Here is a 135,916-nt window from a genome sequence, read left to right as displayed (position 1 = left end):
ATGCAATTAATGTTGCATTTATAATGACCATTTGTACCAGTGAAAACTATGTGTATCTTGGTCTGGGTGTTGTTGGGGATTTTTTTTAGATCACCTAATATCATAAAAATCGATTGTCTAAAGATAACTTTCAACTTAGATCATCAAGTTAAAATCTCGATATGACAGATTGTCGAGATAGTCTAGTTGTTCAGGGCGAAAACGTGGACGTTGCCGAACAAAATAAATGCTATAAAAAGGCGCCGTGTTTCTTAAAACAACATCTCCAAAATCCATTAAAATCCGCTTTGGGTAATTTTTATCAGAAGTGTTAATATTTTAAGCAGCTGTAAGAGACAAAAAGGTTTATCGTGACAGATTACTTTTAAGTGGGTGTTTGATTAATTAGTTACCTAATTTGTGGTTGTGTCTGAGACAGTATGATGATGCCTGATCATGGAGGCCTCGGTGGCGCAGTGGTTAAGCCATTGGACTACAGGCTAGTAGGTACATGGTTCGCAGCCCGGTACCGGCTCCAACCCAGAGCGAGTTCTTAAGGACTCGGTGGGTAGGTGTAAGTCAAATATACCCTCTTCTCTCTCTCTAACCACTAACCAACTAACAACTAACCCACTGTCCAGGACAGACAGCCCAGATAGGTGAGGTGTGTGCCCATGGCAGCGTGCTTGAACCTTAATTGGATTTTAAGCACGAAAATGAGTTGAAATAAAATGAATGTTCCTGGAATCAATCTTGATACGATTGGCTGCCTACCCGCCTGTCCGTAGTCGTAGCGACTAACAAAAGAAAACTTGTCACTGTACCGTTGATGGACTTTCACACCTATGTCCAAACGATGCATTATTAAGCGTTTATTTATTTATTTATTATTTTTTGGAGCATCCCCCTCCCCCCCCCCCCCCCCCCCCCCCCCCACCATTTTCACAATATACAAACATGCATTACAGTGATACATTATACAAAAGGAAGGACATACGCCAATTCACACCATCACCCACAAACACTTGACCATTTTTCACAATGAACAAAAGGTTACTATATTTTCAGTTTTTAATGTTATTATTCTTCCTTGGTTGTAAAAAATGTCAACATACCATATTATTTTCTGTTTGTACCTAGTCCAGGTTTATAATGAAAACCCATCAGGTTTGGGTCTTAATAAATTTTTCATATTTATTCTTACAGCAATATGCAGTTTTTTCTAAATTATAATAGGAATTTATTTTGACTTTTAAGTATTTCATAACTAGGTGTTCTCTTATCAAAATGTGATATATATATATATATATATATATATATATATATATATATATATATATATATATATATTATTACCAATATAATGATTATATTTATAACAGTATTTTCATCAGCGTACCCCAAGTGAAAATTTGTTGGGGACATGATAATATCAGTACCCTCATTCATTTGTACAGCAATTTAATTAAGTTTTGTACATGTGAACATTCAACAAATAAATGCGAATATGTTTCTATATAACTATTACAAAAGCTGCACTTTAGACTGCTTATCAATTTAATATTAAAGAGAAAGTTATTTGTTGGAAGAATTCTGTGAATTAATCGATATTGAAACCATATTAATTTAGTATCTTTTGACATATTAATAACAGTAGTGTTAATAGTCTTCCACCAAGCATATTCTTTTTCAATATTTAGTTCCTTACCCTATCTTGAAATATATCTTGGAGCACATAAAGATGAACTTAAGTATATATTATATATAGTTTTGATCCTTTTTTGTTATACAATATAGTAGAGATATACTTTGGTCAGAATGAAAACTGAAGTAAGTGGGGTTTTTTAATTGAGTCATCTATTTAGTATTGCATCTTTTAACCCTTCTAAAATTGTAAAAGGAGGATGAAAACCATAAAAATCACAGAATGTATCATACTTAAATACATTTCCGTCCTGATCGAACATATCATGTATGTTAGCAATGCCTAATAAATTCCAACTTTTATAATAAATGCTTTTGTTATATCATAATGGTTCAGAGGGTATGTCATCTTCGCATAATTCTACTTTATATGTGTAGTATACCAAGATATTAAACACTTCTTTCCAAAATATATTAGACATCTGTTTGCCACAGAGTCTATGATAATCATCCACAACATTGGTGATGAAAATATGTTTGTTAGGAAGTTTATATTGGCGAAGATGAATCCATGATGACTCTAATGCCTAATTCACATTTGGCCTGCGATGGGTCTACGGAGCCCCTTTCCGTGCGGCCTCTACGATTTTGTTTAGCGAGAAATTATACAAATTTGAAAAAATCGTAAGCCCGTAGCCCGTAAGTGGCATTGCACAATCCCCGCACGGGCACCGCGCGGAGGTCGCGCGCTGATCGTGCAGAAAACGCAAGATTTTAGGTGGACATTGGGGGGGGGGGGGGGGGGGAACGGCGCGGCGGCTGCACGGTCACCGCACCATCTCCGCGCAGCCTCTGCACGGAAGCCGCACGGGCTCCGTCCGATTTCCGTGCGGAGGCTGCGGAGACTGCACGGCAACTGCACTGAAATTGCACGATTTCCGTACAATCTCCGCGCAGCCTCTGTACGGCTTTGCCCCGGCCTGCCCCCGAGGGCCCGTACGAGAAATCGCACGATGCTCGTACACAATGTGAACACATACGCCGTAGCCTGTAGCCACCTACGATGATGCCTCAAAAATCGTACGGAAAATCGTAGACCCATTTATCGCACGGCGCCCGGGGCAAATGTGAACCAGGCATTAGCAGCTGATTATCTTCCTTATCAACGTTCATTTAAGAGCATTAATAAAACAAAATCCCAAGTTAATCATCTTTAACCCTCCATTTTCAATTTCTTGTATTAAAGTTTTTCTTGCTATGCGATCAACAGATTTTTCCAAATATAAGAATAGAACATTTGATTATTTCTTTTTTTTAAATGTATTTCACAATTAGGGTTGGGAATAGTAAGAATCATATGAACCAATTTGGAAAGAGCTACAGTTTTGATAACAAGCTGTCAACAATTTTGAAATTTCATCAACCTCCTCTGTATAATTTTCTTCTAAATTAACGCAGAATTTTGTTCCTAAAAAAGTAAAATAATTATCCTGACAAATTTGATTTTTTTCCTGTGCGTTTGCTCCAATCCATATAACTGTAACTTTTTCAATATTTGGTCTTAGCCCGGTGTATTTAGAAAACTGTTCTATCAGGTTTAGAGTATTCCTTAAAGGGACATACCCTAGTTTTTAAACACTAAGGCATATGTTTTACTATTATAGCCGTTTTTTATAACAGAAATCAGACATTATTTAGATCTTATTGATTAGATTATCCATTTCCGTACATTCGAAGTGTTTTTGGTCATCCTGGTATTTTTAATATCACAAAACGCATTTCTCGTAGTTTTAAAAACGCACGTGCGTCTGAGAAGTAACAGTTATGGAGTCGAGTTTTAGTCTATGTTTAGAGGGTATTTCACCATTTCAAAGTCACAGACTCATGTTTCACTCAATTGTAACTTTAACCAAATGTGTTACAGGTTTGTCGATAATTAAACTTAGTGTTAATTTCCACAAGTTGAAAATAGGGTCTGTCCCTTTAATGAAGCCTCTGAACCATCAAGCGTAATAGCTGTATCGTCTGCATATTTCAATATTTTATACATGTATTCAAATTCGTTTAGTGAAATTCCCTTAATTTCCTTATCATTTCTAATTAGATTTCCTAATATTTCAGCACATAAAATAAAGAGATATGGTGCTGTCGGATCACCCTGTTTACACCCCCGCCCTACAGAAAGGAAATCTGAGAAATAACCATTCCGTGTTATGGTTAATTTAGTCTTTATTCAATATATTAACCCATTTTATGATATCATCTCAAAAATTATAAAAGGAGAGTGTTTTATTAATGAAACTCCAAGAAACAGAATCAAAGGGTTTTTTCAAAATCAAATAATAAAAGGAGTGCCGGAATATTATTTTCGCTAGTGTAGTGCATCAAATCATATAATAATCTAGTGTTTTCTGCAATACATCTGCCTGATAGAAAACCCTTTTGGCTTTCATGAAGTACTATAGCTAAAGATTTGTAAAAATGTATTTGCTATACAACCAGATATGATTTTGTGTGTCGTGTTGAATAGGGAAATTGGTCTCCAGTTTTAAAAAAAATCACGAGGTCTATTTCCTTTAGGCAAAATAGTAATAATACCTTGTTTTTGAGTTATTGAAAGTTCACCTATTGCAAACGAGTAATTAATACTTTTAATAAACATTTTCCTAGGTTTTTCCAAAACAACTTTTAAAATTCTGAAGTGAATCCATCGGGTCCTGGAGATGTATTATTTTTCATATTTTTTTAATAATAACATTATTTCGTTTGGTGTTATTTGTCCTATTGATTGTTTCGTTATTTACTTCAGGGATATTTGTATTTTTAAAAACATCTTCTAAGTCAGTTTCTATTAAGTTCTCACCTTGTGATTTATATAAGTTTGAATAGTAGCCTCTAGCTTCCTGTAGTATTTGCTTTAGATCATTAATAATAGTACCAGTTTCTGTGACGAGTTTGGTTATAGTTTTATTTTCTTCTAGCCATTCTGTAAATTGTTTTGTTTGTGGATTTGTATCTACTAGTTTGTTAAAAAGTTAATACGGTTTCTAATTATTTTATTTTCTCTTTCTTTTCTTTTTTAATTTTTGAACTAAACTGGATTGTCATTCCTCTAATTTCTAACAAAAGCATTACAAAATATGTGACCACTGATCATCAGACTTATAGATTCGGGATCTGCATTTAGGAGATAGTGTCTGTCGTCTGGAAGAGCAGCGTATTGCTCAATTACACTAGAGATCAGACACTTTACATTTTTACGTACTGTTCATTGTATAACAATGAGTTATTAAATTTCCAGAATCCTTTTCCTTTTGAAAAATCTGTAAGTTTTATAGAGATTTCTATAGCATTGTGATCAGTTTTATATCCACGATTTATATTTATTTTTTAATATAAGATGATAGTTCCTCAGATATTAAAAAACAAAAGCAAGTCTAGCCTTTTTAGTGGAGATTTCATTGGCCATGTGTATCGCTTACTGCTTGGGTTATTTACTCTCCGTGGCTCACATAAGTTACAATTGTTTATAAGATTAAAGACCTCTTTGCGAGCTCGAGGATTATTTAAATGAATATAATTATATGTATCCAATTCCTGATCTAATACGAGATTAAAATCTCCACAAATACTTTAATCATTTTAGACAAATACGCCGCTATCTCTGGCATGAAAATAAATTACTCAAAATCGAAAGTTATTTGGATAGGCAGTAAAAAATTCTCAAAGGAGGTTTTCCATCATACAAGATGGAGGCTAGAATGGGGTTCTGACCAATGTACTCTTTTAGGGGTGAATTTTTTTGTAAATCTTGAAGATATTGTTATTAAAAAATTTTAACCGAAAATATCAATGATGAAAAAATTAATAAAACAATGGTCTACAAGAAAATTAACAGCATTAGGTAGAATTATTGTTCTGAAAACCGTAATAATCCCTAAAATAACTCATCTGATTATTTCTCTACCAAATCCGCCTGAAAAATGTATTAAAAACATAAATAAACTGTTCTTCGCCTTCATTTGGCAAAATAAACTAGAAAAGATAAAGAGGGAAATTTTAGTACAAGACTATAAAAATGGGGGTTTGAAAATGTTACATATTTCTAATTTTATAACTGCATTAAAATCCATATGGATCAGAAGAATTCTTACATCCAATTCTAAATGGAAAACACTTTTTGAAACTGTTACAGGTTTAACCACTGAAAAGTTAGTTTCTTATGGAGACTATTTTATTCAATATAAAAATAAGAAACTAACTAATTCTTTTTGGAAAGATGTGCTCCATAGTTTGCTGTTGATTCAGCAGAAACAAATATTTGAGAAAATGGAAGAGATAATGAGCTGTAACATTTGGTATAACAGTAAAATAACAATTGATGGAAAGCCTATTTTGTACAAGACATATTTTGAAAAAGGTATTGTGTTTATTCAAGATTTGATGGATGAATATGGATATTTCATGAATACATTTAGAATTAAATATAATTGAAAAACAAATTTTCTTGAATATGCCTCTTTGTTAAATGCTGTAAAGTTATTCTGTAACACTGTAAAAACACAAGTAAACCAAATAAATCCTGTAATGAATAACCCAATATTACCTTATAAATTATAGATTTTTTTAAAGGAAGAAAAGGGTAGTCGGGTAATGTATAAAATATTAAATGTTTTAAATGGAAAAAATATTACAGTATACCTTTTTCAAACTTAAAAGATCCTATTCTTATATGGCTTCAGTATAGAATCTTACACAGAATAATAGCAACAAACACATTTTTATACAAAATCAAATATGTTGATTCTACTATTTGTAATTTTTGTCAACTTCAACCAGATACCCTGGAACATTTATTCTATGAATGTCCTAAAGTTGCTGTCTTATAGAATGCAGTGGAACAGTGGACACTGAACAAAGGTGAACATACGAAATTTGATAAATATGTGGTACTGTTTGGAATTATAAACAAAAAAAACAACACATTTTTAAACTGGTTAATTGTCAATATAAAATATTATATTTATATTATGAATATAAGAAAAGCCAAATTGAACAAAGATGCCATTAAAAATATTATATATGAAAAGTTGAATGTTGAAAGATTTAGATTTTATAAAACTATAAAGAATTTGATGAGTATTGGTCACCTTGGTTCAGTGTTTTAGAAACAAGTAACAATTAATAGGAACATCCCTTGCTAATAATGGGAAAATGTAGCGGGTTTCCTCTCTGAGACTATATGTCAAAATTACCAAATGTTTGACATCCAATAGCCGATAATTAATAAACCAATGTGCTCTAGTGGTGTCGTTAAACAAAACAAACAATAATCTAACTAGAGCATATCATCATCATCATTATCATCATTATTTTTATTTTATATTAGATCTAAGTCAATAATATGATTGATCTATTTTGTTTACTAGGGCGTGTATGCGTACTTCTAGTTTTCATTTGACATTCAACCGGCTTCGGTGGCGTCGTGGCAGGCCATCGGTCTACAGGCAGGTAGGTACTGGGTTCGGATCCCAGTCGAGGCATGGGATTTTTAATCCAGATGCCGACTCCAAACCCTGAGTGAGTGCTCCGCAAGGCTCAATGGGTAGGTGTAAACCACTTGCACCGACCAGTGATCCATAACTGGTTCAACAAAGGCCATGGTTTGTGCTATCCTGCCTGTGGGAAGCGCAAATAAAAGATCCCTTGCTGCCAATCGGAAGAGTAGCCCATGTAGTGGCGACAGCGGGTTTCCTCTCAAAATATGTGTGGTCCTTAACCATATGTCTGACGCCATATAACCGTAAATAAAATGTGTTGAGTGCGTCGTTAAATAAAACACTTCTTTCTTTCATTTGACATTCACTGCTGATTTAGTTAGATATTCTGACTGGTTTTTGGGTCAGTGTGGGTCGTTAAGTTGCGCATCATCTTTAACCCTGTCATAAGAAACGTGACGCCACACTGTTTACTGTCACAACACGATCACCAGTGATACCTCGGTGAACGCACGTACACAAGGTTGGTTTTACTTCACCACTGGTGTGTAGGGTAAATCAGTTGATAGAGCGCTCGCCTTACGTGCTTGGGTGGTAGGATCGAACCTGCTCGACAGATCCATTGCCTTGTGTTTCATCCTAACCAGTGCTCCACGACTGGTATATCAAACACCGGTGCATATATATGCTGTTCTGTCTGTGGGTAATTGCTTATAAAATATCCCTTGCTGCAAATGGGAAAAGGTAGTGGGGGTTTTCTGAAGATTTGATGTTAAAATTAAGACATTTTGATAATCAACGGCTATTGACTCACTAACCAACGTACTGTAGCGGAGTGGTTAATCAAAAGAAGCTTCACTTGTTGATAGGTGTACGATGAGTAAATAGAGACGCCATCACCAAGCTCTAGCTGTCAAACATATCTTGACATTCGTGGGAGAAGGATTTTATTTAGAAAGAGCACTTAAATGATGTGGATATTTTATTAGCAGCGAGAGCTATTTAAACTAAAGCTCAACACACACAGCTTTTGGAAGTATAAAGCTTTGAATTATATCAGTACATTATTATATTATTACAACATTAGACGGAGTTATATTAAAGTATTATGCATGCGGTCCACCATGAGGTTCGCCGCATTTCTTGTTTGTCCTTACATGTTGATCCAGCAACTTTAATTCAGAATTAATATAGTGAATAACAAAAGAAATGGCAACACTATTTTTGATAACAAAATTAATTCGATAAATAACCTGTTAATTTCGGCCTAAAATGTTCACAAGACATTGACACGTAAATAAACACAAACCCTGAAGGGATCCAAACTGAATGATGTTATATAAACTAAAGACAACAAAATTAATATTCACACTTCTTGTATTCTTCATCGCTGTTCTTGTGTTGTTCGGCGCCGATCTTGTGTTGTTCCGCGCTGTTCTTGTGTTGTTCGGCGCTGTTCTCGTGTTGTTGGGCGCCGTTCTCGTGTTGTTGAGCGCCATTCTTGTGTTGTTCGGCGCCAATCTTGTGTTGTTCGGAGCTGTTCTTGTGTTGTTCAGCGCTGATCTTCTGTTGTTGTTCCGCGCTGATCTTGTATTGTTCGGCGCTGTTCTTGTGTTGTTGGGCGCTGTTCTCGTGTTGTTGGGCGCTGCTGTTCTCCCCGTTGTTGTGTTGTTCCGCGCCGATCTTGTGTTATTCCGCGCCGTTCTTGTGTTGTTCGGCGCTGTTGTTATTCGGCGCTGTTGTTGTGTTGTTTAGCGCTGTTCTTGTGTTGTTCGGCGCTGTTCTTGTGTTGTTCCGCGCCGATCTTGTGTTATTCCGCGCCGTTCTTGTGTTGCTCGGCGCTGTTGTTATTCGGCGCTGTTGTGTTGTTTAGCGCTGTTGTTGTGTTGTTCGGCGCTGTTCTTGTGTTGTTTGGCGATGTTCTTGTGTTGTTCGGCGCTGTTGTTATTCGGCGCTGTTGTTGTGTTGTTCGGCGCTGTTGTTGTGTTGTTCGGCGCTGTTGTTGTGTTGTTTAGCGCTGTTGTTGTGTTGTTTAGCGCTGTTGTTGTGTTGTTCGGCGCTGTTCTTGTGTTGTTCGGCGCTGTTGTTATTCGATGCTGTTGTTGTGTTGTTCCGCGCCGATCTTGTGTTATTCCGCGCCGGTCTTGTGTTCTTCGGCGCTGTTCTTGTGTTGTTCGGCGCTGTTGTTATTCGGCGCTGTTCTTGTGTTGTTTAGCGCTGTTGTTGTGTTGTTTGGCGCTGTTGTTGTGTTGTTCGGCGCTGTTGTTGTGTTGTTCGGCGCTGTTCTTGTGTTGTTCGGCGCTGTTGTTATGTTGTTCGGCGCTGTTGTTATTCGGCGCTGTTGTTGTTTTGTTTAGCGCTGTCCTTGTGTTGTTCGGCGCTGATCTTGTGTTGTTCCGCGCTGATCTTGTGTTGTTATTCCGCGCTGATCTTGTATTGTTCCGCGCTGTTCTCGTGTTAGCTGCCTAGGTAAATTGTTCACCAATATACTAAATGAAAGATTATGTAATTTTGACATAGAAAATGATATTATCACTGACGCCCAATTTGGCTTTTGAAAACATTTGTCCACTGTGGATGCAATTTTCGTTCTACAGTCTCTAATAAACAGAGTGTGTAATGCACGAAAACGGCTTTATTGCTGTTTTGTTGACTACAAAAAAGCATTTGACTTTGTAAATAGACAAAATTTGTGGTATAAATTAATTAAACAAGGCGTAAGTGGGAAAATGCTTGCTATAATAAGGTCGTTATATCAAAATGTTAAATGTTGTGTAAAATATAATAATGTAATTTCTGATTTCTTTATATGCAAAAATGGTTTATTTCAAAGAGAAGTGTTGTCGCCAATATTATTTTCCATGTATGTCAATGACTGTGAGATGCAGCTAATATCAGACAACTGTCCTTATATCAATATACAAATGTTAAACATATTCCTGATAATGTACGCCGATGACATGGTTCTGTTAGCTAAAAAACCAGAAGGGTTACAAAAAATGATCAATTCTCTGTTTAATTATACCCAAAACTGGGATTTAACTGTCAATACAAATAAAACTAAAACTGTTGTTTTTAGAAACGGAGGTAAATTACGATATAATGAGAAATGGTACTTTAATGGATGTAAACTAGAGGTTGTAAATGAATTTATTTATCTTGGCGTTTTATTTTTCTATAATGGTAAATTTGCACGTACACAGAAACGATTTGCAGAACAAGGACGGAAGGCATTATTCTCAATATTGAATGTATGTAGGAACAATTTCTTCAATATCGAAACAATGCTTGCTGTTTTTGATACATATATTAACTCTATCCTTAGTTATGGTGCTGAAGTTTGAGGCTTTCACTCGGGTCATGATGTTGAAAAAGTACATATACAATTTTGTAAAAGATTATTGGGTGTAAGAAAAGGAACGTGTAACGAATTTGTTTATAGCGAACTGGGACGGTTTCTACTTCAAATAACAAGAAAACTGAGAATTTTTAAATATTGGATAAAATTACGTAACACTACAAATTGTATTCTAAGGGGTCTGTATGAAGAAATGGTACACTATAACGATAATTGGTTAATTAACATTAGGCACGAATTGTATTCACTTGGATTGAACTATATTTGGAATTTATCGTATGTTGACGACAGTATCGACATTATAATCAAAGAAAGGATATTAGATACTTTTAAGCAATTATGTTACAGTAAAACAATGACAACGTCTAGAGGACTTTTATGTCAACATTTATTAAATGAATTTAGATTACAAACGTATTTAAGATTGCCAATGTAAACGCGTTATATAAAAGAAATATGTAAGATTAGAATATGCGCTCATAAATTAAATGTAGAATCTGGCAGGTATCGAAACATTGAACGATCAGAAAAAATATGTACTCTGTGTAAAGCTAATGCCATAGAAGATGAATATCACTTTATAATAGTGTCCACAATACAAAGATTTGCATTGTAAATATATAAAAATGTATTATTATAAGAGGCCAAGTGTGTATCGTTTTATACAGTTATTAACCACCGGTAACAATAAGGAATTGAATAACTTAGGCAAATATTTAGTGCAAGCGAATACAATTAGAGATCGGTTAATGCAGGATAATAGTTAATGTAATAAATGTAACTTATATCACTTCATTTGTCCATGATTATATATAAACCACACCCACCATTGTTTTGCACGTGTGTATTTTGTATAACTATGTTGTATTATTTATGTTATGTATTCAGCTGATGAGTTGTAAAACTCAAAGCAAATAAAGAACTTGAACTTGAACTTGTGTTGTTGGGCGCTGTTCTCGTGTTGTTGGGCGCTGTTCTCGTGTTGTTGGGCGCTGCCGTTCTCGTGTTGTTGTTCGGCGCCATTCTTGTGTTGTTCGGTGCCGTTCTTGTGTTGTTCGGCGCTGTTCTCGTGTTGTTGGGCGCTGTTCTCGTTCTTGTGTTGTTGGGCGCTGTTCTTGTGTTGTTCAGCGCTGTTCATGTGTTGTTCGGCTTTGTTCTTGTGTTGTCGGGCGCTGTTCTTGTGTTGTTGGGCGCTGTTCTTGTGTTGTTCGGTGCTGTTCTCGTGTTGTTGGGCGCTGTTCTTGTGTTGTTGGGCGCCGTTCTTGTGTTGTTTGGCGCCGTTCTTGTGTTGTTCGGCGCTGTTCTCGTTCTTGTGTTATTCCGCACTGTTCTTGTGTTGTTCAGCGCTGTTCGTGTTGTTCAGCGCTGTTCTTGTGTTGTTCGGCACTGTTCTTGTGTTTAATTAACAGGCGATTTTCAATACCAACTGAAATGCGTATCTGTCATGTCATTAAATGTAGATTGACGGTTAAAGTTGAATACAGTAGTACCAAATTGGTAAACTGTTTCGTCTTAATATACTTTATATCTCTTTGCTTTATTTTCTTCTCTTTTGTATGGGTGAATAAAAGAAATATGTCGAAAAACAGACGGAACCAAGGAAAATATTTGTCGAAATAATCACCATTTACACTAAATACAAAAATGTAATTTATAACCTGTTAATGTAGAAAATATGTAGATGTGACATTTAAATGCATTACTTCCGTGACAACACACTGGGTAAGTAAATTTGTCAGTGAAAATGGTATATTTATATAGATGATATGAGAGGTGACATCTTGTTTACACGATGTTGATAAAGGGACATTTTCCTCTCTTTAACGTTGCATGTTGTTTCTAGTTTAATAATGGCAACTTCTATGGATCTGTTACAAAGATGTCGGTTATATGCACAGTTTCTTTCTGTGAATATAAAGTTTTGAAAGTTCACCAGATACTTTGCATGATGATGATGCTTATACGGATAGTTTTTATATAACTATAAAATGCCCCGCTAATTTGTTTGAGAAATTTGACATATCAATGTTTTCAACGTATCCTAAGAGACGACAGCCAGTGTAGAATGTGAAATCGAAGACAAATTTCATTAAAATGTTAGGTTTTTTATTTGTTTTGGCTTTTTTGTTTTGTTTGTTTGTTTATAGTTGCTGTTGTTGTTCTTTGTGGGGGTTTTAATTAATCATAATTTAAGAATCAAATACAACAAAAATATTATAATGTTAAACATTCTGTTAATTAAGATTTTGTCTTTCGAAAATGTAAAATCTTTCCGCAATCTTGTAAACTATAATATATTAGTCATTTATAAAATGGCGTAATCTTATAAATAATAATAAGTTATGACAGGTATCCCATAGTGTTATATATTCTGGGCATCTATATGTAACACTTCGTATACAATGTGTGTGTGTGTGTGTGCGTGTTGTGCGTGCGTGCGTGCGTGCGTGTGTGTGGGGGAAACTTTTAATTTAAAGTTGCTGTTGAAATATTAATTTTCTGTCTGATGCCTATGAAAGTATCCGTCAATTTCTGGTGCGGGAATATAAATAGTCTCGTGACCTGATTAATTTGCATCTACTAATGCAAAGCCATCAAATTCTGAAAGTATGTATATGAAAAAAAATCGCAGTTTTATTTTATTGTATTCAAATGTGTGCACATCGGGGTTCTTTTTTGTTTGTTTTTTGTTGTTGGTTTTTTCTTTGTTTTGTTATTGTTGATGGGGGTTTTTGGGTGTGGTTTTTTTGTTGTTGTTTTGTTTTGTTTTTTGTTTCATACTTGCAGTAACTGAAACATAATTGCAGTCAATCCTTTTAATTAGACAGACACGGATCCAATGTGGTTGCTGAAATCCAGTGTTGACCGAATTTGCTAGCTTGTATACAATCAATGTATTTTATTTCGTGGCGTTGTCCTATCTTGGTCCAGTGAGTGTTTCCAGAAAAAACGTATATAATTCATGTTAGTACACCTTGGAATGCTATAGGTGCTCCGGTTAAGTTGCACCCTGTCCCTACAAAAAATATGTATCCGCCCATGATTGTGTTGCTTCGGCAGTTTTTTAACGAGCTAATATTAATAAGTCTTTTTATTATTATTTAGTTAATTAGCTAGCTATCTACTTATTTAGTAAATCTCAAAGACAAAACAGTTATTCACGATCATGACAGTAGCTCCGTACGATGCAGAGTCGAATGGGCATTTAGCAAACTGGTGGTCGATTCCATTAATCTCTATCTAGTGCCTCGTTTATAGGAGGACAGCCACTCCCATGGATATCTTTTACTGGACGAATCATCCTTCGTATACCGCTCAAAGAAGACTTTCGCTCCCAGACTAGTTTACTAAATCAAAACTAGCACAAGACGGAGCTCATTGGACTAAATACTGCTGTGATTACAGGCTCTCATGAATGAATGTCATAACGTATTTAGTTACTAGTAGTTAGTTTTGCCTTTCAATAAGGAAACATAATGTAAAATGTTTATAAGAGAATATGTTTTAACTTTATATGAGAAACATACAAACATTATTAACTGGTCAGGGTTTGTTTTGAAAATTATGGTTTTGCGGTATTTATTCTAGTGACAATAATAGACGGAACGATAGTATGCACTGGGATCCGATGTTTAAAGTTTGTTTGTATTTATTCTAGTGACAATAATAGACGGAACGATAGTATGCACTGGGATCCGATGTTTAAAGTTTGTTTGTATTTATTCTAGTGACAATAATAGACGGAACGATAGTATGCACTGGGATCCGATGTTTAAAGTTTGTTTGTATTTATTCTAGTGACAATAATTGACGGAACAATAGTATGCACTGGGATCCGATGTTTAAAGTTTGTTTGTATTTATTCTAGTGACAATAATTGACGGAACGATAGTATGCACTGGGATCCGATGTTTAAAGTTTGTTTGTATTTATTTAGTGACAATAATTGACGGAACGATAGTATGCACTGGGATCCCATGTTTAAAGTTTGTTTGTATTTATTCTAGTGACAATAATTGACGGAACGATAGTATGCACTGGGATCCGATGTTTAAAGTTTGTTTGTATTTATTTAGTGACAATAATTGACGGAACGATAGTATGCACTGGGATCCGATGTTTAAAGTTTGCGGTATTTATTCTAGTGACAATAACTGACGGAACGATAGTATACACTGGGATCCGATGTTTAAAGTGTGTTTGTATTTATTCTAGTGACAATAATTGACGGAACGATAGTATACACTGGGATCCGATGTTTAAAGTTTGTTTGTATTTATTCTAGTGACAATAATAGACGGAACGATAGTATGCACTGGGATCCGATGTTTAAAGTTTGTTTGTATTTATTTAGTGACAATAATTGACGGAACGATAGTATGCACTGGGATCCGATGTTTAAAGTTTGCGGTATTTATTCTAGTGACAATAACTGACGGAACGATAGTATACACTGGGATCCGATGTTTAAAGTTTGTTTGTATTTATTCTAGTGACAATAATTGACGGAACGATAGTATGCACTGGGATCCCATGTTTAAAGTTTGTTTGTATTTATTTAGTGACAATAATTGACGGAACGATAGTATGCACTGGGATCCGATGTTTAAAGTTTGTTTGTATTTATTTAGTGACATTAATTGACGGAACGATAGTATGCACTGGGATCCGATGTTTAAAGTTTGCGGTATTTATTCTAGTGACAATAACTGACGGAACGATAGTATACACTGGGATCCGATGTTTAAAGTTTGTTTGTTTGTTTTTTTAACCACACCACTACTACAGCACATTGATTAATTCATCATCGGCTACTCGATGTCAAACATTTGGTAATTCTCACTCGGAAACCCGCTACATTTTTCCTAATGCAGGTCAGGGTCTTTTATACGCACTTTCCCACAGAAAAAAAGCACATACAACGGCTTTTGACCACTTGTAGTGCACTGGTTAGAACGACAAAACCCCAATCACTTGAATGGAACCACCGAGATCGTTCGATCTTGCAAATGCAAGCACCTCAAGCGAACACTCAACCGACTGAGCCATTAGGATGATTGGCACTTGAGAGGGTGATACATCCTTTTGCTTCGCTTTTTGGAGGACTGCCACCCCAAACTTGACCAGAGAAACATGAACGTTCACAGAATAAAGCTCATTGGAAATATAAACATGTGTATTGACATGTCCCAAGTGCGACAGGTGCTTTTTATACGCCCGTCTATGATGGGTCGTATTATGGTGTGTCGTTGTTCGTCCATACGTCCGTACGTCCGTCTGTTAACTTTTTCTTATCCGGACCATATCTTGCATACATATGCATACAGGACCATCAAACTTCACATGTAGGAACAACTTGGGATGACGATGTATCGCGTACTATTACTAGGTCACTGTGACCTACTTTTCACGGTCTGCTGTACATAACAGTAAATCCTTGTCCGGACCATATCTTGCATACAGATGCATACATGATCATCAAACCTCACATGTAGGAACAACTTGGATTGATGGTGTGTCACATACAATTACTAGGACATATTTAGAATTGAATCATACCCGTAACATATTCATTAATATCTATGTTTTTCCATCAAATTCTTGACGGGTGTATCATGTACCTCACTGGTACTATTGTCTCTTTTATCTATGCCTGCCATATAACCGTAATTAAAATGTGTTTTAAAAGCATTTTCATCATTTAGTTGTCCGTGACACGCACTTGTTATTTTCTATCAGCTTTTTCCGTACTATTTGGTATCACATTTTACACGTCTTGTACATGAAAGGCCAATGAATATGCTCTATATTACACATTATGGTTACACACCACCATTCACGTTTGAATGCATATTTATACAATTCTTATGTCAGAATATCTTCTGTAAAAATACAACAATATTCAGACGGCTATGTGACTGCCAGTTTCAGAAAATACTCTCCTTTGATAATTACCTTGCAAAATATAAACATAGGTCGATATCAAAAATGTTTAGTTATCCGCCCTCTTGCCAGAGAACGGTCTCGTTTTGTTATGAAAGTGTCAGCACACAACTTGCACAAATGTTATCAATTAGCACTAAAAATGATACTTTAAACCAAGGGATTATCTCAATACTACCCAGGTTAATTTACTTCAGTGCTTAATGTTGTCTTTTCTTCTCTCTCCTTTTTTTTTAAATGAAGAAGTGTTTCCTAAACCGGTCAATATTACGCTGCTACATCAAGTAAAGACAATGCAAATGGTGGTGTGGTATCTTAAGAACCCTTGTTTTTAAACGGTATAAATAGCCAATATTGTCCCACTATCCTTGTGCAATGATTCTGTTCCGTATATTGTTTTAGCGGTGTATACTACCTGTCAGCTGTTTGTGTTTACACCGGTTTACAGAAGGAGTGACTCGAGGTGACAGGTAGTCAAGGCGTGATGTATGTGTGTGTGTTAACCTTGCTCTGGTGGGAATCACTGAGCGTGATGTGGACGCCAGTACACCTGCGTGTGTTCAGGTAGTCCTCGGTGTGGAGAGGAGAGGAGACAGAGTGCAGGTGATATTCACAGGGGAATATGTAGACTATGGGTGTGATTATCCAGAGATCTATTGAAAAACATCTGAATCACTCGTGATGAAGAATAGCTAAAATGCTCAAAAATTAAAATGATCGCTGTGCTTTTTTGTGTTTATAATTACTGTCGTTCGTTTTAAGTTAATGTTTCTTTTACAATATAGGCCTGTTGTCATTTAGGAATATGGCATTTCTACGTTTAGTGATTTTCGCAGCAATATCTGTAAACTGTGCTAATGGAAATTCGATACATAGTTCAAATGATTCGACCATTCGGCTAGATCCCCTGTCGGTGGAACCTCGCACGGATTTTATTCATATTTCTAACACAGGACCTTTGCGTTTGGAACTCTCCAACACGGGTGAATCTGACTCGAATATATCTAATATGACAGGACTTTCAAATATTGGAATCTCCAGCATCCATTCGTCTAGTCAAGTACCAGGTTTGAATCACTCGGGCGTTTTTCTGTCAGGCCTTGGAGACATTTCGAACTCAGAATCGCCTCAGAAAAGTGTTCCAGAAGACAAAGAGAAACAGACGTGTTGCAGTGCAATGCCGTCTATATGCAACGACAAAGGTCAGTGCGCCTTGGACATGACAACGTGTGTGAAACTGTGTTTGTGCGTGACTGGGATTCGCGGTGCGTGGTGTCACGAGATTCTCAACAGCCTCGCGCGAGAGTCGGCAGAAACGAACAGGCCGGAAGCCACCGACTTGTCTCCCTTTGCCGTACAGCCGTCTGCCAATACAACGGATCCTACCGATTCACATTCCCTGACAACTACTGCACATCCACCCACAAACAACCACACAGTTATGCTTAGCACCGACATCACATACAATTCGACAGGCAGCACACATTCCGCGAATTCGTCCCATCGCATATCTGGCGTTCCTGAATCTAATAACACGTCCCAGCTGTCAACAGGAGCGACGGGTTTCCAAACACACGAGAATGCCACCAATCTGACCGAACAGTATCGTCTTCCAAAACAAACCCGTTCAGACCGCGGAGAAGCCGACCTCTTCGATCAGGCAATCAAGCAGACGACCCCGCGGACACCTTTTACTCATTTGACCTCTGACCCAAACTCCAACGATTCATCGGTTGAGTCAGAGGTTCATGCGACACCAAACAAGAGAGAGAATTCGTCCTTTGCTTCCACACTACTATCAACAGCTACGGATCATCCTTTTAACATTAATCATTTCTTCCGTTCCTTCGTTACCGACATGCCGAATGAGATTGCCTTGCCAACGTTGTCTTCTGTCGACAACGACGACGATGACAGCAGCAGCAACAACAGCAACAACGGTAATCACGACAAATCTCACCCTTGCGCTAACTGCCCTGGTGTTTGTCGACTCGTCTTTCCGTCGTACGAGCTGATCTGCGAGGAAACCAAGGTGGACAAATGTAAAAACTTCGACTGCGGCGACCACGGCACCTGCGTCGAGTCGAACGTCACCAGCCTTGTCAGTTGTCGCTGTGACGGCATGTACACGGGAACCTTCTGCGAGCACTTTTGCGACCTCGACTGCGGCGACAACGGCAAATGCAGCATCATCAACAATTCAGCCATTTGTGTGTGCGACTGGAACAACACTGGGGAATTCTGTGAATTACTGAAGACTACAGTGGCGCCGGAAGTTAGAGGTCAGTCGATATATTTGTGCTTTTTTTTTTATTTAGGAAAATAAATAAGTTAAGAATGCTAAAGGCATATTGTGAAAGCGATCACATCAGCATACATGTATGTGGGGAAATGCTAGGATCATTAGTAATTTATTAATCAACGGCAACTGGTATTATGCGTCAAATTAGTGGTAATTGACTCACTTGCCGTCATACATTCTCTGTTTAATATTTTCACACAGACAAGATAGCACATACAATAGTCTTTAATATACCAGTCGTGGAGCACTGAGTAGAACCAGAGAGAAAGAGAGGGCACAAAAATCCCACAGAGGAGGATCGATCCTACAACCTCTTCTACCCCAGTGACGTCTCTAGTATAGCCAGTGAATTATTTATTCATTCATTTCGACTTATTTTTGTGCTTATATCCAGTTAAGGTTCAAGCACGCTGTCCTGGGAATACACCTCAGCTATCTGGGCTGTCTGTCCAGGACAGTGAATTAGTGAGAGAGAAGAGGGTGTAGTGGTCTTACACCTACCCACTGAGCCCTTAAGAACTCGCTCTGGGCTAGAGCCGGTACCTGGCTGTACCTACTAGCCTGTAGTCCGATAGCCTAACAACGACATCACCGAGGCCGGTACCTGGCTGTACCTACCAGCCTGTAGTCCGATAGCCTAACAACGACATCACCGAGGCCGGTCATTGAATTTTCATTTCATTTCAACTTATTTTCGTGCTTCTATCCAATTAAGGCTTAAGCATGTTGTCCTGGGAACACACCTCAGCTATCTGGGCTGTCTGTCCAGGACAGTGGGGGTTAGGTGTTACTTGTTAGTGGTTAGTGATAGGCGTACCTGAATATTTTTGTGATAGAAGCACGCCAAAAATGTCCCATACCCATATCCAGTTTTATTGCCTTTGCCATGGAGGCGTTAAAACTCGCTTTGAGTGAGAGCCGGTACCGGGCTGCGAACCCAGTACCTACCAGCTTTATGTCCGATGGCTTAACCACGACACCACTGAGGCCGGTTGTTATTATTATTGAATTAAATCTCCCTCACCTTCTACTGCGAATCTTTGGAACTTATCTCCCTTATTAACCATTACCCACCACCATAACAATGCAAACTGTAAGTTTGTAGCAGTAACAGTTATTTTTTGTTTCTAACCTCTACACACCTGTGCATGACACTGATTTAATAATGTACAAAGAACGTCATTAGCTAAACATTCCTTTCCTGGTACAATGTAAAACATATCCATATTAAATTCGAGATGACAGGCTTCAGTAGTTGTACCTTATAACAAATCTACTGAAAATATTACTTCCTATAACAATCCACACTCATTTGATTTATTGTATCCGGTGTATGAAAGTCTTTGTGCTTTTGCATTGATTATGAAGACAAGCCATGTCTTTGTATAGAGTTATTTCGACTTTGTCTTTTTCAGTGGTCTATTTTGAGTTATTTCTGTTTTAACTAGAGAAACACATAACTGAATTAATCAGTGAGTTATGAAAGACCACATACACACACACACACACACACACACACACACACACACACAAAAGAAAAAAAAAAAAAAAAAAGACAAATACACTCTCCCCAAAATAAACACCACCACCACCACTCACCCCCGTCCCCCCCCCACCCCAAAAAAAACAAAACGAAAAAAAAACAAGCAAACAAACAAATAAGCAAAACAATAACAAACAGTTAAACAACTCCAACCCACAAAAAAAACACATTAAAAAACAAAACAAACAAAACAAACAAACTTAAGCTTAAGCTTACGAGTGGAATTTGACGAAATGTGTAAAACGTATAACACACATTTGATTGACCCACAACCCACCCATGCAGCGGCGCCATCCCTTCAAAAACGTATATACATATATAACAATAATCCACTATTCTTGATGTGCAGATTTCGTGCCATTTTTCCGCTGTCAATTACCAGTGTGAAGATGACAGTGACACACTATTAACGTTGTGTTTGTTGTATACACACAGCTCTGTTCGCTTTGACAGACTGGTATTTTTATTTCTTGCGACTCATCGCCCGTGGCGCCAGTCGAAAAGGTTGAGCTACAGCTGTCAATCATCGTGTCAAATCTCCCGTTTGGTCGTCAGCACGACATACACCTAGCTGACATTTCGTAGCCCACAAATCAGCTTTGTTTTGTTTGTTTGTTTCCTATCTTGACCAGACCTTGTTGTACCCACGATAGGCGTACCTGAATATTTTTCTGATAGAAGCACGCCACAAATGTCCCATACCCATACCCAGTTTTATTGCCTTTGTGAAAGTGCATATCTATAGGCTACTCATACCGATATGGCGGCAAGAGATCTTTTGTATGCATTTCCCCATAGACAGGACAGTATATACCATGGCCTTTGATGTACCAGTTGTGAGGCACTGGTTGGGACAAAAAGAAATTCCCCAGAAGGCGATCGATCCTACGACCCATCGCACCTCGAGCGAGCGCTCTACTACTGAACTACATCTCGTTTCAAGACACCTTGCTGGTGATTGGTGAAAATAGCAGTTGTTTCTTTTCCTGCACTCTGAACCAAATGTCACAAAGTAGGACATGATGACACATAATAGCTGCTGACTAAACAATAAGCGACATTTTTATACCTAAGACATATTTCAAGATCTCGCACAGTTTGTGTAATATCCAATAGTAATACCGTATATAATTTAGATGTGCTATTCAGCAAAAACTGTTTTACTATTATATTAAAACCATGCTAGGAATCACACAAGGCACTCTCTTTTTGCCTATATTATACGGCATTTGGATCTTACCATGCGACTATTAATACAGATTGATAAGGGATCAATTTAAAAAATATTTTGTTTAACGACACCCCTAGAGCATATTGCTTCATTAATCATCGGCTATTGGATGTCGAACATTTGATAATTCTGACATATAATCATAGGGAGGAAAAAAAGTAAAGTTTGTTTTATTTAACGACGCCACTAGAGCACATTGATTTGTTATCTTATCATCGGCTATTGGACGTCAAACATATGGTCATTCTGACATTGTTTTTTAGAGGAAACCCGCTGTCGCCATATAGGCTACTCTTTTACGACAGGCAGCAAGGGATCTTTTATTTGCACTTCCCACAGGCAGGATAGCACAAGCCATGGCCTTTGTTGAACTAGTTATGGATCACTGGTCGGTGCAAGTGGTTTACACCTACCCACTGAGCCTTGCAGAGCACTCACTCAGGGTTTGGAGTCGGTATCTGGATTAAAAATCCCATGCCACGACTGGGATCCGAACCCAGTACCTACCAGCCTGTAGTCCGATTGCCTAACCACGACGCCACCGAGGCCGGTTCATAGGGAGGAAACCCGCGACATTGTTCCATTAGTAGCAAGGGATCTTTTATATACACTATTCTACAGACAGAGTAGCACATACCACGGCCTTTGATATACCAGACGTGGTGCACTGGCTGGAACGAGAAATAGCGCAATGGGCCCACTGACGGTGATGGATTCCAGATCGACTGCGCATTAAGTGAGGGCTTTACCACAGGGCTACGCCCCGCCCCTGATAAGGGATCACACCGCAAAGAAATCGTGCATGTGTTTCTCAACAAGAGGGTTGCTGTACATAATTTTATTTTACTATTAAATAATTTTAGGACACCGGTAATTATAGTTGTCTCCAATTTTGACCCAGGTTGATTTAGCTGGTATTTTTTTCCCCTGCCTGTTTGTTTCTGTGCATTTATTGGTGTTTTTCTTTTGTTTTGTTTTGTTGTTTTGTGTTAGGGTTTTCTGTAGGTTTTTCTTTGGATTTGTTTGTGATTTTTTCCCCTTGTTTTTGAGATTTTGTTTGTTTGTGTTTGTGTGGTTTTTGTGTGGGTTTTTGTGTTTGTTTTTTGTTTGTTTGTTGGGGGGTGGGGGTGGGGATGGGGGGTGGGGATGGGGGGGGCGTGTGTGTTGTTAAGTTGTGGGTGTTTTTCAGGGTGAGGATTTAAAACGACTATATAAAGAAATGGCCACTTGAACAAAATGTGTAACTGTTTAAAAGTCTGTTATCCATTTTGTGTAATAAACTGCATATGTCATGGCTAGAGACAACTTGAATGTGCGAGGAATGCTGAGCATTGTACTGGAATTCCCTTGACAGTGATTGGTCGCAAGATCAAGTTGTGTCTTACCGCTGGGATGGGACACTAACTCGTAGGATCGACTATTGCATTACTTAGTTTAGTTGTATGTGTCTATCATGTATATTTGTATGCATGAATTAATGCAGGGATGTATGTATGAATATCTATATACTGTATGCATGTCGGGTTTAACTATGACATATATGGCTGTTGACGCACTGGCGCAGGGGATAATTGTATGTATGTAGACAGACAGATTATTTAAGACTCATCCAATATATACACAGTAAAATGCATAAGAAACATTCTTAATAAATAATATAAAGGCCACTCCTTGTGTTGTTAGGAGAGACTAACAAATACATTTAAACATTATACGTAATACAAATATAAATTATCGACATTTAAAATAAATAGAAATGTATAAGATATATCAATCATATGAAAACCATTTTGTCTTTTTAAAATACAGTAACAGATTTTGGCACATAAAACAGACAAACGAAAAGCCCATAAAAGTATTAACTAAAACACTAGCTTCTAAAACCAGCATATATCTAAGGTATTGATATCGAGGACACTTCATTACAGCATGGAATTCATCTGCAATGAAAAGAGTTTTACACAAGTGGTAAACGTTCATATTTGCCGGTTTCTACCCTAAAGAGTGCACCACCAGAACTTAGAAACCATACTTCTGTACAATCCTGGCTAGAGAGTTGAGACATTAAATTCAGTAAAATATTCAAGTTTAAAATGTTCATAGGTTCTAAGTTGGCCAGTATTCTCGCGTGTTCGTACTAACCACTCTGATATATATTTGGTAACGAGTACATTCATTAATACATTAAAAATGTACATTAACAACATCAGTCAGTATATATATATATATATATATATATATATATATATATATATATATATATATATATATATATGACTAATATAAGTAACGTTTCGTCTTTATTACTTGTAAATTATCCGGGTAATTCCTTTTATGTATTCAGATTGTTTTTGCTATTGGTTTATCCATTTATGCATTCCTTCGTTCATTATTATTTTGTTATTTTGTTCATTGTTTTGGTCTTTGTTTTACTTACCCTTAATTATTATTTTATTCCCCCTACACACACTTCGTTTTACCTCAGTCATAGTGTTACCATAATTTTAATCTTTGACCAGTAGTTTGTTCTGCAGCTTTTAGCTTACGTTACTTTATTTGTAGGTCCTCTTCTTATACAGACTTAAGTATAATATTTATTATTTTAGTTGCAGCTTTAACTCTGTTTTTGCTAGTGGTTTTATGTGCGTATTTTTAGTTTTGTCAACAGATTTCGCTGATGAAGCCTGAACAGGCGAACATTTTAATTAAAGAGGGATATATGACTTTTAAAGGAGGCTTCTGACTTTTTCTTTATATAAAATATATTATCGCAAGCCCCCTCGCTACTTTAAAGGAGAGGTGCCAGCAACATAGAAGGATTTTCTATTCGTATATATATATATATATATATATATATATATATATATATATATATATATATATACAATGTATATGTATGTGTGTATGTGTATGTATGTATGTGTGTATGTATGTACGTACGTACGTACGTATGAATGTTTGTATGTATAATGTATGTATGTATGTATGTGTGTGTGTGTGCGTGTACGTGCGTGTGTCTTGGTGTATGTATGTATATATATATGTATGTGTATGTGTGATTTAGATTATAGCCATGTTAATTTATTTTCATTTATTACTATTTAAATATTATGTACATACTATTATTAAATATCTAGAATAAACCTTAACCACAAACCTGAGACATTTGTGATCAATCATGTTGACTATCTGCCGTCTGTGTATGCTGCCATACAATGGAAGAGTGCAGTATCTGCACTTTTTACAAATTGGCATATGCCATAGTTTGACCTCAGGACAAAAGGGTTACCCCGTAAGCCAGTGATATATTCCTTAACATCACTTTTTCATTATAAAAACAGCGTATAAGATATCTACAGACTAGGTAATAAAACACTGGGGAAATGCACTTACTGCTGCTGTACTCTTTGACATGCTTTGGTGAGGGAGTTTGTGCTCTGCACTTAACCTTTCAGTTAGTCTAGGATTGGGAACATTGTAACACGTCAAGGCAGTCTTGATATGTGTATCATACACAAAACAAAATGGTGGGGTTTTTTGTTATACGTATGTCAAATGGCGAGATCTCGTTCAATCGGTAGAGCTAACGCCCGAGGTGCTTGGGTCGAAGGATCAAATCGGCTCGGTGGACTCATTCTCTGATTGTTTGTTTTTACCATCCCACGACTGGTATAACAATGGCGGTGGCATGTTCTGTCACATCTGTGGAAATAATTAAACGCACATACAAACGTCCCTTGCTGCTAATGGAAATATTTAACGGGTTTCCTCTGAAGACTGCGGGTCACAATTACAAAATGGTTTACATCCAATAGCCAATCATTGATTAATCAATATGCTCTAGAGGTGTTGTTAAACTAAACAAATTTAAACAGTCGTAACAGAACAGAACAGATCTGTATTACAACTCAGGCCGTTACACAATGGCATGTGAGGAAAATACAATAACAGTATTTTACAGTGACAGGACGGGCTTTACAGGAGATAATTATTACAATAAGATACTGTAGAATAATATACTGATAATATGCTATACTGAGCAACAGAAGGGCTGGCTGAATGTTCCTAATTCTCCTCTAAACGGAGCTTTCTTATTTTGTGCAAGATTCTCATTCTTTTATCTGGATAAAATACCATGCTTCTTCTGCAAAGGTTCTGGTGTAAGGGATGGCTAATGAGATCATACATGAATGCCAAAATAGTATGCCAACAGTGAATATAATTTTTAACTAACAAAACGAATTTAAAAACATTGTAGACTGCATGTCAACACCAATTGGACTACTCATTACACGGGGGAAATTACACCAAAGGATTAACAGCATTAACATAGGCCATTTCACTTTGTCTTGGGCATTGTATTGTCCCAACATTACAGAGTAAAACAGCTACAATTGAATAATAATTAATGTGGGTCATAGTTGTTTTATTTAAATTGCATTAATGAAATTACCTCACGATATATGTCAGAAGTATTGATGGTTCATTAAACAGAACTTTAAACGTTTAAACGTTTGCAGTCAATTTTCTCAAATTAATATTTTTACAGATACTTCACTCTTCCATTATAGGACAGTATAATCAACATCAGTTAGTGTAAGTGTGTACTATATATTATATAGTACATATCCATGATTTGCATGACCTGTCACAAAACCGGGAAACTGTTCCCGATTTTGACTCCACAGATCGAAAATAGATACCAATGTTCTAATTCTTTACTCATTCTCGGTATTTATTATCAATCACATTTGTAGATATTTATGTGCACGTATTACTTGACATAACTGTTACTGTCCTTGACGAATAAGACAGGTGCTCGAGAAATCTAGCGAACAGATTTACACGGTGTATAGAATTGTCGTGGCAGCTGCATATCTGTACGCTCGTTACATTCCATATGTTTGAAATTATTGTGATTATAACAATTATCAATCAATCATTCATTAATATATATATATATATATATATATATATATATATATATATATATATATATATATATATATATATATATATATATATATATACGAATGATTGATTGATAGTTGTTTATTAAGTGACAAAGTAACACGAAGCATAAACCTGGGCAGTATTTTCCCATGCCTTTCTCACATGAAATCTGGGGTAAAAGATAGATTTGGTTACATAATTAAATGAAATTAAAAATATGTATACCTATTTCAGATAATGTTGATAGAAGTAAAAACAATTTACATATAAAGTACGTGTTCTATTAAATATAAAAATATACTACAGTCATCAATGTTAATAAATAGTTTTAATCATTTTGAAAAACAAATTTGTCATTTATAATTTCGCTCGATTATTACTAATTCTAAATGGTTATTCAAAGAATTCATAAGTTCTTCGAAAAATGGAAAGACCTGAAATAAGCGTGGTTATAATAGAGTGTTCACGGTGTCCGAATCCTAACCAGTCGCCAATTTCGTGTTCGTGTTCGTGCTGGGATGTCGTTAAAGATTCATTCATTCTTTCGTTCATTCGTTGGAACATTCACCGCATCCCACTACTCTTCCTATAAATGGCCTACTGTAATGTTATTTCTTAACAGTCTGTCTAAAATGCTCTCCCCATTTAAAACGGAATCATTCAAGTGCTGTCTGTTATGCAGTGAGGCGGGATCTAGCTCAGTCGGTAGAGCGCTCGCCCGGTGTGCTTTCGTTCAGGGATCGAACCCATTCACTGGATCGGGTTTTTAACTCGTCCCAGCCAGTGCCTCAGAACTACCATATCAAAGGCCATGGTATGTACATTCCTGTCTGTGGGAAAATGCATATAACATATGTTTAATATCCAATAGCCGATTATGAATGAATCAGTGTGCTCTAACTTTTAACTATAAATTTCTTTTTTGCAATTAAACAGTCTATATCTTGACAAGTTGATTTTCTACTTATTGTGTTATTGTTGTAACACCTTTGAAAAACATTTTCTTACTGAGTGTCATTACACATTCTTTCATTCATTGGTTCATTCATTCATTCGTTTTAAACATTTCTTTCTTTCTTTGTTTATTTTCCTTCTATTTTCTTTGTGTAATATGATACTGTTGTATTCACAGCGCTGAGTGGATATTCGCAACCTTCCCCCTGGAACCTCCTTGGCATTGGACTGGCTCTGTTTTTGGTCGTGGTAATCATATGTCTCGTGTTACCGTACTGGACCTGGCGTCGGAGCTGGCTGCCCATGAGAAAACTGGTGCACTACTTCCAATCATATGAAGACGACGGTGAGTGGTTTTTAAAATATAAGTGCAGGCCTAATATTGAATCTTCTTTGGAATTATACACACACATATTATAGGGTATGGAGAAGGTGATCAATGGGATATATTTAACCACCATCAGAATGTCTACTGACCTCAGATATACAAACAAAATGTAATGTGGTTCAAATTATGCACTGCTTTTACAGGTAAAATGATATTTGAATTCCCAAGTACTCCAATACACCGGACAGTACCTTAGACGACAGATTTCGTGAATTCGTTGTTTTAATATATTTAATACCTGTTCAAATATACGTATAAAAACAAATCTATATAGTTCATATATAGTTAATTAAATCACTAAACTATTATCTCTGAATCTTTATTATACAAACACTGACTACGTTAAATGTACACTTTAATCTTCAACGAAAACCCGATTCATTGTAGATGTAGGATAAAAGGTGAAATAAATGGGGGATCTCTAAACTATTTCTATTTTAATTTAATGATGTACGTTTACCAGGACTGCTTAACAGTGTGACAGCTGTGGTGGCAGTACTCATGACGGGTGTCACCGGTGGGGCAGGATATGCTCAACTTTCGCGAACACCTGATATCATCACTATTATGACAGTGATTCATGAGTGCATGCCATCACAGCAGTAATTATTCCAATGAACTCTGTCCAGAGCTAGTTATCATTTAGTAAACTAGTCTGGGAGTGGCTGTCCACCTATAGAGATTCATGGAATCAACCAATATTTTGTTGCCAATGGTTTTGTCGTTCAAAGTTAGTGGAACACATAAAGTCCTAACTGTAGATATGTACATACAGTACTCACACATACTACGTTTCCCTGTCAAAGTATATCAAATCGTCATACTTTTCATTCTCGAATCAGAAGACTATGACTACATTCGTGTCTTGGTTTGAGGTTTTACATTATTTTAATGTTGCTATTAACTATTTCTGCAGATGGGAAACTCTATGACGCGTTTGTGTCGTACAAAGGCTCTAAAGAAGATGAGTACTTCGTCGTCCACAAACTCTACCCCAAGCTGGAGAAGGAACTGGATTTCAAGCTGTGTCTGCACTTCCGGGACTTCCCGCCTGGAGAAAGTAAGGGATACATTGACAATACGTTTTCGTATATTTGACACGGGAATGTCAGTCTAATATTGTTTATTTGCGGACAGTAGTGAATTGTAGTAAATATGAATCTTCGTGTTCTTTCTTTTTTAAAGGTTTTCATTTCACATAGCATGTCACCTTCCTTTCCAACTCCCACTATATGACAGAATTAATATTAATTAATGGGACATTTGTCCAATATTTAGCTAGACTATGAGGGAGATGAATTTGGTTTGTAAGCCCATGGTAATGGTGCACTACATTTTGTCATGTACTTATGGTGGTTTCAAAAACCAGTTGTTGTATTTAGGCGTAAATAAATATTATGTACATATACATGTATGCGTTTTATTTTAAATATGACCCACTATTAGAACGTACGTGTGTGTGGGGGGGGGGGGGGGGGGGAGGTGTTGATAGGTGTTTGTTTGGGTTGGGGTTTTGTTGTTGTTTGGGGTTTTTTGTGGAACTGGGGTGCAGAGTTGTTGCGTTTTCTTAATGGGTTTAATATTACTGATGACATTCAGTCGCTTCTGTGTTGAGATAAATATGTAGCCAGTTTGTGGAATGGAATGATGATTTTAGATTATGGCATAGGCCTCTCAGATCTTTTAAATATTTGTCTTTAATTTAGTTTGTCTTAGAGCAGGCGTGGATGTTAGTTGGGCTTTCACTGTACGAAATTTGTGCATGACGAACTAATCTAAAAGACGATTTTCGTTTGATTTTAGCTATTGCTGACAACATTATCCACGCGATAGAAAACAGTCGTCGCACCATCTTGATCCTCAGTCCGAGTTTCGTGGAAAGCGAGTGGTGCCGTCTGGAATACCAGAAAGCCCAACAGGAGATGCTCAAACTCAAACATAAAATCATTCCCATAATGCTTCAGGATATCACTGACGTGACGAATGTTGATAAGAATTTAAAGCAAATCATTAACACGGTGACCTTTATCAGGTGGCCTGGGGAGGAGGTGGAGAAGAGAGTTGATAAATTCTGGCAGCTGATGCAGTGCTCCATGCCGAAGAAGAAAACGGATACGGCCGGGTCTGAGAGTTCTCTCGGGAGTTGTTCTAGTCAGAAACCGCTGACGTCAGCGACAGAATCGTGCTGTTTGGACACACTTTCTGATGACGTATTTTCCTCCAGTGATTCGACGTCATCGCATGAGAATAATGACAAACAGGACATTACTTCAAAGACAATTAGTAATTCAAACAACTCAAAACAAAAAACGGAAACTACCGCGTCTGGTAATCAGGTACAAATTACCACACTGTTCATTGAAAATGAAACCGAAAATACAAACTCTAAATCAAAGAAGCATGATATTGACAATCTAACAAAACCGGCTTATTCAAAGTCTTTGATACAAAGTAAAAATACAAACTCGGCCAATAGAACGTTACAACTAAGTAAAGACAGAGACGAAAATGTGATACAAATCGAAAGACTTCCAGGAAATAAATTAAAAGCGTGGAAGGTGTACTCGAACAGTTCGTCAAATACCACTGAAAGCTATTCCTAGAGATAGTTATTATATTACCTGTGTATAATTAATATATGTAGATGTGAGATTATAATATGACACGTTGATACATATGAACGGTATTACATGGGGTTCGGTTCACATGAACCCGGTTCCTCTCAGAGCATAAGCGATGTTTGTGTGAGAGTGTAAAACATGTATGAACTGAACTCATATATGACATATTATTTATAATTACAAGATGAAAATATTAGCTAGAACTTCCAAAGACGGATGTCTTTCTCTGGATGATAGACATCTAAAACTTAAATTGGCATATTTAGAAGAAAACGTGTATCCAGTATTGGGACATTTCAGTATTGTAGTGCAACTTTAAGTGGGATAGTGATATATGCACAACGCAGTTTGCTGTCCTTGCATGGACCAAAACAAATCGTGGAGGAAATATATAATACATGTGTACGTATACGAATGTGTATTCTATCAAATACAAATACTGGGCAAGGGCGTGAAAACATCATACATACCAACATTGTCCCTGTTGTCCCTTGATCATATTTTGAAAGATTCACGTTCCAACCACACTGCCTCCCACCACCTCACAAGATTCTTGACCTTCCCCTGATTACAGTATTGGTGACGTATCGTTGATTTTGTATTATATCGACAATAAATGTATTATGATTTTAAATGTGTTTTTCTTGCCTTTATCCCCACCCCCCCCTCCCCCAACTCTTTCCCGGTGTATGTAATATTTCACTAACAAGTTCTTAATGCGGATGAAAGCACACATAGATTCAAGTAAGCGCAATTAGTTTGGGTCTGGAGAGTTCGGTAATAGTAGTTAGAAATCACAACATAGGGGAGGTATTTTTTTTCACCAGCCATTAAATAAAACCAATCATATTTTGAAAATCCATACAACTGTGGTTGTGGTTCGCTATTCCAATATAATGGTTGTTGGAATAATATTCATACGGAGAACTGGCATCATGGGATGAGGAGTTGTATATTCAGCACGCCATACACTATGAACAATTTTGCCGTCTACAACAACACAACAGTTTAACTGTCCAACTTGTGAACTTGTCGCTTCCTGACTTTCTGGTATTGATTATGGACAAGCTATTTCTTGTTCCAGCCAGTGCACCACGACTGTTATATCAAAGGCCGTGGTATTTTCTGTCCTGTCTTTGGGATTGTGCATATAAAAGATCCCTTGCTACTCGCTAAGACTATATGTCGAAAATTACAAAATGTATGACATTTAATAGCCGATGATAAATAAATCAATGTGCTCTAGTGGTGTCCTTAAACAAAACAAACGTTTCATTATGGACAAATCCAGACTTACCCGTGATCACTATTAAGAAACGAGTAGGCCATCTAGACTAAATGTCACACTGAAAACTAGTTTTCCATCAGACTGACAGCTGGTAGGTGGTAAATTCGTATCCCATTCTGGGCGTGAAATTTCTATTGCATTACTCATACATGAATATTATAGGCACGGAATAGAAAATAAAAGTTTGTTTTGTTTAATGACACCATTAGACCACATTGATTTTTTCTCATCGGCTATTCAATGTTAAACATTTGGTAATTTTGAAATCTAGTCTGAAAGGAAATCCGCTATATTTTTCCATTAATAGTATGGGATCCTTTATATGCACCATCCCACGGCCTTTGATATATACCAGTCGTGGTGCACTGGTTGAAACGAGAAATAGCCCAATGGACCACCCACGAAGATCGATGCGTAGAATAGTTGTAGGCCTACTCAACATTTCTTTCTTTAACTTATTATCCTGCTTATATCCAATTAAGTTCCCAGAACGCTGTCCTGAGCACACACTTCGACCATCTGGGCTGTCTGTCAGTGAGAGAGAAGATTGTGTAGTGGTCTTGCACCTACCCATTGAGTCGTTAAAACTCGCTCTGGGTAGGAGCTGATACCGGGCTGCGAACCCAGTACCTACCAGCCTTATGTCCGATGGCTTAACCACGACACCACCGTGGCCGGTGTGTACTCAACAAATTACCAGACGGCAGAATCGTGAGTTGTGTATATATTGATTGATGAGGCAGATTAATTTTAATTAACACCAGTGCTAAGAACTGTGTAAGTTTGGAAAGCGGGGGGAAGCTCTTACACTATTAACGAAATCGTCCAGAGAATCGCTAAGTCCATGAGTTGGACAACACTATTACCATGGCCACAAAGTCGGGAATGTACCTTTAAATATCGTTAGGATAAACTGTAACGACGTCTGAATCAAATGCGTCACCCACGGTAGCGTAGTCTGTCACCCAAAATAAAAACAACTTTTGCTTTATTTTCCTTTCTACCCCACCTCCTCTTAAAATATCCCAGTTGAACTCAAATAAATATTAACTTTACTGCTATTGTGCAATAGATAAACTTTAGGTAACCTAGTTGTTAATTTGGCGTCATTCCTCCTCAAAGGTTGGCAAATTGTGTTTGGCAATAGTGTTACTACTAGCTATTGAAGAGAGTGGCAACTGAAGCCTAGAAATATGGTTGTGGTCTCCTCGGAAACAGTAGGTAATTATAACAGCATGACCATTGTGGTGAACAGCAGGAGCAGTGTAGAACATTGACTAATGTTTACGGTTGGCATCAGTGCTGTTTAAATAAAATGTATGTCACTCTAACTTCTCTTGCCTTTTGCCGGAGTGTCGTTAAACATTCATCCATTCATTCATTCATGAATTCATGAATTCTAATTTTTCTTTTGGTTGATTTCTAGCCAACCTGGTTGCCACCCTTGTTCCCACCTCTTCACATTCCGTCATTAAGATGCCGGTTGAAAATGTTCTTTCCCACCTTGTTTATAATGCCATTATGTACCCTTCAGACATTACGCCGCATTTAACAACCTTCAATCGACTGATCCTCTTCTTCAGTCCTACTTGTGGTGTCAAGTGATGCTAGAACTCGCACCAAGGATGGACGTGCCTGGACCGCTAGTGGACAGAGTCCGGTAAAGATAGATTTTCGGTCCCCTTCCGAATCCACTTCATACAATGTTTTGCCCGTCAGCAGTAATGACGGATACAACAGACTAAATTTTAAAATGGCGATCTCAAAATGGGAACTTCCTAATATCTCAGCTTCTAGATGAACTAGAGTCATACTTCTGGTGGCATGTGTTTTATGATTGGTTATTATATATAGTTTACAAGAACGTATTTGTTTGTAAATCACCACAACATCTGAACGAAAGCTAAAATCTGGACACAATACGAACCTGGGGCTGGAGGTTGCCATGTGGTAAAGCGCTTGCTTGATGCGCGGTCGGTCTAGGGTCAATCCCGTTAAATGGATCCATTGGGCCATTTCTCGTTTTAGCTTGTGCATCACGACTGGTATATCAAAGGTGCTATCCTGTTTGTTGGTGCATTTATAAAATCGCTTGCTACTAATGGAAAAAAAATGTAGCGGGTTTCCTCTCTGAGACTATATGTCAAAATTACCAAATGGTTGATATCTAATAGCCGATGATTAATAAATCAATGTGTTCTAGTGGTGTCGTTAAACAAAACAAACCTTAACTTTTCTTCCTTAAATAGCGTTCACGCCATGTGTATTTGCTTATCTAATGTGGTTGAGTATATCTTAATGAAGTACACAGTGTAAGACCCATCTCAGTATGTCATAAATGGATTAAACCATGTCACTGTTACAACCTTCATTGGTCGGTTGTTTGTTTTTTACGTCCACCCAACATAAGGCGTGGATATAAACTTGTCAAGAGGAATTGTCGTAAGTTCAAAAGTCTTCTTGTCAGCTGTTGTCTCGATCAAAGTGAACTCATCTACATTCTGCCTAAGCAGCACTTAAATTGTTATATGTGAAACGCCATAGGGGCGGATCCAGGCTCGGACCCAACGGTAGTGTGATGGGGGGGGGGGGGGTGATCCAAAAGTAGAGTATTGTGACGTGCGCTCATTCCTCTCAAAGTTCATAGTGTCCCGAAAAATTCAGTGTTTAGCAGTTGAATATAATGCATGTATTGGTTTTTAGTGGGGGTCATGTAATATCTTGGTCAGCTTGATATTTTTTGTGGAAGATTACCATATATATAATACATGTTAGTGCACTTTTGAGTGCTATAAGTGCCTATCTCAAAGGTTGAATACCCTCTCTGGATACTCGAGGTTCCCTTTTTAAACGCTGCATCTCTCCCTAAAGAAATCCAGCAAGATCCTGTAGAGGAGTTGGGTCCTAAAATTGTAAAAAAAATGAGAAAGTTTGAAGATAGCTAGTTCTGTAGGGGAATCCTTTGGTATGTTTAGCCTACCCGGAACATTTTGAAATAAAGATGAACGTGAAATGTTGTATTGTTTTGCTAGTGTCCTGTTTGGAACACTTTATGCGATACAATGTGTTTATCAATTATATCTGTATGTAGCCTATACATGTGGCAGACCGTCCTGTAATGAAGCATTATTTTCAGAATAAATACACAAACAAATTTTTCCTCTCTGATTGAGAATTTATTAAAATATGTTTGCCAATAACATAAAAATAACATAATTAAAAAAAAGAAAAAGAACAACAACACAAACCCCTCCCCCCCAAAAAAAAAAAAAAAACAAAAAACAACAAAACAAAACAAACAAAACAAAACAAAACAAAAAAACACAATAAAAAAACATACATTAAAGGGGCATACTCTAGTTTTTAAACACTAAGGCATCTTTTTTACTATTGTAGCCGTTTTTGATAACTGAAATTATATTTTACTTATATTTTATGGTTTAGCTTATCAAATGGTTTTAACACATTATTTGTTGACATAAAAATCGTATTTGAAAAAAAAACCCCACCATGGAATGGTCTATTAATTATATACATTTTTCCTAATTTTGACAATATCTTTCGCATTTTTTAGGCTAAATATCTTTCGCTTATCCTATGGAAAACATGTAATGATATATTTTTTCCGTTGCGACTTTTCCATAAAATTTACTTGACAATGGACTTTTTAAAATAAATATGAATAAACATTATCTTTTTATTATTATTATTATTTACTAATGCTACTGTGCAAACCATACCTCACAAAACGACCCTACCACAAAAACAAGACATGTACATGAATCCAACTGCAAGTTAAACTTTAACTTACACTCAACGGCAGGACAGTGTGTCATCATTATTTAACTTCGTACTCAATTTGTTTTAGATATTTTATCGTAATTGCACCTCATATTCATTTTAAATAGGTGCAATTGTTTATAGGCCTGTTAGGCTTCCATGACTCTTTTTTTTCCAAATACAATCACTTGCATTGATAATCATCAAACTTAAACACGAAGAATCGACAGTGCCTAATTAATTAAAATGTAATAATTTACAAAAGAGATAACTGAACCATGAATTTGTTCGCACAAATATTAATATGATTTCTATATTTTCACTGTAACTACAATACAGTGAAAATGTGACTTCTGTAGATGATTTTTAAAAAATAGGCCTACATAAATAAATTCTATTTAAAAAAAAAAAAATTATTGTTAAATATAATTTCTGTTTATTACCATTTGCCATTACTTTATTTATTTATTTATTACTTTATTACTTTATTACTTTATTTATTTATTTATTTATTCTTTTCGTAAGCTAGAGTAACGTCCCTTGTGTAGCCTCGATTGTATTAACACAAAACAGCATAAACAAAAACTATAGTATTCTCAATGGCGGGTTGCGATGTAAACAATGTGTATTTATGACGACTCAGTTACTGACGATTGTACGTGAACACGACAGTGGTGATGACGTTGCGAAACTTTAAATAGCTGTGAAATGCTGCTATAAAGCCAACGTTTACTGACATAACTAGTAATATAAATTTAAGTCGTATTTTTATTTATTTATTTTTTATTTCCGTATTATTATTATAGTTTGCTGTCTTTAGGCTTAGCATGTTTCCCATTCACTATTGTCCGAACCGAATTGTTAACAACTACAAAAAATGACTCTCCTACCTTTAATTGTCGTTAGATTTCCTCCAAAGTTTGTCCAGACACAAATCGTAAAAAAACCACTACAAATAAACAGATTCCATAGGGAAAAATACATGCAGTTTTCTGCCGTCTGCCATGTTGATTGTTTATGGAATACTCTTCAAGAGGGGTGAAAGCCTCCAAAGTATGTGACACAATTAATATGAAATCAATGGTCTCTTGTGGTATCATTAATTTTTTTTAATAATAATAATTAATAATATGACGTCATCACATCTGCTTTTATATCATAACATGTTATGACGTTGTTAGATTAAGTCCTATCCTTTCACCCCTCTTGGAGAATATTCCATAAAAAGTCAAAATGGCAGCTAGCACAAAATTACATGCTTTTTGCCCTATGCGCTCTCAGCGAAGTCGATATAGGTGACATAGTTATCATCTGGTATGTGGAAACGAAGTAGGGTGATCTCGCCACCGGTCGACCTTGCCACTGGCGAGATCGCCGTAAATTCCATATACTGCTGGGCGAAATCGCTGTACTATATATATCTAACTAAAGAGGAATTTTATTATTTAAAATGTTTATATTACTATCATTTAATGCATGAAATGATACGAACAATGTTCAAATCAAATGTGATGTGTCATTTTTTTCTGTCTTTGCCTGTTAAAGTGTTTCTTATGAGTATAGTTTTCTCGCAGTGACCACTGTGCATACCGTTTTAAAGACGATTAACACTAATAATAGTGAACTATAAACAACATATAGACATAAACTGTTATAATGAATTATAATTTCCCTGTAATGAAACTGAAATCGTGAAATGCTAATAAGCAATATATCTTTATATCTGTCCTTGTATCTTATCTCGTTAGTTTTCTGTTACTGGTAATTTAATGTGATCAGTTCTATAAAACCATATCTAGATGTAAAGAACATATCGGAAAAAGAAAACATACACAAGCTTTTAGTTTGACATTTTATTAATTTGTAATATATAAGTGTACTATGAAATGGAACACACAAACATGTCGGCGACCACGCCCAACTTTTTGAGAAACCAATATCAAACCCAAAACATGCACTGAATAATAATAAGCTTAAAGTACTGTCAGTCGGGCCAACTTTTTTGGAAACAGTATGGAAGACAGAAAACAGACAGATGGAGTTTCAGTTTGAATTTTATTAATTTGTTACATTAATATGTTCTCAAACAAGTAAGTGTACAATGAAATGGTACACAAAACGTCGGCGATCTCGCCCAACCTTGCTGATATGGAGTAAACTGAACAAAAGCAATGACAGAAAAAACAAAAGCTTGGGAATAAAGAACAGTATCAAACCCAAAACATTAATTAAATATTATTATAATAACCAATTTATTGTAATAAACAGTGACATTCCCGTCTGCTTATATGTATATAGAGTACGGTGATTTCGCCCAGCAGTATATGGAATTTACGGCTATCTCGCCCGTGGCGAGATCACCCGGGTGAGATCGACCGGTGGCGAAATCGCCGGACTCCGTGGAAACTGTGTCATTGTAGTGGTTTTTTCAAGATTTCTGTCTGGACAAACTTTGGAGGAAATCTAACGGCAATTAAAGGTAGGAGAGTAATTTTTCGTAGTTGTTAACAATTTGGTTCGGACAATAGTCTCTACAATATTAGACAAACTTTTTAAATAGCCCAGTTCAGATATTTATGAATAATAAACATATGGAGGAGAGTGGGACAAACACACACACACACACAGTCGTATGTGTATATATATATATATATTTATCATATAATATCTTACATGTTCAGTGCAATCAAAGTATGTGATATTTTTCAGATCACATACTTTAAGAATTTGATAACTTTACAAATTAGATGTAAATTAGTTGAGGTCTCGGTACTAGGTTTATTGACATTTAAGCAAACGTACTTGGGTGACACTCCATGATTGATGTATGCATTCATAGTCATCAAGACCGGCCTCGGTGGCGTCGTGGTTAGCCATCGGTCTACAGGCTGGTAGGTACTGGGTTCGGATCCCAGTCGAGGCATGGGGTTTTTAATCCAGATACCGACTCCAAACCCTGAGTGAGTGCTCCGCAAGGCTCATTGGGTAGGTGTAAAACCACTTGCACCGACCAGTGATCCATAACTGGTTCAACAAAGGCCATGGTTTGTGCTATCCTGCCTGTGGGAAGCGCAAATAAAAGATCCCTTGCTGCCTGTCGTAAAAGAGTAGCCTATGTGGCGACAGCGGGTTTCCTCTAAAAAAATATGTGTGGTCCTTAACCATATGTCTGACGCCATATAACCGTAAATAAAATGTGTTGAGTGCGTCGTTAAATAAAACACTTCTTTCTTTTCATAGTCATCAAATAAAAACATTTCAATGGCAATTTGACACAGAAAGCTGTCCAGCGTTCAGAAAACAAACAATGTTAGGCATAACTTTATTTTGATGTAAGGACATCCAAAATGACGTCATTCAAGTTTTACGTCATTTCCATTCAAAAATACACCAGGCCACATATTCTTACGTCATTTGAATATCTAGTAATGGCGGACTGGAATTAAAGTTGCGTGTACAGTTTACAAAAACACGTATTAAGCTTGAGCTTATATGATAAAGAGATTATTAATCTCGTGTATTTCGGTATTGTCAATATCATATACTAGGAATAAAAATAATGTATTATGCTCACCAGAGGCTCGCATAATACAATTTTTATTCCTAATATATGATATTGACAATACCGAAAAACACTGGTAATAACCTATATAGATACATACATATATATGTACACACACCACACACACACAAACACAAACACAGTAGAAGTAAAAAGTTATATTTTCAGATTCAAATTTTGGAGGGGGCACAGGGCATCCTCACCCACCCCTGTGGTTCCTACAGGGTTGCATTTACTTTCACCACTAATTAGCTTTAACATAGCAAAACATACAGAGGTAAATAAATTACATTTAGAAGTAGATCTATATTCAGGGGCGTTGGAAGGAATTTGACATTGGGGCGGCTGAGAGGGTGGGTGTGGTAAGGGTGTCTCCCTCTTGCAGATGGTGCTGCAGGGGTCTTCCCGCTTGAAGAAATAATTTATAACATGTCTTCTTGTGGCTAGATCATAAAATGTCAAATTCAGGGCTCACCCCTGATATTTACATTAGGCATGTGACTAGATCATAAAATGTCAAATTCAGGGCTCACCCCTGATATTTACATTAGGCATGTGATTAGATCATAAAATGTCAACTTCACGGCTCGCCCCTGACATTTACATTAGGCATGTGACTAGATCATAAAATACCAAATTCAGGGCTCACCCCTGACTTTTACATTAGGCATGTGACTAGATCATAAAATGCCAAATTCAGGGCTCACCCCTGACATTTACATTTTGCATGTGACTAGATCATAAAATGCCAAATTCAGGGCTCACCCCTGATATTTACATTAGGCATGTGATTAGATCATAAAATGCCAAATTAAGGGCTCACTCCTGATATTTACATTAGGCATGTGATTAGATCATAAAATGCCAAATTCAGGGCTCACTCCTGATATTTACATTAGGCATGTGATTAGATCATAAAATGCCAAATTCAGGGCTCACTCCTGATATTTACATTAGGCATGTGATTAGATCATAAAATGCCAAATTCAGGGCTCATCCCTGATATTTACATTAGGCATGTGACTAGATCATAAAATGCCAAATTCAGGGCTCACCCTGTACATGGCCAGATTAGCCAATTGCTAATTTTTACTAAAAGTGGCTACAACATTTATATTTTGGCTAATAAAATGTTTCTTAAATTAACCACGTTTTTAAAGGAAATACTAGATGTACATATCCATAAATTGGCTAAACCAAAATTTGTCCCAGTGTGAGCCTTGAAATTTTGAATATGTTTGTTTATTACATTAACAGTTATTCCATATGGGATCAAGCTCAGATGGTAGAGCAGATGTACATTCCCCTAATTGTCTCCCTTGTATTATTTTTATGACCTAATAATTTCATGTAATTTGCCTGATTATGTATGGTGGCTTTTTTTTTTTTTTCATGTTACCAGTAGGTATTTTTTTTTTTTTTATAATTTTTGTTTTTTTGTTTTGGGTCTGCAGATTGATAAAGCATGAACATTGAGGTTGTAGGAAGGATCCGGCCATCCATTGTAGGTGAGGGTTCTCAAAACCTGAACATCGAGGGGTCACAGAGGGTGTCGGCTCTCACAGGACATTTCTTTAAGTAGGTCACAGTTAAACCTTTATTGTAGGGTCTGTTTTTCTTTATGGTTTTGTAAACAAATATTTGACTATTTAAAGAAATATATATGGCTTTTTAAAAAATATTTTGCCAGATAATATTACTTAAAGTACTCTTTAGTATTAAGCAGTGTAAATAAATTAATTTGTTACAGCTTTTTTACCTTTTAAAGTACTTCTTGTTTAAATAATACATTTTGATCAATTCCATGCATTTCTTGTTTTCCTGGTCATTTTAGTACTAGTAACTCAAAATGCACTTTATGCAAGATAGGACAGGTACCGTACATATCTTGGAATCTAAAGTCAATGACATTAAAATGTTGAAATACCGGTATAGCAGAAAGAGAGAACAATTTTTTTTATCTTTCCTAAATGGTGAAACGTCTCTCTGTAAAGTATTCATTCCAGTGAATTAAAAAAATAATACAGTGTTCGAGATTAAATTTTTTGGCCAGTATCCCAGTTGGATACTAACATTTCAAAATCTGGTATCCCACCAGAGAATTTAGTATTATATGGCATCCTGGTGGGATACTGGGTTCTTGAAGTCTGGTATCCAAAATTAAATTCTGGTATCCCCAGGATATCGGGATACCGTTAATCTCGAACACTGTAATAATAATAAAAAATTGTGAAACCTTCAAATGTGTAAAATGTATGCAGGGTATAAATGTTTTACACCTGTACTGAGATGATATTTTATTGTTTATTATGACCTAAAACTTTAGTATAATTTTTTTAATATTTGGACTGTAAAATGTTCTTATTTTTTATCTTGTGTATCCTTACCAAGCTATATATTTTACCACTTTCAGCTTCAAAATCCTCCACCAGCAGAATGCTGACACCTACGAGGTTTTCCATGAGTCTGCCGAGTTTCTTCTTGACATGTTTATGTCTGGAATCAACGTTTGTCTTCTCATCACTGGTGAGAGTGGATCGGGCAAGTCATACACCATGGGTGGAGAAGGTGTCGTCAAGGCTGGAATTGTACACATGATATTTGATTACCTGTTTGCCAAACTCATGGAGGGTACGTGTATGCTCTATGTGTTTATTTCACTAAACAAAAGCTCATTTATGTTGTTCTAATAGGTTCATGTCAAAACCCTAATGTAGTTGTCTCTCAACTTGTTCCAAAACACAAATGTCACCCATTCATTGTTTTTAGCCATAAATTGTAAATTTCAAATCAATTTTAAAATTTTCAGATTTTCACTTTTTTCTATATGAGACATAAAAAAACAAAAAAACAAACCCACAACAAATTGTTAACAGTAATTTTTACCTCAATGTAGTGAAAATGCACAACATTTTTGGAAATAACAAAAATGTAATATTTGTTCCTGGTATATATGCAGTGGTACTTACTTTTTTTTTTAAATAACTAAAATAGCCAAAACTTGCCTACAATTCTATTAAATCCACTGGAAATGAAAATATACTTTATTGGTTAATAGCTTTAAGTAATGTAGATAATAAAGTATAATGAGATTGATTGAGTTATGGTAAACTGTTTATTCTGTCAGAACATTGATTATATTATTTATAACACCACTCTTTTGTGTGGACATTGCTAATGAATTTACTAATGAAATGTATTTTGTTTTAGGGAGATACATGTCCCAGACAAGAGGGAATCATCAGAACCCAAGGGTCTCACTCCAGATGTTTGAAGTGTACAATGAGATGGTGAAAAATCTGCTGGAAGTTCCTCGAGGTCACTTGGCATACGGGGACATAACTGAGACAGTCGATAACGGAATTCATGTCAAAGTACGTACACCAGTTCTAAATGGACTGTTAAATTAGCAGTAACAGAGAGATATAAGGACCAAGTATTTTTTAACAAGGGGAGATAATCAGTTCTGCTTTAATCAATACAAGAACTGAGTAATATTTAGGACAGCTGGTTTTTATGACTAATATTAACTCAATGTGATATGATTGAAGATGATTGTACCAGTAAAATTTATCATCCTCTTGAACATGCGACTCATTCAGTAGCTATATTCATTTAACACTGCCTATTTATCAGAAGTAAATTTATATATATATATTTTTTTTTTTTAATTTTTATTTTGTAATGATTAATTATAGATGAAAATGTGAGAAAATTATGAAGAATGGCTATAACCAATGATAATAACAGTCATTTTTATGACTTGATTTACTGTAGATATTTTTAGTTTGTTATAAAAGCTAACCCTAGTTAAATTTATTCTTACTTAACATGTTTTGTTTTAAAAAAACAAATTCTTTTTTACAACCATTGCATTATTAAAGTTACAGTTACCATATTATAACATCATGTACAAATATGAAATACAAGCTCAAATGCACATTTGAAAAACTCATGTGTGTTCGCTATGAACGGAGATCGTCAAAAGTATACGCTCGATTCGCCACCTGTGTCGCCATTGCTCGGCAAGGCACAAACGACAGCTTGCTGTCAGTTTCAGTTAACACGTGTGTTTGCGGATTTGAAATTGTAGGGTTCATCTCAAAAAATTAAAAGAGAAATCTTGCACTGTACGAAGAACGTTTGGTTGAGGATACAATGTTGGAATCTTTCATTAAAACCGGTTTGATCTTGACAACGTATTATTGACAATCGTACCTTCCTATTTCAGAATTAATATTTTATAAAGTGTTAGTAGAACTTTCAAAGTTTAGTTTGTATACTAGTAACACATTGATCACGTATATACATGTATTTTTAATAAAATATACTAAAGTAGACAATGAACGTTTTCACTACTTAATTTTACGTGTGTTAAAATCGACAAATTTAAATAAATATTCTTTCATTTGGAAAGGGTAAAGTTAGTTTTGTTTAACGACATCAATGTTAGCATATTGATTTAATAATCATCTGCTATTGGATGTCAAACATTTGGTAATTTTGACATATAATCTTAGAGAGGAAACGGGTGTATGTGCAGGGGGAGGGTATTGGGGGTCGAAACACTTACCTGCCCAAGCTTTAAACAAAAATTGAAATATATTTTCTGGGGGAGCATGGCCCCGTATAAACTTCGCTCAACACAGTCTGTAACCCCCAACCCCGCTGAAATCCCTGCACACGCGCCTTAGCAGGGGATCATTTATATGTACCATCCCACAGACAGGATATCATATACCATGGCCTTTTATGGCGCATTTTCAAAAAACACCTTTTTGTGTCTAATTAATGAATGAAAATAACATATAGTCTTGAAAAATGTTACGTAAATCGAACAGAACACCCTTTTCCTCTACCCCTAGAGCGTTACATAATTATTAACACCTCTTACATGTAACGTATATGCCAACTGCTGGCCACTGTCAAAATGTCAAGGCACGTCCCTCACTGACCCCTGGAAAGATGTTGTACCATACCTCTATGAATATAAATATATTTTGGAGATATGAGACAGTTAATTTTTTCAAAACCACATGAGAAGCTCAGCACCTGCGCAAATCACGTGAAGTCCCAGTTCTACTGGCATCCCGCTAAATGAAGAAAAACAAAGCTGGCCATTACGTTTATAGTTGACCTAGATAATTTAGATAAGCGACCATTGCGAAACTATAGCGATGTGGTGGACCTTTAATGTACCAAACAGAACTGGATAATAAATTCTAAATGCTTAAATAATAAAAATATTCCAGGGACTGCAGCTTTAAAACATTTGGTCATAATTTTGCTATGTTACAGAACAGCTCTCCGACCGTCATAAAAGATGCCCAGACAGCAAACTCTCTGTTTCGGGCCGCCTGGGGCCGCAGAACGGAAGCAACCACAGACTTTGGACCAGCCCAGCACAATGCGGCCATCTTGCTCAATATTGATCTCAGTCTGGTAGTTATTAATTTGTTTATGTATCATCACATGTTATCTTGCTCATTGCTAACCGTAATTACCATCCCTGCCCACCATAGAACAAAGGCCTGCCCCTATATTTTTAATGGGCATTTTTTAAATTATTATTGTCCTAAATATATATGATGCTCAATATGCATAAAATAAAAAATACAATTTGACCCCTTCCCCTTTTTTGAAAATAAAAAATTGGATGAAAATCTAGATTTAGTTTATTATGGCCTTATGCTAGATGGGTCTGCACCATGATCACTCTAGATATACTTGGATTAAACCAAATTTTATATACATACGTTGCTTCCTGCTACCCATAATGAATGAACGAACTAACAGATAAACAATATGAACAGTTGATAATTTTAGTAAAAACTTGATTTTAATGGTCTACTCAACCCACCCCACTCCACTGCTGGCTCCCTAGTCATCTTTACCCTGAAGTCTAACCTGAGGATACTGGGACTCTTTACCCACAGTCTACTGGGAGATAACTCTACCTTGTTTCTTTACAGTATGGAGATTGGCTACTAATATGCCTTTATTATTATGTGGCTTCGTTAGAACTTTACTGCTATATTTACTGAATATTTCTTCATATAAAACCCCGTGGTGGGCTATTTCTCGTTCCATCCAGTGCTCCACAGCTGGTGTAACAAAGGCTGTGGTATGTACTATCCTGTCTGTGAGAGAGTGCATATAAAAGATCCCTTGCTGCTAATTGAAAAGAGTAGCCCATGAAGTGGCAACAGCGGGTTTTTTCTCAATATCTGTATGGTCCTTAACCATATGTCTGATGCCATATAACCATAAATAATGTGTTGAGTGTGTCGTTAAATAAACAATTTCCTTCCTTCCTTCATATAAAACCATTATACTTAAAGAATGGTCTAACTTATTCTTTTTATCAGTGTCTGTTCCTGATTGAGAAGTGTTTATCTAAAACGGAATCACCTTACCCTTAGCCAGATTATACAAATGGGTGGAAGTGACTATTTGTTGACAGTACCTCTGTATATTGTTTATATGTTTGGTATCTAACATGGTTATTTCAACACCTGGTATGGAGAACAAGACACGAAAGCTGCTGCCATCACATAGGCTACCCCTACTAACAGAAAATATTCCTTTATATACATTATTTGTTTGTCTGAAAAGGAATCCACTTAACATTTAGTCCATGAGTCAGAGGAATCAGTCGGTACAACCTGGGAGGACGAATGCTCATAGTGATTTTTGTCATGGCCTACATGCTTAGAGATGGAAAATGTATGATAGCAATGCAGGACTCACAACTTTCTGTGTGTATCTACCCATTTTATTACCCTACTCTCCTTTCCACGGCAGTTATATTTTTACAGAATTGCTATGGGATGACTATATCACAGGTATTGTATAATATTTATCAGGACATTTAGAATAACAAAACTTGGAGGATTGGGAGTTGATGGATAAGAGACTTCAGATATGTGAACAACATTGAAATCCTCTGACGGTTAGGGTTTAATAATTATATAACGCTTTTCTGTGATGTTATGAATTCTACAATTTGCACAGTTTTATTAATTATCCAGATTTTACAAACAGGAGGTATGAAAATTAGTTGGGCCCAGAGCTTTAGCTGTACTCTCAGAATACTTGTTTAATCAGTTCATCTATAATTACGGCATTGATTTCAAAGGAAGTACACTGCTTGTACATAGAGTGTTACAGTAGTTTACATGTACATCTACTTATCTAAGAGAAAGATTTAAGAACAAAGTATTACATATACCCGTTTGATAGGTACATGTACATGTAATTAATTTGTTCTTACATCTGAATATACTCATCACCCACCAAATCAAATTTTGTTTAATCTAAGTATGTCTACAGTGGATATGATGCAGACCCATCAAGCATAAGGCCATAATAAACTAAATCTAGATTTTCATCAAAATTTGTATGATACATACCACATCTTTTTATGTAACAGTTGTGGGTCTGAGGTTTGAATGGGGATAAATGTTTTGTCCACCATGGGCAGTCGATCCTATGTCCCTTCACACCTCTGTACCACTGATCTTCATTATGACTAGTTGACAGAAACATGAGTGAAATATGCACAATACCAGTATACAACACCAGGAATGCCTTCTCGGTAAAATGCTTGTATGTGCAATAAACCTTTGTGAGTGACAGACTTACGGAAAAAGCTCCTGACAAGGATGGTGGGGGGTCGGGAAGTATGTGCACTATAGGTGCATATGTTTTATCAGTTTAGTGTCCACAAAACTGTTGTGGACAGTTTGGTTGATGCTTTAGGAACTACCCTCTTTTGTGGATATAATCATTTGTTTTTGTCCCAAGAAGTGCCCCAAATGGTATTCAAAGTCTAAGGTATGTGTTTTCTCTTTGTTATGAAGTGGATATAAAAGATCCCTTACTGCTATTTGGTAGATACAGTCTACATGTATGTGGTTGGAGTGGATCTTTGATTACTGTAGCCCAAGTGTGGAAATAACTTTCTGTTCAGCTAAGGTGTCGTTAAATAAACAGGCCTCTGAGAACTGAAAATCCATGTATTATCGGTTACATAGAAATAAATCTAGGTATATATCCAAGTAAATGGTGCTTCAAATTTTGCGCAAACAAAAAAATAGGTTACACAAAATTACATTTGTGCGAGCAACGCGTGAATGAAACGATCGTTGTCGCAATTATCAGAGGCCGGAATAAACCTTCCTTTTGTTTGTGTGTCGTTTCAGATTACAAGTCACCATTATAGTCATTGTTCAAATAAGCATTCTGAGTATACTGCTAAAGCAATACATGTCCCCTACTGGGCACAAAGATATTTTCATATCTCATATGCTAAGTTCAAGGGCCATAACTTTGTCACAAATGGGTAAATTTATCCCCATGAATGTTAAAGTTGATCTGTAACTACATGATAAAGCAAAATACAACATTTCAGCTTGATATCTTGAGGCATATTGCCAAAACAAAGTCTTGAAAACTATGTATGCATCAGACAGACAGATGGATTGATGGACAGACAGACAGACCCTCCACTTGACTGGTTGTCATTTTTTAATAAAACTGTTTTTAATTATTAGTCCCTTACAAGTCCTAGGTTTTTAAATCTGTCTGTTTATCCGTCTGTCTGTCCAACATGTAGTTTTCCTGACTTTTTTTTCCGCAATGCCTTAAGATAAAGAGATGAAATTTTATGTATAACTTTAGCATATAGATCAAGTTTGATTTTCATGGGAATACATTTTTGAAAATTTGTTGGGTCCCATTGGGAGATGTAGCAAAAATCTTTTAAAGGGACTATATCCTGAGGTCTCACTACAAAGGTGTCATCTGCCATTGAAATCCATATTAAATTGTCCAACTTCAAATGAAGATAGAACAGGTTCTCGTTGGTACTAACAACATACATCATTGTGACCCTACTTTATACATGTATAAGCATTTATTTTCATATAAAATTGAGAACATTTCCATCTCAGATTTTTTTGCTATATGACTGCATCTGGCTGTAGTACCGCTCTGAACTACCGGTTCAGGACCCAATCATACTGGCAGCCTCATACCCATGTCCGAAAAAGTCAGTACACAATATTAGAAAATAACATGGGTAAAATCCAGCCAGAAGGCTTACTATTAAATATACAAATTGTTTTAGTTCTTCCCCAATTACTAGAAGTGAATATGTGAACCACAATATTTGTCACAATTAGGAACTATAGTGGATCATGATGAATGAACTCTCACCCGGAAGTCAACTGTGTAGTGAGACCCGAGTTCTCAGCCCTAGCACGAATTCCATTTTTTTAAATCACTGTCTTATTTTAGAATGGTTTAAATATAAGGGTATTATATGGTTAAAATACATTTGGAATGATGTTTGGCTGAATTATTTCAAATTGTGTTTGGTTGTTAAAACAAATAATAAATTTGGACATATATACCATATTATTATAAACATAAATCAATATTAAAATATTACAAAACAGTACGATATTCAGAAATGCATTGATATAGATATATTCATATTAAAATCCAGAATATATGAGTTAAATATAATTTTAATAATGGAAAAATATTTTACTTGCTGAAAACCTTTTAAAATGGCAACAAACTCAGGATAGCTTCATTAAGCTGAAATTATATATATTTGTACTATATGTACACCCCCCCCACACACACACACACACAGTAAGAACTGCAATATGTATAGTGTTATTTGTGGGGTTTTCACATATGTCATTGATGCTAATATAATACTGCTTGGTTGTTTACTACAATTAATCAACTACGTATTTATAAGTATTATAGCTGTGGAAATATTTTCAGAATGTTCAAGGTAATATTTTGAAAATGCATGTAGAATGGTTTATCAGCAGAAAATAATTTTAATCATGTAATCAAAGTTCTGAATTTAAACACTGAGTTTATTATAAATATGACATGAATAGTCTTCTAATGCATCAGATTTTAATTCTAAAATGTTGTTCTTTATAAGATATTGATTTTATTTGGAAAATGAAAATATAAACATATAATTTAAATAAAATTGTGAAGTTTTCATAATCAGTATCACATGATATGCTTGAATAAATGTTTCTATAATCATTAGTAAAATAAGTTATCAGATGTTTAATTTTAACTTTAACTGCATGTGTTGGTATAACGTGCTCTTACTGGCAGCTTTAGGAAGTTAGTTTCAGATGATAAATTAATTCGGAACAAAAGTTTAATTTTTTACATGCATATTCTGTCAATATAGATAATATAATTGCTGGATAAACTAAAGAAGAAAAAAAATAATAATCAAGATTTATGTTGCTTCTACATTGTTACAAGCTTTGTGAAACACAGTTCAGGTAGTTTGTGTACCACAACCATTGATGAGTTTATTACTTACAAAACTTTTTAATGCAGACCTTTTTAATGTAGTCTTCAACCATATATTAAAATGTTAACATGGTTGCATTTTTAGTATAAACAAAAAACACACACATAATGTATATTCAAGATATTCTTCCATTATGCTATTTTGTGGCTGTTGTGTTTGATTTAAATATCTTAACTTTAGCTGTTCCACATATTTTTTTATTATTCTTTTATTCAAACTGTTTTCAATATAAACTTAACCTTGCTTTCCAAGCAGTAACTTTTTAGCGTTAGAAAGCTGTTAAATTGTTGTTTTACCTGTATATATGCCAGTAAGGATGTTTATGAAATAATAATATAAAATAAAAGTCTTAACTCACCAATGTATAATATATATATATGCATCTGAGAGTATTTTCCACTATTTCAACAGACATCTTACTGGCACACTGTATAATTCACTCTAACAAATTCTAGTCAGCTTTCTCACCATAAACACCTTTCATATGTTAATATTGCACAGTGAGATTACACTGGGCTGGTGGCATCCATTAAGTGAATAAATTGTGAATTGATTCATTGTGTTGAATGTCCCGCATTATCTATATACCAGGCAGGCTTTCCCATGTAGCATTGAACAGGGATAGCTGCCTGTCAGATTTTGTCTTTCATATCTGTGACAAATAGCCCAGGTGAACTAAGGTGTAAGCTGTTCATGTGCGTTGCCATGTTAGTTTGTGTACGACATACCCCTGTGGCTCACCCTGCAATGATTGGACATGGTGATGGCATAGCTTGCCAATAACAGTTTATGATTGATTACCTGGCTGTGGTGCTGGGCTGCCCATTCCATTGAATGCTTTGATCATTCAGTTATGGTGAGAAGGATCTGTTTGATGAAAGGTGAGATTTACCACATATCGTAACATGGGTGATGTGATAAATATGAAAAGTGTTATCATATACTTATTGAGCTGTTGGTTTGATATTGCTCTTATTTAATACAGCTGTATGTTATATATAGCTATTATTTAATACCAATGTTTGATATTTATCTTGTGAGGTGGATTAATTATTTAGAGTTTAAAGTCAGTGATGCACAGATATTTGAATATTTACATGTACAACAGTAAATTGATAGTACCCTTAATTGTGATAATAATACATGTAGTTATATCCCTCATAAAGACATATTTTTAATTATTTTATTTAATGTGTAGAAATTGTAATAAATATATCTACTGTTATCATATTTTAAAAGAAGAATCAGTTCTTGATGTTTCAGTAATGTATGATATCTTTTAGTATACAGTGAAACCCTTTAATCTGGACACCCATTAGACCTAATAAAATGTCCGGTCTTTAGGGATATCTGGTTTAGAGAGGGTTTTTTTGGTACTGATATTTAAAAAAGGACCATGAAAAATGTCTGGATTTGAGGGAATTCCAGTTTATATAGGGTCCAATTTTGAGAGGTTTTACTGTATAATTAATATGATATTCTTGTTAGATGAAATCTTAAGAGTATAGTTTATGTCCTAACATGTAAATGAGTAAAATATGACATTTCAGTTAATATTCCTGTTAAATGTGGCATAACTATTCAAATTAGTGAATATTCCTGTTAAATGTGGCATAACTATTCAAATTAGTGAATATTCCTGTTAAATGTGGCATAACTATTCAAATTAGTGAATATTCCTATTAAATGTGGCATAACTATTCAAATTAGTGAATATTCCTGTTAAATGTGGCATAACTATTCAAATTAGTGAATATCAATTAATTTGCATGATGTTATGATATATTACGCTTTCACAAGATATTCTCAAGTTAATAAATAACTGATTTGATATTTTATTTTTATGTGATTTAATTCAGTAAATAATGATTATGAAATCCAAAGAGCATATTTTCTTGCCAGCATCTGTCTAGCACCCCGATGCTGGACAATTTCTACATACGCGTGACATCATAACTCATGTTTTACAACGATTGATGTCATAACTCATGGTTTTCAAAAATCTGTTTGCCATTTCACATTGTATCATTGTTTTAAAAATATTTAAACAAAATAATATTTTCAACTTTATATTTATTTTTAAGTTGTTACATTTTTATGTTGTTTCATAATGTGGACTATAATTTTCCACATATGATTAAATGAGTTTGCAGATGAAATGTTTATGAATGATTCTACAATAAACAAACCAAAAATTAATGTTTTGTTACTGTATGTAATTAAATGCATAGAAAAAGAATCAATCACCGTTGTGAGGTGTAGATACGGCAATTCCTACCATCGGGACAAAATGTTTTTGTAAGGTCCTTGGTAAACCTCGGCCCTTACAAAAAACATTTTGTCCCTCAGGTTGGAATTGTCTTATCTATACCTCACAGTGGTTATAGATTCTATTATTATGTATTAGTTTGGCAACTACTATACCATGTATGTGTGGGGATGGGGGGTGGAAATGGACCTTTCATAGACATTTTATAAATGTTTTTAATATTATTATTTTTAAAAACATTTTTACCATCGAAAAGTACAGATACACATAACACCCCTGTCAACTGAGTAAAGGCTTCACTTTGCATAACATTAATACTAATAATAGCTGGTTTATAATTAGTGATATATAAAATATTGTAATTTTGTCAGTATATTGTATTATACATGTACCATTAAATTAATTTACAATATTAATGCATAGAAAACATAACATATAAAATTATCTCAACAAATCATTACAGAAATATCTGATCTCTTTTCCCGACCTCTGTGACTTATGATTCATAAATACACTGAATATTTTAGTCTTTGACTTCTGTATAGTGGATATATTAAACGTAGGACAGTCGATCGTGTATGAAAGGGTTAGACCTCTTTTCACCAGTCTCAAAGCAAACATGTCTGATGTATGGGTTCCTTCACGCTGATTTACGCTGCTTCAGATTCAATGAGCAATACATGACGCTGTTTATAACGGCTGCTCATTTCATATAGAGGGGCATATTTGCCCACAGAGGCACGTCATTTACTTGACAGTGCCTTTCTCTTTGTTAGCTTTCATTGGCGGTAAAAATCTTCAGTTGTGCTACACAATAAGAGCTGCCGTGGTCATTTCAAGCTACGTGATTTTGAATGCATTCATTTTAACTCTACAGTGAAACCTTCTACTGAGGACACTTTGTATATAACAACCTGTTTATAACAGCACTTCAGATATGTCCTTTCTTCATAAAAATACATGTATGTTAACCTATGTATAAAGGGCACTAAAGGGAACCTGTGTATGAAATGTGGTATTTGTAAGTTTATTGGTTAATATAACTGACGAGGGCTGACTTTATATTGATGAGGAACAATGTGTGTCTTTGTACATATATATATATATATATATATATAGCTGGCAACGGAGCTATAAATATATATGTGTATGTCAACTATATCAGTAAATATAGGTAGGTAGGTAGGTAGGTAGGTAGGTAGGTAGGTAGGGTGTTATTATTTATCTGCAAATGATTATTGTCATATGAAAAGTTCATTTCCAAAATTGATATATCCTTTTAAAAAGTCATTTTGAGAAAAAGATGGTTTTGTTGCAACCATATGTAGCATTAAATATAACATATAAAGCAGTTTTAAGATTCTGATCAATGGACATTGATTGGATTTTGACAGAAACTCTATTGTCATATTGTTAAGCAGTACATCTACTGCTAACTGCAAAATCTGGAAGTAGGCATATATCATGTTTTGGAAATGAATTTTTCATAAATTTCTTGACTTTGTATTTCTAAAGAAATATTTCTGAGCCACATATTAATCATCTGTGTTGAAATATTGAAATCTTTTATTACTATTTAGAGAAGAAAGAAAGACCTTTCAAGTAAATCTATGTTACTGTTTAATTTTAAACTGTTTTTCAACTTTAATTTCTATTTAATAAAATAATTAGTTGTAGCAAAATCATTTGTCAGCTGTAACACGTTTTAATAAATAATTATTTCTGACTATATCATTCAGAGATGAACATTTTCTGGATTTATCCACAATTCCAGATTTTTAATCATATGTAGTGTTTCAGGGTCTTCTGATGTTTGTTAAAACATTTCACATATTTCTTTGTTCAAAACTTAGATTATTGATTTGGTTAACACTTTAAAATTTTACATACTGGTACATTTTGAATGGGGTCCATTACTTTATACCACACTGCAACCCTAACCCATGGGCCAATTTCAGTACCAGACGACCAATATTATAATTTTTTAATTTTTGTTTTTTTCATAACTCACTTTCATTTCTGACCATTGTTTTTTTTTTTCATTAAAAAAAAAGAAGTAAATAATGAAAAAAAAAATAATAATAATAAAAAAAAATATATAGATATAAAATGTGTGTGTGTGTGTGTGTGTGTGTGTGTAGTTAATAGTGATTGCTGTTACAACAAAACATGTTTGTATATAGTACAAGTTAGTTTTATTTAACAAAACCACTAGAGCACATTGATTTATTAATCATCGCTATTGGATGTTAAGTATTTGGTAATTTAATTCTGACATTTAATCTTTGAGAGGAAACCTGGCACATTTTTTCATTAGTAGCAAGGGATCTTTTATATGCACTATCCCACAGACAGGATAGCACATACAATTGCCTTTGATATACCAGTTATGGTGCACTGACTGAAACAAGTATTTAATAGGTTTGATTATACATAATGTTTTTCTACACACATAATAAAGCTTGATAAATAAGATTAATAATATTAATATTTTTTAACAAACACTTTTTTCAAATAAAGTTTATTAACCCCATGCAGAAACAAATATGATAGTGTCAGGGATTAAAGAAGGAAACAAATTAATTTAAAGATCAGATTTCAAAATAAAAAATAGTAAATTATTCTGTGTTGTAATGTTGGAGATTTTCTTTTGAAGGAAGGAAATGTTTTATTTAACAATGCACTCAACACATTTTATTTACGGTCATATGGCATTGGAAATATGGTTAAGGACCACACAGAAAACCCGCTGCCATCACTTTATGGGCTACTCTTTTCGATTAGCAGCAAGGGATCTTTTATATGCACCATTCCATGAATGTTTCATTCATAACTGAAGTTTTCGTTCATAACTGACGTTTTCATTCATAACTGAAGTTTTCATTCATAACTGAAGTTTTCTTTCATAACTGTGAATTATTTATTCATAACTGAAGTTTTCATTCATAACTGTGAACTCGTCTATTCACAATATATGTCAGAATTACCAAATGTTTGACATCCAATATGATGATTAATATAATAATGTGCACTAGTGGTGTCATTAAACAAAACAAACTTTACTTTCGTCTGTTCACAGTTGACATGCAACATTACAAGAAGAGATTATGAGACACTATTAATTAATTAATTAATCAACCAGATCCTATTCATTTAAATATATTGTTTGTATATCAGTTAAGATGAAGAAATGTTTGTTCATTTCAGAAGGTTGGTGAAAGCCCGACGCCCAGCAAGTGTCGGTTCACGGTTGTAGAGCTACCCGGACTAGAGAAACTCGCAGAGGACCCGGAGCGGATCCGACAGAAGGAGGGAGCCTCACTGAGTCGCGGTCTGACATCACTCAACAGGGTGGTCACGTCCCTTTCTAGCAACCCCTTCCCAGACAGAGTTATCAACTACGGGTACTAGCTCTTGTTTACACATTTTACTCTAGTTCACTTATATATAATGATAATTAATGCAAGATTTACTGTAGATTTTTTGTTCTTGATGATTATAACAGATTTAATTTGTATATAATGTGTTTACATTACATGTACAAGTACATGCACATTATAGATGTGTATAATATATATCAAATTTGATGAGAATATCAGCAAGTAGTGAATAATACATATCAAATTTGATGAGAATATCAGCAAGTAGTGAATAATACATATCAAATTTGATGAGAATATCAGCAGGTAGTGAAACTGTTTATGTAATTGTATTTGAAGTGATTCCCGTTTGACTCAGTTACTGAGAGAAGAACTTGGAGGGAACTGTAAGACTCGGGCTATTGTCTGTCTCAAACCACACACTGAACCAGAAATACTTGCCGAAGTTCTCAAATTTTCAACCAGTCTTTCCCTCGTCAACAACTTCCCAATTGTCAATGATATATTTGCTCAGGTAAGTAACCATAAAGTTGAGCGAGTTATTTTAAGATGATGTTGTTTGTTGTGGGGGGTTTTTCATATCAGTTGTGGTGTATCCACACGAATCACAAATTTCAAGCATTTACAAGTTCTACAATTGGTTTGAAACCATTTTACTTGGTACATAGGAACCTTTTTCTACAACAATATTTTTTAATGTTTATGGAATTACTTTTTAGCAAGAGCTAATTTAATTACTTAATTTTTCTCAAGCAAAGTCAGGGATATCACAATTATCTTCTTTTTTCAAGTATACAAACAATACATTTGAGGTGTGTGTGTGTGTGTACGGGGGATCATTGCATGTTTTTAAATTAACAATAAAATGTCAATAAAAATATCCCTTGCAAAAATTGTATTTTAATGTACACTTTTATTAGGAAAAGAGCTAGCAAAATGAGTACTGTTTGTGCACTTGTAAAAATGTAATTGTGCATGGTCTCACACAAGATCTAATTATGGATATACCAGTAATCCATGTATTCTGTTTTCTGGTGATTTGTGTTTTTCAGGGTCTCCTGATCCAGCACCGAGCTAAAACCATAGATCTGCAGCACCAGCTTGGGATCGGCCCCACCACCATGGCAGCCTCCTCAGTGGCGTCACATCTTGGCAATGCCCATGAGGAAATCAAGAGACTGCAAACAGAAAATGTAAATATGTTCACTTGACCAGTGTTGAATTTACATACAGTAAAACCTGGGATAAAGAACCATTGAAAAATGTCATCACGTAGGGCTACATGTAATACATTTATCTAATTATTTGCGAATATAGTAAAATGATCTGTGGCTGTGTAATACTAGGCTCAGACTGTCAACTGTTGCAACAAAGTTGGCCAATTTGACGGTTGTGTTGTCATTTCCACAACTCTCGACATTGCAGTCAGATTAACAACTAATGGGTTATACAATGAGAATTGAATTGTAAGAGCACTTAGACTAGCAACTGGACAGTCATAGAAATTGTGATAGCAGAAGGTTGGCCAACTTTGTGCTGGCAGTTGGTAGTTTGACGCTGGCAGTTGGTAGTTTGAGGCTGGCAGTTGGTAGTTTGAGGCTAGCAGTTGGTAGTTTGAGGCTAGCATTAGTAGATTTTATTAAATAATTATTCAAAACAAAACTTGCATGTACTGGTATAAGCTTTTCAGTGACTTACTCCAGCTTGTCAATTAAGAATTGAAATTGCATATGAAGAAGATATTTTAGAATTAGAATATTTAATGAACTTTTATTCTCCTCAATTTATTTGAAAAAGATATTCACTTTGGCTAAACATTTGTTGATGAAATCACAAAAGTTGGTTTTATGTAACTGGATTTTAAAATATACATATATTTTAAATATATTGAATTTCCCATGTGTGTGGTTATCTACAACATTTACTGTCCAGAGCTTGTTACCTGGATGTATTAACACAGATGATGTTTGTAACTGAAGCTTGTACTCCAGTCATTGAGATTGTGTTAGTATTTTAAGTGTCATGTTTGTACCCACAGTTTGTTTCAGAGTGTATCAGTTGGTATCAGTCACAAAGTTTTGCAAATTCTACCCAGTGGCATTTTAAAAAATTCAAGATGGCCACCATTACCATCAGCGATAAATGGGAAAACTCCAAAAGCATCATAACTGCTCAACCACAGGCTTTCAGAACAATGATTTTAATGTGTAAATCCATGTTTGGAGTGTGCTGAATCTAATGGGTGCAAATATGTGTGTGAATTATGACCGTGCAAGTGAATTTTGACCTTGCGTATCAATGTTTTTTTTCTTGTTTTATAACATTATTTGACCAGTGGACTAAATATGTTACTAATTTCACTATCAGTTATTTATTGGGCAACAATAACTTACCCTTTTAGCATTGTAGGAGTACCTTCTGATCGATTGGCTGGTATTTTTCTATTTAAGTTTCAATAAACAAAATGGCCGCCAACACATATAAGGACAAATATGGAAATATGCATAGCATCAGCTAAATGGCATTTACACTTTGTTTCCTAATACTACAAATGAAGAAGATAGACCCCAACTTTTATGAATCTCGAGAACTGGCTGATATGTTGAGTAGCTTGTCATTTGCAGATGATTACAGAGGTTCAGCATCTGTATGATGCATTTCTTACAGATGAGCAGTTGTATGATATTGAGGGTGATCTTGTAAATTTTATATTTAATAATACTGACATCAATGTTAGAACCCTTACAGATCAGGGAACTTCGCACATTCTTGGTGGTATTGCATGTGTTACCCCTACAGGTGAGAAAGTAGACCAGCCTGCCATTCCTTGGTCAACTCAGAAAGTCATGACTATTATCCAAACATGTCAAACTCGAAAAAATACAAATCAAAGTGTACAAAAAGCCTACTGCCCCAGGATTGAAATCTATCATGATTGTGCCCCTTGAACCTTCCAAACCAAACCCACCTCTCCTGAAAGTGTCCAAATGCTTGGATAGTATCTGGTTAGCAAGTTTCTCATTTGGCATCCCTGTTTTACAATGTCCATTATGGTGTGGCTTCATGCAATGTGCTGTGATGGTAGATAATCATGAGAAAAGTCAGATTCAGATGTTGCCATTCGTTAATCAGGATTTATCTCAACCTAAAACTATCTATTCTGCTTTGTGTTTTGCACAAAAGTTGTCCGAAAAGCATTCACTTGGTGTTTGTCCTGTCACATTTGACCAACCCTTGTACCAGACCTGTCAACCTTTAGTGAAGAAAAAGCAGGTGTGTGTTGAAAAAGCAGGAGATTTTTTTAATTCACACAATTTAACCCAAAATCGCAAGATTTAAAAAAAACATTATTACAATAAGTTATATGAATACTATATAATGTCATATATACTTCTTAACCTTAGACCTTTTTTTTTTTTTTTTTTTTTTAAAGTTTTAATATTATTATGATTTAATACATATTTCAAAAAATTATAATATTTTATCCAAAAATGTTAAGAACATGAACAAGAAATAAAAAATTTAATTAGTACATTTACGGTATTACACTTACAGCCTTACACTTACAGGTTGCGTTACATTATTTGTGGTTAGTGTACCTAAGTACCAAAGACAAATTTATATAATTCTTATAAATTAATATTCAGTTGTTACTATAATGAGGAACGGTGGCGTGGTACTTATTTAAAATCATTATAATGATGCAATAAACATTGTATTTTCATTAATCATAAGTAAAACCTCATTACGGACATCGCATGAAATATACCGGAATTATACCCATTTCCGTGAGTAACTTTATGTCGATGTCAGACACAACATTTTTTTAATTGTACAAAAATAATTTCTTGAAGAGTACCCGTATAACCAACATTTTACTGCACAAACATACAAAATTAACTGACACAAGTATGTTTATACAGCTAATTGGTCTTTTCGTTGTCTTGCTGTGACATGTGATTTTAACATGCATCGTGTATATCGCTGTCAACTCGGGAGTCTGGCAGTTCAGATTCGTCATAGTTGCATTATGTAATCCAGTGGGAAGACATTTTACAATTCAGAGGTGTTATTAGAACTAAATTGGATAATTTTTTTATATATATATATGCAACACTGAATGTCAATACACAGCCTGTTGAATTAGCGGCAACATGCTTCGTAGCCATTACGATGACAAGAAACATTATAATAACACGTCATTTTATAAACTCCATGTGCTTTTTTAACAATTTAAATAGGCTATCCCACAATTCTCACTTCGGCAAAGGTTAAACAGTCGGGACAATTCGGCCTGTTACATTCTCAGAAACCAAAAGTAGTCGACATTTTCCGAATGAGAAAAAAAAGGTAGAGTTACTTCCCTTATGTTATTTTGACAAAAGAGGATCGATTTTTTTTTTATGCTTACAAAAATATCATTTAACAGGAAAAACCGTCTCCCGCACAGGTGAAAGGAGATTTGATCAAATACCGGGAGACTCCCGCGGAATCCGGGAGGGTTGACAGGTCTGCCTTGTACATCAAGGCATTGAAATGTGATATTGTCTTTCCCAGAGCTCAATAAGATAGTTTTTAGACTTGGGGGATTTTGATGGTCAATATCCCACTGATTTTGTGGACAATGATGAATATGTCAAAAAGCTCACACATATTATGGATAGTCTGATGGAAAATGCCGCCACTCAAAGTAGAACAGGTATACTTTGGGTTGAATATTTCAAACAAGTGTCCCTCATTAGGCGTTTCATCCTAGCAGAGCGCATTGGGGATTGGGATTTACATCTTCATGTCATCAGTGAAATGATCCCCTTGTTCCATGCTGCTGGTCATATTGCATATGCAATATCTGCCCATCTCTACCTTGATCAGATGAAAGGGTTGATGACTATCATGTCTGCTGAGCAGTATTATGTCTTCACCAAGAGAGGTTATTTTACCATTTGAAGAACAGATAAATTCTGTAGTGGAAACTTCAGTGACCAAACAATAGAACAAGATTTGATGTAATTGCTGAATACCTCTGGAGGTATGGCACATGGTCAAGGAATTACAGACAGCATACTGAGCAAATGGGTGCATGTTATGCCTCGCTGTGATGCCTTGGAAATCTTTATGGGTGTGCATAGTAACACCTCTGACAAGCATGTGGACTGTCATGACAGTAGCACAGCCCGAGATAGAATAGACTATAAAACCTTCCTCCATTGGCTGGAAGTGCATTCTCCATTTTCCTATGGATAGCACAATAACTCGCTGATCTGTGTAGCAAGTGGTGTCATTTCTGGGAATTGTGTTAATACAGCTGTTGCTGGGCAAACGTATACCAACATGAAGTTGAAGAGAAACAACAGAGTGACCAGCGTCAGTGGTAAAATAATCGTATCACTCTCCGTGGTGTTGAGTTGGAGGTGAATAGCACATTGTTATTCATGAGGGTGACATTAGTGATTAAGGATAGTTCTGAGATGGAAGCTTACCTCCTTCACAAGTTTGCCAAACAGCCACCCCCTTATTCAATAAAGGGATTATGAGGAAAAACACAAAGAGTGTTCTTGGTAACATCCTAAAGTCGAAAGTAAGTGTCCACCTTCTACTTCCTGATGACGCACACTTCATCCTTAATGGAGGTCACCTCCTCCAAAGCTTGCCTTGGTCTACTGATGCCAAATATGACCAAGTCTGTGACCACTATGTATCATATGTGCTTGATCAGTTTGGGCCAGACTCTGTTAGTGTATGATGGCTATGGCAGTGCAACCTCAACAAAATCTGCTGAACAACAGCGACGAGCACAGCAGAACACATTAGCTGATAGTTTTTGATCTGGAAATGAAAACCACAACATCTAAAAAGGCTTTTTTGGGAAATGGCAAAAATAAAGATCGCTTAATCAAAAAGTTGATTGGAAAATTTGAATGAGTAGGTTTGACTGTGAAGCATAGCATCACAGATGCTAACTGGTTGATTACATCAACTGCCATGGATACTGCCCAAACACAAAATTCACCTGTTGTTGTTGTGGCGACTGACACTATTTTGCTGGTGATGGTGGCTGCACAAGCCACCTTAAACATGGATCTCTATATGCTTTCTGGGCACAATCCATTGCAAATATACTGTATAGGTGAAATTCAAGCAGCTTTTAGCAACATCAGATAACACGTTGTGTCTGTACATGCAATCACAAGGCGTAATACAGTGTCTGCCCTCTACAATCAAGAGAAGAAGAAGGCTCTTGCACAGGTTGATAATGGTGACAACTGGGACTGTTTGAGTGTTTTTTCTCAGTCTAACAGCACTCACGATGATATAGCAAGTGTTGGAGAGTTATTTCTGCTAAAGCTATATCGAGCAGTTAAATCGAAGTCACTGGACAAGCATCGTTATGTCATGTATTTTCGATCTGTCCATAAAGCATCTTTAATTTCATCTGGTTTTAAGTTGGAATCACTCCCTCCAACTTCAGTAGCTGCAAAATAGCATAGCTTTTTAGCATACTATACTGTCCAGAAGTGGCAGGGGAAACAGTTGTCACCAAGTGAATGAGGATGGCAGTACATGGAGGGACTGCTTTTTCAATCGAAACTGACAGGCCTGTTGCTCCATGAGAACATGCTGAAAATGATATCCTGTGCTTACAAGGGGGGAGGAAAATGGTGTGGCTGTTACAAAGCAGGGTTGGAGTGCACCTTCTTGTGTACTGTTTGTGGTGGACACAACTGTACAAATTCTCATGCTATTGATGCAGAAACTGATTAGACTTCCCAGACTCAAGCTAATGTAATCTAATTATGAGTAGTCAAAAGTTGGTTTTAATTGCTTATTGGAATCCCTTTTATAGTATATAGATGCAAATATAATATTTCTGTAGTATATAGTTATAAAGTTATGCAAATATTTCGATTTCAGAGCCAAATATTAGTCTTGTTGGTGGCCATTTTGGATTTATGCTAATTAACTCAGCTTCAAGACAAATGTATATACATGTAGCTTCATTGGATTCAGCACACATTTACACATGAATTTACACATTAAAATCATTGTTCTAAGGCCGGTGGTTGAGCAGTTATGATGCTTTTGGAGTTTTCCCATTTTTCTCTGATGTAATGGTGGCCATCTTGAATTTAAAAATGCCACTGGGTAGAATTTGCAGAACTTTGTGAAGTTGGCCTAGGTATGGTTTTCTGGAGCTCTCCTGAAAAATTCAGCTTTCTACTAATTTTTTCCAGGTGCTCGTTATATTTTGGCTCCTGCTTCTGGCCTATACTTATTTAACTATAAGATGTTTGTATTGACAGCTTGAGATCTCTGTTAAATGAAATGTAGTGTGTTCATTATTTAAGTGTGTGATGTTTGTATTGACAGCTGGTGCTGAAGGACCAGAATGAGCGGCTACAGATCCGCCTGGACAGTATTCAGAACAAGTTCAGCACACTGTCCAACACCAAGACCGACCTCTCACAGCAGCTGCTACTCAGCGAGGAGGAGAAACTCAAGGTAATGTCATATCCTGCAGACACCACTGTACAGTTATATTGTTTACAGACACACCATTGTACAGTTATATTGTTCACAAATACCACTGTACAGTTATATTGTTCACAGACACACCATTGTACAGTTATATTGTTCACAGATACCACTGTACAGTTATATTGTTCACATACACCACTGTACAGTTATATTGTTCACAAATACCACTGTACAGTTATATTGTTCACAGACACACCATTGTACAGTTATATTGTTCACAGATACCACTGTACAGTTATATTGTTCACATACACCACTGTACAGTTATATTGTTCACAGATACACCATTGTAAAGTTATCTTGTTCACAGACACACCACTGTACAGTTATATTGTTCACAGGCACACCACTGTACAGTTTTATTGTTCACAGACACCACTGTACAGTTATATTGTTCACAGAGACCACTCTACAGTTATATTGTTTACAGAGACACCACTGTATAGTTATATTGTTCACAGACACCACTGTACAGTTTTATTGTTCACAGACACCACTGTACAGTTTTATTGTTCACAGACACCACTGTACAGTTATATTGTTCACAGACACCACTGTACAGTTATATTATTCACAGACACACCACTGTACAGTTATATTGTTCACAGACACACCACTGTACAGTTATATTATTCACAGACACCACTGTACAGTTATATTGTTCACAGACACCACTGTACAGTTATATTGTTCACAGACACGCCACTGTACAGTTATAGTGTTCACAAACGCCACTGTACAGTGTTATTGTTCACAGACACCACTGTACAGTTTTATTGTTCACAGACACCACTGTACAGTTATATTGTTCACAGACACCACTGTACAGTTATATTATTCACAGACACACCACTGTACAGTTATATTGTTCACAGAGACCACTCTACAGTTATATTGTTTACAGAGACACCACTGTATAGTTATATTGTTCACAGACACCACTGTACAGTTTTATTGTTCACAGGCACCACTGTACAGTTTTATTGTTCACAGACACCACTGTACAGTTATATTGTTCACAGACACCACTGTACAGTTATATTATTCACAGACACACCACTGTACAGTATATTGTTCACAGACACACCACTGTACAGTTATATTGTTCACAGACACACCACTGTACAGTTATATTGTTCACAGACACGCCACTGTAGTTATAGTGTTCACAAACGCCACTGTACAGTGTTATTGTTCACAGACACCACTGTACAGTTTTATTGTTCACAGACACCACTGTACAGTTATATTGTTCACAGACACCACTGTACAGTTATATTATTCACAGACACACCACTGTACAGTTATATTGTTCACAGACACCACTGTACAGTTAAATTATTCACAGACACACCACTGTACAGTTTTATTGTTCACAGACACCACTGTACAGTTATATTGTTCACAGACACCACTGTACAGTTATATTATTCACAGACACACCACCGTACAGTTATATTGTTCACAGACACACCACTGTACAGTTATATTATTCACAGACACCACTGTATAGTTATATTGTTCACAGACACGCCACTGTACAGTTATATTGTTCCCAGACACACCACTGTACAGTTATATTGTTCACAGACACGCCACTGTACAGTTATATTGTTCACAGACACGCCACTGTACAGTTATGTTGTTCACACACACGCACCTCTGTACAGTTATATTGTTCACAGACACACCACTGTACAGTCATATTGTTCACAGACATGCCACTGTACAGTCATATTGTTCACAGACATACCACTGTACAGTTATATTGTTCACAGACACACCACTGTACAGTTATATTGTTCACAGACACGCCACTGTAGTTATATTTTTCACAGACACCACTGTACAGTTATATTGTTCATAGACACAACACTGTACAGTTGTATTGTTCACAGACACCACTGCACAGTTATAATGTTCACAGACACACCACTGTACAGTTATATTGTTCACAGACACACCACTGTGCAGTTATATTGTTCACAGACACCACTGTACAGTTCTATTGTTTACACATGCCACTGTACAGTTCTATTGTTTACACATGCCACTGTACAGTTCTATTGTTTACACATGCCACTGTACAGTTATATTGTTCACAGACACCACTGTACAGTTATATTGTTCACAGACACACCACTGTACAGTTGTATTGTTCACAGACACCACTGTACAGTTCTATTGTTCACAGACACCACTGTACAGTTCTATTGTTCACAGACACCACTGTACAGTTATAATGTTCACATACACCACTGTACAGTTGTATTGTTCACAGACACACCACTGTACAGTTGTATTGTTCACAGACACACCACTGTACAGTTGTATTGTTCACAGACACACCACTGTACAGTTGTATTGTTCACAGACACACCACTGTAGAGGTATAATGTACACACACACTTCTGCCCAGAGGTGTCTTCAGGAGGGTGAGTGATCACAGTTGCTTGTTGCAGTCACTCATCGCACCCTTGTTTTTGCTTCCTACACAGTCAATATAACATTTCTCACTGTAATTACACTTCAAATCCATATTTCGTAAATGGTAAAAAAAAAAAATTATAAGATTTTCTTCAAACACATTCAAGTGCATTGGTAATTTAAAAAAATTATAATTTCAATAGCAATATTGCATTGGATTTTCTCCATCATTCTTAAAACGGAAATATCATGTACCCAGTTTATTGTTATTGTAAGATGCAAAGTGAAGTCAGTGGAATACTGATGTCATTAGCTTTATTAAATTTGCCACATTAAACTAAAAACTGGTGTACTAACCATGACCCCTTGTAAAAATTTCTATAACGAGCAGACGCATGCTGGTTACAGGTTGGTATGTTTTTATTTTTCATAATTGTGCACAAAATACTAAGTCTAAAAAGATGAAATAATTTTTAAAATAGCTTTTTTCATGTATTTCATATCAAAAGATTGCCATTGGATATGTTATATTTATTGTGTACAAAGCAAAAAGAAGGGTGCGATTAACATGTATCTGTCATGTTTAGATCTCCCAGAGTCTTGTTGAGATGCAGATTGACAAAAAGAAGGGTGCGATTAACATGTATCTGTCATGTTTAGATCTCCCAGAGTCTTGTTGAGATGCAGATTGACAAAAAGAAGGGTGCGATTAACATGTATCTGTCATGTTTAGATCTCCCAGAGTCTTGTTGAGATGCAGATTGACAAAAAGAAGGGTGCGATTAACATGTATCTGTCATGTTTAGATCTCCCAGAGTCTTGTTGAGATGCAGATTGACAACAACAAGATCAGAGAAGAAGCAGAGGCCACGAAATTTGAACTCACCAACAAGGTACAGTAAGTCAGAGAACATGTACAAGCTGTAGAAGGCCAGAGTTTAAAGATAATTCTTTATTTCTGTCACCAAATTCAAGTTTCATTTAGCCTAACATCAAAAATGGCAGTATACATCTATAAATGACAGACAATTTTCTAATTAGGTTTTTGGTGAATTAGTAATAAAATTAATTTGCCAAATTCAATTTTCATTCGTATTTGGCAATTTGGTAAGCAACAGCTGAAAAGTATTTTTATTTTCACTTGGCCAAATGTATGATTGGGTTATGTACAGAAGATGATATCACTGGACAGTAGACTGTATTATTTTTACTTGGCCAAATGTATGATTGGGTTATGTACAGAAGATGATATCACTGGACAGTAGACTGTATTATTTTCACTTGGCCAAATGTATGATTGGGTTATGTACAGAAGATGATATCACTGGACAGTAGACTGTATTATTTTGACTTGGCCAAATGTATGATTGGGTTATGTACAGAAGATGAAATCACTCGACAGTAGACTGTATTATTTTCACTTGGCCAAATGTATGATTGGGTTATGTACAGAAGATGATATCACTCGACAGTAGACTGTATTATTTTCACTTGGCCAAATGTATGATTGGGTTATGTACAGAAGATGATATCACTGGACAGTAGACTGTATTATTTTCACTTGACCAAATGTATGATTGGGTTATGTACAGAAGATGATATCACTGGACAGTAGACTGTATTATTTTCACTTGGCCAAATGTATGATTGGGTTATGTACAGAAGATGATATCACTGGACAGTAGACTGTATTATTTTCACTTGGCCAAATGTATGATTGGGTTATGTACAGAAGATGATATCACTGGACAGTAGACTGTATTATTGTTACTTGGCCAAATGTATGATTGGGTTATGTACAGAAGATGATATCACTGGACAGTAGACTGTATTATTGTGTGGGGGCAGGACCAAGCCCAGTGGTACAGAGTTCGCTTGATGCGCAGTCGGTCTGGGATCGATCCATGTCGGTGGCACTATTTCTCATTCCAGCCAGTGCGCCATAACTGGTATATCAAAGGCTGTGGTATGTGTTATTCTGTTTGTGCGATGGTTCATATAATAGATCCCTTGTTACTAATGGAAAAATGTAGCAGGTTTCCTCTTTAAATCAATGTGCTCTAGTGTTGTCGTTAAATAAAACACACTTTGTTTGTTGTTTGTATGACTGTGTGATGAGTGATTTTCCAATGCAGATAATCATGACGGAGAACTCGTTGATGGAGGCGGAGGCTGAGAAGGAGAAAGCTCAGAAGGCAATGAAGGGCTGTCAAGAGAGGCTGACCGAGATGGAGCGAGACAGGAAGGAACTGGCCGACGAATACGTCGTTCTCAAGACTAATTACCTCGCTCTGACTAACGAACATAAAAAAGAAGTAAGAATCAGTTTATTTTAGTTAGCTGGTAGCCTTTAAAGTAAGTAATCCTGTTTTTTTTTAAATTACCTCGCTCTTACTAACAAACATAAAAAAGAAGTAAGAATCTCTTTATTTTAGTTAGCTGGTAGTCTTTAAAGTAAGTAATCCTGGTTTTTGTAAAGAAAGTTCTGTAATATTCATTACAATGCCCGTCATTACTACATTTACATTATCTGACAAAAAGTTGTTGGAAATAGCGTACATCACCGGCAGTGAAAGGGCAAATTATGACCAAGCATACACCTGACTTGTGAAAATAGCTCTTTACAATGACATTATATAATCAAGGCTGCTGTAATGGTTCGAATAGGGCACTGCCAACAACCAAAGTGAACAGTATGTGTGCCACTTTGTATCCTCGATCTCGTCGTGAGCAGTACATGTGCCACTTTGTATCCTCAATCACAACGTGAGCAGTACATGTGCCACTTTGTATCCTCGATCTTATCGAGAGCAGTACATGTGCCACTTTGTATCCTTGATCTTGTGAGCAGTACATGTGCCACTTTGTATCCTTGATCTTGTTGTGAGCAGTACATGTGCCACTTTGTACCCTTGATCTCATCGTGAGCAGTACATGTGCCACTTTGAAATCTTGATCTCGTCGTGAGCAGTACATGTGCCACTTTGTATCCTTGATCTCGTTGGGAGCAGACAGTGTCACTTGATGTCTGAATTACTGATGTTTACTAAACCTGCTTTTGAAAATAACCCTTTAGTCATTCAATTAACAGTTAACTTTAAACAAATACATACATGTATGACTTCTAGTTTTATGGCGATTTCTAAATGTGCAGGATAGAACCAGATACCAGTCATAGATGTCTTTACCAGTGATTAACAGATTTAATAATGCTCACAGACACGCGACTGTGCAGGATAGAACCAGATACCAGTCATAGATGTCTTTACCAGTGATTAACAGATTTAATAATGCTCACAGACACGCCACTGTACAGGATAGAACCAGATACCAGTCATAGATGTCTTTACCAGTGATTAACAGATTTAATAATGCTCACAGACACGCCACTGTGCAGGATAGAACCAGATACCAGTCATAGATGTCTTTACCAGTGATTAACAGATTTAATAATGCTTTATAAAAACTATTTTTATTACATATACATGTACATGTATTTGTTGTTTTTGATAATAACTGCATTAATTATTTAAATGCTTTTGAGTCTTGTGTTATAATATGAATATCATAACTATTACGGTAAGCAACATTTTTTCTTATGTCAAGGGAGATAACTCATGACAAATTAGCTACAAAGGTGAATTAAATATTATGACAAAGTGACTCATGGATGAACATGGTCGTTGTATTGAGGCCTCACTGTATAGACATGTATTCCTGAGTATTCTAATATCACTTTCTCTTCTGTGTTTATCACAGCTGAATCGTAATGAAGAGCTGTGTATGGAACTGCTGAACCTGGTGAATGCCAAAGCGACGTTGATGAGACAGGTTCTCATCCTCACTAACGGGGATCCGAAGATTGGCGATCCCAGCGCCGAGATCAGCCGAATCAAAGCCATCGTCACAAAATACTCATCTGGGAAAGTCAAGGTCAGTTTTATTAGTTTACATTTGAGCTTATTTATGGTGGGAATATTTTTATTTCCTTCTCAAGAACAACTAAACAACTGCTTATATTATAGGGGTGTTTTGCTGTAGTTCACTTTAGAATTAAACAGATCCATTTCCAAAATGCAATATATAGAGGATTCGTCACGAGTATTTTTTAATATGAAAAATATCAACCGAGTCTATGTTAATCGGTATTTGTCGAGTAGAAAATTCTATTTATCCTATAACACTTCTAAAATAACATTCTGATTACTTTTTTAGTAAATCACAGTACTAAAGTCGCAGCCATCGGTAATATGACGTCATCACGATTAGCACAGATTAGTTTGACGACACGCATTTTAAACAAATCTTTGAAAACGTTATGCTCAGGTACACTGGTCTTGTTGGCTTGTAAGCAAATGACCCATCCACAGCAACAAATTACCTAGAGACCTTGCAGATTTGCATATCATTATTAACCTGGTTAAAAAAGTAAATTATCACATGGGTTTATGACGTGGATATCATAGGTAAGTTATAGGATAAATCCATTTATGTGTTTTTGCTACAACATGATGTAGTTTAAATATCACACGAAGCACTGTTTTAAGATCGTCTTCAGTGGACATAGATTTTAATAGCAGCTGTTGTCATATCACTGAGTTACACTAACATCAGTATTCTTTCAATGCTAACTTAAACATTTTAAAAATGGCATATATTGCATTTTGAAAATGAACTCTTCAGTTGAATATTAACGTAATTCAAATTTAAGACATTTTCTTCTGTCAACTGAAATTCAACTTGGCATGTTTGTTGTGTACGACATCAAGACTGAAATACAGACTTCAAATTGAATAACAGATTTCAAAACAATAATACATAGTCTTATTCAACTTACCGTACTAGCACAACAACGTTATACGACCCTGAGTTATAACCTCCACTGCAGAATTATCTCCCCTTGCCGGATGTATAACCTACACCCGCGCATGGGTAGACCGTATATCCTCGTTTTTGATTCTGCAGTCCTCCATTGCAGTCGTGTTCGAGTTCTGTGGTAAAAAAAATGGTCAAACTGTTAAATTGTTTATTAATTTGTAATTTTGTCTTTTGGGTGATTTACACAGGGGGTTAATGTCTGACACGGCTTCCTCGGGCTCCAACCGGTTGGTTGTGTGTGCCGAGGGGGGTTGTCTTAAACGACTGCCCCAGTTTGATCAGCATTTGTTATGTCGTTCTTGTTGTTTTGAATGCCAGTGTCATATCTGTGTAAATTGGTCCCCCTCCACGTGGGGGAAGGCTAAGAAGCTGTCAAAAGACGCCGAGCGTAAGAGGATGATTAGACGTGAACGGGATGGGCGGAGCACAGTGGCAACCTCCGGGGTCATGCTCCATACCAATTTGTCGTCGGTCGGCAAGTCGGTGTCCAGTTCAAAGAGCTCGCGGACAAGTGGTAGGCACAAGGGCGCCTCCTCGTCTGTTCGCCATCTTCATGGTGATACCAGTAAACCCGAAGCGCCGCTTGGCGCGGAGGGGGCGCTGTTCCAGGTCGGGCTCTGTTCCACCTGGGGATTTGCTTTTGCCTCCGTCGGTGGAGGCGGCGCCTGTTACGGTTGTAACGAGTAAAAAAGAGTAAAGTTTGTTTTATTTAACGACGCCGCTAGAGCACATTGATTTTTTATCTTATCATCGGCTATTGGACGTCAAACATATGGTCATTCTGACACTGTTTTTAGAGGAAACCCGCTGTCGCCACATAGGCTACTCTTTTTACGACAGGCAGCAAGGGATCTTTTATTTGCGCTTCCCACAGGCAGGATAGCACAAACCATGGCCTTTGTTGAACCAGTTATGGATCACTGGTCGGTGCAAGTGGTTTACACCTACCCATTGAGCCTTGTGGAGCACTCACTCAGGGTTTGGAGTCGGTATCTCGATTAAAAATCCCATGCCTCCACTGGGATCCGAACCCAGTACCTACCAACCTGTAGACCGATGGCCTGCCACGACGCCACCGAGGCCGGTCGGTTGTAACGATGGCATCAGTCGGAGGGAGTGCAGTCATGGAAGGAATGACTGTGTCTCTCAGTTCCGACTCCCGGGGGGCAGGGTTATCGGTCCTTCTGTGGAGGGGTCGATTGGCTCTAGGATGAAGTCCGCTTCGCGGCGCCGTTTGTCTCACCAGATTTCTGGTGCAGGGTTGGTCATGGCGTCCGAGGGCGCCATTTCGGCCAACGCGTCTTTTGGCGCTACTTCGGTGATCGAGCCACATGGCGAAATCACGAAGTCTCACAACGTTGTCTCGGGCACAGAGCCGGGTGGCATTGTTTCGGGTGCGACACCAGTGGGCGTCCCTTCTGTTGTTGGGGCGCCTGTACAGCTACATCAACTGGGTTGGCTAATCCACACGTGGTACGTTGGGTTCAGAACTCGCTGCAGGATTCGTACGTGTACAAATTTCCTGACGGTCCGGTTCAACCGACACCACCAGTCCCATTGTCTGCTTCGGCAGAGATCAGGGAAACTGCAGCTTTCTTGGGTGCGCCTGTGTCTACACCGATGGTCAATCCGGACCTGTCAGATAGGGGTAGAGGTTCCAGGCGTTATCCCTCGACTGTGTGGGCGGAACGTTTCGTTCAGGGTCCGATGGTTTCGGGTCGCCCTCAGGGACGGACTATGTTTCTCTTTTTGAGAATTTCATGGCCTGGCTAGGGGAATCGCCTCCACCAGTGCCTCCACTGCCGGGGTTTCCAGCGAGACCGGGGTTGGACCAGTTTGCAGATTCGGCCGGTCCGCATCGTCCTGCCCATGCAGTTTCGTTTCCATTACGGTCAGCGCATGGTGCGTCGTTTGAAAAGGTTTCTTCTTCGGAAGAAGATTTTCCCTCCGAATCAGTGTGTGGTTCGGGGGAAGGGTCGGCACCAGGTTCGGTGCTCGATGAGATTCCCAATTTGGCCGATGGTACGCCAGACGGTGATTATGAACAGGTCCGACTGGTGTGCGCAGATGCAATTCAGTCGGAGGAGGCTGTTCAGTCTTACAAGAGTGTTTCGTTTGGAAACCGGCCTTTAGCGACGGATGCTCCGCGGCAGGATTTCGGCTTGCCATTAGCGCACGAGGCGCATGAATCTCTTGCGGAGATTGATGCTTTGATTGCGGGTAGTGATCGTATTTTGGGGGCAGTGGTGGAAGAGTTTCCGGCGAAGGTTTTGTCCATGTCTTCGTATAAGACATTGGGAGCTTCCTTCCTTTCACATCCAGCGGTCGTTTCCGCTAGGGTGAAGGCAGACTGCCACCCATCTCCTAATGTCAGTGTGCCACTCACGGATTTAGAGACTTTGGAGAGGTTATTTAAACTTCTTTTTCAAGTCAATAATCATTTAGGTACGTTCCTATTTGTGTTAGATAAAGCAGTCACGGGTCTTCTGCCGATGGCTAAGGGTTGTTTGTTGGGGGCTTCTAAAGCCTCTCATCGCGTCTTGCCAACAGTCTACTTCTGTGTCGGGATCACTACCTGGCGGGACTGAGAGCGACGGGTGTGGTTAAAACCTACTTTCGTAGTCGCTCAGTAAGGGAAACCTTAATTTTTGGGACCAATTTTAACTTGGTCATGGACCAAGAAGCGGAGAAATTCGTCCCTGCTGCTCAGTCCCGAACTGCTCGTAAGCGCCAGGCGGCGTCTACTTTTAAGTCTCCACCTGTTAAGAAATCGACTTTTCTTGACAGGTATCAGATCCCTGTGGTGTCTGATTCGGGCGTGCAGTCGGGTAATGTCCGTGGTTCATCGAAACAGGGACGTTTTCGGGGGAAGCCGGCATGTTTTCGTGGTTCCGCTCGGGGCAAGGCGCCCAGGGGTGGGAAGCAGCCGGGATGAGGGTGCGTGGACAATCGACATCTGCTTATGGAGGTTCCATTAGCAGATCTTCCTGTGGGGTGCAGATTGCGCCATTTTGTTCAAAGTTGGTGCGAACTGCCAGATCTGGACCCATGGGTTTTGTCAGTTGTCCACAACGGATACAGAATTCCGTTTTCATCACCCCCTCCACTGACGTCCTCCCCCCAGTTACCTGCATTACCGTCTGTCGACAAACGAGTACTGGTGGAGAAGATGGTTGTCGAGTTTCTCGACAAAAAAGCCATCCAGGAGGTAGATTTGGGCACTCCGGGATTTTATTCCCATCTGTTCTTCACCCAGAAGAAGAATGGCGAGTGGCGACTAATTCTAAACCTGAAGCCGCTGAATTCTTACGTCGTTATTCCATCTATGAAGATGGAGACGGTTCAGTCTGTTCGCGCTTTGCTTCGGGTGGGGGAATGGGCGGTGTCCATCGATTTGAAGGACTCTTACCTACATGTTCCAATCCATCGGGATTTTTTGAAGTACTTGCGGTTCCTCTACGACGGCAGAGCTTACAAGTTTCAAGTTCTGCCGTTCGGATTGGCCACAAGCCCTCACGTCTTTACTCGGGTAGTAAAGGCAGTGGTGGGGCGTGTACATCTGTTGGGTATACGGATGCACAATTACCTGGACAACTGATTAATTTCGGCGGCGTCACAGACGGCATGTCTCGTGGGCGTGGAGTTCATGATCGACATGATTCTCCGATTGGGGTTTATTCCCAATTGGGTCAAGTCGGAATTAGTGCCAACGCAGGTTTTCACTTATCTCGGGGTGGTTTTCAACCTGGTGGAGGCGTCCGTTCTTCCGACGGATTCGCGACTTCACAATTTCACGACGTTGGTGCAACGTCTTCTGGTGGAGCAAAGTGCTCCTGTCAATTTTAGTGCAGGAGCCGGTGCGGTTGCCGTTGATACCCAATCTGCTCAGTCAGAGAATGCGTCGGACAGAGTGGCATCCGAAGCCGGAGGTTTTCCGACTTCACGCGTGGCGGTTGTCGGGGTTTCCCTCAGAAACCGAGGCTTTCTAAACGGGTTGCTGAGCTCGTCTCCTCTTCGAAGTGCCAGTCTACGGAGAGGGTCTACCAGTGTCACTGGCGCGCTTGGGTTCGTTGGGCGACTGAGAGGGACGTGGATTCTTTGTCGCCTACTGTTAATGACTTAGCTGAGTACTTTCTGGCTCTTGTCCAAGAAAGACAGCAGAAGGTTCAAACAGTGAGAAGTCACCGGTCGTCCATTTTCAGTACTCTGAGGCAGTGTGGATGTCAAGATTTCTCAACGAATCTCGTTTTGCATGACTTGCTTAAGTCATTGCAAAACACGGTTGAGAAGCCTTCCATTTTGCCTAAATGGAATGTTTTTCTGGTTCTTCATGCACTCAAAGGCAAGCCCTACGAGCCTTTGAAATTCGCCAGTCTTCGTCATTTGACGTGGAAAACTTTGTTTCTGGTCTCACTAGCGGCTTGCCGTCGTATTAGTGAGATTCATGCTTTTTTGCATGATTTGGTGAATTACAATACGGACGGGTCAGTTGCATTATGTACTGATCCTGTTTTCGTGGCTAAGAACCAGGTGCCAGGGGAAGAGTTTCCTCCGGCCATCATTCAATGTTTATCTGCGGATAATTCTGATAGACTTCTTTGTCCTGTGCGGGCTTTGAAATTCTATTCTCCAGCAAAACACGAAGAGACTCTTTATCTCTTTCACTCGCCAACCAGGAGACATTACGAAGAATGCTTTGTCGAGATGGATTGCTGCAACCATCAAACTGGCATCTGAGAAGGCGGGTGATCATGTTCTGCGGAATTTCTCCATTCGACCTCATGAGATTCGGGCGATTTCTGCTTCCCTTAATTTCCATGATTTTTTGACATTTTCAAGGTCATGAGTGCAGGGTTTTGGAAAGGTCGACACATGTTTGACCGGTTTTATTTCCGTGAAATGGCTGTTGGTCTGGACGGAACTCGGCGGATTCAATCAGTCATTGCAGGGCAGCAAGTCATTTCGGTGTGCAGGGCCACGAGTAGGGGGCGACCCTTATTTCGTCCGGTCGCTACCGGCAGTCTTTCTAGGAGATAGTTCTCCACCTCCTGTTTGGAGAGGGGGTGGATGGTTGACTATCTGGGGCAGTCGAGTGTCTTTTACCATTACTTGGTGTGCGGGTTTCCTCACCTTGTTAACTTGGTTTACTTTTAATTGGGGTTGTAGTTCTTCAATTTAAAAGTCACTTTGACATTTTGGGTTTGAATGTTTTGAAATTGGACATTGCATTAGTGTTTTCATATTACTATCATCTAGCTAAACATTATGAAAATATATCCATTGATTTCAAAGATTTTAGGGTACATACTTTTACCATCCGTACCCTCTGGCAGAAACCCTGTATTTTACCCTCCGTACCCTCTGGCAGAAACCCTGTATTTTACCCTCCGTACCCTCTGGCAGAAACCCTGTATTTTACCCTCCGTACCCTCTGGCAGAAACCCTGTATTTTACCCTCCGTACCCTCTGGCAGAAACCCTGTATTTTACCCTCCGTACCCTCTGGCAGAAACCCTGTATTTTACCCTCCGTACCCTCTGGCAGAAACCCTGTATTTTCCTAGAAATATGTGTATGCATCTGTAAGATATTTTGTGTTGTCAGTACTAAAGTAAATGGGGAAGTTGTTGTTCACACTTGCTGGTACATTTGTAATATATATTTCTATTTTTTTAAAGGTTGATCAAATTGTTGCAAATCAAAAAGACCGAGATAATGTTGAAGAAGCAGTAAGTAGTAAATAAACCCACTATTTTAATTACTGCCAGCAATCAGTTGAAGTGGTTACCACAAAATTAACTTTTCATATTCTCACACATTATACACATACATGTACAGTATGAAAAGAAAAGAAATGTAAATGTTTTCCCCTCATCTCCGTTATTTCAAATGTTTAAAACATGTTTTATATCAGAGATTTTAAACAATTGTCATGTTAGAAAAACATGTGATCTTGCATACATCCAGAATTTCTTTTGAGCTACTATAAGTATTGTACAATTTTATTAAACTCATTTGACAATGATGTAATCTTGAATGTGGACTTAATAAAACTTCAATTCTTAAACTTGTTTAATCAATTTCATATAGCACACACACACATATATTTAACATACATCTTACATTTTCAGTGCAATCGAAGTATGTGATATTTTTCAGATCACATACTTTAAGAATTTGATAACTTAGCAAACTAGATGTAAATTAATCAAAGTCACAGCACTTGGTTTATTGACATTTAAGCAAACATACTAGGGTGACACTCCATAATTGACGTATGTATTCATAGTCATCAAATAAAAACATTTCAATAGCAATTTTACACTGAAAGCTATCCAGCATTATAAAAATAAAAAAACGTTATGCACTAGTTTATTTTGATGTAAGGACATCTTTCGAGTTCGACATCATTTCCATTCAAAAAGACACTTGCTCCACATATTCTTACGTCATTTGAATATCTAGTAATGGCGGACAGGAATTAAAGTTGCATGTACAGTTTATAAAAACACGTATTAAGCTTGAGATTATATAATAAAGAGATTATTACCCTTGTGTGTCTCAGTATCGTCAATATTATATATTAGGAATAAAAATAATGTATTATGCTTGCCAGAGGCTCGCATAATACAATTTTTATTCCTAATATATGATATTGACGATACCGAAAAACACTGGTAATAACCTCTATATATATATATATATACCAGCTTACTTTAACCTCATTGTGTTACAAACTAAGAAAACAAAACTATCCTTGATAGCGATGTGGAAATTAATTTTGTTAAAATTAACTATTGTTGTGTATATATTTTTAAAATGTAGTTAAAATTAACTATTGTAGTGTATGTTTTTAAAATGTAGTTAAAATTACTATTGTAGTGTATGTTTTTAAAATATTGTTAAAATTAACTATTGTAGTGTATGTTTTTAAAATATTGAACCATTATGTTTTCAGCTATTTGCCAACAGGCGTCGTCATGAGAGTGAGTTGGAGCGAATTCGTCTGGAATACGGAGACCAATCGAGTCGATATGAAAATCGACTGTAAGTTTTGATACATAGGACAGTGTTAAAAGGAAAGGAATGTTTGTTTAATGATGCCTTAAAGTATTTTGAATTGCAAATACAGTGAAACCCCTCTAAACAGGACACCCTTGGTACCAAGTAAAATGTCTGGTTTTAAGAGGTTTCCAGTTTGGAGAGGTTAATTTCTGTAATGATTTTTTAAAAAGGACCATGAAAAATGTCTGGTTTTGAGGGAATCTCGGTTTACAGAGGGTCTGGTTTTGAGAGGTTTCACTGTACCTCTGTTAGTCTGACATGATTATTGTGACATCTACTATAGTGTGACAGAGCACATATCCATCCTTCACATTGGCTACTCCTACCAAACAGCAGCAAGGACACTTTTATATCCATGTTAACACACACATGATAGCATATACCACAGTCTTTCAAATATTGATTGTGGGACTAAAAAGGAGATTAACCTTCTGACTACTATTAGCGTGATATCTCACAAACCGACACACTGTATACTGAATACTGTACATTCACACATTGAAATTTCCAGCCGTTTTGCACACATCACTGACCGGAAATAATAAAAGAACAACACTGATTGAAACTAATTTTCATAAAGGCTGTTTTAGTTTTTTGTGTTTGCATGAGAAATACCTGAACATTTTTAACTGAAAAAGTGGTTTTCAGCAAAATTGCAGAACGTCGCGGTCATTTGATAGCTGAAAGTTATAAATTTGTACCCCCTCAACATGGCTTTTGTTAAAACTTAATCCAGTAGTCAGAAGGTTAATGTATCCATGAAGAAAAATCTTCTTATGACCATTGCACCACAGGAGAACACCTTCAATTAGTTACGAGGTGGACCCCACACTGGCAATTTAGTCACTGACAACTTAAGCCATGAGTTTTAGCTTCACTTTGTGTATAGTCCATCACACAGGGAATGCCTTTTTTCTTACTATGGAATTTACTACAAGTTATTTATTTCTGAGCCTATTGTTTTCTAAATTGCACACAGAAATAGTTTGTTTTGTTTCTTTGTTATTTCCAAAACACTTTTACTTTTCTTACGTCAAACCAAACTGAAATTATTTACAAAAAGGAAAATTGTAGGATGGGACAGGCTATAGGTTAATTACTAAGATAGTTCTGTTAAAATATAACACATTTTGTATTACAGTAAAGTACACTTACAACGAACATGTTTAGAACGAACTACTGCATAGAACGAACTGGTCGTCAAGTCCCGTTTTATTTTCATATATATTAATACAACTGTGTACAATGAACTAGTGCTATAACAAACTATCTATCATGGTCCCTTGTGGTGTGTTATAAGAGTACTTTACTGTACATGGAATTGCACATTGTCCATTTCTCTGTAAGAATGTTAATAGATTTAATGACCATGATAACATTTTTAATTTAACTAGCATATATTGTTTTGCTTGCAGAACTGGTTTGATTAAAGAATTGCAGGATTGTCGGAATATTAGTCGCGATCGACAGCACAAGATATCGGAACTTAATGCAGTAAGTCAGTTAAATATATTTATAAATTTAGACAAAATTATGTAATTTGAATGTAGGTGTAATCTAGTATGAACACATAAAATAATAAAGATCAGTTTTGTGCAACAAAGCCATGTTAACTGTTTGGATTAAAAAGAAGATTGTGAGAGCGGGATTTTGCAGAGCTCAGTCTTTGTAGAGTTATTGTCCAAGCTGATGGTGATTTATGACTTTTTTTTCAGAAACTAATCACACTTCGTGGAGAAAGAGAACAGTTAACGACTCAGTTGAATCGACTCCAGCACAAGGTAAAAGACCTGGGAGAGGATTTCCGCACCAGACTCGTCAAGTATGTGGAGGATATCTCGGTGAGTTGATGTTCTTAGCAAGTATAGGTGCAGTTAATTTATGAGACAAGATACATGTACTTGATTGATCATATTTTTTAGGAATATATATATGTTTTTAACTAGTACATATTATATGCATAATTACTTTCTTAGAACATTGTACAGAATATAACAAGAAGAAACACAGGCTTTAACTTGGAATGAATGAATGAATGAATGAATGAACTAATAGATGGATCATTTTGGATGAATGAAGAAAGGAAGAAGGAAGGGATGGAAGGATAGAGAAAGGGATGTAAGGATGGATGTAACAATGAATCAAGGAAACGATGGATGTAGAGAAGGATGGATGTAACAATTGATGTATGTCAGGAAGGATGTATGGATGGACAGATGAATAAAAGGATTGTAATGTGACATTGTGCAGTAATATAGCTTGTTTATTGTCCACTGTGTACTATCACCTTATTCTGCAGATTTATTGATCAAAAAGAAATAATAATAAATATTTTATTGTCATATAGGTATGTAATAAATTTAAATAATATTACCATTACATGTATGAGTAAATACACTGAATGACAAAATAAATGCGACTACATAGTCTATGTACATAATTTGTTTTTGTTTTTGTTTTTTTGTTTAACAACATCACTAGAACACATTGATTTGTTAATCATCAGCTATTGGGTGTCAAACATTTGGTAATTTTGACATGTAGTCTTAGACAGAAAACCTGCTACATTTTCCTATTAGTAACAAGGGATCTTTTATATGCACCATCCCACAGACATGATAGCACATACCACAGCAATTGATATACCAGTTGTGGTGCCCTGGTTGGAATGAGAAATAGCCTAATGTATTCACCAATGGGGATCGATCCTAGACTGACCATGCATCAGACTAGCACTTTACCACTGGGATATGTTCCACCCCACTATGGACATAATACCCAAAGCGTAAATAGCCATACTCTGTAACTAATTAAAAAGTCTATAATACTCTCTTGTTTTAATTCTTTCCCATCCAAATTTTGTGTAGTGAAGATGTGCAACACTATCATTCAGAACCATTCTTGTGTGTTGTGGAGATGTGACAGGTCTTCATAAACTTTACTGTCAACATTCACATGAGTTATCTGTCTTGATTCTGTTAACTCTAGTATATGGTAGAATAATAGACCTCACTCAGTTTTGTGGGGTTTTTATAAAAAAATAATTAAATTGCTGTTTATATTTAACATGTGGCGGCAGTATTTGAAAAAAAAAAAAGAGTAAAAATTTTGGGAAAAATTACCGATAACAAAACATGAACACCGATTATAGTGCTTGATATTTGTAAAATATTTTCTTTAAAATATCTTGAACGTTTTATTTAATAGAAGTTAAAATTGCTGTAAAGGAAATATTTGTAAAAAATAATGACTATGAAGAAGATGGTGGTTGGAATCACTCATTATTCAGTCAGAGTGAAATAAACTTGATAGAAATGTCATAAGCATTTTAAATTCTTGTGTACATTTTTATTAGAGTAATTTTACTTACTAGGATGTCAGCTAAAAATATTACAAACCACAAAGAAAAACGTTTTATGTTAGTTGTTTCCTTAGGTTGAAAAATATAGGGTGAAAATTATAAATTTCACTTTATAAATTTTGTTCTGTCAGGATGTTTTCCGATTGTTAATTAGGAAGTAAAAAGAGTTAAATGTCTGTTAGCTTGAAATTTAAAAAGTCACAACATTTGAATGTTCTTCTGACTATTTCATATCTCTGCCTAAATCTACACATTTTATGATTATTATTTTGCACTTGATGTGGTTGGGGCCTGGGGTGGGAAATAGCCCAGTGGTAAAGCGCTTGCTAGATGCATGGTCAGTTTGGAATCAATCTCTGTCGGTTGGCCCATTGGGTTATTTCTCGTTCCAGCCAGTGCACCACAACTGGTATATCAAAGGCTGTGGTATGTGCTATGCTGTTTGTGGGGAGGTGCATATAAAAGATCCCTTGTTGCATTAGGAAAAATGTAGCAGGTTTCGTCTGATGACTGCATGTCAGAATTACCAAATGTTTGGCTGATGATTAATAAATCAATGTGATTTAGTACTGTTGTTAAACAAAACAAACAAGCATTAACTAATGTGGGTTGGGGTTTTTGTTGGTTTAATTGTTTAAAAGCTTGGTTCTTGTGTAGGACTTTGTTGACAAGGGTAGCGGTGTTCCCGGCCAGCCCCAGGAGACGCGGATGCGGGAGTACATCGACAGCATGCTGAAGGATATCCGACGATCACACCGCGAGCGAGAAGAGCAACTCAGTCAGGCGGCTCAGTGTTTTAAGAAACGCCTTCAGACCATGGTGCATGATTACGAGGCTCTCATTATAGCATACAGGTAAACACAGTCTAGAAACGTCTCCAGACCATGGTGCATGACTACGAGGCTCTCCTTATAGTATACAGGTAAACACAGTCTAGAAACGTCTCCAGACCATGGTGCATGACTACGAGGCTCTCCTTATAGCATACAGGTAAACACAGTCTAGAAACGTCTCCAGACCATGGTGCATGACTACGAGGCTCTCCTTATAGCATACAGGTAAACACAGTCTAGAAACGTCTCCAGACCATGGTGCATGACTACGAGGCTCTCATTATAGCATACAGGTAAACACAGTCTAGAAACGTCTCCAGACCATGGTGCATGACTACGAGGCTCTCATTATAGTATACAGGTAAACACAGTCTAGAAACGTCTATAGACCACGGTGTACAACTACAAGGCTCTCATTATAGCATACAGGTAAACACAGTCTAGAAACGTCTCCAGACCATGGTGCATGACTACGAGGCTCTCATTATAGTATACAGGTAAACACAGTCTAGAAACGTCTCCAGACCATGGTGCATGACTACGAGGCTCTCATTATAGCATACAGGTAAACACAGTCTAGAAACGTCTCCAGACCATGGTGCATGACTACGAGGCTCTCCTTATAGCATACAGGTAAACACAGTCTAGAAACGTCTCCAGACCATGGTGCATGACTACGAGGCTCTCATTATAGCATACAGGTAAACACAGTCTAGAAACGTCTCCAGACCATGGTGCATGACTACGAGGCTCTCATTATAGCATACAGGTAAACACAGTCTAGAAACGTCTCCACACCACAGTGCATGACTACAAGGCTCTCATTATAGCATACAGGTAAACACAGTCTAGAAACGTCTCCAGACCATGGTGCATGACTACGAGGCTCTCATTATAGTATACAGGTAAACACAGTCTAGAAACGTCTCCAGACCATGGTGCATGACTACGAGGCTCTCCTTATAGCATACAGGTAAACACAGTCTAGAAACGTCTCCAGACCACAGTGCATGACTACAAGGCTCTCATTATAGCATACAGGTAAACACAGTCTAGAAACGTCTCCAGACCATGGTGCATGACTACGAGGCTCTCATTATAGTATACAGGTAAACACAGTCTAGAAACGTCTCCAGACCATGGTGCATGACTACGAGGCTCTCATTATAGCATACAGGTAAACACAGTCTAGAAACGTCTCCACACCACGGTGCATGACTACAAGGCTCTCATTATAGCATACAGGTAAACACAGTCTAGAAACGTCTCCACACCACGGTGCACAACTACAAGGCTCTCATTATAGCATACAGGTAAACACAGTCTAGAAACGTCTCCAGACCACAGTGCATGACTACAAGGCTCTCATTATAGTATACAGGTAAACACAGTCTAGAAACGTCTCCACACCACAGTGCATGACTACGAGGCTCTCCTTATAGTATACAGGTAAACACAGTCAAATAAATAGAATGTCTGTTTTATATGATATCTCAGAACACTGTTTGACCAGCAATGGTTAGGTATGAGGCATTTACTTGAAATGACACAAATCTGGGGGTGGGGGAATCAGCAAAATAAGAAGAAAAATTATTGCTTGTTTTTCTCTCGGTGCTTGAATGTGTGTGTATGTGCAGAGTAAAGAAAGAAAGTCTGTTGCAGTCCTCTCGTCATGGTACTGCACAAATGCACACTGTGAAAAAAATGGTTTCCTTCAAAACCAATATCTGTGTCAGCATCTTTCAACCATTAGAATGTTTTGTTCCTTGATTTCTTTTTTTTCTCTTTTTTGTGGTGGGGAGGGGTGTGGTAGTGGAATCATTTTTAAAGTCTTTAAGTTGCTAACAGAGTTCACAATAATAGGTATATTAATGTTATCCTGAAACTGGCAAACGTAACATCATCAGACTGAGCAACTGCAATCACACAAGCATTAATTACAGACAGACTGTATTGTAGTTCATGTATTAAAGTTTGTTTAATATGCTCATTACCAGCCATCTTAATATACTCATATCACCACCAACAAATAAAATACCATTTTATAGTTTTTATTTATGATAAAATAACATTTAAAGGTTATAATTTATGATAAAATAAAATTTTAAAGTTATGATTTAAGCTAAAAGACCATTTTAAAGTTATGATTTCTGCTAAAATACCATTTTAAAGTTACAATTTATGCACTGCTGTTGTTTTTCTTCACACCAGGAATCTGCGCCAGACATGTGAGGCGCGAGGGATGACAGACATTGACCTGGGACCGGATGAATACACCCTCAAACTGTCAGACTCCGAACTGTCGTCGTCACATCTGAAGGAGGTCAGTCGACTGAACGCCGAACTGGCACGCACCCGGGGAGATGTAGACAGCATCAAACTGAGGGTAAGTCAGTCTGGTTTAGGAACAAAATTTGGTTTACTTACAAAATCTGGTTTACTTACAAAATCTGGTTTAGTAACAAAATATAGTTTAGTAAGTTAATCTGGTTTAATAAGTTAATCTGGTTTAGTAAGTCAATTTGGTTTAGTAAGTTAATCTGGTTTAGTAAGAAAATCTGGGTTAGTAAGTCAATCTGGTTTAGTTAATCTGGTTTAGTAAAGTTAATCTGGTTTAGTAAGTTTATCTGGTTTAGTAAGTAAATCTGGTTTAGTTAATCTGGTTTAGGAAGTTAACCTTGTTTAGTAATTCAATCTGGTTTAGTACATCAATCTGGTTTAGTAAGTTAATCTGGTTTTAGTTGTTCACATCTGGACATAATATAGAAATTAAATGGAAAATTCTCATCTTAATTTTTAAAATTCGAACCAGTTTGCTATGTACCTCGCTAGCTGTTTTAAGTATTAGTTACAGTGTTTTATTAGGTGTATATATTTATGGAGAATACACTACCGGTACCCTTTGTGTGTATAACTGCCTGTCTCTTGTAAAATGTGATCATTACCATGTTTTATACTCTGGTGCCACAGTACAGATGTGTCAGTTCATGTTGTTTGGAACCTGTCAGAATTAACGTTTTCTCTGAAAATTATTTCTTTCAGTATGGACTCTTTGGGGACAAGGCTGATTTTACAGATCCCAGGTAAAGCAATGGTTTAAATTGTAATATTTTTTAAAAATGTGATCACATGTAGTCTATATGTAGATATCTAAGGGGGATAACTCTTATGTATACCTTTTTTCTTTTTAAAATATTTTTATATATTATATATATTTTTGCACACAAGGCAACAGCATGATGTAATTCCAGTTCTTAGTGGTATAGACATTAAGCCAAATTGGGCTTGGTTAATTCTTGTATTAAAAAAAATCCACTTTAATTTATGTTTATTATAGATGAGTCCAACTGTCTTAAGCAGCCACCTGTCTTAAATGGCCATCTTAAGTACTCAAAAATCATTAATACAGTCCAAACTGTATGTTAAGCAGTGAATTGTCTTAGAATTCCCATGTTCATACTTTTCTCAGTGGATTTACAGAGATTAGCAACATGTTTAGAAGATATCCATGTGGATGTTTTAGATTTGCAGGTGTTATTGTCTATTTGATGCATGCAAATGTCAGTTTTGATCGAAGATATAAGCCTGTAGTCACAAATGAAACATTTGCTGGTATCAAATAAACAAAAACACTACAAATTGAAAAACTCCATATAGATATGTCCATTGTAAATTGAAGCATTTGTCCATGGAACCCACTGAATATTTGTCTATTTGATGCCTGCAAATCAGTGTTAACTAACCAGCCATATCACAGAACATACTGACTATGAGTTAACAATGTGGGTTTTTTATCTATTTGATGCCTGCAAATCAGTGTTAACTAACCAGCCATATCACAGAACATACTGACTATGAGTTAACAATGTGTTATTTTTATATATTTGATGCTTGCAAATCAATGTTAACTAACCAACCATATCACAGAACATACTGACTATGAGTTAACAATGTGTTATTTTTATCTATTTGATGCCTGCAAATTAGTGTTAACTAACCAGCCATATCACAGAACATACTGACTATGAGTTAACAATGTGTTATTTTTATATATTTGATGCTTGCAAATCAATGTTAACTAACCAACCATATCACAGAACATACTGACTATGAGTTAACAATGTGTTATTTTTATCTATTTGATGGCTGCAAATCAGTGTTAACTAACCAGCCATATCACAGAACATACTGACTACGAGTTAACAATGTGTTATTTGTATCTATTTGATGCCTGCAAATCAATGTTAACTGACTAGCCATATCACAGAACATACTGACTATGAGTTAACAATGTGTTTTGCCAGACTGGGTGACAAGGCAGACAGTTGGGGCTATCTGCGGAAACAGATGAGAGAATTTACATTGAACACACAGCAGCATCTGGAGGACGAACGTGCTCAGCTCCTCAGTGAAAACCAGATGTTGAGAGAACAGCTAAGAGAGAGCCAGGAGTACATCGATAGCCACCTCGCTAGGTGAGTAAAGGAGATGTTTGATAAAATACCAGAGTCAACTCACTAGGTGAGTAAAGTAAAGTAGATGTTTTATCAAATATCAGTCACCTCACTTGGTGAGTAAAGTAAAGTAGATGTTTTATCAAATATCAGTCACCTCACTTGGTGAGTAAAGTAAAGTAGATGTTTTATCAAATATCAGTCACCTCACTAGGTGAGTAAAGTAAAGTAGATGTTTTATAAAATGCCAGTCACATCACTAGATGAGTCGTAAAAAAAAAACTTTTATTATGAAATACCAGAGAATCACAAAAAATGAGGGGAATTTTCTGTTTCATCAAAATGTTGATTGTACGGTTGACCCGAGGTGAGATCTGTTTGTGTTTCATCAAAATGTTGATTGTACGGTTGACCCGAGGTGAGATCTGTTTGTGTTTCAGGTACAAGCAGGAGATCACGCGTCTGCGCAAGCTGCTGGGTCTACAACAGGAGGAGCTCATTCTCACCGAGAGACAGGTTCTCAAAAACAGGACACGGCGCCAGTAACCCACCGCTTCACACCACAGACCGTTGTCTTAGTGGTGGTGCCCCAATCAGCATAATACAGCAGTATCATTTCAGTGGATTAATAACGGTCAAAAACAGAATGCAATTAGTTTGAGACTATATATGCTCATTGAAACTGAAAATGTTTTAATTTATGACTTTATCTATATTTTTATCATTGTCATATATTAACAAGAATGGCAATGGAAAAGTGTAAAATATTACAATAAAAAACAACCATGTCTTTATCTCAAATGTTTTTAATTTCGAGATACCTTTTTAAAAAGTTTACATTTGTGTCTTATCGAGAAAGGTTTGTATGTAGCTAACAACTAATATATGAGATGTGATTTGAAGTCTATTATGGAGGACACGGTGCCAATGAACACATAATTATGTGATGCGATATGAAGTGCTATGTTGACATACATTAAAAATCATCAGATAACACATTTTTTGTTTATTTCTACATATTTCATATGACATTTATGTACAACACAATGGACCAAATTTGCACAGCCTACTTATTGTCATCTGTATAATCCTACACTCTGTGTTTCAATTAAATTTGGTTTATTGAATATTACCAAACAATCTGGTGCCAGCATATAAAGATAAGAAATATATATAACATAACAATAATAACAACAACAACAACTCTAATAATAACAATATGGATTTACAGACAAGACAGAGACATAATCATCACCATTATTGTTTGACATAATAAATATAACTTTTAAATTGTAGTATAAAACTTAGAATACGTAAAAACCAATATATGTTGTACTTTGAATTTGGTTTAAACAGAAGTGACTGTATTTTGACATTTTGTGAGAAGTAAACTTGTGATATCATGAGCCAAGCTGTGATAGACGTAATGGTTAAAACCACATTGTCAGTTTGTAATTTTGTTACATTGTGTGAAGTACATATTATATAATGTTGTATTATAAGCCTGTGATAGACCACATTGTAATTTGTAATTCTGTACAACATATAATATAATGTTGTATTATGAGCCTGTGATAGACCACACTGTAATTTGTAATTCTGTACAACATATTATATAATGTTGTATTATGAGCCTGTGATAGACCATATTGTCAGTTTGTTTTTTAATCAGTTTGCCCATTTGTGATTTCAAAAATGTTTTGTCCAGTGTCATATTATAACTGTACTGGCCATTTAGTTTTAAATGGATCTTTTGAACCATCAAGGCCATGGTTTATAAATTGTGTTTTGTATTGTATTTGTGTTGTGTTAAATTGTATTTGACTTACTAACAGCACAGTCACAATGATTACACAAACCTTTAAAAGTTGTGACAATCAGTTCGTTAGTGCTTTGCCCATGAGCAGGGCTTCTAGAATTTTTATAAAATCCACTAGCCATGGGATCAGTGATTTAAAACATTTACTAGCCATGATTAAAAATTCACTAGCTCTACTTTACTTTAAATTAATACAAGTTTACTAAATAATAGTAAAAATCAAATATGTCGCCTAAAGAGAGAGATAGAGCTTAAAAGCACTAACTTTAGGGGTGGGGGTTGGGGCAGGATATTCATATTTACTAAATAGACAACTGCACCATTTAACACAAAATGTTTTACTAACCGTCGGGCATGGCAATAGTAGTTATTTACTAGTCCAAGATTGAATATCACTAGCCATGGGAGTGGGGCTACCATAATCTAGAAGCCCTGCATGATGCAAGTCTAATTTTGCCCATTTGTTATTCACTCATTAAACAGACATACCCTGGTTTTTAAACACTAAGACATTTTTTTTACTATTAGAGCCTTTTTTTGATAACTGAAGTCATACTTTGCTTAGATTTTATTGTTTAGATTATCCATTTCCGTACATTCGAAGTGTTTTTGGTCATCCTGGTGTTGTTAATATCATAAAATGCATTTCTCATATTTTTTAAAACACACGTGCATCTGAGCGGTAACAGTTATGGAGTCAAGTTTTAGTCTATTTTTAGAGGGTATTTTACTATTTCAAAGTCACAGACTCATGTTTCACTCAATTGTAACTTTATCCAAATGTTTTACAGGTTTGTAGATTTAACTAAACTTAGTGTTAATTTCCATGGGCTGAAACTAGGGTCTGTCCCTTTAACTAAACTTAGTGTTAATTTCCATGGGCTGAAACTAGGGTCTGTCCCTTTAACTAAACTTAGTGTTAATTTCCATGGGCTGAAACTAGGGTCTGTCCCTTTAACTAAACTTAGTGTTAATTTCCATGGGCTGAAACTAGGGTCTGTCCCTTTAACTAAACTTGGTGTTAATTTCCATGGGCTGAAACTAGGGTCTGTCCCTTTAACTAAACTTGGTGTTAATTTCCATGGGCTGAAACTAGGGTCTGTCCCTTTAACTAAACTTAGTGTTAATTTCCATGGGCTGAAACTAGGGTCTGTCCCTTTAACTAAACTTAGTGTTAATTTCCATGGGCTGAAACTAGGGTCTGTCCCTTTAAAGTCAGGACATCATTTACCTGGTCTTGATGGGTTACACAAAGCAAAATTGGTTTCCTGAATTTGTTTTTGCATAAATACTTTGTGCCAATTGATGGACTTGTCAGTTTTCAGATGCCTGTATACACAACTTGAAATAAATGGGCTATATATTTTCCTCTTCAGCTAACACTCTCTAGCATATATCATTTTGAAGACTTTAAAGAACAAGCATTAGCAACCAAAGAACAAAATATAAATTCTGATTTATGGTTATGTTATTTATGATATCACATGAAAATATTGGGGTATAGATATACAATTGATGACCAGCTGCCACAGCCAAACCATCCAATGAAATAAGCATGATCAAAATTCATGAAGTCCACATGAAACTGAATGTTCTGTGACACATAAATAAACTGCAAGCACTGTAAATATGGTTTAGTTGGAAAAGACGTTTAAATGTACTTTTTAGAATATGTAAGAAATGGAATACTACATTCATGTCAATTAGATACGATGTATCTTGCCACTTGCTGTTTAAGATAAATGATACCTAATGACCACTCATGTAGTATTCTATATACACATAACAAAAGACTGACAACAAGTGAGATATGACAACTGTGTACCTGGCTGAATAAAGTATTCTAAACTCCATTAAAAATCCACTAGACAGATGTGTAGTTGTAAAAATTATGTGACAAGAAGAAATAATACATTAAACTGATTTTGTATAAATGGTTGTATTCTGGTAGAAAATAAATAAGTAAAAAATTGTATACAATGGTTTAGGGTCATTGTGTGTTCATAGCAACCTCGCACATGTGATAGCAACAACTGAAAATTGGGTAGGGAATTTTCAATGGAGTTAGTATATTTTTCAGTACACAATAATACATTAAACTGATTTTGTATAAATGGTTGTATTCTGGTAGAAAATAAATAAGTAAAAAATTGTATACAATGGTTTAGGGTCATTGTGTGTTCATAGCAACCTCGCACATGTGATAGCAACAACTGAAAATTGGGTGGGGAATTTTCAATGGAGTTAGTATATTTTTCAGGACACAATAATACATTAAACTGATTTTGTATAAATGGTTGTATTCTGGTAGACAATAAATAAGTAAAAAATTGTATACAATGGTTTAGGGTCATTGTGTGTTCATAGCAAACTCGCACATGTGATAGCAACAACTGAAAATTGGGTGGGGCATTTTCAATGGAGTTAGTATATTTTTCAGGACACAGTAAATGTATGTTTTCCAGCAATATTTCTTTGGGCCGTTTCGTAAGTGAACAGGTGTATTACCGTGCCTTTAATACTTAACGTGTTGTTTTGTTTTTTGGGTGGCTGATTTTTTAGGGTAGGGTTTGTTTGTTTTGTTGGGGTTGTTTTTTTGTTTTTTTTGTTATTTGATTGTCTTGGGTTTTGGGGCGATTTTGTGTTGTTGCTTGTTTTGGTTTTTTGTTATTTGATTGTCTTGGGTTTTGGGGCGATTTTGTGTTGTTGCTTGTTTTGGTTTTTTGTTGATTTCTCTTTCTTCCTTTCTCTTCTTTCTTTCTTTCTTTTTTTTTTTTTTTTGGGGGGGGGGGGTTGAGTATTGGGAGGTTGTATCCTGTTATTAGCAACTCAATCAAGTTTGATATTTTGCATATCAAGCTGAAGATACACAGTATTACATGCCATCAAGAAGTCAGCTTTTGCTGTAATTCAGTTCCGATGGGCATTTTGGTTTGGTGTATTATGTGTTAGACCCCATCATAATTACTTAAAGGAAACATGACACGAGACCATATTATAGCTCATTTTAAAAGAAAAATGATATAAAAATAATATACAAATAACTTTATAACAATAAAATACGTGTAGTTAACTTAAAATGAAGAAATTACGCTAATCAGTATCAAAGTACGATTTATGCATATTTCTTCGTGAGCGTTCGGAAAAAAAGGGAAGTGACGTCAGAGCCGCTGTACTCTTCCATTGTTGTTAACTGTTTATATATGGAGTAAGGGGCTTACGATCTTTTCAGTCCAACAGTGCCGTACTGCGCGGCCTTTGGGTGTAAAAATAAACAGTTTAAACGATCGGGATTGTCTTTTTATGGTTTTCCAAAGGATTGTATCCGAAGAAAGACGCGTGTATTTTATCGCAAAAGAAAAGATTGGACACCAACACCGCATAGTACTTTGGTGTCAGTACAGCCCGGAGCCCGAACGTTACCCGGAGACAAAAACAGTACTCGGTTGCGAATGCCGAGGTGTACATTGTACATATTTGGCACAAAGATACACCTCAGCATGATGTATTTATATATGTTAAAACAAAAATGTAGAATTTTTTATTAATTTATGTTTTTTGGAAAAAAAGAAGATTTTTCATGTTAGGGCTGTAGGCCTACATAACAAAATCTGTATTCACCGTCCGAAGAAGGAAACGTCAATAAGTAATTAAATATGGCATATACAAACATGGGATTTGGCATGAGGATACATCTCAGTACGATGTATTTAAATATGTTTTTAAAAAAACGTGTAGAAAACAATAATAATTTTAAATGATGATGATAACTAGTTTAACGTGCCCATATACCACTAGGGTTTCGAACACGCCCATCCCGAGTCCGACCTCCGATAAGATCGGTGGCCTGACTCGGGATGGAGGGGGGGGGGGGGGGGGGGGGGTGGTAGAAACTGGGCAGAATTTTGAAAATAGCAATTAGTAAAGAAGTTAATAGATAAAAAAATAAAAAGGTTACAAGCCAAAAATAAAAAAGAATTGACTGCTCGGTCGAATATTTATATAATTTGGAGCATTTTAGAAGGACAGTCCAAAATTAAATAAGAGAAAGAAGAGAGGATCGGACTATTTAATAATATTTAAAAAAAAAAAAGTAATTTCGACATAAAATTTGAACGCAGATCTAAAAGTTTAAAGTCCGATCGATATGTCCACGCGAGTGGCCTCGTTAAGGCCGTTTGGGTGCACAGCATCTACGGGAGGTGATGTTGTTCCTCTCCTCAAAGTGAGGCACCAGTCTCCTGTAGCTGTGGGTGTTAAGGCAGTGGACCATCTGTGGGTACTGGGCGCCGGTGACGATCTTCATGATTCTGTGGATGGTGTTGTTATCCATGTCATGGCTGAGGAATCCCTGTCGGTAAAGATCATTCCGGCGCGACGTCACTACTATAGCTTCCACTCCCCGTAGTTTGACCGTGTGGATGGCGACCTGGTGGCCATCGGGAAACGTCTTGAAGTTTTCTTCGTAGACCCCGCCTGGCAGTCTGTCGGGGTCCGTGACGTCTCCCACCAAGTACTTAGAGTACTGGCCTTTGATTTTCCGCGCTGCCACTCTCCAGTCACCCGAAGAGGAAGTAGAAGGCCGCGTCTTGGCTGGTTGGTCCTCCGGGGGGGTCACGGCCTTCCTCTTGACAGCCCCAACATCCAGAGTCGCCGTCGCGGAGTCCCCCGTGGGTGGGGGTCTCGACGCAGACGAACGACGAGCGGGAACAGGTGACGCTGGTCGCGGTGCACTGGTTGGCTGCTCCACTTCCCGCATCTGAACAGTCGGTCCGGCTGGTTGGCGAGTCGCCTCCCGTCGATCCGTCCGGTTTGGTCGTGGTGGGGGCGGCGACGCAGACGGGACCGCCACTGGCGGTTGAGCCGCCAGCTTTGTCCCCGCCTGAGCCGCCCCTGGCGCACGTTTCCTCTTCCTAGTTCCCTTCCTCTTGGCTGTAGCCGCGTCGCCATACACCAAGGTCACGGTTGCCCGTGACCCGGTGTACGCGACGCGGTACTCCAACAGCGATCCATAACTAGCGATCAGTCCCCCCAGGTGGGGGGGGTAAGTTGAGAGCGCATGAAACCACGTCTAACTTCATCGCTGGCCAAACTGAGATTAATTTTAAATAATGTTTTTAATCTTCGGGCGGAATACGTCACAAAAACGTTCCTCATCGCCCGAAGCTCCAAAGCAACACGAAGTTCAATACAAAAAAAACCCACTACTGTCGGTGTCGAAATAACTATTATGTTTCATCCACGGGCTGACTTGAGAATCGGAGTGTTGTTTTAGTTAATTGGTCCTTTCTTTCCGTGGCCTGCACATGTGATTCCTGATTGGCAGGTGTATATTGCAGGGTATCGACCAGGTAAGTGATTACCACGGTCTAGACATACGTACAAAATACGTGCCAGTTTTTTTAAGATCACAGGGTATTGTGGCGTAACCTGTCGCGACTATAGTACAATGTTAATAGACATTATCAGCCGCCCTGCTTCATTACTGTAAATAATGCTGTAAAACCCTCGATTAAGTAGACTTTCCCATCTAAAATTACAAAACTGACCAATTACGTAGTACCAAAGAAAAGAAAATTATCACTTGGGTATCGTGAGTGGTCGTTTTTACTCTAACGCACCCTACCAATAGGCCTAATAATATGCTACTTTTTTTATGAGAGAAAAATACTATAACCCCATTTCGTTCTATTGATGCAAATAGAAATATATTTAGTTTAAAAGTTGATTATACTCTCAAGTCATTTATGTTGTTTTACAAGCCAGGTTAATGAAAGTGAAGCGCCTTGTCGTAAATTAGAGCGTTTGTTTACACTGTGCATACAGATTTCATTATGTACAGCCCGAACATAAAAAAATGCGACATTTTCTTTTTAAAAAAAAACCAAAAATGTTTGTCCTACATTTATATTTTTTACATATTTAAATACTCATATCGAGGTGTATCTTTATGCTAAATATGAACAGTATACACCTCGGCATTAGCATCCGAGTTTTGGTTTTGTCTCCGGGTTGCTTTCGGGCTCCGGGCTGTAAATTGGTCGACCGGTCTGGTCTGGCACCATCAGTTTCTCCACCCTCCGACTCGCTATCCGTTTTTTTCTTCAGTATCACTGTTGTAAGTAAATGTGCGTCTTTCTTCATTTACTAACAGCTCATATTGATACGGCAAAACGTTTTGCGAACGAACACTCATTTTTTTGGTAAGCTGTGCAAGTCTTAGATTCTTTATGAGTGGTACGGACTAATGCTTTTAAGTGTGAGGCTTCAGATCAAGCGACGCGTCTCTGACGTCACGGACCTCGTGATTGCCCTGCTCATTAAAGATCGGCAATTTCCGCTAAGAGCTCGTATCTGGGGTTCTTTTATGGAGATATTTTAAGTAATTAATTTTTTATAATTTTTTTTTTTAGGTGATTCAATTTATAATTAATTGTACATGGTTGGTGCCAAATATGGTTTACGTGACATGTTTCCTTTAATGCCAAAAAGTTGTTGATAATAGTATGACCCATTACAATGGAGGAGAGGAATTAATATAGGCCAATGGCCTGTTTGCTAAATCACTTTTCATTGAAATAAATACTGCTTAATTATAAAAACTGCATTGGACTAATATTTTGTACAATCTAACACTGTGTCTACTTAAATGTTAAACCTTGGTGCAAATAACAATCTAATGAAAATTAGATTCGCTGGTTAATAACTATTACCTGTGGATCTAACAGCAGCCAGTTGGAGCTCCTGTCCAGTTGACCTTTCATTCGACTAATTGAAAGCTTACTTGCGGAATCATGTCGGTGACGTGAATTTTTTTTTTAAATCTTTCGGAATTATGCTGAGGGTATACCAAATGATTCAGGTGAATTACTAAGTATGCCGGAAACTAATTTCAGTATAAAAGTTTAATGTTCAACTGTCGTTTCAAGACGGAAAAAACGTGATATTATAGCCATAAGATATATTTATTCTAGTATACAATTCAGAATTTATAACTGCACTTTTGCCCCTGTTTTTAAATGTTGAAATAGGCCAACAAGTTCGCCTATTGCAAGAAGAATACCAATGATATGTAAACACATACAAAAATCCCGGCATGTAATCTTCCAACGTTTATTGTACTCAGTTTGAGCAGCGCAAACGTTGGTGTGTTAAATAATACATGCCAATAACGCATGTGTCGGTAGTTTGGTGTACCAAAATTAGATGGTACCAATAATTATGGCCTGACGTCAACGAATTTTTTTTATGTTTTAGGGGTTCTATCAAACACTGGCGACAAATGAGTTTGGAACTCGATTTTTTTTTTCACTGTTACCAGTTAGTTTCATGTTCAGGATATAATAGGACTTGTAAAAAAAACCAAAACATAACGTAGTAGAGTTGTGTGAAGGTTGCACGAGGATCATATGTAGCCATGGAGTAATATGGGGAGACTCGTACCCGTTAAACAGACGCGTCAGTGTCTTTCACAATGTGTTACTAGGCTGTTAAGATATCGTCTTTCATGCCCCAGCGCTCTTTGCAATGCAGTATAGGTGCGGGTGTGTGGGTTATGTCTGATTTGACATTCAAAACGAAATGAAGCATGCTTATTGCGTGTTTACGTTCAACGTGACTGAGCCAAGTCATTTTACTTTTAATCTGATATGTTCGTTGGGTTTTTTTCAATGACTACCATTTAGCGTTTTATTCAGTATGAGGTAGCCAGTTGAATACTTAATTTAATCGTGCGCGTGCGCCTTGTACAAGACCAGTGAAACGCCCGACAGGAATGTTTAAAGTTCGTTTTGTTTAACGACACCTCTTGAGCATATTGATTAATTAATCATTGGATGCTAAACATTTGGTAATTCTGACACGTAGTCATCGGAGGAAACCCTATACATTTGTTTTCACTGGCGATGCAAGCGCCTCAGACCAGCATTCAACCGACTGCTTTAAAATCCGCCCTCGCCGGACTGATTGCAACTTTTGTTGGGTACATAAGTGTACAAGACATATTGGCTGATCGTATTCAATGGATGTCATAGCATCCGTCTTCTGAGTTGTCCACACCATTACCTACCTGTCTCTGACGCTCAGCTTACTCCGTCTTCTGAGTTGTCTACACCATCACCTACCTGTCTCTGACTCTCAGTTCCTCCGTCTTCTGTGTTGTCCACACCATCGCCTACCTGTCTCTGACTCTCAGCTTCCTCCGTCTACTGAGTTGTCCACATCATCACCTACCTGTCGCTTACTCTCAGCTTCATCCGTCTACTGAGTTGTCCACACCATCACCTACCTGTCGCTTACTCTCAGCTTCCTCTGTCTTCCGAGTTGTCCACACCACCACCTACCTGTCTCTGACTCTCAGCTTCCTCCGTTTTCTGAGTTGTCCACACCATCACCTACCTGTCTCGGACTCTCAGCTTCATCTGTCTACTGAGTTGTCTGCACAATCACCTACCTGTCTCTGACTCTCAGCTTCCTTCGTCTACTGAGTTGTCCACACCATCACCTACCTGGCTCTGACTCTCAGCTCCCTCCATCTTCTGAGTTGTCCACATCATCACCTACCTGTCTCTGACTCTCAGCTTCCGCCGTTTTCTGAGTTGTCCACACCACCACCTACCTGTCTCTGACTCTCAGCTTCCTCCGTCTACTGAGTTGTCCACACCATCACCTACCTGTCTCTGACTCTCAGCTTCCTCCATCTACTGAGTTGTCCACACCATCACCTACATGTCGCTTACTCTGAGCTTCCTCCGTCTTCACCTACCTGTCGCTTACTCTCAGCTTCCTCCACCACACCACACCTACCTGTCTCTGACTCTCAGCTTCCTCCGTTTTCTGAGTTGTCTACACCATCACCTACCTGACTCTCAGCTTCCGTCCTGACACCATCATCACCTACCTGTCTCGGACTCTCAGCTTCATCTGTCTACTGAGTTGTCTGCACAATCACCTACCTGTCTCTGACTCTCAGCTTCCTTCGTCTACTGAGTTGTCCACACCATCACCTACCTGTCTCTGACTCTCAGCTCCCTCCATCTTCTGAGTTGTCCACATCATCACCTACCTGTCTCTGGCTCTCAGCTTCCGCCGTTTTCTGAGTTGTCCACACCACCACCTACCTGTCTCTGACTCTCAGCTTCCTCCGTCTACTGAGTTGTCCACACCATCACCTACCTGTCTCTGACTCTCAGCTTCCTCCATCTACTGAGTTGTCCACACCATCACCTACATGTCGCTTACTCTGAGCTTCCTCCGTCTTCTGGGTTGTCCACACCATCACCTACCTGTCTCGGACTCAGCAGAAGCAGCTCTGCCAGATGCTAGCTTTGATGTAGTAAACTAGTCTGGAAGTGGCAGTCCTCTGTGGCGATACAAGAGTGACGAAATCTGCAATAAAGGATTTCCTCGGGAGTGGATGTCCTCTTAAAGACGAGAAACTGGATAGAGATTAATGGAATCAACCACCATTTTGCCAAATGACCATTCAATTGCATTTGTGTAGAGATATAGACCGGCCTCGGTGGCGTCATGGTTATGCCATCGGTCTTCAGGCTGGTAGGTACTGGGTTCGGATTCCAGTCAAGGCATGGGATTTTTAATCCAGATACCGACTTCAAATCCTGAGTCAGTGCTCCGTAAGGCTCAATGGATAGGTGTTAAACCACTTGCACCAACCAGTGATCCATAACTGGTTCAACAAAGGACATAATTTGTACTATCCTGCCTGTGGGAAGCGCAAATAAAAGATCCCTTGCTGCCTGTCGTAAAAGAGTAGCCTATGTGGCGACCGTGGGTTTCCTTTAAAAAAAAACATTTGTCAGAATGACCATGTTTGACGTCCAATAGCCGCTGATAAGATAAAAAAAATCAATGTGCTCTAGTGGTGTCGTTAAATAAAAAAACCTCTATTATTTGTGTAGATATACGGCCCTGATCATGTGTTTCTGTTTTGTCGTTCAGATTCGTGTACTTCCCTGCATTCATCTGGTATCCCCACCCTCTGCCGCTAACGATCGCTGGCTAGCACAGTCGGTAGAGCACTTGCCTGGCGTACATGCGTCATATGACTCAATAATCTCACTGGACTCGTTCTCTGATTAGGTGTGATGTCCTGTCTGTGTCATGTCATGTCATGTCATGTCATAGGGTTTTACGTGCACATTCAGAACAAGCTGTTGTAGCGCACGCTTGTCGTGGGCACAAGAGCCGGCCTTGGCCGGCTCCTCCGTCCATGACAGGAAAGGTTGGGGGAGGGGAGAGGAGGGACCGCCTGCACTGGCAGGTGCAAGGGAGCACCAGCAGCCCGATTAAATCGGTAGCAGGCGGGTGGGGGTGGTGGTGGTGCTATGGAATTTGAATGGAGCAATTTTGAACGGTCGGTCGAAAGGTAAATGGCCAAGCTAATATAGGTTTTGATATTAGTGAATCGAGAGTAGCTCGTTAATTTTAGACCTTTACGATGCTGTGGTGTCTCCCTAGGTTGCCCATAGGGCCCGTATAAAGGGCCTGACCGCTTCTGGTCGAGGCATCACCAAGTACCAAGTTATTACCAGCAGCAAGTATTGGGGGTTTGGGTGGGGGAGGCCGATATTCTTTTGTTCAGCTTCCCCCGGGTGCATTGCACTTGTGTACTCTGAACGGTATTCTTTTGTCCGGTTCCTTATTAGAGTACGTGCTGGACCATTAAATGGGGGCGGGTGCATTGTTAGCATTAGTCAATGCACCCTGTGTACTGATGCAGTGAGCGTGTAGTCTGTGTGTGAATCCTAGTTTTTTGTTACGGTTGTACCTATTGTCTTAAGTCCCTATTCTAGTGAGTTCAACGGTCATTCATGACCACCCATCCCCATCCGTCCTTGTATAGCATTGAATACAATGACGGAGGGGGAGTTAAACTAGCCTAGCTATCTAATTTGAAGGGTTAAACCCTTATAGTGTAGGTATTGGTTTAAAAGCCTAGTGCTTGACATATTTAACTTTATTACCAATGCAATAAAACGAAACTAACGGTGGCAAGTAGCAATTGTATAAATATATGCACCGATTCTAGGTACTTGGTTTGAAGAATTTTGATTCCCGCCCCCTAAATATAGGATTTTAGTAGGCTTACTTGGTTTGTCTTCAGGCTATCTGGATAGTTGGGTATTGGTTTTCCTGCATGTCTTTGCTTCTGGAACCCTAGTTGACTTACCTTAGTTAGCTAGGATGGAATGCATCAGTAATAAAAAAAAAAAACATGGTGCGGGTGCAAAGACAAATTCGTGCAGTTTATTTACAGTTAGGTGTCGTGGGGTTCTTGATCCGTGATTGGCTGGATTGGACCAATGAGAGTGCTGCAAAAAAATAGGCGATAATTAGTGGTGTCCTATCTTGGTTGATTATCTAATAATGTTGATTGGCTGGTTAATTAGCCAATTGGGTTACTGCGACTTCGATCCTGTCTTAGTGAGAAAGAAAGAAAAAAAAAAAAAGAAAAAAAATAATAATAATAATAATGTGTCGTTAGCGGGTGTATGCCAGTTGTCAATCACGAGCTTCAGAACATGAACATATTTACAGTATGTCCTGTCTGTAGGAAAATGCATCATTTATAGATGCCCTGCTACTAATGAGAAAATGTAGCAGGTTTCCTTTAAGACTATATGTCCGAATTACCCAAATGTTTGACATCTAATAGCTTATGCTTTAGTGGTGTTGTTAAATAAAATGTCTTTGTTTTAACTAAACGACAGATGTAATCATTGGACCAATCTCCAGAGTGGTCGGACCAAGTTTGCAGCTAAAACGGATGGGAAATAGTACATGCGTCGCTCGGATAGCCACAAGAGACAAGCAGTACTCGCGTTTTTGGTGACAAAGAATGCGATGTGAGTGTGGTCAGCAAAGGAAAGAAAAAGAAAGAAATGTTTTATTTAACGACGCACTCAACACATTTTATTTACGGTTATATGGCGTCAGACATATGGTTAAGGACCACACATATTTTGAGAGGAAACCCGCTGTCGCCACTACATGGGCTACTCTCCGATTAGCAGCAAGGGATCTTTTATTTGCGCTTCCTATAGGCAGGATAGCACAAACCATGACCTTTGTTGAACCAGTTATGGATCACTGGTCGGTGCAAATGGTTTACACCTACCCATTGAGCCTTGCGGAGCACTCACTCAGGGTTTTGAGTCGGTATCTGGATTAAAAATCCCATGCCTCGACTGGGATCCGAACCCAGTACCTACCAGCCTGGTTAGCAAAGGAAGCTGGAGATAACAAAAGCAGCCAGATCACAGACGTGGATCCAGGGGATCTCATTTTGAAAACAGTTACGGGTCACACGTCTGCTGTGGCCACGAAATATGTTTTATTCATGTAGGCACAGTAGCTACACATATTGCACTAAAACAAATGCTGTGCATTTATTCTAAGCTCTACAAATTGTGCAAATACCTAAATTAAGAATCCCTTTAAAATTATACTAAAAGTTTGTTTTGTTTAACGACACCACTAGAGGACATTGATTTTTTTAATCATCGGCTATTGAATGTCAAACATGGTCATTGTCACACTGCCATAGAGAGGTAACCCGTTAAAGTTTTCAACTACTATCAAGAGATTTTTTATATGCACCATCCCGCAGATAGGATAGCACATACCGCCGCCTTTGATATACCAGTCGTGGTGCACTGGCTGGAACGAGAAATTAAAATTATACTAAATATTTGTTCTTGTATAAATCATAATATAATATGAGACTGTCGCCGATGTAGACGAACAGCTGGGTCAGCTCGATTGTCCTCTTGCTCTTTCCTGCTTAGATGTTGTCACGTCCATGGCCACATATAAACTGGAGAGGGCTAGAGGAAACTCTAGCTAAGCTGTATTCAGCGGTAGTGAGCGTCGCTAACGATCGCGGGAACTATTTCATTTCTACTCATTGTAGGACTACGTTTTTTCGCTCCAGCTGAACGCAGCTTACGTATTCTGCATCTCGTATTTCAAAAATCAACCACATTAGCATTATATCTTGAAGTTAATATAATATTATATGTTTTTGTTTGTTTATGTGTTTCTTGATGACAGCTGCATAAACTGTTTGATCGTCTTCTAGAATGTGACTCGTTACGAATAGGAATAACCTGTGATGTCACATTGTTAGTAAGGTGATATTTTAATTTCAACGTTCACAACTCTGCAATAGTGTAATACTAGTATTTATACCTAAGAAAGCATTATTTACCAACAGTGTTTAATGGCCTACCATAATTAATGTAATGTGTCACTATGACCTTGACATACACGACCGCTATACTACTATCTGTCTGGACATCATAGATTATTCCCGTGGACCCCTCATATGTCTGACGCCATATGACCGTAATTAAAATGTGGTTGAGCATTGATTAAATAGAACAGTTCTTTCTTCCTACGTTCATAGCTGTTTACATCGTAGGCCTATTTTAATACACCATGGGCGTACATGGGGGGGGGGGGGGGGGGGGGGGGGGTTACAAGGTTACGGAACGAGTAGTAAGGGTTAATTAAAAATTAACCAGTTAGGAATAGAGCTGTAATTCCTTTATTAATTAAGTTCCCCTAGAAGCGTTTCTCAATTATCACACGTGTGGGTGTTGTGTCACGGTGAAGTGATTAGCATATTGTGTAAACTAGACACCTAGAGATTAACTAATTAAGTGATCAGTTCTGTGTTGTTATTATTGTTGTTATTAATTAACTACTGCGGCTGTACATTTATCAGCGTAGGTTAATACAGATTCCAAAGTGTATTGTGTTTTTGTTGTGTTTTCTAGTGAACTAGACGTGCTATAATAATATATACTTTATATAAGATCGTACCTCTGATCATACCTAGACGAGCCAAAGCGGTTTTGAACTGCCTGTTACAGAGAGATCTAATAGATATACAGTTAGGAGAGATATTTGGACAATCGTGTTTTATTCAGTTACGGGCATTATAGAATCCCCGTGACAGGAGTAGAAAATTGGGGCGCTCGTCCCGGATCTGAAACGGGACATGCATATTTTAAAAAAGTATTGTTTGTAAATGGGGGCTTTATAAATTATGTTAACAAATTTACTAGAAGTAGCAACGTTGTTCACTAGAAAATTAATTAATAATAAGTGCGTCATATCTAAACATGGATAAGAATTTGCTGGATAGACCTACGCTCAGTGTAGTGGAGATTAAGCGAGCACGTAAGGCCGAGTTAGTTGAAATCGCGGGTGAGCGAGAAATTGATTTAACATCAGCTAAAACCTCAGGAGATATAAGGACAATTATTATCCAGGAAGTTTTTGGTGATAGTCCTGTTATGGAAGACAGTGAGATTGTTCCAGAGATAGAGATAAATGAGTTAAGTGTGGAACAACAATTAGCTTTTAAAAAGCTTGAGTATGAAAGAGAAGAACGTGCATTAGATAGAGAGAGAGAAGAGAGAGATAGAGAGAGGGATAGAGAGAGAGAGAGAGAGAGAGAGAGAGAGAGAGAGAGAGAGAGAGAAAAGAAGATAGAGAGAGAGAGAAAGAGAAGAAAGGGATAGAGAAGATAGAGAGAGAGAGAGAGAGAGAGAGAGAGAGAGAGAGAGAGAGAGAGAGAGAGAGAGAGAGAGAGAGAGAGAGAGAGAGAGAGATAGATAGGGATAAAGAATTCCAGTTAGCAAAATTAAAAGTGGAACATGAGTTAAAGTTGAATACTGAAGAAGTTAGACGGGAAGCCGGAAATGGGTTTAACATGTCGGAGGCTTATAGATCAGTGCCGGTATTTGATGACCAGGAGGCAGACATGTTCTTCCAACTTTTTGAACGGGCCGCTAAGCAGCTAAATTGGCCGCAGTCTAAGTGGACATTGTTAGCCGTGTCTAAGTTTAAGGGGAAGGCTAGTGTAGCTTATAATTCAATGAGTGATGAGCGAGCAAGTCAGTACGACCTAGTTAAGGCGGCAGTGTTGAGGGCGTATGAATTACGACCTGAGGATTATCGTTTACGGTATAGCGAGTTGAGAAAAACGCAGGGTCAGTCTTATAGTGAGTTTGTGGCTAAGAAAGCAGAGATGTTTGATAAATGGGTGGTGTCTCATCAGGTAGAGTCATATACCGAGTTACGGGAGTTAAAATTGAAATGGACTACCAGTTAGCTTACGTATTCACTTAGAGGATCGTGAAGTCAAAAAGATAGAGGAGGCAGGCATAGTGGCAGATGATTACGTGTTAATACACAAAGCTCAGGCAGTACAGGGTAGCTCTATACAACAGGGTGATAAGAAGACATTTCAGCCAGGGTTTTCCCGGGAAAGTAACTATCGGGGAGAGTCATCTAGTTGGTCAGCTAGTCAGACAAGGAATACCCCTGGTGGGCAAAGTAAGGATAGGCCTGCGTTATCAGCCCATGCACGAACTTTTCGTCCACATTGCAGTTACTGTAAAAAGGATAACCATCTTGTCGGGGACTGTTTTAAAAGGAAACGCGATAATGCGCAAGTGGTCGGTTTAGTGAGGTCAGCTCCGTTAGCGAGAGAGTTAATGGTTAGTCCTTTGGCAGAGAAAGTAAACCCGTATGTGTCCACTGGTATGGTTTGTGATGTGAAACAAGAGTTGTGTCCTAAGGCAATATCAATCTATAGAGATACCGGGTGTAGTCAGAGTCTGATCACGCAAGAGTGTTTAGCTGGTATTGAAAATTCAGATTCAGGACGTAGTTTGGCTTTAACCTCGATTACTGGAGAAAAAATGGTTGTTCGGTTACATAACGTTTCCTTGTGTTCGAAGTTTCTGACGGGACCAGTCGTTATGGGTGTTGTGAAGGACTTGCCTGTTGAAAACATAGGAGTTTTGTTTGGAAATGATTTGACTAGTCAGTGTTGTCAGCCGAAATGTGACCAACTGTTACTTAAAGACAGCACTTTACCAATAGAAGAGTGTGAGGTTGATGAGATTAAATATCCTGCGTGTGTAAAGACTAGGGCTATGGCCAGTAGGTTAGCACGAGAACCAGAGGATATTTGTGATTTGTCTGATACGTGTGTGAGCCATGAAATTGGAGTGGATGAGGTTATCAGTAAAATGGTAGATAAGTCAACTGAGGAATTAAATGTGGTGAAACCGGTTGATCTCCCGCAGAGGGGAAATGAACCAGTTGTGTTTGATAGAGGGGCCTTACCTTGTGATAGACAAGAGTTAGTTCTAGAGCAGGGGGCTGATCCAAATTTGTTGGCAGTTCGCACTACGTTGTTAACTAAGGGGGAGATGGAGGATCAGATGTCAGGTTATGATATGGACAAGGGAGTATTAATGAATAAGAGAGTTAGAGATAGAAAGGATAGGAAGCAACTGAGCTATGCTCAGAGCAAAATAAAATCAGTGTTTGATAGGAAGGCTAAGAGTCGGTAATTTAAACCAGGGGATAAAGTGCTGCTGTACCTTCCCATTAAACGGGGTTCTGTGCAGAACAGGTATTTCGGGCCCTATGTTGTGCGCAAACGGGTCAATGAGACAGGGTATGTCATAAATACTCCTGATAGGGTTAGGAAAAGTAGGTATTGTCACATCAATTTGCTAAAAGGTTATTTTGACAGACTGCCGATAGTTCCAGAGAGACCGGTCCAAACTGAGAGACACTCAATTTCCTGTGATGACATCAAGACTGTGGAGATCAAGTTGGCCAACGGCCAGATTCTAGCAGACTTGATCCCCCAGCGAGCAAAGTTGACTACGCTGATACAAGACAATGTTTCCATTTGTCAGGACCTTCCAACGGTTACCAATACCTTAAGCCAGGATGTGCGCCTGGAACCCAACGCTACACCGATTCGACAGCATGCCTATCGGAGAAAACCTGGAAAACGTGCGACACTCAAAAAGAAAGAAACGAAGTTCCAGTGGTCAGGTGAATGCGAGAAGTCATTCAAACGTCTCAAGCAGAGGCGCTCCTCGTCTCCCGTGATGGCAGCATCAGACTACCGAATGCCGTTCAAGCTAGCTGTGGATGCCAGTGACGTGGGTGCTGGAGCTGTGCTGTTCCAAGAAGACGAAGACGGACTGGACCATCCTAATGAAAGCCTCCAACCAGAGAGTTTTGGGATGGAGTCTTCTTATGCAAGAATACCCAATTACCATTGAACATATCAAGGGCACATCCAATGTAATCGCTGATGCCCTGTCCCGAAGTTGAACGTTATGATAATGTGTTGACATTCTTGATTTCTGTTTTGTTTATATATATTTTATTTTGTATACCAGGGACTCAGAGACTCAGTGTGATTACTGGTAGTCACCTTATTATTACATGTGTTATAAATGCCTGTATGCGTCGGTTAACGCACTTTTGTTTTAATGTAGTATATTTCCCTATTCCTAGAGTAGAGGAAATATCCTTTTTGAGGTGGGTGTGTGTGACGGTACATGCTCTTAATCTCTTTTCGCCTGTGGCGATATTAATTGTTTTAGAAGGTCGTGTGCACTTGGTTACGTAATACCTCCGCGCGACCGTACACACTTAGCCAGGTGCGGAGGCCATGTGGCGAGTAGTTACGTAATACCTCTGCGAGTGCGGTTTTTACAACCGTGATTTGGCGACGATGGCGTCAGTAAGTCTGGCGATCAAAGAGAAAAATGCGTCTCTGGGAGTTGGGGATATATCACTTGATAGGGGGAGGACCGCCTTGTACCCCCAGGCGATATTCTGATTTTATAATAAATAGCTAGGGTTTAGAGATATCTGGGAGAACCAAAAAGGAAGGCTTCTCTGGAACGTTGTCCGTTTGGACTTTGGTAAATATATTATTTCTGCTCCGTTGTATAACCTTGATGTGATTGATGTGACTTTAAATATTTTAATACTGTATTATACCAATATTCTTTAGACAGTGTCTTCGGTCATCTGACGAAGTAAATCGTAGTCTTACTGTTCTATATTTATACGAGTATTTGCTAATATAAAGCTTAGCCAGTCATCCTAGAAGACCTAGGTAAACTGTAGGTTATTGTCTTTATTGTGATAGGTACCAGTATTAATTCTGTGTTACAAGGTTACGGAACGAGTAGTAAGGGTTAATTAAAAATTAACCAGTTAGGAATAGAGCTGTAATTCCTTTATTAATTAAGTTCCCCTAGAAGCGTTTCTCAATTATCACACGTGTGGGTGTTGTGTCCCGGTGAAGTGATTAGCATATTGTGTAAACTAGACACCTAGAGATTAACTAATTAAGTGATCAGTTCTGTGTTGTTATTATTGTTGTTATTAATTAACTACTGCGGCTGTACATTTGTCAGCGTAGGTTAATACAGATTCCAAAGTGTATTGTGTTTTTGTTGTGTTTTCTAGTGAACTAGACGTGCTATAATAATATATACTTTATATAAGATCGTACCTCTGATCATACCTACACGAGCCAAAGCGGTTTTGAACTGCCTGTTACAGAGAGATCTAATAGATATACAGTTAGGAGAGATATTTGGACGATCGTGTTTTATTCAGTTACGGGCATTATAGAATCCCCGTGACAAAATATATGCCCAATATCTCTGCAATCTATTTTGGAACCCCCCTTTTCAAAATCCTATGTACGCCCATGTACACTCCTAATATAACGCGTTGCCGATAAAATCAGCATTAACCTTCGTAAATGGTCAAATACAACATTGTTATCCCTAAATTGTAATGATACTTATAGATAATGATCGTAATCTTCTTTGTTTGTCACCCAACAGCCGTGTCGGGGTCTCGTTAAGTAGCCAGTCACGTCTCGGATAGGAACAGTGTGCTAATGGTTCCGTGCTGCGTTCTTTGTGTGGATTGGCCAAATAATGTATTACGATTTTATTCAATTCGGTACTCATTATAAATGGATACTTAACATCAGAGATCTATTTTACCAGCTTGGATTGAATAACGTTTGGGACCAGCAGTCATTTAAATCAGTGGAGTGGTTAAAAAGAGTTGTGAAGAGAAGACTGTCTGATCAGTATCTACAAACATGGAGAAATGATATCTTTACGACCAGCAAAGGAACTACTTACAGAATATTTAAAGAAAATTTGGAACTAGAATCATATTTTAACATTCTGGATAAAACAATGTACACAACATTTTTTCGATTTAGAATTTCAAATCACTTTTTACCAGTTGTAAAGGGGAGGTGGCCAAATATTTTATATGAAAATAGAAACTGTACGCTTTGTAATAGCAATATTGTTGCAGATGAATTTCATTATCTATTTATATGCAAAACATTTAGACAAGAAAGATTAAAATATCTTAACAAATACTATGTAAACAGACCAAATATATACAAATTCCAGCAACTCTTCAGCTCAAAACGTATTAGTGTTCTTAAACAATTGTGTAAGTTTATATCAATTATTAACAAACAATTTTGTGCTTCTTGACTTTTTTTAATATTTAGCTGCTCATCTGTTTGTATCGTGGTATATATGTTTCTGAAATCATCTTGACAATTTGTATGTTTATTATTATTTATGTTCCTCTGATGCCACCGAATGGGGGCCATGAGAGTAAATAAAGAAAGAAGTGTTTTATTTAACGACGCACTCAACACATTTTATTTACGGTTATATGGCGTCAGACATATGGTTAAGGACCACACATACTTTGAGAGGAAACCCGCTGTCGCCACTACATGGGCTACTCTTCCGATTGGCAGCAAGGGATCTTTTATTTGCGCTTCCCACAGGCAGGATAGCACAAACCATGGCCTTTGTTGAACCAGTTATGGATCACTGGTCGGTGCAAGTGGTTTACACCTACCCATTGAGCCTTGCGGAGCACTCACTCAGGGTTTGGAGTCGGTATCTGGATTAAAAATCCCATGCCTCGACTGGGATCCGAACCCAGTACCTACCAGCCTGTAGACCGATGGCCTAACCACGACGCCACCGAGGCCGGTCCTTGAGAGTAAATAAAGTTATGTTCTGGTCTGTTCTGCCATTTCTGCTTCCTGCAGGTCCATATTCCGGTTTTTGTTTGTTTTCTTTGTTGTTGCTTGCTGTTGTTGTTTGTGTGGGTTTGTGTGTGTGTGTGTGTTATTTTTTTTGGGGGGGTGGGGGTGGGGGATGTCTTTCTTGGTGTGGGGTTTTATTGTATTTTCTGTTTATGTGTGCTTGGGTTTTTTTCTGTGTATGTGTGGTTTTTGTTGTTGTTGTGTTTCGTTGCCTTGTTTGACACCATTAACGAAATATGACGAAAGTGTTTATTCTGGAGTGGTTTTTTTCACAAGACAAAAATGTGATAAACCTGGTTGTCACGGGGATTCTATAATACCCGTAACTGAATAAAACACGATTGTCCAAATATCTCTCCTAACTGTATATCTATTAGATCTCTCTGTAACAGGCAGTTATACCCGCTGTGGCTCGTCTCTAGGTATGATCAGAGATACGATCTTATATAAAGTATATATACTATAGCACGTTTAGTTTAGTCTAGAAAACACAACAAAAACACAATACTCTTTGGAATCTGTATTAACCTACGCTGACAAATGTACTGCCGCAGTAGTTAATTAATAACAACAATAATAACAACCCAGAACTGATCACTTAATAAGTTAATATCTAGGTGTCTAGTTTACACAATATGCTAATCACTTCACCGTGACACAACACCCACACGTGTGATAATTGAGAAACGCTAACAAACACACGTGCGATAATGGAGAAACGCTTCCAAGGGAACTTAATTAATAAAGGAATTACAACACTATTCCTAACTGGTTAAATTTTAATTAACCCTTACTACTCGTTCAGTAACCTTGTAACACAGAATTAATACTGGTACCTATCACAATAAAGACAATAACCTACAGTTTACCTAGGTCCTCTAGGATGACTGACTAAGCTTTATATTACTAAATACTCGTATAAATATAGAACAGTAAGTCTACGATTTACTTCGTCAGATGACCGAAGACCCTGTCTAAAGAATATTGGTATAATACAGTATTAAAATATTTAAAGTCACATCAATCACATCAAGGTTAAACACAGAGCAGAAATAATATATTTACCAAAGTCCAAACGGACAACGTTCCCCCGGGATACCTTCCTAAGGTTCTCCTAGATATCTCTAAATCCTAGCTATTTATTCAAAACTCTCAGAGACAGCGAATATCGCCTGGGGGTACAACGCGGTACCTCACCTATCATCTGATATTCCACCTCTTCCAGAGTCGGTATATTTGTCTCTGATCGTCAGACTGGCTGTCGCCATCGTCGCCAAATCACGGTTGTAAAAACAGCACTCGCGGAGGTATTACGTAACTACTCGCCACATGGCCTCCGCACCTGGCTGGGTGTGTATTAGAAAGTACAGCTCGAGGACCGTCGCGCAGAAGTATTACGTAACAAGTTGCCCACCTGTATTAAGTGCAATGAAACTGCACACGGCCCTCTAACACAATTAATATCGCCACAGGCGAAAACAAAATTAAGAGCATGTTCCGTCACACTGGCCAATACAAGAAAGACACAAGGACACTTCTAATCATGAGTATCCCAAATAACCTCAAAGTAGGGCCCCATCAAAGGTGTTGTTTCGATTTTTTGTGGGGGATTTTGTGGGGGGGGGTTGCAGTTCTTACATCTTTGAAAGGTCAAATCAGTCTGCCAAATTAGTTTTTCGGCGTTATCTCCATGAATATATGAGATGGGATCAAATTAGTGGTGTCTACACCCATGAGTTCAGGGTCTACTAATCAAATGAGCTGAGAACTAAGGTTTTCCCACCACTTCTTTATTCAAAAGATGCAAATTAGGTGACGTCATTGTCAGAAATTCTATTTTATTTTATATCTCTTAAAACTACAAGCGAATGAATGCCTATGCCTATATTCTCCTGGTTTATAAATTCAGTAATGCTATATATGTTAACATATATCATCTCCCGTCTGTGAACATTATTATAGGCTGTATACAATATGTCTATGCCTATCTATGCCTATTATCTGTATATTTTTGTATAAATATATATACGAAGTGCAGGAAGAATTTATAGTCCTGCCGAAAATGCTCTTTGGAGGTGAACCTTGCAGTAGGGTCCCCAAAGTGTTTGTTGCCGTTCTTACATCTTTGTTGCCGTTCTTACATCTACTTCAGTACTAGTTGTCAACATTATTCCACTCACTCATCGTCATCAGGATACTGGTCTACCTGTTTAGTGTATTCAGTCTAACAATCACTTTCTCCGTGACGGGCAGACTCAGAAAGAGCATGACAAAGGAGCAACACAGTATCCGCACGGACCAGTACGACACGAGCTGCCATATGTGCAACCACACCGTATCAACTCCAGAAGGTCTGCCATATGTGCAACCACACCGTATCAACTCCAGATTATCTGGATGATCAAGATCAGCATCACGGATATGGGGGTCTTTGTGGGTTCACCCGCATCCATCCATACTCAGTGGTGTGAAAGGTTGGAGACTCAGAGTGAAGAACATCATTCTAAATAGCTATCTGAACATGATCGTGGCAAACATGTTTGGTAAAAAGTTGTTGGAGGTAGGGTCTTTTAGCTAAGTACCCGTTTTTCCGTGACCATATTTTACTTCAAACTTGGAACATAGCATTTGGCTAAGAACTTGGCCACTTCCATGATCACCTCTGACATTGCAGCATCTAGGACAGTAATATTTCGGCAGTTGCTTTGCCAACACCAAACAGCTGCATAACAGTATCATCCAGAAAGCCAGTTCATTACAGGAATGAATGAAGGAAGGAAGGAAATGTTTTATTTAACGACGCACTCAACGCATTTTATTTTACGGTTATATGGCGTCAGACATATGGTTAATGACCACACAGATATATAGACAGGAAACCCGATGTCACCACTTCATGGGCTACTCTTTTCAATAAGCAGCAATGGATATTTTATATGCACCATTCCACAGACACGATAGTACATGCCACGGCCTGTGTTACACCAGTTGTGGAACACTGGCTGGAACGAGAAATATCCCAATGGGGCCACCGACGGGGATCGACCCTAAACCGACCACGCATCAAGCGAGCGCTTTATCACTGGAATACGTCCCGTCCCTAGATCATTGCAAGACGCCGTTTGGCAATATTAGCGTGCTTATGCAGATGAAATAGTGGCTTCCATATTTGTGAATGAAGAGGATCAGCATGCAACCATCTGTATTATCGCTATGGTCTCTGTGCTAGTGGCACCGCCTTCCGCCAGCACGATTAACACATCCTCACTTCATCAAACTACACCACTGCTGATTTCAACAAATACGGAATCCTGACTGGCAATGGCTGGCTTGTTCATGTTTCCTTCACACAACCGTCAGAACAACCTTTCTTTTGGCGGAGGTGTCCAGGAAGAGGCAGAGGTGAAAATGATATAAAGCATACTAATAATGCCATACAGCATGTGACAATGCACTGTTATACTGGTATGCAGCTGTTTGGTGTTAACAGGATAACTGCCACTAATACCGCCAGGCTAGGCATGCTCTCGAAAATATTGCTGACCTAGATGGTGCAATGCCAGAGGTGATCACCAAAGTGGCTAAATTTTTTGACAAATGCTGTGGATGTAACAATTACAATGGACACGTGTCCGACGTCCGAACTGAAGTATGACAACAAAAAATGGGGAATTTTGTTTTTACTTTTGCACGTGGCTGAAATATCCTACCAGCAACAAGCCAAATATTTGCCAAAAATGTTCGCCATGGTTATGTTAAGACAACTATTTGGACGGCTATTCTACAGTACGGAAGTAAGCCTACCCCCAATAACAGGGTCAATAATAGCACTATTGAGAGACCTTTCAAATGATGATAGAAACATGAAATTTGGCACAGATGATCTGCCATGGGCATTCGTCAAATCCAATCAACGAACAATTTGAATTTTCAATATGGCTGCCATAGTGCCCTACAAATGTTTATTATTGAGATGTATTTTAATAGAGTTTTTCGAGTTTAGTCGTTTTATATTATTTTTATACGTTTAGAAATATGCTGAATATTGGAGGTCAATGTATGTCAATCTCCCCATAACATGGGGAAACCCACTACATTTTCCTAATGCAAGGGATCTTTTGTATGCACTTTCCTATAGACAGGAAAGAACATACCACGGCCTTTGAACAGTTGCGGTGCATTGGTTGGAACGAGAAACAAACGACTGAGCTAAATCCGGTCCCCTCCGTTTTCACGTGCGATCTGTTCTACATTTTGTACCATTAATCAGAAATGTACATTGTCTCAACTGTTTTGTATTGTGTTACCAATGTACAGTATAGTCCATTTGCAGAACAGAAGAATTGACAGGTAGCTTTATAATGAAGAAAGTTAAAATTCGTACAAAAACATATTATTAAGTTTTACACTTATACCAATTCAAATAATATTTTTTAAAAAGTCAATGTAAATAAAAAAAAATTCTTTACAAATATATATTTGAGCTGATTATACCTGATTATAGTTGAACTACTTTAAATATTGATGGTTTATTATTTAAAACAAATACGGTTCATTTAATTTATCTGGATCTTATAGGACTTCAGCACTGGCTTGACAAAATTAAATTTGTTCTCGAACATCTTTACTGAAGTCCGATTAAAAAAAAAGTCATAATAGAGTCGTAGGGGTTTGTAGCCATGACTCAATATCAGGTGATTTTTTCCATAGAAGAGTTGATCTTGGGCGCATAGTACCAAAAAGACAGACACTATAAGAGACAGCATAACCAATTAATACAGACAGACAGACAGATAATTTATTAATATATTAAGGCAGACATACATCTTTATTAACCTCTCACCTTATGTACATCACACATTTACCAAATAAAACAAACACAAAAGAGACAGTATAGTTATATAATACAAGTATGTTCAATTAAAAAATAATAATAATAACACTATTGTGTATATAAAAAGTCTCTACAACGTTGTAAAATATAAAAACAGGTTTTGGCTGTTACAAATGCAAGGTTAGGCTCTGACATTAAACACATAACTTTTTTTTCTAAATACAAGTATGTACAATTAAAGTTCAAGTTTGTTTTGATTAAAGACACCACTAGAGCACATTAATTAATCATCAGCTATTGGGTGTCAAACATTTGGTAATTCGGTCAAAAGGAAACCTCCAATAGCAGCAAGGGATCTTTTATATGCACTTTCCCACAGACAAAAAAAAAGCACATATCACGGCCTTTGACCGGTTATGGTGCACTGGTTCGAACGAGAAAAAAATTAATCAGTTGAATGGATCCGCCGAGGTGGTTCGATCCTGCGACGCAAGCACCTCAGGCGAACGCTCAACCGACTGAGCTACATCCTGTCCCCAACAGCTGAATAACGACAGTTACACAACGTAACACGTTTTCACGTAAGCAAATGCCATACTGAGTGTCTTACCTGCCCGCTTTGTTAACTACGGTTAATTAGGCTTCCATTTTTGTGAAAGATCAGGTTGGCCGAATGGGTAAGGTTTGCGGGCTGTCAAATGACATTCGAATCGGTGCAATAGCAGGCCCGTAGCCAGAATTTTGAGAGGGGAGGTGGGGGGTCGTTTAGGCTTATGGTGAGGCACGAAATGCCTCACACGATGGCGCGAAGCGCCTGAGTTGCTTAGAGGGTCAGGGGGCATATTGACAAAAAATCACCGATAGCCCATTCAAAAATGTGAAAAATGCATTGTGTGGTATTAGAAACACCAGACCGACCAGAAACACTTCATTTGGACGGCAATGGATAATCTAAACAATAAAATATAAGTAATATCTTATTTCAGTTATTCTATTAGTCAAAAATACGTCACTGTTTAAAAAACCACTAGAGTCCGTCGCTTCAAATAGATGCAACGATAAGCTACAAACAGTCGCACGTTTGCATCATTTGAACGAAAAACTCACAGATGTTTTTTACCTCTACTGTGTCATAATATAAAAAAATAACAGGCTCAGGGTCACAAATAACTGCAATAATACTCGAGTATTCTTGAAGTTCAGTGTAATACCTTTTTAAATGCCAAATCACTGATATTACCCATGTTATTAGCCCGAGTACTCTACGGTTCGAGAGCTAGACGGACAGTTGGACAGTTATAATCACTGATATTACCCATTTTATTAGCCCGAGTACTCTACGGTTGGAGAGCTAGACGGACAGTTGGACAGTTATAATCACTGATATTACCCATGCTATTAGCCCGAGTACTCTACGGTTGGAGAGCTAGACGGACAGTTGGACAGTTATAATCACTGATATTACCCATTTTATTAGCCCGAGTACTCTACGGTTGGAGAGCTAGACGGACAGTTGGACAGTTATAATCACTGATATTACCCATGCTATTAGCCCGAGTACTCTACGGTTGGAGAGCTAGACGGACAGTTGGACAGTTATAATCACTGATATTACCCATTTTATTAGCCCGAGTACTCTACGGTTGGAGAGCTAGACGGACAGTTGGACAGTTATAATCACTGATATTACCCATGCTATTAGCCCGAGTACTCTACGGTTGGAGAGCTAGACGGACAGTTGGACAGTTATAATCACTGATATTACCCATTTTATTAGCCCGAGTACTCTACGGTTGGAGAGCTAGACGGACAGTTGGACAGTTATAATCACTGATATTACCCATGCTATTAGCCCGAGTACTCTACGGTTGGAGAGCTAGACGGACAGTTGGACAGTTATAATCACTGATATTACCCATTTTATTAGCCCGAGTACTCTACGGTTGGAGAGCTAGACGGACAGTTGGACAGTTATAATCACTGATATTACCCATTTTATTAGCCCGAGTACTCTACGGTTGGAGAGCTAGACGGACAGTTGGACAGTTATAATCACTGATATTACCCATTTTATTAGCCCGAGTACTTTACGGTTCGAGAGCTAGACGGACAGTTGGACAGTTATAATCACTGATATTACCCATTTTATTAGCCCGAGTACTCTACGGTTCGAGAGCTAGACGGACAGTTGGACAGTTATAATCACTGATATTACCCATTTTATTAGCCCGAGTACTCTACGGTTGGAGAGCTAGACGGACAGTTGGACAGTTATAATCACTGATATTACCCATTTTATTAGCCCGAGTACTCTACGGTTGGAGAGCTAGACGGACAGTTGGACAGTTATAATCACTGATATTACCCATTTTATTAGCCCGAGTACTCTACGGTTGGAGAGCTAGACGGACAGTTGGACAGTTATAATCACTGATATTACCCATTTTATTAGCCCGAGTACTCTACGGTTGGAGAGCTAGACGGACAGTTGGACAGTTATAATCACTGATATTACCCATTTTATTAGCCCGAGTACTCTACGGTTCGAGAGCTAGACGGACAGTTGGACAGTTATAATCACTGATATTACCCATTTTATTAGCCCGAGTACTCTACGGTTCGAGAGCTAGACGGACAGTTGGACAGTTATAATCACTGATATTACCCATTTTATTAGCCCGAGTACTCTACGGTTGGAGAGCTAGACGGACAGTTGGACAGTTATAATCACTGATATTACCCATGCTATTAGCCCGAGTACTCTACGGTTGGAGAGCTAGACGGACAGTTGGACAGTTATAATCACTGATATTACCCATTTTATTAGCCCGAGTACTCTACGGTTGGAGAGCTAGACGGACAGTTGGACAGTTATAATCACTGATATTACCCATTTTATTAGCCCGAGTACTCTACGGTTGGAGAGCTAGACGGACAGTTGGACAGTTATAATCACTGATATTACCCATTTTATTAGCCCGAGTACTCTACGGTTCGAGAGCTAGACGGACAGTTGGACAGTTATAATCACTGATATTACCCATTTTATTAGCCCGAGTACTCTACGGTTGGAGAGCTAGACGGACAGTTGGACAGTTATAATCACTGATATTACCCATTTTATTAGCCCGAGTACTCTACGGTTGGAGAGCTAGACGGACAGTTGGACAGTTATAATCACTGATATTACCCATTTTATTAGCCCGAGTACTCTACGGTTGGAGAGCTAGACGGACAGTTGGACAGTTATAATCACTGATATTACCCATTTTATTAGCCCGAGTACTCTACGGTTGGAGAGCTAGACGGACAGTTGGACAGTTATAATCACTGATATTACCCATTTTATTAGCCCGAGTACTCTACGGTTCGAGAGCTAGACGGACAGTTGGACAGTTATAATCACTGATATTACCCATTTTATTAGCCCGAGTACTCTACGGTTCGAGAGCTAGACGGACAGTTGGACAGTTATAATCACTGATATTACCCATTTTATTAGCCCGAGTACTCTACGGTTCGAGAGCTAGACGGACAGTTGGACAGTTATAATCACTGATATTACCCATTTTATTAGCCCGAGTACTCTACGGTTCGAGAGCTAGACGGACATTTGGACAGTTATAATCACTGATATTACCCATGCTATTAGCCCGAGTACTCTACGGTTCGAGAGCTAGACGGACAGTTGGACAGTTATAATCACTCTCGGTCATCAGAGATCACTTTATAATGGAAACGCGGGGATTTTTGCTATTTCCGAGTAGGAAAGGATTTCCACTCTAATACAAGAAAAACCCTAATTTTGACTTTAAATACCTTTAAATAGATCACTTGCAAGTTAGCAGATAACAAATATTTTATATATTAATCACTAATGCACATGCTACTCGAAGAAACCCGACACCCCTTACGTATTTAAAGGGACTGTCCGGAGTTTGCAACCATTGTAAGATGTTTGCGATAACAGAGCCTTACTTTAATTCGTGATATATATTTTTTCGTACGTACAAAATTATCTGGGCTACTCCAAGCATTAGGACAACAACAAACACTTTGTGAATACAGACAGTGGTATTTTAAAATAAGAAAATGTATTTAATGTATATGATACATAAACGAAAAGGCTCTATTGGTCGGAAATATTTTACAATGGTTGTAAACTCAGGACTGTCCCTTTAACAGAAACATCTTGAAAGGGTAGTCCCACTTCCCACAGCTTGTTCCCCGCTTCTGAGCCATATGCAGTTTCACTTTGTCCATCAGATACATAAGGCTGAGTTTACAAAGTCTGCTTTGTCTGTATGTTCGAATACAGACGATACAACGTAGCGCACATAGAAACTCTAACCAGGACTCGAATGCTTGTGCACAGGCGCGTGTGCAGGAAGTTTAGCGGGGGAGGGGGTCTAGACTGTAGCGAGAGAAGTTTATAGGGGGTCGAGACATGCTCCGCCAGAAAATGTATTGAAAGAACAAATTGCTTGATCGAGTGGGGGAGGTGTGTGTGCGTGCGTGTGCGTGTGTGTGTGTTTGACCTACTCCCTGCATACATGTCTGTCGATGTAGCAGACAGTCAACAAATTCCAAATACGCCGACGATAGTCATTTTCAAGCCAAGATATCATTCCGTATAGCATACTAACGCCAGGATTGCGAAGATATATGTGCAGAATACTGTACACAATGGTGCATTGGCTTGCGAGGGTGTCCTGGTTAACGCCTTCTGATTTGTAACTGCTTTACACACGTCAACTACCTGAAGATTGCACACGTGTACGAGTGTTCCTATTTTACCTCGCCGTCCATTGTTGGTCCACTTTGCCGAGTACAAGCTGCAACACATCTAGGTTAACATGGATGTGAGAGTTGTGGCTTCCCAACCTGTGGTAGATACGCCAGAAGGTCTGGTTCAGCAGCGTGGACATTGTCCAGAATATTGTATGTGCCAGAAACCTTGGCACGGGCTCTCCGTCGTTATCTGAGGGTAAAATTTCAATTAAAGTTGTGTCCCTTGGTGCAAAGTTCAGGTTATAAAAAGCTCCTCCATGAATGCCGATTATTAAACGCGCTTGTTGAAAAAACTGAATTGATGATGTCAAGTTGTGAGAGCGCTCAAAAATAACGACACGGTCTTTTCCATATCGATTCCTCAACATAGTTAAGGTTTCTTTCAAATTTGCTATAGTCCGACCGCCATTACTGGTGAAGTTTCGAGTTAACAGAATGATTTTTGCATCTTTAGGCGCTACCTGTAACCGTTCTGATACTCCTAACGCACGGCGTGCTCGTTTCCACAAGTCGGGGTGGAGTGGGGGAGTAATACACGTGAACAGCATGTGTTTCGCGTGGTACACGACAGTTGAAGACCGCTTGATGAATATCAACTGTTCCTTGCGGATACCAAGCTTTTTCAGTATTTCATGTATTATGTTGTCTCTGGGTTCTTCCAGCAGTATTTTCAGAGACGGATGAAGAAGTAGTTCGTAAACCTGCATGATTTTGGGCAGAGTACCATCCATAAAACCTTGAAACGCCCAGCCATCTGGAATTATTAAGGGACACAAGATATCAGTTGATACTTCATGATGTATAGATCGGTTTAGTAAAGATTCATTGGAACTGGCCCATCCACAGTCATAGGGAAGATGGAATGTGCCATTATTTATGACCTGTACCACACCCAGGAGTTTGTTTCTAGGAACTGGACTCATTAAATCTTGGTTAATTTTTACTTTATAAAACGTGTCTCTATCCTCCTCGGAAATAAAATGTGGTTCCTTTGGTTGAAACGTTTCGTATATAAACTCGTTGTGGGAAGCGATGTCCAGAATGGAATATACACGCGGTGATTCTCCCTTCAGGTGCGGTTCAAATCGCATTCTCTTACTGTTGTTACTATCATCAGTATCCATTTTAGGGTGAGGTCTTGAATTCTGTGTAACGTTATCAGTTCTTACAGTTGCGAGTGGAACCTTCGCATTTAACTTATTATTCTGCTGCAACACGGTGACCGGCAAATATTCCATAGTAGTGAATGTCATGTTAGAAATGAGCATTAGCGGGAATATGAACACGGTAAGCACCAGACACAACGTGTATGTGCAATAGCACTTGGTCAAACGGTGAATCATGTTCAAGTACTTAAATCCATTTAAATCGTTCCCAGAGCCTTTTTGTTCATTCCGACTGTGATTGTCAAAGACGTTCCTGTAAAATGATCACAAAGCTTTATTTATAATACAAATCATAGCTACTCGAATAACTAACTCGACGACTCGAGGTAGACAGGTTCGTTATTCTCTCGGACATAACCTATAAAATATGAATTATACTTCTTACAAAAATGGTTCACAACATTGTTACCCTTACATATACCAAGCAATGGTGTAGGGAGGGGGCCAAGTGGACCCTGCGCCCCCTCCCCCCAAACCTTTTTTTTAAAACTGTATTAACTTGTATAAAATCATACATACACATATACATATAAATAGAGCACATTGATTTTTTTTATCTTATCATCGGCTATTGGACGTCAAACATACGGTCATTCTGACACTGTTTTTTAGAGGAAACCCGATGTCGCCACATAGGCTACTCTTTTACGACAGGCAGCAAGGGATCTTTTATTTGCGCTTCCCACAGGCAGGATAGCACAAACCATGGCCTTTGTTGAACCAGTTATGGATCACTGGTCAGTGCAAGTGGTTTACCCATTGAGCCTTGCGGTGCACTCACTTAGGGTTTGGAGTCGGTGTTTGGATTAAAAATCCCATGCCTCGACTGGGATCCGAACCCAGTACCTACCATGCTGTAGACCGATGGCCTAACCACGACGCCACCGAGGCCGGTGCAGTGATACCAAGACAACAAAAGTTTAGCAATTTGGTAAATATGCTTAAATAAAAGAAACCTCGTGACTTTCAAAGTGAAATCAGACTCTATATTTAATTGAATGATAATTTGTCACTATAAGAAACAGGATAAAATGAAATGCGCAACAGTGACATCAAAAAATATAGCTTAGTATAAAATGTTGCTTGGTATAATACAGTAGTACCATTTTGCTAAAAACGATTATTGTCTTAATATACTTCTTATAAAAGCGGTTCATAATGTTATTAGTTTGCTATTACATATATAATAATTATAATATATATATATATATATATATATATATATATATATATATATATATATATATATTATAAATATGACTGTTTCATAAATCAAGTGTAGCTTAATAACACACTTACCGTACAGCGTGTGGCTTCAGATTACACTAAAGGTTCCAGAGCTCTTAAGATTGTTACTATTTAAATTTGAATATGGAAAATACTAATGTTTCTATAACGAAAGACTAACAAAACAGCGTGAAGTGGTGTTGTTAAATTTGAAATGAATGGTGGGACTTTTCCCCAGCACACAATGCTACTGTCATAACGCGTCACTATATTCAGACCAGCTTAACCTACCGTAAGGTGTTTCCGCAAGAGGCATGTAGCGTAGCGGACCGCTACTACTTATGTGTGTACGTAAGCGCTTTGACGTTGTGGGAGCGCCTGATATGAATTGCCACTGCGCTTTAATTTACCATGTGTAACAATCGACTGTTGGTTTTAACAACTTGTATAACGTAATAGTATATATATATTCACATCTCTAATAGTTCAAACATGTTCTTCAGACGTAATTACATGCAAGGCCCTCAACACCTTTTTTCCTTTAACAACGGTCGATTCCTAATTGTCATGAATAGACAACGAAGCTGGCATGCTCTAAGAGTGGCGCCATCGCTACGAGTACGATTACTAGATTAGCGCCATGCTGATACTTTTTTTTTTACTACAGTGACTTTTATAAATTAAAATGATCAAACACACACACACACACACACACACACACATTTTTAACGCTACTTTTGTAAAAATTAGTAAAGAACTTAACCTCTTTAAAGCGGTTACCTCTTAATACGGAACATTTTACTTGGTTCCGATGGTGTATACGTATATATGTGTGTATGTATGTAATGTGTGTGTGTGTGTGTGTGTGTGTGTGTGTGTGTGTGTGTATGTGTGTGTGTGTGTGTGTGTGTATGTGAGTGTGTGCGTGCGCGCGCGCAGACGTTGTTACAGCAAATAATGACACTATTCATTAAACTAAAGTATTCTAATATTTAGCCAATGTCTACATATTATATTCAATATATTGTCATACTTCATTTATATTCAAGGTTTTAGCTGTAATTAGGGAAATCGCCAAATGAGAATAAAACCCGAAGTAGTGATTTTTAAATTGGTGCAAGAAGCGGCATGTGATGGGTGTTGTTACAATGCGGGTCTTCTTTGTGTTATATGGTGTCAATTCTCTAAACAGAATGCAGCGAACTTTATCACCCACATGGTAAACATATAGCGTGTCGTAACAATATTGTATATACTATCACAATAACTGTTGTGTTCACTTTCTACATGTATTGCATTGATTTGGTTATAAATCTGAACAGCAAAACCGTATTTCATCATCAATTTCGTATCTATGCACAAGGCAGAGTCGAAAAGATGTTTTAGCCAAAGTTGTGATTGCTTCCATGATCCGAGTAGTTAAGAGGCCTACCGGGCGCCATGACCTACCTTCCCGTGATTACGTGACCTTGGTAGGAGACAATGACCTTGGTGCAGGTGTGCGACCTTGGTGTGCAAGTGCCTGACCTTGAGTCTTGGTGTGAAGGTGTGGAGCCTTGGTGTGAAGGTGTGTGACCTTGGTGTTGGGAGGCAGTAACCTTGGTATCCTTGGTGTGCAGGTGCCACCTTCGCCTTGAGCAACGGCACGTCTGTATTTCATCTAATATGTGCAGGCAACTAGCATTTTCTTTTTGTCTTTATTGTACAACGTCTATTGTGTTGTTGATTTTTGCGTTCACAGTGGACCTACACGTGGGTGGGTTTTTTACAGTTCCTTTGTTTTTTTATTCTAGTTGACTTGACACCAAAAATATTCAATAGCCATAAAAACTATTTCTCGTGCAGAAAACGCTACAGATGTTTACAGACGGCACGGCCACCTTTTTTGTATGTATGTGGGTTGACGGGGGGAGGGGGGGGGGGATATTTACCGTTTCGCTTATTAATAACATTAAAAAGGTTCCTGTGTTATATCCCACTACACAGGTGCCCCCCCCCCCCCCACCCCACCTCCAATATAAAATCCTGCCTACGCCACTGACTCTGGTATGGTTAGGTTTAAAGTGAGACTTTAAAGCGGCAGTATCCGGAATCTTTTTATTATTTAAGCATATAGAACAGAAACTCCAATTACGTTTGGTGCATATATGACGCCGCACTCCGCATTGGTTTCACTACGCTGGCTTATCCAGGTCAAAAACAAAGTCAGTATTTCGAAAGTAGGACACTTTTGACGGGATCCTACCGATCTCGGTTTTCATTGGCTTATCACAAGTGTGGAATTCCCCAACAAGAGATCACGTGAGATTTCGCAATTTTTGAACAAATTTAACTGTCTTGATTGAGGGGTCGTCTCATATCTCCAAAACATATTTATATCCATAGAGGTATGGTACAACGCCTTTCCAGGGGTCGGTGGGTGGGGGATTTGCCTTGAAAATTTGACAGTGGCCAGCTGTTGGCATACGCGTTACATGTAAGGGGGTGTTACTAATTACGTAACGTTCTAGGGGTAGAGGAAGAGGGTACTGTGTCCGATTTACGTAACATTTTTCAAGACTATGTTATTTTTATTCATTACTTAGACCTAAAAAGGTGTTTCTTGGAAATGCGCGGTCAGTCTAGGATCGATCCCCATCGGCGGGTATATAAAAGACCATGGTATGTGATATCCTGTCTGTGGGATGGTACATATAAACGATCCCTTGCTAAAAACAAATGCAGCGGGTTTCCAAGGCGCGTGTGCAGGGATTCAGCGGGGTTGGGGTTATAGACTGTGTTGAGCGAAGTTTATGTAGGGTCATGGTCCCCCAGAAAATGCATTTTAAATTTTTTTAAGCTTGGGCAAGTAAGGGTTTCGACCTCCAATACTAGTCTACACGAGAAATCTAAAAATGTGACCCTAAGGAGCATTTTTTTGGGTAAACGTTGGGAACCAAACTTTTTAACATAATTTGGATATACTGAATCCACATTTGTCGGTTCCCAAGCTGGATTTTGAGTCCTTCACCTTCAAAATGGCAAAACAATACTTATGGTTATTTAAGTAAAATAATGTAACATTTTGGCTTATAAATGAGTATATTTATGATATTGCTGGCTATTCCTAAGTAATTTAGGTCAAAATATATTTGATATTTGATATTACTTTGATGTTTTATCAATAATTTCAAGATGGCCGCCATTTGTCTACTAAACCTGAAAATATAACATCTGGGCTTTTAATTCAGGTACTTTTGCTTGCATGGGCCAGAATTATCACAAACAAGTCTCCAATGTCAACAAGTTACACGTGTGTACAAACTACATGCTCTTCTCTGTCAACTTCAATCAAATAGTTGCCTCTTCATAGCTGTTCTGCCATGAAATAAACACAGTCAAACAGCAGACTACTTGCGCGGACAACTGTAATCTGAGGCTAGATAAAAGTATCTAGCAACAGATTTGTCCAATTTCTTTAATTGATTGTTTATAAGATGTCAGTGATTCAGCTTTTCTTACTTTTAACACTTAGTGCATTCCACAACCTTATTCCAGAAGGAATAACGAACTCATGGATAATCTAAAGTTTGTTTTGTTTTGCTTAACGACATCTATGAATCATCGGTTATTGGATGTCAAACATTTGGTAATTTTGACATTTAATCTTAGAGAGAAAACCCGCTAATTATTTTCATTAGTAGCAATGGATCTTTTATATGCACTATCCCAGAGACAGGATAGCACATTCCACGGCCTTTGATATACCAATCGTGGTACACTGGGTGGAACGAGAACTACCCCAATGGGACTACCGACGGGGATCGATCCCAGACCGACCGCGCTTTACCACAGGGCTACGTCCTGACTTTCGGCCTGTATTTTAAACTTTACCTTTAAAATCTTAAACTAATTTCTTCAATGTTATCAGTATTATTTTAGTGTGTTTCTTGTAAACAAATAACATCTTATTTTTCTTTAAAGTGACAGGCCATAGTTTTTTTTAAACACTACGAAATATTTTTCACTATTAGAGCCGTTTTTGATAACTGAAATCAAACATTACTTAAACTGTGTTGTTTACATTACCCATTTCCGTACATCCAAAGTGTTTCTGATCATCTTGGTGTTTCTAATAACATGAAATGCATTTTTCGTATTTAAAAAACAAAAAAACAAAACAAAAACCCACATCTCTCTGAGAAGTAGCGGTTATGGAGACGAGCCCTTGACTACTTTCTAAGGGTGTTTCCCCGTTTCAACGTCACACACTCTTGTTTCACTCGGCTGTAACTTTATCGAGATGTGCTACAGGTGTACAAATTAACCAAACTCAGGGTCCATTTTTACGGCTGAATCTAGGGTGTGCAACTTTAATCAGCTGATGAAGACTAAGAGACCGCTTTGTGACGTTTCCAATCAACGTCTAGTGTGCCAACTTTAATCAGCTGATTAAGACTAAGAGACCGCTTTGTGACGTTTCCAATCAACGTCTAGTGTGCCAACTTTAATCAGCTGATGAAGACTAAGAGACCGCTTTGTGACGTTTCCAATCAACGTCTAGTGTGCCAACTTTAATCAGCTGATTAAGACTAAGAGACCGCTTTGTGACGTTTCCAATCAACGTCTAGTGTGCCAACTTTAATCAGCTGATGAAGTCTAAGAGACCGCTTTGTGACGTTTCCAATCAACGTCTAGTGTGCCAACTTTAATCAGCTGATTAAGACTAAGAGACCGCTTTGTGACGTTTCCAATCAACGTCTAGTGTGCCAACTATAATCAGCTGATGAAGACTAAGAGACCGCTTTGTGACGTTTCCAATCAACGTCTAGTGTGCCAACTTTAATCAGCTGATGAAGTCTAAGAGACCGCTTTGTGACGTTTCCAATCAACGTCTAGTGTGCCAACTTTAATCAGCTGATGAAGACTACGAGACCGCTTTGTGACGTTTCCAATCAACGTCTAGTGTGCCAACTTTAATCAGCTGATGAAGACTACGAGACCGCTTTGTGACGTTTCCAATCAACGTCTAGTGTGCCAACTTTAATCAGCTGATGAAGTCTAAGAGACCGCTTTGTGACGTTTCCAATCAACGTCTAGTGTGCCAACTTTAATCAGCTGATGAAGTCTAAGAGACCGCTTTGTGACGTTTCCAATCAACGTCTAGTGTGCCAACTTTAATCAGCTGATGAAGACTAAGAGACCGCTTTGTGACGTTTCCAATCAACGTCTATTGTGCCAACTTTAATCAGCTGATGAAGTCTAAGAGACCGCTTTGCGACGTTTCCAATCAACGTCTAGTGTGCCAACTTTAATTTTTCATAGAATCTGTAGAACACTGTAGATATATATTCAGATCTTGAAATAAAATAATAATTAATAGATTATCTTAACTATCTAACCGTGCAGTACTAAAACAACCTTTTGTCCCGTTTAGTTCTTTAAAGCTTACGTTTTTGATGATAAATTATTATTACATTCAATTCCTATTCAGTACTTGTTTTCTTTATATACCGATGTGTGACACTATAGACTATAGACTATATTAATATATGGGATATTAATGTATGAAATATATACGCGTCACCAACGCAAGACCAGTGGTCAGATGGTGTCATAAAGTGAACTATAGAAAGACAATGACCAGATATGGACATATAAATCTTGATTAGAATATCATAAAATCAGCATGCCTTAATCGCGCTTAAAGTCGGCATGAACGAAGTCGGAATTAAATTGGAGAACGTCACGACGGGACTAGCCCAGCGTCTTTCTATACTGAAATTTTATACTGACGTGTATTTGCAAATCGTCCGAATAATAGGTGATTTACGACAGGTAATAAATGCCTTGTCATTCTACTTTGACCACTTACAACTACAACTAAATGTGTTATCCATCGCCCATTTATCACCCGCGACAATAACTCCGTCGCACCTCAGGAAACTATTACGAGAGATAGACGGTCTTACCCCTCTTCCCCCCCCCCCCCCCCCAACCTTAAACTAGCCAACGACCCTAACACGGACTTATGACAATTTTATCGGTCTCTGAAATGTGCAACCGTCCTCGAAAGAGATCACATTTTAGTAATCATTTCTATCCCACTAATTGACGTAGATGGTACTTTTGATCTGTATAAAATTCACAACCTCCCCGAACCAATGAAGCAGTCGAACAATGTATCTAGTTACTCTATTAAATTAACTGCGCCATACCATTTAGAAAAACCGCCGTCGCCGTGAATTCTGCACAAACACGCACACACACATCGGTACGTCCTACTAACCGCAGGCGAATTTGAACGCTGTACCGATGAAGACCCAATTAATAGCACTTGCATGATTCAAAATCCAGTTTACCCTGGCAACTTGAGCCAATATTGTGTAATAGTCATGTTCATGAAAAATAAGCCAAAGATTGGCGAATTATGTAAGACAAGTATCCGAGTGTCAGCCCTGCCAATGGCAGAATATATAAATGATGGCCTTTGGATTGTGTCCACACCAACTCCCTTAAGATTAGCATTGGTATGCCAACAACAGGATGTCACTACTATCCACCGTGTGTTAAAGCCCTCTGTTGCGGCGAACTCATCGGCGACTGACCATCAGGGTGGTCCTGCTATTGTGGGTGCGCAACCAGACAAGCGGCGCAAGCTGTTAGATGATACCGGTTCGAAGTGGAGTCTACAGGACAACAAGATCAGACCCCAGTACGCCAGGCTGCTCGTAGGCGACACTTCGGACAACAGCAATCTCATCGCAGGGCATCACAGAGAGGCGTTCAAGTCAATACCACACAGCTTCGGGAACGGCGACTTTGGGATACATCCTACCAGGGCAGTTACCGGAAAGACTGGACTTGCCATCACGTAGCGCTGCCGGGGGATCTTCAGACAGGCCATTCTGCTACCGTCCATGGACAATCAGACGATCCACAGGATAACAAAGATCATCTTTGGCAGCGCCTACGTCTTCGTGGTGACAAATGTGCCTTAGTGTTTACAAACCAGGGTCTAGGTGACAAATGTGCCTTAGTGTTTACAAACCAGGGTCTAGGTGACAAATGTGCCTTAGTGTTTACAAACCAGGGTCTAGGTGACAAATGTGCCTTAGTGTTTACAAACCAGGGTCTAGGTGACAAATGTGCCTTAGTGTTTACAAACCAGGGTCTAGGTGACAAATGTGCCTTAGTGTTTACAAACCAGGGTCTAGGTGACAAATGTACCTTAGTGTTTACAAACCAGGGTCTAGGTGACAAATGTACCTTAGTGTTTACAAACCAGGGTCTAGGTGACAAATGTACCTTAGTGTTTACAAACCAGGGTCTAGGTGACAAATGTATAAACACTTAGTCTAAACAAGTTTACAAGTTTATTCGTAGAAATATTTTATTAGTCGGAAACGTCATACAATGCAGCAAACTCAGGAATGTCCCTTTAACACATTTTATTTACGGTTATGTGGCTTCAGACGTATGATTATAGATATAGATATAGATAGAGGAAACCCGCTGTCGCCACTTCATGGGCTAATCTTTTCGATTAGCAGCAATGGATATTTTATATGCACCATCCCACAGACAGGATAGTACATACCATGGCCTTTGTTACACCAGTTGTGGAGCACTAACAGGAACAAGAAATAGCCCAATGGGCATCAGGCGAGCGCTGTACCATTGAGCTATATCCTCCCTCCCGCCCCTCCCCCTACACATTAAACGATGCTAATAATAAGTAAATATTGACTTGGGTTCAAATATACTGACACACTTTGAAAACGCAATTTGATTTTAATGTGACACCTATGAATGTAGTACTATAACATGCTAAGGTGTATTTCCGCATGTCAACGTGGGTTTCTAAGTTTACAACGAGGATCTTTTCATGCAATTAACACAAAATCGGAAAAGTCAAAATTTGACGTAAAACTGAAAATGTGTTCAGTATGTTCACAATACTTCGCACGTGCAAAAAGCATATGTTGGACGCATACAAGGCACAGATTGATTGTTGGATAAGTGAATGTGAAACAATGCCACGACTTAGAACTGATCAGAGGCAGCGACCATTGGGAATGTTGATTGGTGGAGTTTCGCAATAACGGGTAGCTAGGAATTTTCAAGTCCACCCTTCAACAATTCCAAGGTTGAATGAGCAATATAACCTGACTGAAAGTGTTCGTGTCTGTCCTTGACTAGGCCAACTTCCGGTTACAGCTCCGAGACAAGACAGATAGATAAGAAGAAACCATCAATGTAACCGCCTCTTGTCAGCTGCAACAACAGCCAGAAACACGACAGGACGTCATGGGAGGCAAATAAATACAATTACAGTAATTTGACTACTCAGAGCAATTGGAATGAAATGTCGCCAACCGACACCGACTAACCAGACTTCAATTTGCTCAAGGTCATGGCCAGAAGTGACCTTGTGGCCTGGTTGAGGACGGACACGTCCAGTCAAGTTATATCGCTCATTCAGCCTTGAAATTGTTGAAAGGATATTTTGTTTAGTGTCACATTAAAACCAAATTGCGTTTTCAAAGTGTGTCGGTATATATATATATCAAACAAACTCATCGTTTTGATTAATACAGTATAATTTAAATTGTCATGTGGATTATGATTTTTGTAAGTGTGATAACGAGTTTGACTGCACGTGAAGTATTATTTGTGTAATATCTTGCATCACTATTTCTTCCATTTATGTTTTTTCATATTCTTTTCATATATTTCCTTCCTCTGGTTAACTTCGACTGTTTAAATGTAGTTTAAATATACAGTTATGTAATATAGTCGCCATGTATATTGTATGCATATAGGAGAAGGCCAAGTAAATTGTCAAACTTGCTACCGATTCTTCTTTTTTTTGTACAATAAAATGTGTTTTAATCAATCAATCAAACCATTCATATCAAAGAAAGAAAGAAAGAAATGTTTTATTTAACGACGCACTCAACACATTTTATTTACAGCTATATGGTGACAAGGTCTAGGTGACAAATATGCCTTAGTGTTTAAAAACTAGGGTCTAGGTGACAAATGTGCCTTAGTGTTTACAAACTAGGGTCTAGGTGACAAATGTGCCTTAGTGTTTACAAACTAGGGTCTAGGTGACAAATGTGCCTTAGTGTTTACAAACCAGGGTCTAGGTGACAAATGTGCCTTAGTGTTTACAAACCAGGGTCTAGGTGACAAATGTGCCTTAGTGTTTACAAACCAGGGTCTAGGTGACAAATGTGCCTTAGTGTTTACAAAACCAGGGTCTAGGTGACAAATGTGCCTTAGTGTTTACAAACCAGGGTCTAGGTGACAAATGTGCCTTAGTGTTTACAAACCAGGGTCTAGGTGACAAATGTGCCTTAGTGTTTACAAACCAGGGTCTAGGTGACAAATGTGCCTTAGTGTTTACAAACCAGGGTCTAGGTGACAAATGTGCCTTAGTGTTTACAAACCAGGGTCTAGGTGACAAATGTGCCTTAGTGTTTACAAACCAGGGTCTAGGTGACAAATGTGCCTTAGTGTTTACAAACCAGGGTCTAGGTGACAAATGTGCCTTAGTGTTTACAAACCAGGGTCTAGGTGACAAATGTGCCTTAGTGTTTATACAAATGTGCTCTAGGTGACAAATGTGCCTTAGTGTTTAAAACCAGGGTCTAGGTGACAAATGTGCCTTAGTGTTTACAAACCAGGGTCTAGGTGACAAATATGCCTTAGTGTTTACAAACCAGGGTCTAGGTGACAAATATGCCTTAGTGTTTACAAACCAGGGTCTAGGTGACAAATATGCCTTAGTGTTTACAAACCAGGGTCTAGGTGACAAATATACCTTAGTGTTTACAAACTAGGGTCTAGTGTTTACAAACCAGGGTCTAGGTGACAAATATACCTTAGTGTTTACAAACCAGGGTCTAGGTGAAAAATATACCTTAGTGTTTAAAAACCAGGGTCTAGGTGAAAAACATACCTTAGTGTTTAAAAACTAGGGTCTAGGTGACAAAGATGCCTTAGTGTTTACAAACTAGGGTCTAGGTGACAAATATGCCTTAGTGTTTACAAACTAGGGTCTAGGTGACAAATATGCCTTAGTGTTTACAAACTAGGGTCTAGGTGACAAATATGCCTTAGTGTTTACAAACTAGGGTCTAGGTGACAAATATGCCTTAGTGTTTACAAACTAGGGTCTAGGTGACAAATATGCCTTAGTGTTTACAAACTAGGGTCTAGGTGACAAATATGCCTTAGTGTTTACAAACTAGGGTCTAGGTGACAAATATACCTTAGTGTTTAAAAACTAGGGTAGTGTTTACAAACTAGGGTCTAGGTGACAAATATGCCTTAGTGTTTACAAACTAGGGTCTAGGTGAAAAATATGCCTTAGTGTTTACAAACTAGGGTCTAGGTGACAAATATGCCTTAGTGTTTAAAAACTAGGGTCTAGGTGACAAATATGCCTTAGTGTTTAAAAACTAGGGTCTAGGTGACAAATATGCCTTAGTGTTTACAAACTAGGGTCTAGGTGACAAATATGCCTTAGTGTTTACAAACTAGGGTCTAGGTGACAAATATGCCTTAGTGTTTAAAAACTAGGGTCTAGGTGACAAATATACCTTAGTGTTTAAAAACTAGGGTAGTGTTTAAAAACTAGGGTCTAGGTGACAAATATGCCTTAGTGTTTACAAACTAGGGTCTAGGTGACAAATATACCTTAGTGTTTACAAACTAGGGTCTAGGTGACAAATATACCTTAGTGTTTACAAACTAGGGTCTAGGTGACAAATATACCTTAGTGTTTACAAACTAGGGTCTAGGTGACAAATATGCCTTAGTGTTTACAAACTAGGGTCTAGGTGACAAATATGCCTTAGTGTTTACAAACTAGGGTCTAGGTGACAAATATACCTTAGTGTTTAAAAACTAGGGTCTAGGTGACAAATATACCTTAGTGTTTAAAAACTAGGGTCTAGGTGAAAAATATGCCTTAGTGTTTAAAAACTAGGGTCTAGGTGACAAATATGCCTTAGTGTTTAAAAACTAGGGTCTAGGTGACAAATATACCTTAGTGTTTAAAAACTAGGGTCTAGGTGACAAATGTACCTTAGTGTTTAAAAACTAGGGTCTAGGTGACAAATATACCTTAGTGTTTAAAAACTAGAGTATGTCCCTTTAATTCACCAGGTTGGGCGATGTTTAAAATCTAGTATTTTCATGATAAAACTGTAAAACCAAAACACTGGTAGGGGTTATATTTAGAATAATTCACCCCTAGGCAGCACCAGTGTATTAAAACATGATAAGTGTAAATAAAGAACCTACTATATTCATCCAATTTACATGTTAACAGTGCTTATTTCATTAAACATGCGATTCAGTGAGAAGCACAGTGTTCGCACATTGTAGCATGATTTACCATGTTGTACAAAATCAATACTGTCTGTATTCAAATGATTTTTCACTGTGGCTAATGCATTAAACCAGATTTGATACTGTTATAACATATGCATGTACTTGGACAAACTTTTGTGGAAACTATAAATTAAAAACAAGGTAGAAAAATCGCCATTAATGGATTACAATTAAACTTAAGAACTTACCGTAATAATGTAATGTAATTCAGATTCATTATACAGTAAAAGCACGGACTAAATATTAATTTTGCAAAAATGTAGAAGCAGATTTATTGTAACTGGTTCAATATATGAGTGGAAAGGTAATGTTTAGACATTTCTATTGACGGCGGTACGCCTTTCAGGTTTCTATGCATGATTACGTGCTTCAAATAAAACAGATTCAATGTGTGTTCAGATAAAACAGGTTCAATATGTGTTCAAATAAAACAGCTTGTGTCGTGTTGTATGGTTGGTAACGACAGCCTCTACAGTTATGTCACCGTCCGTCTGATCGGATTCACTCGTCTATAGCATGTCGAGGTCCAGGGCCCGTGCTTATGAAACATTTAGAGTTCAGCTGGGCCCAATTTCACAAAACATCGTAAGCCTAGTTTTGCACGTAACCGTAAATCTACGACTAAAGTACAATTCTTATTACTACTAACAATACAACTGATAGGCCAGGCCTATAGTTTGAAGTACACATATTTAATTTTCTTTTGTCCTTACAATGCACCATCTTCCTCAATGATATAATGTTCTGCGTAAAATAGATGTCAAGCACGTATAAACGTATGACCGGTAAAGTTACTGCTAGTCACAGACGTAAACTTACGATGTTTTGTGAAATGTCAGACTCAAATCTCTAATGACGTCACACACTTACAATTTGTATGGCCTTGCCATGACGTTTACGTCTCAGACTGAGTCAGGAACAGGAACAGGAACAGGACAAGGTTTAACGTGCACATTCAGAGCAAGCTGTTGTAGCACACACCTATCATGGGCACGGATGCCGGCCTCGGCCGGCTCCCCTGTCCATGACAGGAAAGGTGGTGTAGGTAGGAGGAAGAACCGCCTGCGCTGACTGGCGCAAGGGAGCGCCAGCCTTTCTGATGATCGGTAACAGGCGGAGGGTATGGTGGTGCTATGGAATTTGGAATTTGGATGATGGCCCCAAAAAATGCCAGAGGGAATGAGTGCACATTTTAGAAGAAGAAAATTTGGCGCATTTTTGAACGGTCGTTCTAAAAATTAAATAAGGGAGCGACTGAGTCTAGACTCTAAAACATTTATAAGCACCAATTCAGATCAGTAGACCTCTTTCCCATTCCTATTGCGCATGCGCGTGTTCCTGGTTACTCGTAGACGCTATGAACGATGTTACGTAAGATTACACAACAGAACACTTTGAGGGCATTGGAAATTTGGAAGTTTATATTATGTACACATTCAGAGCAAGCTGTTTTACGTTGCAATGTATGAAATCAATTCCTACAGCCAATAACTTTAACGTTTACCAATAAAACTGATGTAAGTAGTGTCAAGGAGTACACCAATAAAACTGATGTAAGTAGTGTACCAACACCCAAGGAGTACACCAATAAAACTGATGTAAGTAGTGTACCAACACCCAAGGAGTACACCAATAAAACTGATGTAAGTAGTGTACCAACACCCAAGGAGTACACCAATAAAACGTGTAGGACGTTTCATTTAATCTGCCTGCATACAGTTAACCCATTTAATCTGCCTGCATACAGTTAACCCATTTAATCTGCCTGCACACAGTTAACCCATTTAATCTGCCTGCATACAGTTAACCCATTTAATCTGCCTGCACACAGTTAACCCATTTAATCTGCCTGCATACAGTTAACCCATTTAAGAGATTTAATTAATGTTTTTATTAGTAACCCTAATTTTTGCTAAAAAAAAATAATAATAATAAAAAAAACCACCAGCAGTTCCATGTTTGAGGGTACCCTACTGCAAGGGCCGGGGGGGGGGGGGGTATCGTGTCTGTGCTAATATTATATCAGTAGACATAGCATCAATAGATTATAATTTACCCTCTGAATATGTTTAAAATAAAATCTGTAACCTTTGAAAGTTTCAACTAATACTGATTGTATATATGTGAGAAACAATATGTAGGCCTAATCCTCATTAACGCACCCACTTCATGGCAATGAACTCAACTACATGACCTAGATTTTACAACATTATCTGATACGACCAAACGCTCGAAACATGACAAATAAAAAGTAAACCTCGTTGTATCTAGTAATCAAACATTTAGTATCAAAAATACAACATGTTTTGAACAGTATTTCATATTATTGTATCGCATTTTCTAGCTTTACAAGAAGCTGTTCACTAATGAATAGTAGACTGATCACATGCAAATGGCGCTTATTTATACTGCGAGGAGGATAAATCGAACAAAATTGGTTGAAAGCATGTTTGGTGACTAAAAGTCGATATTAAAAAAAAAGACAGGGTGAGCCCTGCAAATGTCCGATTTCGCACGTGTGTTGCGAACAACAAACTCGTCATCTACCATGTTTTTGTTAGTGGCAACGTTTTGAGATTCTAGATACTTTGGGCAATTTAGTTATTTTTTCGAAGATTTGTTAATGGAACGCAAGCAGTCATTAACATTGGACACTTACTACTTTGCTTTTTAAATAATTTCTCGAAATTATGTATTTTATTTCATGACACTAATAATTTATTTCTCGGGATTTTCCATAAAGTTATCGTTCACGAAAATTCCAGAAGTATACCGGTACGGTACAAATCGTACCGGTAGGTACCACGACAGAACAAAATACCAGTACATATCGGTATATCGGTATACCGGTAATACCGCACCTCTCGTAATGGCGGACTAAATTAAAGTTGCGTGTACAGGTCACAAAAGCGCGTTCTATTAAGCTTGAGATTATATAATAAAGAGATTATTACCCTCGTGTGTTTCGCAAGGGATTCTTTATATGCACTTTCCCGCAGACAGGAAAGCACATACCACGGCCTTTGACCAGTTGTGGTGCACTGGTTGGAACGAGAAAAAAACAATCAATTGAATGGATTCACCGAGGTGGTCCGATCCTCCGTCGCATGCACCTCAAGCGAGCACTCAAACGACTGAGCTAAATCCCACCGGATGGTTTGTTTGTTTTGTTTAACGACACCACTGGAGCACTGATTAATTAATCATTGGCTATTGGACAGACAGACAGACAAATTGTTTATTAAAGTCTTACCTGAGTTGAAACAAAAAACATCACTAAAAACAATAATATTTAAAATAGCTCTGAGCCACTCCATATGGAGTTACGAGAGACTATAAAACAGTGACTCAATGATTGAAGTTAGCGCCTTGAGCTGTTCCTGTGTAGAGCGACCCTTCCTAAAACCATTTCGTTCATCACAGAGCAGCTCTCTACTCTCAACATGTTTATTGAGCCTTGTATTCAGGATAGAGCATTACAACTTGTAGGCAGAATTAGTCAGTATGATACCCCTATAAACTAACAGATCGAGCTTATCTGCTGTAGATGTAGGTAGAATTAGTCAGTATGATACCCCTATAAACTAACAGATCGAGCTTATCTGCTGTAGATGTAGGTAGAATTAGTCAGTATGATACCCCTATAAACTAACAGATCGAGCTTATCTGCAGTAGATGTAGGTAGAATTAGTCAGTATGATATACCTATAAACTAACAGATCGAGCTTATCTGCAGTAGATGTAGGTAGAATTAGTCAGTATGATACCCCTATAAACTAACAGATCGAGCTTATCTGCAGTAGATGTAGGTAGAATTAGTCAGTATGATACCCCTATAAACTAACAGATCGAGCTTATCTGCTGTAGATGTAGGTAGAATTAGTCAGTATGATATACCTATAAACTAACAGATCGAGCTTATCTGCTGTAGATGTAGGTAGAATTAGTCAGTATGATACCCCTATAAACTAACAGATCGAGCTTATCTGCAGTAGATGTAGGTAGAATTAGTCAGTATGATACCCCTATAAACTAACAGATCGAGCTTATCTGCTGTAGATGTAGGTAGAATTAGTCAGTATGATACCCCTATAAACTAACAGATCGAGCTTATCTGCAGTAGATGTAGGTAGAATTAGTCAGTATGATACCCCTATAAACTAACAGATCGAGCTTATCTGCTGTAGATGTAGGTAGAATTAGTCAGTATGATACCCCTATAAACTAACAGATCGAGCTTATCTGCAGTAGATGTAGGTAGAATTAGTCAGTATGATATACCTATAAACTAACAGATCGAGCTTATCTGCTGTAGATGTAGGTAGAATTAGTCAGTATGATACCCCTATAAACTAACAGATCGAGCTTATCTGCTGTAGATGTAGGTAGAATTAGTCAGTATGATATACCTATAAACTAACAGATCGAGCTTATCTGCTGTAGATGTAGGTAGAATTAGTCAGTATGATACCCCTATAAACTAACAGATCGAGCTTATCTGCTGTAGATGTAGGTAGAATTAGTCAGTATGATATACCTATAAACTAACAGATCGAGCTTATCTGCTGTAGATGTAGGTAGAATTAGTCAGTATGATACCCCTATAAACTAACAGATCGAGCTTATCTGCTGTAGATGTAGGTAGAATTAGTCAGTATGATACCCCTATAAACTAACAGATCGAGCTTATCTGCTGTAGATGTAGGTAGAATTAGTCAGTATGATACCCCTATAAACTAACAGATCGAGCTTATCTGCTGTAGATGTAGGTAGAATTAGTCAGTATGATATACCTATAAACTAACAGATCGAGCTTATCTGCAGTAGATGTAGGTAGAATTAGTCAGTATGATACCCCTATAAACTAACAGATCGAGCTTATCTGCTGTAGATGTAGGTAGAATTAGTCAGTATGATACCCCTATAAACTAACAGATCGAGCTTATCTGCTGTAGATGTAGGTAGAATTAGTCAGTATGATACCCCTATAAACTAACAGATCGAGCTTATCTGCTGTAGATGTAGGTAGAATTAGTCAGTATGATACCCTATAAACTAACAGATCGAGCTTATCTGCTGTAGATGTAGGTAGAATTAGTCAGTATGATACCCCTATA

The 135,916-nt window shown here is 37.8% G+C and overlaps 2 protein-coding genes across 3 annotated transcripts; both read left to right on the top strand.

The window, feature by feature from the left end:
- The first annotated feature begins 16,954 nt into the window (after positions 1 to 16,954).
- LOC121376469 lies at positions 16,955 to 31,048 on the top strand. The gene is made up of 4 exons (XM_041504343.1): positions 16,955 to 18,704; positions 27,584 to 27,751; positions 28,710 to 28,853; positions 29,597 to 31,048. Exons 1-4 carry the CDS (start codon positions 17,228 to 17,230, stop codon positions 30,394 to 30,396), a joined length of 2,589 nt encoding a protein of 862 aa, XP_041360277.1. The 5' UTR covers positions 16,955 to 17,227; the 3' UTR covers positions 30,397 to 31,048.
- Positions 31,049 to 36,069: 5,021 nt separating this feature from the next.
- Positions 36,070 to 87,404, top strand: LOC121375359 (coiled-coil domain-containing protein 78-like). 2 transcript variants are annotated; one of them, XM_041502774.1, is made up of 21 exons: positions 36,070 to 36,226; positions 40,499 to 40,622; positions 41,458 to 41,675; positions 42,255 to 42,418; positions 44,343 to 44,486; positions 54,884 to 55,080; positions 55,396 to 55,570; positions 56,109 to 56,249; positions 62,425 to 62,556; positions 65,826 to 65,912; positions 67,155 to 67,334; positions 68,779 to 68,952; positions 75,574 to 75,624; positions 76,854 to 76,942; positions 78,376 to 78,454; positions 78,676 to 78,801; positions 80,979 to 81,175; positions 83,366 to 83,540; positions 84,197 to 84,237; positions 85,459 to 85,629; positions 86,049 to 87,404. In XM_041502774.1, exons 2-21 carry the CDS (start codon positions 40,510 to 40,512, stop codon positions 86,152 to 86,154), a joined length of 2,760 nt encoding a protein of 919 aa, XP_041358708.1. In that variant the 5' UTR covers positions 36,070 to 36,226; positions 40,499 to 40,509; the 3' UTR covers positions 86,155 to 87,404. The 2 variants fall into 2 exon arrangements, with proteins under 2 accessions (XP_041358708.1, XP_041358709.1); XM_041502775.1 differs by having other exon boundaries at positions 36,087 to 36,137.
- Positions 87,405 to 135,916: the final 48,512 nt, after the last annotated feature.

This window comes from Gigantopelta aegis, chromosome 6, assembly GCF_016097555.1.
Source record: "Gigantopelta aegis isolate Gae_Host chromosome 6, Gae_host_genome, whole genome shotgun sequence".
In the NCBI taxonomy this organism is placed as follows: Eukaryota; Metazoa; Mollusca; class Gastropoda; order Neomphalida; family Peltospiridae; genus Gigantopelta; species Gigantopelta aegis.
The sequence above is the reverse complement of the archived record's forward strand: the minus strand, read 5'-3'. Positions and strand labels throughout refer to the sequence as shown.

Excerpts from the sequence above, each read along its gene's own strand:
- LOC121376469 (XM_041504343.1), top strand. The coding sequence starts at position 17,228 with ATGGCATTTCTACGTTTAGTGATTTTCGCAGCAATATCTGTAAACTGT. Across the intron at positions 27,752-28,709 it reads CCAATCATATGAAGACGACG|ATGGGAAACTCTATGACGCG; the intron begins GTGAGTGGTTTT and ends CTATTTCTGCAG. Across the intron at positions 28,854-29,596 it reads GGACTTCCCGCCTGGAGAAA|CTATTGCTGACAACATTATC; the intron begins GTAAGGGATACA and ends GTTTGATTTTAG.
- LOC121375359 (XM_041502774.1), top strand. The coding sequence starts at position 40,510 with ATGAACATTGAGGTTGTAGGAAGGATCCGGCCATCCATTGTAGGTGAG. Across the intron at positions 41,676-42,254 it reads GTTTGCCAAACTCATGGAGG|GGAGATACATGTCCCAGACA; the intron begins GTACGTGTATGC and ends ATTTTGTTTTAG. Across the intron at positions 68,953-75,573 it reads ACTCATCTGGGAAAGTCAAG|GTTGATCAAATTGTTGCAAA; the intron begins GTCAGTTTTATT and ends ATTTTTTTAAAG.